Raw genomic sequence first — 144,179 nt, forward strand, 5'->3', positions numbered from 1 at the left:
ATCAACTATCATATCAACCAAAGGGATTTTTGGAAATAATTTCCTTCCCCCACGTAGAGTGTTTTTTCCTTGTTGTCTTTTCCATTTGTTTTGATCCCTACATGCCAGGCGTCTAGTAAGTCTTGGGTGTCGACTCTTGATTATGGGGGGCTGGGGGGGAAGGGCTGCCCATCATGTTGGTGGCCCTGGGTGTGGAAGTGGCTTTTTCCCTGAGCTTCACCGTGTGCTGACATGAGGGGGCTTTCTGTGAGGAACCCCAAGGACAGTAACTTCTGGAGCTGGATGGGTTCCCCCTGAGATGAGTCTTCCAATACCCTCCAGCTGGGAGACTGAGGCCCAGCTGCTCCGGACACTCGGGGAGTGGGGGAAGGGGCCGCAGGTGGACGGCCTCCAGCCCCTGCGTGTCTGTGGCCGCCTGGCCTTCTCCCCGCCGTGCCCGGACCTCCGGCCCAGGCGCTCTTTCATCCCCTCCAGCGGGGTCCGGAGGGGCAGCGGGCTGGCGGCATGGGTGAGGGGAAGACCTCAGAACCCAGGGCCTCTCCAACTGCCCCCCCCCCCCGGTCCTTCCTCAGCCAGGCTCAGCCAGTTGTGAATTCTGTGCTGCCCAATGGACGGCTTCCTGCTGTCGTCACCTTTGGTGTGGGATTTGGCAGTTCTGGTCCTATTAAGTGAATTCCTACCCATCCATTTGCTTTTGAGCTTCCAAAATCATGTTGCTCCTGTTCTCCCTTTCCCTATCTTTGTTAAAATACCCTTACAGTGGGAGGTGTAAAGTTAGATGCATGAATCCAATTCATCAGCCCAATGCAGACCTCTAATGATAATTTGCTTTTGATTAAAGTTCCCAAATTTACATCTGACAAAAAAAGCTTAGGGGTTTTAAACTGCCTTAATTTTTAAAGAAGCCAAAAACAAACTCAAATATCACATTTATCCCTTTGAAGGTTCAGATTCATTTCTGGCAATTTTGGAAAGCTGCTAAAAATCACAAAAACGTGATCACCAAAAAGTAGACATACGGATAGAGAAAGCTCAGCTTACAACAGAACTCCTGACTCCCTCATGTTTGGCCTTTTGTTTCCTACACTGGAGCCTGGCTTTGTCACTTCCTCTGTGTGAGTCTGGTTAGTTAACTTTTGCTTTGGGGTTCTTGTTGAGTAGGGGTGATAGCAGCCCTCCCCTCCCCATTACGTTGTTGGGTTAAATGGGGCAGGTACCAGGTATCGATGCACCATCTCTCAGCCTCAAAATTCACCCCTCATTGCCTTCTCTGCCAAAATGGACCTGGGCCCTCGAAATATTTTTTGCCAGCCAGCGTGACAGGACACTCTGTCAATAGGGGCACTGCAGAAGGAAGGAGTTTTGCTTCCTGGTTTGGGTGGGCTTGCTGAGCAATCCTCTCGCCTGCGTGCAGCTTCTCCAGCCCCCAGTTTCTGCAATGCATGCAGTTTTCTCAGCACCAGCTCCTGTGGCACAGGTGGCTCCCCCAGCACCCACCTCCTGCAGGGCATGCACAGCGGCCAGGAGCTTTTCCCAGTGCCCCCCTCAATGTCCTTGTAGCAGAGAGCCCCCACTGAGGGTGGATGTCCACAAGTGCCACCAGTGCAGAAGCTCAGTCACATCCCTGCCACTCCCTGAGTCACAGCGACACCCCCTCCAACAGATCCCAGGGGCGGGGGCCAGGGCTCTGCCCGAGGCTCGCTCTCAGCCCTGTGGGTAAGAGCTGCTCCTTACACTCGCTTTCCCTTTATTCCCCAGCGTTCTCCTTGCTTCTCGCTAGCCAATCCCTAATGTCTCCAATCCCTTGTTACTGTTAGTAATTCAAATTTCAATTCTATTTTCAATTCAGTATCCAATTTTCCCTGTTCAAATTACTGCGTGGTTTCTCCTGATTAGACCCTGTCTGATGTGAGCAAATATAAGTAAAAGACTTAAATATCATTTGCAACAGTCAGGCTGTTCTGCAGATATCTGTCATCATCTAGGCTTGGCTTGGCTTCTATGTAAACTTGGGGAGACATGGGGTCTTCTGCAGGCCAAGCATGTCCATGGTACAGGGTGGGTACAGCTGGGTTTCGATCTTGACTCGGCCATTCACTAATTGGTGCTGACAAAGGACAAACTATACCTATATAGACTCCAACTATATGTCTATAAAACACCTCGACTAAACAAACGTGAGCTCTCTTCATTGGGTTATCATCCCGTTACTAGACGAGCTGAAGTTATTTAGCTCAATGGTCCCTGAACCTGGCCACACAACAGAATCACATGGGAAGTTACAGACTCACTCAGCCACACAGCAGAGAATCTCTAAGTGGAACCAGAGAACTCCATTTTCAAGATGCTCCTGGAGGAGGGGAAGCCAAGGGAATTAAGAGCTTCCCCTTCCTCTGGGTTGGTGAGGTTTGTGCTGGCATTGGCCGGCAGGGGTCAAAGGGCAGGGTGAAGGAGGGTGGCTGAAGTTTGGGTCTTGGCATAGCCAGTGGGGCTCAGGAGGGGCAGGGTCTGAGGTTTCAGAAGAACCAGCAAGGTCAGGGGCCACGGTTTCAGTCCCAGCAAAGGGGCAAGATCAGTTGCATACATGGTCAAGTAAGTTAATAAATGAGGGCATAGGGGCCCATGTTGCTACTAGAGAAGGGAGTTCTAAAATGGAAAGTGGGGAGGCTACAAGCAAACCTGGTGCTGAGTTGGAACCAGAGATATTAGGACAAACAACTTACAACACAGATGTGTATGTGTCACACCCACTTATTTCATTATTCTGTCTACTGGGAGGGTCTACAAGAAATGACAACAGTAGCAACAAGCACACCCAGTTCCAGATTCTGGTTTCTAAACACCATCCTCCACTGAAAGGAGCCCGGGAGCCAGGGCTGCCTGGGGCTGGAGCACCCTGTCCCGCCAGGAAGAGTGGCAGGAACGTGTCAGGACACTGGAGTCAGCTCGAAGCAGTTCTTGCTGGACATGTCAGGGACAAGAAGAGAATCAAAATAAAGGATGACCGTATCAGATTAGAACTGATTGCATAAAACAGGAATCCTCAAGTCCATGCTGATATAAATAAATGAATAAACAAGTAAATGGGAAAGCTCTCGACGCAGAATGCAAACTAATCCATGTAGAAGGAATGATGAAAATAGAATATCATCATTTTGCAGCTAGCATGGTAAAATCTGGTTAAGGCAAAAATTATCAGCAGATGCTAAAAATGGTGGATTGAAATCTGATGAGCAAAACATCCTATTCAAGTAAAACTAAGCCTCACTAGATAGATATCATGTGCCTCCTGCTAGGCTGTACTAAAAGGACTTCTGTGGTGTTCTTGTCATCAATGCATAAACTGCAAGGAAACATCAGGCAAACAAATCTGAAGAATGTTCTACAAAGCTACTGACCTGTACTCTTCAAAAATGTTGGGATCAGATTAGACAGGCTGGGGATGTCAGGATAAATCTGACAGGCTGGGGACTGCTCCCGAGTGGCTTAACCAGAACTGTGCGGGTGAGATGGTCGTCTCGTAGCGATGTCCTTTTTGATACTTGTGCTGCGATTACATAGGGGGTGTCTCTTTTTAGGAAAGATACACCAAACTCTTAAGAGGTCCTGGAACACCAAGTCTGCAACTTACTCTTAAATGGTTCAGAAAAAAATCACACACACACACACACACACACACACACACACACACACACACACACACACCAAAGAAAAGTGCTAATGCCAACAAGGGAAATTGTTAAAAACTGGCGACATTAAGTGAAAGGTAAACAGGAGATTGTTATACTGAGTTTGAAATTATTTCAAAATAAAGAGACTTAAGAGATAAGTCAACCAGATGCCAATGTGTGGTCCATGTTTGTAAAATCCAATGTGAAAATTACGAGCTCAACACGGAAATCTGAACACTACGTTATTTAATAGTGAGGAGTGGCCACTGCTTTTGCTGTAAAATTATTTAAGTTATTTTTTAACAAAGAAAAAGGGGCTTTGTCTTGAAATGTTGACAGATGAAATGTCTGGGATTTGCTTCCCGAAGACCGGAGGGAAGTGGATGAGGCGGCAACTCGGCATCTCCGTGAAGCAAGACGGTGTTAGCAGCTGCCGACCAGGTGACGGCTGAGGGGTCACCAGGCTGCACCACTTCTGCATCTTCAAGTTCACCCCACAGAGCCAGTCTGGGGACCCGGCCTGAGGCAGGAATCTGTCAGCCATATGCTGACCATCTAGATCAGCATATGGCCGCACCCAGCCCTCTGCCCCGCACAGCCAGAACTCAAATCAACACGCGCAATGAGCCGGGTGGTCTCAGCACCCGCGGATCAGCCACCTGCAGGCCCCCGCAGGGCCCTCCTGCCCTCTACTTACCCCCCTGTCCCACGGGAGCTGCCGGTCTCACCACCACCCTCTGGAGGGCAACAGAATAAATCACAGGAAAATCCTTCCAGTCTTTTCACACCAGACTTTCCTCAAATCCAGCATTTGAATTAAAATAAAATTTAATATCTAAGGTAAGAATACTTTTATTCTAACATTCACATTTTATCAAAAATAAGTTTGTCCAATGTAACTTCTACAGTTTGTTCAACCACCACAATTACATGGAACTTGGAATAGGAAGTGACATATGGTAGGTCTGTATAGGTTAGAGTGAAATTGCAACACCTCCCAAAGTAATTTGGGCAGAGAATAAAAATATATAATCGGTGCCCGAGGAGCTGGGGGAGGATGAGGAGGTGTTGGACTTCCTCACCTGGATTGTTGCTGATGTTCTCACAAACATGGGACTGACAGCTTGTCATGCTGAGCCCTCTGTCTTGGGGCTGCCCCTATGAAGCTTGTTGCTGCAAGGAGAGGCTAAACCCGCTTATAATTGTGCCTAAGAGTCTCCCCGAGTGCCTCTTTGTTGCTCAGATGTGGCCTCTCTAACTAAGCCACCTGGGTGGGTGATCTCACTGCCCCCCCTCTATCTGGGACCTGACTCCCAGGGGTGTAAATCTCCCTGGCAATGCAGGATATGACTCCCGGGGATGAATCTGGACCCGGTATTGTAGGATTGAGAACATCTTCTTAACCAAAAGGGGGATGCAAAATGAAACGAAATGGAGCTTCAGTGGCTGAGAGATTTCAAACGGAATCAAGAGGTCACTCTGGTAGACATTCTTTTGCACTATATAGATAACACCTCTTAGCTTTTCATGTATTGGAATAGCTAGAAGTCAATACCTGAAGCTACCAAACTCCAACCTAGTAGCCTTGACTCGTGAAGATGATTGCACAGCAATGTAGCTTACATGGGGTGACAGTGTGATTGTGAAAACCTCGTGGACTGCACTCCCTTTATCCGGTGTATGGATGGATGAGTAGAAAAATGAGACAAAAACTAAAAGAAAAATAGGGTAGGATGGAGGGGATGATTTGGGTGTTCTTTTTCACTTGTATTTTTTATTCTGATTCTGATTCTTTCTGGTGTAAGGAAAATGTTCAAAAATAGACTGGGGTGATGAATGCACAATTATATGATGGTACTGTGAACAGCTGATTGTACACCATGGATGACTGTATGGTATGTGAATATATCTCAATAAAACTGAATTAAAACAAAACAAAACAAAACAAAAAAAACAAAAAAAGAAAATAGTAATGGGTCTCAATGCTGGAGGAAAATGTGGCTGTAAGAGGCTTTAAGAGAGATAGGGCTGTATTTTCTAAGTGAGAAAATTAAAATTTTTCCAAGGATTAAAAAAAAATTACATTTTGATATTTTAAGCCTGATTGTATTTCAGAAATGTACACATTTACACTCACACCAGAAGTATATGAGTTTCTCTTTCCCACACTCCATTGTTCATAGGCCTTATCAACCGTTAGTAATTTAGTCAATCTACCAATATAAATAATTTCATTTTTTGGCCACTCCTCTTTTTGGTAAGTTGTTTGTTCTCAAAATATAAATCATTTCTGAGTCAAAAAAAAAAAGTTTGTCCTTTCTGCCTCATGAAGAACAAGAGTCAAAGGCATATACCCATTAACTCTTTATTTAACTATCCAAGGATTCCAAACCCCATCTTAAAAATAAAAATTGCAAAGCACACATAAAAACCCCTCCTAGTCGGCATCACAGTTCACAACACAGCGTTCACCTGGAGGAAGTTTACTTTATCCTTTATTACAAAAGGCACAGAAGTCCCTGGGGACTCCGATGATAAACCTCCTGCAGATCCCTGTCGCCTGGCTACTGAGCAAAGCCATCCAACTGGTAAAGCTTCAACAATCTTCCATGGTCCGTATGCAGATGGAGATTCTTTCTATAAATAATAATTTAAAAAAATAACTAAGACCATTACCGGCATAACAGAGGGGACCTGACAATTTCTGTAGGCACAATTTCATTGTGTTTCTTGATAGAAGACTTTACTGTAAAAGCCGACGATTACCAGCAGCAGACACACCAAACCCAGTTTTGCCAAAAAACAAGGTAAAATGAACTCTGAAGAAGCTAAAAAAATAGTTGAATTTCATGAGCTCCATAAAAAAGCAGCCTGAGTCCATTCAAGACTGCTCACGCCGCTCCATCCGTTTTCCGTCTTTAAAAATGTCTACTTGACAGGCCAGAAGTCCTGGCTTGGTTCTGGAGCCACCAGCCTGGAAGGCGTTTCTCAAGAGTGAGGCTGCGCCAGGCTGTGCCCGTCCTCAGCGGGCAGGACAGGCCCCGCCGGTCCACCGGCCCCTTCTGTCCGCTCCCCGCTCGCCTCGTCCCCCGGCTGCTTGGAGCCGGCTGCACTCTTCTCGTCTGTCAGAATAATCCCTTCTTTCTTCTTCTCGTCCAACACCTCCAACCCCATCATCCTGAGATAATGAAACCGCTCATTCTTGGGCACAAAAGCACGAATTGAGGCCTTTCCCCGCCATCCGCATAACACAATGGGACACTGAAGGGTGTCTGGTTTCCTGCAAGTAGAATGAGCCCCGGTGAGAATGAACATTTTCATAATTGCACCTCAAGAATTATTAACATATGACTTAAAAACACCACCACGGAACTACTATTTCAGTACAATCCTAGGGCAGGTTTTCCAAAAGGAAAATCAGTTTTTCATGGTATTATTTTTGAATAACATCAACACTCTGAGATTATCCAATTTTTCCTTCTGAAAGTTCAAGTCATGATGGAATAACTCCCAGATCTGCAGATTTCACAGGCACTTTCAGTGTTACATCTACATCCTCCTCCTCCCTGTAACCCCGGGTGCTACTGACTCACGGAGATTTCCATTAAACATCACTTTGTTTGCCCCTCACAGCTCACATTTTTATAGGTGAAAAACCAAGGTGCCTTCAAGGTTGGGTGACTGTGCCCACATAGCAGAGATGCCGGCCGACCGCAGAACCAGGACTGGGGCCCAGGACAGCCCATTCTTTTGGTCTTGCACGTAATTTGGTCCTGAAAGACCCAGCGAACTGAGCTCCCGGCACACTGGGCTCCGTCTGCTCGGTGTGCCATCATCCAGGGCCCTGGCACCCACTGCTCGAATGGCCGCCCCACCTGTTGCCAGCCGACTGGCTTCGCAGGCGGCACTGACCCCTCCCTCTCCTTAACTGTATTTAGGGTCTATGTTATTCGTTCTGCCCTGTACCAAGTTCTCTGCATATCTCCATTTAATTTCTTCAAATGTGACTCTGGCTTAGCTTTCTGGCTTGTAAAGTCCCTGTTTAATTAAGTGGTGAACGTACTTTCTGCACCAGTGACAACAGGCTGAGGAAGGGAAGACAGAAGGGGTTTCAATTAGATCATTAAAGAACAAATCAACCAAAAAAGAGACAGGCCTGAACCAGGAAGATAGACACAGGATCACTAAAAATGAGGGAAACCCATCAGGACCCTTTCCCACTTATTCTAGGGCAAAGCATGGACAGTAAGTTGATAAAAAGGAATGAGAGAAAAAAAAAGAGAAACTCCCAGACTCCCATCTTCTCCAAAAAAAGGAAAAAAAAAAAAAAAAAAAAATCCTAATAACCCCTGAAGCTGACTTTTCACCTGTATATATCAACTAGTAGAAACCAGTTTTTATAAATGGAAAAGTGAATCCACATTTTAAAATATTCTGGTTTTCTATGTGAACCACATGGAACCATTATTTCTAAGCAGCAGTTCTGGGTCTTTGTCCAGCCACCTCCCCGGCCTGCACTGGCCTCTGGCGGCCTCTTGGCAGCCCCATCAGAATTCAGGCACATGCCCTAACACCTCCCCACTGGAAGCTTTCTCTCCACCCACCACCCTCACCCCAGACAGGCCCATTCACCGTCCTAGAGAAAAGGTCTTAGAAGAGCACATCAGATGCAAACACCCCAAGACAACCTGCCCTGAGGGCTCCATCTCTGCCTGTCCCCCAAGCCCCTCTGAGCCCTTCACCCTGCCTGTATCTTCCTATCTCAAGTTGCATTGTATCTCACAAAGCTAGAGCTGTGCTAGGGGACACCAGTCCTCTGGGCTCGAGGCCTGAGTCTGCCACTCCCCAGCCGAGGAACCCCAGGCAAGCTCCCTGCCCTTCTTCGTCTCTGTTTCCTTCTCCGGCAAGGGGAGACAATGCTGGGGGCCCCTCCCCAGAGGACTCCTAGGAGGACCCAGAGTGGACAAACAGAAATGCTGGACCAGCGCCTTGAGCTCGGTGATGCGCTCAGGGCAGGAGTGCTCCATGCTCACCGTAAACCTGAGCTGGAGGGGCGGGACCCCACCCCCAGCACCTACAGCGCCTGATATGAAACTGGGAACCAACCCACACGGCAGGATCAACGATACAGATGAAAAGAACACTGGCCTCCTCTAACTACTCAATCTCTACATTTGTTCGGTATCATTCAGAGCTTAGAATTAGATTTCTAAAGCAGACGAGTTAAGCCTATGCGTTCACACCCCCCGTCCCAAGACACGTGTGTACTTACCCAGAGTCCGGTTCGTACTTGAGCACGATGCTGCCCTTCCCTGGGAGAGAAACAGACTCGGTTGGCCAAGCTCCTGTGAGTGGATGTGCTACTCTGAGCAGAGTGATGCACCCAATAACGGGTTAAGTATTTTGAGGGAAGAGAACTACAAACTACACTCTGGGCCCCCCAGGATCTGGATGGAAAAAAGCGGTCCTCTGAGTGTATGAGCCATCAGCCAGCAAAGCGCCAAGTTACGCAGCAGAGACCATTTAGAAGCAGAATGAATCAAAGACTTTTGAAGGATTCCAGGGAAAGCTACTTCTTAGCAAGTCATTATCACAAACAGGGACTTTGGGGATTAAACTACCAATGAATTCTCAAAACTCAAGATTAAGTCATAGCTGCACCTCCCCAAAACAGCATGAAGCAAAACATAGAAATTGTCAGATATTATACTGTAGTCACCTAAATGTGAAATTACAAGTACAAACAGTTCCCTTATCCTTTAAAATACTCTTGCTTTTTGCCAGGAACAATAGGAGACAGACCCAACACAGTGTGTTTTATATTCTTGCAGGCCTTCAGTCTTAACATGAATGTGGTGGTTTAGAGCTGTATGTACCCCAGAAAAACATGTTCTAAAACTTAATCCACTCCTGTGGGTGTGAACCCATTGTAAGTAGGACCTTCTGACGAGGTGACTTCAGTTAAGGTGGGGCCCAGCTCCATTCAGAGAGAGAGAAAGAAGCCACAGACCCAGCATCCAGAAGCCCCGTAAGAGAAAGGAGAAGCCCCGAGAGGCCGCTATGTGCACCGACTGCCAGGACCCAGGATCGCCGGCAGCCAGCCCCAGAACGCCCGTCTTCGGGAGGAAAGCATCACCTTGATGATGCCTTCATTCTGGAATTCTCCTAGCCTCAAAACCATGAGCTAACAAATTCTTGTTGTTTAAAGCCAACCCATTACATGGTATTTGCTTGAGCAGACAAGGAAATTAAAACAATAAGAGAGTTGATTATATAACTGCAATGACTGAGTTGTGGAGTTTTCATCAAATTGAGCCAAACCCATTGAACAACAGGTTATGGAAAAAGAAACAAGAAAGAAAGAAACAAAAAAAATCAGAATAGCTTGGCTACTAGAGTGATTTAAAGTGGAAGTTTATGAAATACAAAAGCAGCAGTGCTACCTGTCGCCAATCTTTTAGGCTGGCTAGCACATCTATGGGAACTGCTGGCAAGATTTTACTATTCGCTTAAATGGGACTGATTAAAATGCCAAATGAAACGAACTCAGTTGGCCTCACGTACGTCACGACACAGAAGAACCAACACCAGAGACCCAGTTGCTGTGTTCCCCGCGGGGCCCTTCCCAGGCTCTGTGTCCACCACCAGCCCCTGAACCGCCCAGGGAACCCCCCATCCCTGACCCCCACCCAGTGGGGGCTCTCCAGCCAGGCCCCCAGGCGCCCACAAAGACTCACTGGGGAACTACAGCAACTCTCAAAATGGATTTTGGACCCTTAATATGTTCAGACACTAAATCAATCATGTTTCTAAAAGTCCTCTATAAATTGATATGATCAGTAGATACAAAGCAAAACGTATTAAAATATATGTTTGAGAAAGATGCCCCGAAGCAGAAACACTGACATTCTTATTGTCTTACCCAGGTCCTTGGCTTGATTGTACGTCTCACTACTAAGTTTTCTAAAAAATGGATTTTCCTGTGTTAGTAGTATTTTAACATCTTCCATCGATACAGTAATAATTCTTGAATTAATGAACGGATACAAGGTGTATATTCCCTGTGGGAATAAAAAGAGATCAGCGCGATGCCACTGGTTAGTAGGACAATGATGTCAATCACCAGTACCCAGCATGAACTGGGTGCTACAGCCACTGGGAGCTTTACATGCAGCGTCCGACCCTTGCCACAGCCTGGGGCAGGTGCAGCAACCCCCACCCCTCCCAGAGGAGACTGACCCCACCACTGAGAGTTCAAGAAGCAGTGACATGTCAGTAATGAGGACACTCGAAATTCCCATCTTCGTTCCTAAATACGACAGGAGCCAGAGCTCTTTTAGAGAAAGGGCTGGCTCCAGGGCTGGGACCACACCAAAGGGGCCCAGAGCACCCAACACAGTAATGACTGTAATGGCTCATAACCCACCCAATAAACAGGAACCCAGAAGTCCACACGGACACACAGGAAGAAAAAATACATTGCGGGGGCAGGGGGGCTAAGTTCCTCCTTGTAGTAGAAAGCCAACTAACGCAGGGGGGAAACAGAGAGAGAAAAATCATTTTGCATCCAGCACAGTAGGGATGGATCCAGGCAGGCCTCATCAATGGAGGCTACGGCCAGCAGGTGAGGAGGAAGGGACCCAGACACGGGGCAAAAGACCTCTTTATAAACCACTCATTAAGTACAAAGAGAAAAACACCTTTCCAGGCAGAAACCTGGCAGGCGCCAACTGAAGCAAACGACCAAAGTGGCCGTCACCCCCAGTAGGGCAGCAAGCCCGTCCCACCTCCTCAGAGGATGGGGAGAGGACAAGCCACCAGCTCCAGGGGGCGCCTGCCAAAATGCACAACCCCAAACTCATCCTCACCAAGTGGCAAAACCAAACTGAGGAACAGGCTACCAAATAACTGTACAGCACTTTCCAAAAATAACCAAAAAAAAAGGCTGAGACTGTTCTTGATAAAAGGAGATTAAATAGACATGGCATGCTAATAAGGACATTATCTGAGTAACTGATGTGATCCTGAATATAGACTGTGGATTAGGTAGTAATTTTGCATCAATATCAAATGTTGTCATCTTGATAATTGTAAAACAGATCAGTAAGAGGTAAAAGGCGTGATACCTGTGATTTACTCTCCAATGGTTCCAAGAGAGCGAACAATTGGCATATCTGGGTAAAAGGTATAGGAGTTCCTTGTACCACTGCAACTTTTAAGTTTGAATTACATAAAAATAAAAGATTACCAAAACACTCAATTGCAAAGCAAAGAAAAAACAGTATGTCCTTGAAATTCTAAAGCATTTGCTTTTTGTGCTACATTTGGTATTTATTCACAGCCAGTGCTATTAAAGTCCATCTGCAAAATTACCTCCTGGGCCAACCGGAAAGCACAGTCAAACTCTTCACCACTGTTATTTCGACACCAGACTTTTATCCCCGTGTTAATAACCTGAAAGTGAGAAAATCAGATGAAATGCACACATAGATAAGTTAGGATTTTCAACTAAAACAGGCCCCTCTACCTGGAGGAGGCAGAGCTGTCTATGGCTGCTGAAAAGGAGGGGGAAGGAGAACTGAAAAATGCCTGAAGGTAGTTTGACTCCAACAGGGGCTCTCCACATCATGGCTCAGGATCGACTACTCCTAAATGGCCCTCGGTGGCATGGCGCCTCGTGACAGAATCAAGCCGAGGCCCCTGTCCTACATCCCACAGACTGTCAAGATCAAGGACATTCCGCAGGTCATGGAGCCCCTGGAAAACCCCAGTGGGCACTCAAGACGGGAGCAGGAAAGGCAAATCATGTCTTGGTATTTTTATAAAGTAATATTGACCTTGTGGGTCCTTGAGGGGCTTCAAGGACCTTCGTGGGCCCCAGGCCACTGTCGGAAATCTGCGGCATTTAAGAGATGGGCAATAGGGCCTACACACTGGCAAAGTGATAAAGCAAATGAAAAATGGGCCTGAATATGAAAGAGTGTAAGAAAAAAGGGCAGGACAGATAACAAGGGGACAGAAGAGCAGCAGCCAGTCTCCAAACACCCTGCAGTTCCCCTCCTGGCAGACAAAGCCTAAGCGCCATCCTTGTAACTCTCTCCGGGCTGAGCGGGCATCGCCACGGAAAGGCACCGACCCTCAGGTTACAGAATTCTGGATGGACCACTCAGCCCTGGGCTCCAAGCGCTAAGAGTGCTGATGGCTCTGAAAGCAAAACACCCACTCAGGGACTCTCAGCCATGGTGCACGTGGGGAGAGCCCGGATCTGCTCCTCCCAAATTAAGCATAAGTGGAGATGGAAGGACACACATATCCTTAATTACACATTAGTTACAGGTCTGTGTGAGTTATACCTTCATCCGCTCACTATTATTCAGCAGCACATTCCTCAGCTCCTTAGAAACCATGTAGAGCTGCCTTTTCTTCCCTTCTGTGGTTCGAGTTAACAAATTCATCTTTGGGAATGAAGGATCCAAAGCATAAAATTTCCTGTAAACAAATCAGTGCTGTTTCTACAAGTTCAGTTAAAAACTTGGCAGCTGTCTCTAAACATCTTGCTCTCCCTGACAGAACTCAAGCTGCTCTGACTGCAACGTGGTTTGAGGGTATTCAAGCTTTGCCCCAGATCCCCATCTTCCAAACTTCATCTACCATCCCCTGAAACCTCCAAGCAATTTTGATTTGAGGTAAACCAGCATCAGTAACTTTTACCAAGTGCACACGTTTCTTTCTACTACTCCAATAAAACTTGGCCAGAGAATACCTACACGACTCTAAGACTTTAAGAGGGATTTCTACAAACTTATACAAAGGACTGGTTATCAAAGAACAACGGAAGTGACTATTTAATGAATTTAACGAAGAAGGGATAAAAGACTCAGCCTACTAACCTAAGCGCTTTCCCTCCCTGCTTGGCCCATGAAATTCCTAACTAGGACCCCCCACCTTTGCCCTGTCCCAATCGTCTTCATTTCCTCAACAGGAACAGAACTGGGCAGCCTTGACCATCAAGCTCTAAACTCAGTTGTGTCATTTCCATTTCGAGCTTTAAAAATTTCTTTTGTCTTTACCTTGCATGGTTTGTCTGAATTACCACTCACCTTACATTGAAGGGCTGAGTCAACAACCCCTCAAGTTTCATCCAGCTCTAACATGCAGTTCAACATGCTATAAGTGCTAAATATAAAATGGGAAAATGTGCCCAGCTGTGCAGATTTATTCCTTTGTGTTAAGTTTCTTTAAATGAAAAATTTAGAATACTGAATTAGTCCTTACTGGATAGGTGGGAACAATGGGTCATCTTCAGGAATGAACACAAATGGATCTTCTTTAAATCCAAACAACCTCATTTTCTTTGATGGAGGAGGACTAACAAGAGAATTATGAGATAAATTAATCTGTAATCTGGATAAGAACATTAAATACCAAAAGCCCCCTCATCCTTTCCTACCCAATCCTCACCCCCAGTTCCGGAAAACAGCTGGGATTTTAGACAAGCACCCTCTAGAAAGCAGGTGTTAAAATCTTTTAACTTATGTATACAACATAGAGCAGCACTCACACTGCACGTATGTTCAAACAGAACTGTGAGCCAGTCCTATGCCAGGATGGAAAAAGAAAAGATAGGACCCCAACAGAGGCGGCCCTGGGGCCCATTTAGTCTAAGAGGACCATGGAGACGAGAACATCAGGATCAAGACACAACCCATCTTACCCGCACACGCCGTCTTTCTTATTTCCATCACTCTCTAAACTCTCAGTTGTTTCAAGTACTTCTGTGTCACCAATTTCAGTAACCGGTTTACTTTCCACAGCTTTCCCTTCCATGGGATCTACAGGGCTGGATTTTATGGTTTCTCTTGTCTCTGAAGACTTGCACTGCAAATGCAAGTAAGGAAATGCATTTAGGGAAAATAATCTAAAGTACACAGATACAAGACCAGCTGCAAAGCTGTGCGCTTACTGCACACTTAAAATGCATCCAGTCTGAATTAAGATGTATCATAAAGGGCAAAAGACACACTAGAGTATTTTGAAAACTTAGTATGGAAAAGGAAAGCAATAAAGTATGTCCTTAATAATTTTCACATTGATTACATAGAAATAACGTTTTGGATATATGAGGACAAAATACATTATTAAAATTAATTTCACCCCCCCCCCCCACTTTTTTAATGTGGCTACTAGAAAATGTAAAGCTACATGTGTGCTTCACGTCCTGTTTCTCTCGGATAGCGCTGCTCTAACTGTTCAGAGCTCTACTCCTGAACATGGAGTGTGGGATTTATTAGAGTCCAGAAACCATGTCAAGAGATTTTCAGATTATAACTGAATCCACATGCATCCTACACCAGAAACATACGATTTTACTCCTTTACAACTTTGAGGCTGTATATTCAAATGTCAACCTGGATCAGCTGTACCCCAGAGAAGTGTTGCAGCTCTCTGAGGAGCTGTTTCCTTTCAGTTTCAGCAGGGGCTTAGCATCATCTCTCTTAACTTTCAAGCATGCATCTTAAAGGAATATGGACTTCAGACTTTGATTCCAGGCAATGCTCTGTATTCAAAGAAGCCTGATCAAGAGGAGGACTACACCTGTCCAGAGGCTACTCTGTGTCCAGCCTAGGAGCTGCGGTCCTTACCCAGCCCTCTGCTTCACAGCTTTGCTGACCAAAGGAACCAGGAGCAGTTTAGAGCATTACGAGCAGGCCAGGCCACAGCTACTTCCTTTTAAGCTTGGACAAAGCCTTCCATTCTTCCTGAGAGATAGGATGTAGAAAGGCTGGCTCGATGTTAGCAGAGTTCTGAAGCTCATAACTGGCTGAGACTAACCAACCCAAAGGGGTGACTGAAGCACGTAAGTCAGCTGGGCAGGGCTTCTGATGCTGAGCCACAGAGCCACTTTTAGGTCTCACCACTTTGATCCAATAATTAGACCTAACATGCAGACGGAGTTCAGTCCTCAAACAACTGTCCTTTCCAATGATCTATTCCAAATAAGAAATTCCTGCTTTTTTTGAAAACTCAAAACTCAACTGAATTCCCACACATTCAGGCTCAGCCCTTCTCCAATCCACCAAAATTGTGCTCTTTGCCCTTGTGCTTGTTACGTTGGACTCCAGTGAGTTTCTGCTTCAAATGTATAAAGAGCTCAAATGTAATACTGTTGTTTTGGAACATAAATTTACCTTTGGCTGACGTTTATTCCATGGCATGGAAGATTTTTTCACTAATACTGCCACAAAGAACCCTCCAGTATTTTGATGATGTGGTAATATTCGAAGACTAAAAGGAAAATAAAATTCACTTTTTTAATTGACCCAAAATGCGGTGCTTTATTATTAAGACAAATATTACAAAGATTATCTGAGATAGAAAAGTCATGTCTGATTGTAAATATTCATGCTAATATCTAAGCTTTAAAAAGTTAATATGATACCTGAAGTATAACTACTTAACGCTCTAACCAATTTCACCACTTATAAATGCTTCATGCCAACAGCTAACAACTACAAAGAACTTCCTCCTTGTTGAGGGGTTCAGACACCCTGGGGTCAGCTGCCGACACCACCCAGGCCACGGAGCAGTGCCACACACACTGCCACCCACACCTCAGCCAACCAGGCAAACCAGCCCCCTTGACGCCCGGAGCCCCACAGACCTACCACCGCGCCAGGTTCATCGCCTGTAACTTTGCCGGGTCTTTTGGCGGGAACATGGTGGGTCGAATCTGGGTGTGTCTGCTCTGAGGAACGTCGTCCCAACTGGCAAACCACTGCCCATCTTTTGTCATCACCTACAAAACAAGAGGCACAGCTGCAGATGATCAGCACTACCTAAAACAAGAAAAACCACAAGTGGGATACGATCAAGGGTGATTCTCCTTTCTCCCCAAAGCTCAAAGACAACTAGCAAAAATCAAAATAATGAGACAACCTTTCCAGAACATTCCCCAAATTACATATAATCCATTAAAAACAAGGATGAAATTCTTTAATTCGTTTATTTCCCAAACCAGGAGAACCATTATAAAAAAGTATTTTCCATGTTTTTTTCTTTTTTATAAACAAGGTTAAGATTCCTTCTGGCTTAAAACTGAAAAGTGAATTGCTTCACACTAGAATCAAAGCTTGAATTCCAGCCAATAAAAAAATAAAGCAAAGCTATACTTATGAGAATAAGAATAAACAAAGCTGCTTTCTATATGCAAAAAAAGGCAAGAAAACTTTTCCATTTGCGAAGAAAAATATTAGTATAGTCATACCATTAGTCATTAAAAATAATTTTGAAGTTACATCTAAACTACATAAATAAATGCAGTACTTATTCAGCATGCCCAAGTGTGGATGCTTTAAAACCTGAAGTTCATATTAGGTCTGTTCACAGCTGCATTTCCGATTCCTGAATTAAAGGCCTCACAGAAATATTACCTTCCACTCCATGATTCCAGGCATCCACTTTAATCCTGGCAATTCAGAGGAAACATCAGCAAGCTCCAAAGCACCTGTGCATCAAATAAAGGGGAAAAAAACCTCAAAAATGCGTTGCACGTTATGTTAAGTGAAAGAACCAACTGCAAAAGGCCACAGATTGTCTAATTCCATTTCTATGAAACGTCGAGGGACGGCAAATCCAGAAAAGAAAGCCACAGAGTGGTGGACCAGGGGCAGGGGATGCAAATGTGCCTGCAGGGTCTTTCTGGGGTTGACGGAAACGGGCCAAAGGTGGACTGGGGCAAAGGGTGCAGAACTGGGTAAATTTACTAAAATCACTGAATTATACCTTAAAAAGAATGAATGTTATGGTATGTAAATTTCAGTTCAATAAAGCCATTTAAAAAAAACTACACCAGTAAACAGAAGAACACTGAATCCAAGGCTCCACTGAGAAAGCATGTCTGCACACACCACCAGGCTAGGATTCAGCTGGCTTGGTTTGTCTCCTTATTTCTAGACACACACCAGTCAGGCTGATTTTGAACTTCACACCTTTCTATCTAACAAACATCACCAGAACCAAAAAGCAACATTTCAAATAAACTGGGGAATATTTTAAACACTCAGCTTTAAGCCTGAGGATCTTTTCTAAAATTGCCCATCAGAACCCCATCAGTTCAATTTTAAATATCCTGAGTCTTAAATGTCTCCAGTAGCAGTGTTACAAAAGCTAGGAGATGGGACCAGGAGAGGAAACCTTTTAAACTAGCCACCTTCACAGGTACACATTTAAAAGTCTCATGGAAAGAGAAAATCTAACAAAGCCCCATGGAAAAGGTATGAAAACATGGACAACTGTTAAAATAGGCAACAGAACACCCAAGGTCAACAAGGAAAGCAAGAAGCATTCACAGAAGCATCTTACTGACTTCCAATTTTCTATCCATTCTTAACTTTTAAAAGTTCATACTAAATACAAATGGACAGAAACTAGTTTCCTCAATCAAACACCACCCAGTGGCCTCACACATGAGGGTAACTGTTCTCTGCCACCATTTGGGCTAGAAACCACCAGGGCTGACCCTGTGTTTTGCTGACTGAATGTTATCAGCCACCCTTCCTCCAACTACGCTTGGGAGTCCTTCCAGGTGGAGAGCACTTTCCCTCAGGTCAGAATCCCTGCTTAAACCCACTCGCACAGCCAAGGGACTTCCAACAAGGGGCAAAGTCCACTCAGTGAGGAAATAGTTTAACAAATGGTGCCGGGGAAACTGGATGGCCACACACAGAAGAGTCAATTTGGACCCCTAACTCACACCATATACAAAATTTAACTCGAAATGAATCAATGACCTAAATGTAAGAGCTAAAACTACAAACTCTTAGAAGAAAACACAGTTGAAAATCTTTACGACCTTGCATCAGGCCATGACACCAAAAGCAGGAGTAACAAAAAAAAATGGATAAATTGGACGCAATCAAAATTAAAAGTTTGTTGTGCCAAATTTGTGTCAAAGGACTTTATAGTGAAAGTGAAGACACCCACAGAATGGGAAAAAATATTTGGAAATCATATATCTCAATAAGGATTTAATATCCTGACTGCATAAAGAACTGCTACAGCTCAACAAAGAGTTGAAAGCAGGAACTTAAACAGATATTTCAGTTAGCCAAAAGGTGAAAGCAACCATCAACAGACAAATGGATAAACAAAATGTGGTACATACGATGGAATATCATTCAGCTCTAAAAAGGAATGAAGTTCTGATATATGCTATAATATGCACGAACCTTGAAGACATCATGTTGAGTGAAATAAGGCAGACACGAAAGGACACATCTTATATGATTTCACTTATATGAAACACAAGTACATAGAGACAGACAGTAAACTACAGGTTACCAGGTGCCAGGGTGAAAGGGAGAATGGGGAGTTAATGCTTACTGGGTACATAATTTCTGTTCCAGGTGTTGAAAAGGTTTTGGTAATAAATGGTGTTGATGGTAACACAACGCTGTGTTTAATTCTCACCACTGAATTGCACACATATAAGCAGTTAAAATGGGAAATTCTGTGTTGTATATATGTTAGCAAAGTAAAAATTAAATTTTAAAATCCCTAGCAACTGCTTGGGGACACACAGGATCCCCCAAATTCCGCTAATTCTCAGATGAAGCCTTGCCCCGTCCAATGACTCCCCCAGGGCAAGGGCATGTCTGAGGACCTCGATTAACAGTCTGCAGTGCAGCTGGAAAGCCACCATCTGCAAAAAGACAGCTGCTGGAGCACTGCCTACCCAGGACCAACCGGAGACGGCCTGCCCAACAAGACGTAAAGGAAGAATAAGGGACCTACTCGTGAAATAACACGCTGCAAATTAATGCATTTCAATTCTTGTTGTTAACAGGGAAAAAATCCTACTAAGATATATTCAAATGTTAAGTGAAAAAGCAGGGTATAAATTGAGGTAGACACAACCAAAGCTCTCCAATAGTGCACAAAACTAGAAGGAAACATTACACAAAGATACAGGGCGATGTTTTCTCCCCACTTTCACTTCCAGTAACTTTCAGTAGATAAAGCAAAGAAGCCTTACTTTAGAAGCATAGGCTTTCACTTCATTGCTCGTTACAGTTAACAGGCAAAGATCCATGCAATCCTTTCATTTGAAGGAAAAGAATCCATTTAATTTCTTTCAAAATAAGAAAGCCCAGGAGAGTTGGCTCAACACGGTACCCATCTGAGCTCTGAATCCCCTCTGTGAGGCAGGTGCGCTCACCCTACCAAGTACTTGCCCCTTCTCCCCCGCCCCCCACCCAATGCTTCCTTCTTCCTTGTGTGTGTGGGTGGGTGGGGGAGTTCCATTTCCATTAGCATTAAGAGTCTGCCCCCGCCCGCCTCAGGCACTTGGACCCTGGGGAGGTAAAATGATCTGATTCTTGAACTGGGAACATCACGACATGAATCCCTTCTCTGCTTTGATCCTCTGAGTTTTACAGAGGACTGTGCCCTTTGAGCAAAGCTCCACTGTAACCTATCGTCAAGGATCTTCTTTGATGCGGGGGGAAGGCTGGGCTGAAGGGAGGTAGGGGATGAGCCTAATTCTAAATTTGAAAACAAATTACCATCTTTATTAGTAACAAAGATGACATTTCAGCCTCATTTACCCTGCTCTTTTATCTTATCTCTCAACTGGTTCAGAACTTGGACCAGGAAAGAGGATGCTATCCATTGGGCTCTGAAAAGAAGATACCCCCTCCCCTACTCCCACAAATGCACATTAAAGGAAATAAAGTCAATAATAACCTACAAACTTGGTGGTGCATGAAAAGATTCTCAAGCGATCTTTCAGAAAACCAACAACAAGAAAATCCTAACTACATGAAGAGGAATAAGCCTATCTGAGAATCAAGAAAGGCCAATTAAAACCCAGTTTAAAAGAAGATTTTGCTCATCCAACTCACCAGACAGGGTGAGGACACATGGCGCTGTGCCACAGAGCAATTCTTTACCTTTGTTTTTCCCTTATTGCGATCCCTACCCTCCAGTGTTTTCCTTTTCTTTCCCTAGTTGCTCCTCTTCCACTTTGCCCTGGATTGCCCCTGCTTATTCTTAATTTTTGAGGTGGGGGCACTGTCTGACTCTGTCCACTCACCAGCAGGTATCAGTGGGTTGTCTAGAAGATGCTGCATCCCCTGGCTGCGGTAAACAGAGCCAAGACAACAGAAGGTGAACCAAGACCCCACGGAATTTAGGTGACACCCTTGTATCTAGCTACTGCTTCAACAGTTGAGAGGTTCAGGGGGAAGATGAGGATGGCAGAAGGCATAAGGAATGCAAAGGATGAAGACTGGGAGAGCCTCACGGTGAGTTACCTGCCCCTGCAAAACACAGCCAGTGCCAGAAGCAGCAGGCAGGAGCTCTGCCTGAATGGCGGCAGTCGTGGCTACAAGATATGTGGGGGAAACATCTCAGAGACTTGATCTCGCGGCCACGTTAGGAGACTCCAGGCTAAAAACGTAATGGGAAGATAAGGGAAATGTTAATGGAAAGAGTCAGGCAGACGGGAGGTAGGACAGTAAGTACAGAAGCTGTGGACTACAAGCAGATGCAGACTCTGCAGTGCTAAGTAAGAGCTTTTCCCCCAAGGGATAAGCGGACCAGCCTCTGGCTCCAGCCCTGCCATTTGCAGGCCGGGTGATGCTGGGCTGCATTACTAACTTTTCTGGGAAGTCTCAATTTCTACATTCATTAAATACCAGAGACTGGCAAGCTGTAGGGGATCTGTGACCCTTGAAGTTGTCATTCAAAGGGTGACAAGACTCCCAGAAGACACATAACCAGTGGGCTATAATCCAATCGCAAAAGCCCACCTAGCTCTGAGTAGAAAGCTCTTATTAAAACAATAGGTGGAGCCAGAAAAAATTACACAGTGATAATACTTAATTATTAATACTTAATTCTCCAACAGAGGCTTAACAGGGACTAACAAAGGCTTAAAGAATCGAGAGCATGAAGCTAAGCAACCTGAGATGGGACCTTAACCACCCAATCCAGGAGAGGAAAACCTCTTGCCAAGAAACCACAAGGAAGGAGATATTTAAAAAGACAGTGGCCGAACTTGGGCAAGATGGCCGCATAGAGGGGAGTGGAAGCTAAGTAGTCCCCCTGGAACAACTAAAAAAAACCACAAACAACTAGTAAATAATCTGGAATAACTGCGGGGGGACAAACGAGACCGTCCACTCATCATACACCAACCTGAATTGGGATGAATGCCCAAGATCACAGCATAAAACCTGTGGTAAAACTTGCAGATACAAGTCGCGAGACCCCCTCCCCCATAGTCCGAGCTGCAAAGCCTCGTGGTGCCAGAGAGAAGCTCTCTCCCAGCAAGTGAATATAGCTCAGCTGAGCTCCAACTGGGGTTTTAAGTAGCAAGTGTGAACTGCTCACTACAGGTACGAATCCCAAAAAAACAGAGAGAGGCTTTGGGGGACAAGTGACCTTGGAGAGCTGGAGGGTCGCCTTGGATTAGGTCTGAAGGGCACTATCTGTTACTTTTTCGGCTCAGTGGAGAAAGCCCCAATCATTTTCAGTTTCCAGGGCTGTGACTCAGAGAAGGGTGGAGACAGCACAAGCAGAGAAAGAGAGACCATTGAAATGCTAATGACCTCCCCCTAGGGGGTCTATCTTCTCTAACAGGAAAGGGGTGGGGACCTTTCCATTCGGAACCAGACCCCAGAGCCTGGGGGAACACGGCCATACCTCCTCACACCAGTCAAGAATTATAGGCTAACAGGCATCACCTGCTGGGCAGAAAAGCACAGTGACCTGAGGCATCAAAGGCTGGAGCAATTTTCTAAGACACACCCACAGGGAAACCAGATACTGAATATTTCTTCCCTCTAGGACCTGAGCCTGTTCTGGTCTGGGAAAACCTGATTTGGATAACCAAGGAAACCATGCCTAGACAACAGAAAATTACAACCTATACTAAGAAAAACAAAGTTATGGCCCAGTCAAAGGAACAAACGTACACTTCAACTGAGATACAGGAATTTAAACAACTAATGCTAAATCAATTTAAAAAGTTTAGAGAAGATATTGCAAAAAAGAGATAGAGGCTGTAAAGAAAACACTGGGCATACATAAAGCAGAAATCGAAAGCTCAAAAAAAACAACTAGTAGAATCTATGGAAATGAAAGGCACAACACAAGAGATGAAAGACACAATGGAAACATACAACAGCAGATCTCAAGAGGCAGAAGAAAACACTCAGGAACTGGAGAACAAAACACCTGAAAGTCTACACGCAAAGGAGCAGATGGAGAAAAGAATGAAAAAACATGAGCAACGTCTCTGGGAACTTAAGGATGAAACAAAGTACAATAATGTACGTATCATTGGTGTACCAGAAGGAGAAGAGAAGGGAAAAGGGGCAGAAGCAATAACAGAGGAAATAATCAATGAAAATTTCCCATCTCTTATGAAAGACATAAAATTACAGAACGAAGAAGCGCAGTGTACTCCAAACAGAATAGATCTGAATAGGCCTATGCCTAGACACTTAATAATCAGATTATCAAATGTCAAAGACAAAGAGAATCCTTAAAGCAGCAAGGAAAAGCGATCCATCACATACAAAGGAAGCTTAATAAGACTATGTGCGGATCTCTCAGCAGAAACCATGGAGGCAAGAAGGAAGTGGTGTGATATATTTAAGATACTGAAAGAGAAAAACCACCAACCAAGAATCCTGTATCCAGCAAAGCTGTCCTTCAAATATGAGGGAGAGCTCAAAATATTTTCTGACAAACAGACAATGAGAGACTTTGTGAACAAGACACCCACCCTACAGGAAATACTAAAGGGAGCACTACAGAGTGATAGAATACAGGAGTGTGCGGTTTGGAACACAATTTTGGGAGATGGTCACACAACAATGTAAGTACACTGAACAAAGGTTAACTAGGAATACGGTTGAGAGAGGAAGGTTGGGAGCATGTGAGACACCAGAAGAAAGGAGGAAAGATAAAGACTGGGACTGTGTAACTTGGTGAAATCTAATGTGTTCAACAATTGTGATAAAATGTACAAATATGTTCTTTTATGAGGGAGAACAAGCAAATGTCAACCTTGCAAGGTGTTAAAAATGGGGAGGCATTGGGGGAGGGATGCAGTCAACATAAACTAGAGACTGTAACTAATAGAATCATTATATTATGCTTCCTTTAATGTAACAAAGGTGATATGCCAAGGTAAATGCAGATTAAAGGGGGGTATAGGGGAGGCATGTTAGACACTTGACATTGGTGGTATTTTCTGATTCTTTACTCTACTTTGATTTAAGGTTATTTTTCCTTTTGCTGCTTCCTAGCTGTCATTTTTTTTTTCCTCTTTCTTTTGCCTCTCTACCTTCTTTGACTCCCTCCTGTCTTGTGGAAGAAATGTAGATGCCCTTATATAGATAGTGGTGAAGGTGGTGAACACATAAATATATGATTTATACCGAGAACCATCGATTATTTACTTAGGATGGAATGTATGGTGAGTGAACAAAACCATATAAAAAAAAAAATGGGTTGATGACAAAACCTCGAGGGCAATATACTGATAAACTGAGTGAAATAAGCCAGACACATAATGACAATTATTGCAGGGTCTCACTGATAGGAATTAATTATAATATGTAAACTCATAGACATGAACTATAAGGTACCAAGATACAGGACGAGGCTTAAGAATGGGGAGTGGTTGCTTAGTATGAGCAGAATGTTCAATTAGGATGAACTTAAATGTTTGGAAATGAACAGGGGTGTTGGTAGTAAGATGTGAGAATAACTAACAGCGCCGAATGGTGTGTGAATGAGGTGGAAAGGGGAAGCTCAGAGTCATACATGTCACCAGAAGGAAAGTTGGAGGTCAAAAGATGGGAATGTATAAAACTGAATCCTATGGTGGGCAATGTCCATGATCAACTGTACAAATACTAGAAATCGCTTCCATGAACCAGAACAAATGTATGACAATACAATTAGAAGTTAATAATAGAAGGGCATATAGGGAAGAAATACATACCTATTGCAAACTATAGACTACAGTTAGCAGTATTTCAACATTTTTTCATAAACAGTAACAAATGTACTATACCAACATTACGAGTTGACAATTGAGGGGGGTTGGTTAGGGATAGGGGAGGATTCGAGTTTCCTTTTCTTTTTTCATCTTTCACTTTATTCTTGTCTGGAGTAATGAAAAGTTTCTAAAAATTGAACAAAAATTAAGTGTGGTGATGGATGCACAGCTGTATGAGGGTACCCAAGGGCAACTGATTATACACTTTGGATCTCTGGATAATTGCATCGTATCTGAACAATCCCAATAAAAATTAAAAAGGAAAAAAAAAAAAAAAAAAAAGACAGTGGCCACTAGTGAAGAAAGCAGTCTTAGAATCCACACATAATGGAACTGGCCCCTGAGGTCTGAGGAGTGAATAGCAATCAGGAATGCAAATTTACATAAATGCAAACTTGATTTTCTCTGTTTCTAACAGATAGGAGACCAGACTGTGGCAAGGGACAGATGAGGTGTTTGTGTTATTCAAGTTAACAGGGATTCAGATTCTTCTAAAATTCCTAGCTAACTGCAGACAGAAATCTGAAATAGTTACTACAGGTTTAAATAGTTCTACCATCTGATCCCAAAAACATCTTGGCATGTTTTTATTATGGTTAAATTTATGATTAAATTATATCCTCCATAATCCTTCTATTCACTCACCTTTTGAAATAAAATACTACCAAAAACATGGAGATGGTGGCCACCCAAAAAATCACTGAGAAATCACATCACATAAGCATAGAAATATAAAATAAACCAAACCCACTGAATCCCAGTGGACTCTGAAGGCATTTCTGTGTGGGACTCAGGACACAGCACTCCAGCCGCAGGCACTGAGGGCAGAACTGGGAAGACAGCAGATGTGGAGCTCGCCTCCCGAAGGCCGGTTTAAACTTTTGCCTCGACTCACTCACATGCATGCGTGTCACCCAACGTGCTACTATTCTAATTCTAGAAAGTAGTAAGTTCGAAACTTCTCATGAGTTGGCTTTAAGGAGAGTATAATACGAAAGGTTAACATTTCAGCATTACATAAATGAGGAAATAGTATTTTACTTCAAACATGGAAACTGCTGTTTCCGAACATATTGTACTATCTGTCCCATTGCTTGGTACAAACCAGCATGGTAAGGATCTGACACAGTCATTCAAACTTACAAAGACTGAGATTGGCAAAGCCCCTTGTTTTACAACCAAAAATTCCTAATAATTCATGAAACAAGATAAATTCATCATAAAAGCATATTTTTAATTAGGTATATTTCCTTTTAGGATTTATCATTATGGGTCAATCATACGAGCAAATGTCCAGGAAAAGGTCTGGCAGGATACACACCAGTGTTTATAGCAATAAAGAAAAATTCTGAAAATTATATAATTTTATTAGAAGACTCAACAAGCCTGGTTACCTTCGCTTTTCTCCAGCAAAGACGCTATGACGGCTTCGTCCTCGATGGGGTTCAGCGAGCACGTAGAATACACCATTCTACCACCTTCTGCCAGCTGCTCAGCGCCTCGTGTCGCAATCCGGAGCTGTAAGCTAAGGATCAGGCGCTCGGTCACCAAGAGAACAAACACAGCCAGGAGAGCACATTTATTAAAAGCACTTCTTTTCAAAATTGCACAGATCAGAAGTTTGTACGACAAAGTCTTCTGACAACATACAGAGTACTCCAGATACAATAAACAGCTCCTTAAAATCTAAGAAAAAAAGTTTTTTAGGTTCTAAGTGAAGGTACAGTAAACCCATATACAAATATACAAAGGATTACCAATTTTTGATAGGAAAATCGTATTTTTACAAGTATGGAGGCTTTTCTGTTTGGCTTAATACATTTAATAGGGAAGTTCATTCATTATATCGAATTCTTTCTGTAAATAGCTTTACACTTTGCTTGCCAACACGTTGGGAAAAGTTAACAGAATAAAATCATTAATTATATCGATTTTCTTTGTTAGCATAAACACTTGAGATCACCCATGCCTGTATAGCTAAGAATGTTTCATCTTTAACATTAAATGAGAAAACAATACAAAGCTTTGTGGACAGTATCACAGACAATCATGGCTGCTGGAAATAGGCTTTTATGGATTCCCCCTGCACAAGCAAGAGCAGAATTCCCCAGGTGTGAACAGCAGTTACCTTCAAGTGTGACACTGTTTTTTTCTTTCTACTTTTAAGAATTTTTCAAAGTCTGTTCAAAGGACACTTTTTTATCCTCATTATGAAGCCAAACAAAAACATTTCTAAAAGCTCAAAACATTAAGCTAAATGATAGCACAAAGGAATAAAAACTTGGGAGGAGAAATTAGTAAGACATTAAGACATAAATGGTTATTTTGTAGAAAAATACACTATTAATTGTTACAGAAAATTTTTATAGAAGATAACTGAATTACACTATTAAGACATGTGGACACTTATGCAATTTAACACTAAGTCTTTATTAATCTATTTTATCAAACCATACAGCCAATTATGAAGTTTTACTTTAGTTACCCATGTAGCTGCAAGCTATTCAAGGTAGTCCACTTTTTCCAAACATCGATGTTCTTTCTCATAGTGCCATCTCCACTGGAAAGAAAGAAATTTAACAATTTAAAACTTCACAGGTAGTTTAACAGGTATGCCATATTCTCAAGCTATCATTATAAATAATAATTAGAAAACAGTTCTCACATCCACCAATCAATATTTTATTTGTTTTAGAAACACTAATACATTATACTTTTTAAATTTCCTTCAGTTTTCAAGTCAACATAGAAATAACAGATTTCAACAGGAAACCTCACTCGAAACTTTGAGAGAGATTTATGTGCTTCCATTTGGGAAAAGTACTAGCAAAACTAATTAACGGAACCGGAACACAGAATCTAAGATGTTTTGATCCCGCTACTTTGAAAGTCAGTTAACTGACAATGACATTTTAATCAGAACTAGATGAACAGCAATAAATTTACATTCATAAGGAATTTTCTGCAGCAAATTCCTTTAAGCTAAGAACTTAATTTCCTTACCAAGTTTTTTCTATACATCAGTTTAAGCTTCTCTGATTTCCTACTTTAATTTGGTGAAAATTATTTTCACATTTTAATTAATGAAAATTATTTCCATGTAAATTTTATAATAAACTTGATTCACTAATGCTGTCATTTATCAAATTTTATCACTGAAGTTTTTCCAGGTGTAACTGCTACCTCTGCTGGTTTTTCAATAGTTTTGTTTTTCCTAGGTAGTCTAGTCATAATGTCCCTGAGCTGAAAGCTCTGCAGAATGGAAATGTCCTGTGTGGTCTAATTCCTGCTTTCACAGGAATTCCCTGGTTCGTATGGTGGTGGCTTAACAGTCCACCATAATTTTAGGAACTTTCTCAGGCTGGGAATTATTGCTCGTAAGTTCACTACACTCTCAAAATATGATACAAGAAATGAGTTATATATGTCTGATCAAAAGAAAAGCAGGGGTGGGAAAATATCTGACCCATAGGAAAAGTAGAAAATTATGGTCAAAAGAAAAAAGGAATCCAGTCAAGGACCTATTTTAAATTTGACTTTAAAGAGGAATTTCTTTAGGTATTTTAGTACCCAGTGCTAGCCGTCAGGTACAAATTTAAAACCGAATTCTGCCACCAATACTAAACCTGATACTTGTTAAACGAAACTGTAATTCTTTCATAATGACATGTTGTAATTAGGCATGATGTTTAGTGCTGATATTAAAGTTTTGTGGCAGTTTTCTTGTACTCTGGTCTTGACAAATATCTGTTGCTCAGAAAGTATTGAAAATCCATAATTAATGCCTGTGTCACTGCCTCTGGGAATTTAACAGACTCTTTTAGCTTTTTCTTTTTTGAAAAAGTCAGTTATTGTTATGCCGTGAAATTATTTTGCTCATAAAATCTAAAATTTATAGATAAAATGTGGTGAAAGGCTCTTGTAAAAATACAGCCAAATGAGTTTTTCCAGGGTTTGAACTTCTATTATAAAAATTTATTATTATAAAAACCTAACGTGATTACACATTACCCCAAGACAAAGGCTTTTACATATTCATCAGAAGTACAAATATAAACACTAGGGATGTGCAAATCATTCCAAATTAAGAACACCCTGGAACATGTCCCAGTGAGACTTTGCAACTCTCTCATGTGCTTTCTTCCAATCCCTCTGAGACTGTCACCAAAACGCAGCATTCTGTGCCTCTCTGCTGAGTCCCTGCAGCTGGGCTCCGTCCCTGTGTCATCACACTATGATTCCATGAGTCCCTCTCTTGGTTTACGCTCATGCGGTCTTGTTCTCCTTTCATACTCGCTGCCACCAGACCCATGTCATGCACAATTAAGCATGTTTTCACGTGCAGGTCCATTTTGGTCCGCATTTGATCTGACTTCCCTAGCAGATGTGGGGCTTTCTGGCCTCTTGGTAACATAAATACCTGCAGGGGACATCACACAAAATGCGATCGTAGAAGAGAACCTCTTTCCTCCCACCCACGTCGATCTGCAGCCTGGGGATGCTGGCGGCATCGTGGTTCACCACCATGATGCAGGGGCTGCTGAGCCTCTTGGCCTGGTGCACCAGCAGGTAGCAGCGCTTGTTGTCCACATCATTCGCGATGACAAACCCCTCTGAGGATGAAAGATGGCAGTGTCAGGGGAAAAGGAGGAGACGCCAAATAATGCCCTGAAATAAATCCCCTCTTGTTGGTGGGTAAGAAGCAGCGGTCGACCAAATGAGATCCAAGCTCACGATCTGCTAGAAACACATACATGATCCAAGAAAAGGAAGCACAGGTTATAGGTGAGTGGATTTTATGGACACTTGCAATTTCAAATCTTCAAGATTCATTTGTTCAGTTACTCACTATGTACTAATTACTGTGCCAAAAATGTCTTCTCGATTATTAACTATGAATTACCTTGGGGGGCTGAGGGGAGAGAGGAGGATGGAGAAAACAGCAGGATCACCTGAAAGGGGTTCTGCTGATCCCCAGGGGACTCTGGCCTGTATGCCTGGCTAAGAGCTACCACCGGCAAGTTTACTGGGTGCTACGCCTTCTCATGACTGGTTCCTCTCTCACCTCTAGAAAGAGGCAAACATGTCTAATAAAACTTTATGATTAATATCGCTCTTTGAAAACAATAAATAATACAAGAAATTGATAATATCAGAAGAATTCACTCCTGCTGGACATCAAGGCTCTTTACTACCAATTCAGAGAAAATAATTAAAAACAGGGAACAGTAAAGTCTTTTTAGCAAAGATACTATAACACAGAAAAAAAGGACTTTAAAAACCCATGGCTAGCCAGCACATCCATTAGAACAGGATTAGAGCAGTTGTCTTAGACAAAAGAAAGATGAGAGAAAGTTTGATACAAAGATTAGAAGACTCTAACAAGCAATATGTAACCGAATTTGATTTTCATTTCTTAAAAAAAATCCCTATAAAGGGGCATCTGTGTTACTGTGATTAATAGCTGGCACTTTCTGAGTCCTTCGCAATCACTGCCTTTTAACATTCCTGAGTTAATCACTGATATTCCACCTCCTACCTGATGTCTAAATGTCACATAACTGGCCTAGCAAATGGTGGCAGGACTTGAATCCCTGGGAATCTGATGGCAGTGAGGTGACCAAAAAAAGGTGAAACTGTTACAACTAAAAATTCCAACCGTGACATCTACCCACTGAAGCTTAATAAAGAAATGCCGGCTCTTTTATACAACACACACATGGTTCTAAAACACAGGCTTTCAAGAGCATGAAAGTATTGGCTTGAGAACTACCAGCGACATGTGCAAAAACGCCCCATTCTTCCTTCAGTCGACAAACACCCACCTGCATGTCACAGGCGACTCCAGGCTCTAATTAGCAGGCAATGTTGCATCTTTTTCCTCTTCTACAACCCAGCAAAGTAGCATTCCTACCCTTCCAAAACCAAGTTCAGTGCATACCTGGAAAAGGGACATTCATGTCCGCATGTAGCATTTCAATTAATTGTGTGGTCTTTGATCCAGGGGCTGCACACATATCTAAAATCTATTAATAAAGCAAGAAAATGCTTGATGTTTTTACATTAAGAAATCAAATGGTCTACATGTAATTTAGAACAATTTTATGAGTCATTCTAGTATTCTGATTTGTATTCTAAGATCTAAATACATTCCTTTACAGAATGAATCTACAGCATAATCTACTTCACTTAGAGGGATCCCATAATATATAATTCCCTCCAAAATCACAGAATGTAACAATACTGTGTCCACAGGGGAGGTGAACAGAACGACACTACAAACCAGTGAAAGCATAAACTTAGAGTTGAAAGAGTAAAGCACCAAATGCAGGAAACACTTTAACATGATGCTTAAGGGACAGGCTGCCTGGGTTTGAATCTCAGCTCAGCCACTTGTAACTGGAACCCTGGGCCAATTCCCTAACTTCTCTCTGGCTCATTGTCCTCACCTTGGAAAATGGGGATAGTTATATCATCGACCCTCACAGGGCGTGTGCAAGATAAACTGATTTAATTCATGTAAAGGGCACAGACCATCTCCCGGGCATGTAATGAACTCTCGGTATATGTTCACTATGATTTTCAACTTGATTTAGCAGGATCGCTAATGAGAAATCTCCATACTTAATAAGCACATTCAAACCTTAAGAGGGAAGGAATTATAATCTAAATTATCCAAATCAAATAGTACAAAAAAAAAGTCTAAAATAAAATATAGCTCTGAAAGAGTACAAAGAAAACTAATTACATCAAGATGAAAATGTTTCAATAAAATGAAACAAACAGGCACAACACTGGTAAGAGCCTGCCCACCCCGGTTTTTCTGTTCAATACACAATACCTTGTGATGAGGCTGAACACTGAGCAACAGTGGTGGGATCATGCTGACGGCCTCTTGACGGCTGATATTTCCCTTAGAAAACAGAAAAGAATCAGCAACTATATTAAAACGACAGAAAATTTAGATATTGAGCAATCTTTCAAATGCAATAGAAAAACAAACCATATAATCTTCCACAGAAGAAAAGAATCAGTTTTATCACGCAGCACGTTAAGCATGACGGATTTTTATACTAGCGGCTATGATTTAGAGTATTATTAGTATCCCAAACTTACTGTTAGAATGTTAGAAATTCAGGTATGATAATATTTATGTTTCATTGCAGGTATTACAGTTCTATTAAAAAAAAAAAAAAAGGACTTTAAAGCTTACACAGTCCCCACCCCCCATCTCGTGAAAGTATAGAAGCTAAGTGACCAACTCTCAAAACTGGTCAATGCTATTTATTTAAATACCCTAGCAATAATGAGAAATTGAATCTAGCATAAAACAAAGTTATTTTTAGGAAGTTTTTCCTTCTTAGCTAAAATTATAACTTCTGTTTCTTGGTCTTCTTCTGCCTTCAAGAGCAACCTTGTCCACTTCCTATTCCCCACAATGACCTTTCAAGGAGATTAAGCATCAAGCACTGCTCCTGTCATCCACCCCCTATGAGAAACAGTACCTCCAATTCCTCACTGAACCAACTGCTCTAGTGGGTTAGCATACCATTTTGAAATGCACGACTGTTCAGATTCAGACAAAAGCTCCTTGATATACTCCATCACTTTCCTCACCCATACTCCATTTTAATATTACGATTGAAAGCTTAAAAAATAAAATAGCTATAAAAAACACACGGCTTGCCTAGGGCTTCTGTTCTATTGCATCCCTGGGTCTTTTGTACTTGAACAGCCCCCTAGGAGGGGACCACTCATCTTACACCTACTCTAAACACAGACTTTTACATGTCTATCTGCTAATTTTCTTCTCCTGGGTGTCTGGCCAGCAATGAGTCTGTGGGGACCGTTTCAATTTTGAGTCACTCACTTGGCACCTTGATTCCAAGCCTTTGGGTTATATATGATTCTGTTAAGTCTGTCCTCTGTTTTCATCCAAGCTTCCAACTAAAATATTAAATAAGATGGGACGTAGGGCCTGTGCTTACAGACAACCAGCAGTGAACCTCCTGATTCAGAAACTCCTTGTAAGGTTTCACAGGCAGCTTCCAATAGTCCCAGGTCATTGCTATCAATCTCAAGCGAGTGCCACCGGAATTCTGGATCAAACCCAGGCTGGCTCCCTCCAGCATCCACTGTCAACGCTAAACTCTCACCTCCACCTCCAAAGACGCCAAGGCCTGGCGCCTCGTGACCCACCCAGCCATGCATCACGCTGCTCCCCACACACCTGCTGCTCTCCTTACAATTCAAGCCGAAACGCTTCTCTAAGTTTTTGTGCTTATCCTGACCTGCCACCTGGACGAAAAGCTAAGCACAAGAATCCCCTCCTGGACTGGCCACAAGAACAGAAAAGGGCACACAGCAGCACTGGTTCTGCTTTTTCCTCGTTATCTCGGGGCAAGCCAGGCCAGCGCAAGCCCTTGGTTTAAAGAGGCTATGGACAGAAAACCACAATGGCAGCAGACAGCTTGTGGGCTGAGTTGATGAGCAGAGAAGGTCAAGGATTTTTAAATCCTTAAGTCTTCAGGGAAGAAACCAGAGATGCATAATAATTCTGTTAAGTTCAGAGTGAAAAAGAAATAAGCATTATCTGGTGACACACAGACATTTACCTGGATAGAGAAGATGAAGACTGAAAAAAAGGGTGGAAACTCTGCTTTAAAATGTGAGACTATTAAGAATTCCAAGAATAAAAAGGATGTGGCAAAGCTTACAATACCCATGATCCGCATGAGCATTCACTGCATCATTTATGGCATGAGCAGAGAGCTATTTTGTTGGGGAAGGTTTGATGCTTCAGGTAAGAAGTTCAGGACTGGACTGCAATCAGGGAATTGGGAGAGGCAAAGAAACCAAGGTGAAGACAGACGTTAGTTTTATGAGAACCAAAGCTGTTATACTTAAGTGTTTATGTTTGTTTTTGGCAAAACTAGAGTCTAGGAGCAACATGTCCAAGAAAAAATAGAGATGATAAAAAGTGCATGTATACATTACTAAATTTTGCATTTGTAGCTAAATTAAATCAGAAGACTACTTATGGTTTTTAAATTGCTATGAATTAAAGACAATGGGGGAGCATGGGGGAGCAAAGTAGAGGGTCACACCCTGCTCACATATTGTGTTCAGGTGACAATGACATGCACCACCTAAATTATTTTATCATCTATTTGGCAGATCAATTTAAACAGGAAAGCAGCCACGAATACCCTTTTTTAAAAGAGAGTTTTGAAAATGATCACTGTGCCAGTTTGTATATTATTATGTCCCCCAGAAAAAGCCATATTCTTTAATGCATTCTTGTGGAGGCAGACGTGTTAGTGCGGATTGGGTCGGAGCCTATTGGTTCAAGTGTCCATGGAGATGTGACCCACCCAACTGTAGGTGATAACTCTGCTTGGATAATTTCCATGGAGGCATGGCCCCGCCCATTCAGCATGGGCCTTGTTTAGTTTACTGGAGCACTATATAAGCTCAGAAAGAAGGAGTGAGCTTGCTACAGCCAAAAGGTACACTTTGAAGAATGCACAGGAGCTGAGAGAGCTAGCTGGAGCTGAGATAGATATTTTGAAGATGGCCATTAGAAGCTAATGCAGACATTTTGGAGAACGCCATTTTGAAATGCAACCTGGGAGCAAGCAGACGCCAGCCACATGCCTTCCCAGCTAACAGAGGTTTTCCAGATGCCACTGGCCATCCTCCAGTGAAGGTACCGGATTGTTGAAGTGTTACCTTGGACACTTTATGGCCTTAAGACTGTAACTGTGTAACCAAATAAACCTCCTTTTATAAAAGCTAATCCATTTCTGGTGTTTTGCATTCTGGCAGCATTAGCAAACCAGAACAATCACTTAACTTCAGCTGTAAGAAATAGTTATCTTTAATTTCATGGCAATTTTGTTAGTGAACAACAAAAAAGGGATCTATTTCTTTAAAATATATTTGTACAGAAACTGCATGTAATTCTAAGTTTTATTCCTACCATATGTATGTTTGGGGAAGTATTCATTCTGTAATTGCCAACGTGAAGAAACAAAACAGTTTTTTGAGAATGAAGACTTATATATCTCCATTCTGTATTTTACATGCAGCAGAGTTATCTTCATAGGGTTTTGTGTGTGTGTGTGTATTCACAAAGTGATATCTGTATTGTAAAACAATAATGGTGAAGGAAATAAAAAGGCTGTTAAAATTTTGTTTTAAATCTTTGTAAAGTCATTATTCCAGAGAGTAAACTGATATCTTACAGCTTATCTAGATCATAACCAAAATGCACTTATTAATAAAAACTGATACTTTTTAAAAGTCTTACTTTTACTAAAACAATTTTTTTTTTTGCTTGATTTTATTTTAAAACCTCTCCCCCACTAACTTGGCCTTACAAGCATATTACTTCATATGTATAACAGGCATTTGGAATGTGCACCTTAACAAGAAAGGACAGTGGATTGAGTAGCTATCTCTTGAGCAACACCCTGTTGGGCAAAGTGCTCTGCTCACCTCATTTCTACAGCTACCCAAATCCATGCAACAGGACACCAAAGTTATTAAAAACAAAAGTTAAACTGATAACTCGAACTGATATTATTAAACCTCATCATCAAAGCTGATCAAAATAACAGGCATATAACTAATCAGAAATTACAGGGAGCACATGCCCACACAGGTGTGTGCCCTCACGGACAGGGATGGTTACAGCATCACTAGGAGACACCCAGTTAAGGCTTTCGGGGAACAAACACATCAAAAGAAATCTACTTACAGATTCAGTTTCGCTAACCAGAAAATGGTGAAACTTTTCCAATTGCGGAGACTTTCTCAAGATTTTCCGACTTAAATTTGTGTGCCAGGCAAGTTCTTCAGGATACCTGACCAAAAAGAAAGTAAGACATCTAAGTATTATATATAATTAAGTGCTCTCTTTACAACTTGTTGCTTGTACAGATCATATAACAAGCGAGAACCCAGTTTCGCTCTACCTAATTAGGCCAGAATAGGAACTGCCAAGTACAGCCAGCCTGCAACTGTGTCACTGGGACATAAAGGGCCCGATCATAACCACATGGAGCCCAGTCAAAAGCAGGAGAGCCTGGGGTGGGGGTCAGGAATGCTATGTATGAAACTACCATAGAGCCACAGTGATGAAAGGCTCCCCCTCAGACGGCAAGGTGAGGCCTCCTCTGCTCTTCACTAGGTCACAGTGGTATAGAGGGCAAGAGAAAAATTAACGTGGTGAACTATTTAAACTTAAAGTGCAGATCACACCAAATCAAACTGAGGCAGGAAGGCTTTTTTTTTTTTAAACTTCTGGGTCACAGACCCCATTGAGAATGACAAAAAGTCCCTTATGATCAGAAGTGAGGGTAGAAAAGGAGACAAGGAATGCCAGTGGGGCATATCCCAGTAACGAGGAGCCCTGACTTTCCACTCTGCTAGAGTCCTGCTGGAGTGCATCCAAAGGCTCTGCTAGAACCCTGGCTAAATGCAAACATGGCCTCACATGAAGAGTTTTCAGAGGGTTCTCAGTCTTAGATGTTTGAGAAACATTTGATTCAAATTTTAAAAATATATGTATTTCTCATGATTTCTAAAACAAACCAATCCAATCATGTATTGAAATGTTTCACATATTTAAAGAGATTCCACTAACGGAATATAAATAATTGTTATTTATATAGACAGAAGAACAAAGCATTTCCTGCTCTTTCTGTGACTACCCTTGAACTTTCTATGGATGCTGATGATGTCACTGACAGAGAAGGTTGTTCTTAAACCTGGCTGCACCTTTCTGCTGTTCTGCAACCACACAAACCGGCACGCTAATGTGCCACTAATTCAGTGCCAGCCTGAGCACAGCCCATCACACCTGGGAAAGCATAACGCAACATCAGCCTTCTTGTTAAGTCATGGGTGCAACAGCGAACTCAATTTGGCATTGCAGGGTCACAATATTTCCATGCAGCCAACTGCAACTACGGTGACAGCACTGAAAATGAAGCTGGAACTTCCGGAAAACGTAATACATTTGACTGCTTTGAAACCGAGAGATTATTTGACAGAAGCCAACTTGGGCACTTAAGATTTTAAGAAACTGCTCATCAATCACGATATGACGAGATATATTTCAAAGTTTTTTCTACCAAATAATAAAGATTTAAACTGGCTAAACGTGTTCACTGCCAGCCTCCAAATGAAAACTAAATTATATTCCACTGTGTACAAAACTGTTAGGAAGAATATATGAGCTATTTCTAGTTATACCTAGCACATCGGACAATTTAGACAATGCCACACAAACAGAAGTCTTGATAAGTTTCGGCTTTACTTACTTGTTGAGAGATCTCACACATGACAAGTGAATTTGACTGAAAAAACATTTACAGAATAACGCTGTCACGCAATTGTCACTGATAATAGAAAAAGCTATGAGTAAAAGGAACAATGTTTTGTTCACACCCTTCAGTTATGTGTTCACAAACATGAGAATTACTGGCTGTTAGCAGAGAATGATTCATCTTCATTCTTCAACCAAAGGCAACCCCAGAGGGCTTTACAAGGGTATTTCAGAGCTGCTTCATCATGTACAAAACAAACAAGATGGAAAAGTAACTGTTAAATGTTAATAGGGATATTAAAACAAAAGTTTTAACCAGAGTCTGGAGATAAGAAAAAACAGCAAGAATTATTAACAACCCACGGTTTCTCAGTTTGTTGGAACCTCCAAAAGAAAACTACCAAGATGATGCCCCTTGAGAATTCAACGCTTTCATACAGGATTCCTACTAAAAAGCCAATTACTCCCTTAACTCACTTCTAGACCCAAGATTTAAGGGAACAGACGTTTCGTTTTCCACTGATCACAGAAAGCAGCAAATACAAGAAAAGCCATGAGAAATAAAAATGGGTCCAACACCAGTAATCCTATTAAACTTGCTTCTAAAAAAGTACCAGATAACCTCAAGTTGGACCCAAGCTTCATTTGTGAGACTACTGATGAACGGCATCAGTACTGTCAGTCAAATCTTCCTCCCGAGGCACCAAGAGGATATAAGTCTACAACTGACTTACTACGAGAAAAGGAGAAACGCTTAGTCATGTGATGGCAACCTCACCACTGCAATGCCAACACCAGCCGAGACTTCTACACTGACCTCAGCACAAGGCACAGGCAATTAGTGAAAACCAACAGCTATCCAGCACTTGAGCTGTGTCCCTGTGCTACAATGCTCAAGCTTCTAAAATCAGACTAAATGCTTAATAATAAAAAAAGAAAAAAAAATTTTTGAATTTTTTGCAAAGAATTGTGGATTTATTCTTGTATCCCAGAAACAGTATGATGTCTGGTTTTGAAATTGGTAGAATATTGATTTTAGCATCTGGCTACTCAGCATGCATTTGAAATGTGTATTCTGTGCATCTCTGTGATACAGACTCCAAAAATCCAAATGGACAATGAAAGAAAGAAAAACAAGCAAATCAACAGCTCTGGAGTGATGACAACCTGGCCTTGGCTGTGCTCACTGCAGGGTCACCAATAGTTCAGACAACACTGTGACCTCAATAGTCAAAACCTCAGAAAATGCTGTTAAATTCATATTTTCATAGCAACCACTGAAAAGAAAAGCATTTTTTTTCTTTTGTGAGAACTCTCAAGTGTCTCCAAGTTGAAGTGTGAAATTATTACAATTTGCCTTAGCAACTCTCATATTCATAAATGAACCCAGGGCACTTCTGAGTAATTCTAGGATTGTACAAGACAGCTTGGCCAGGGTCAGAACAAGGGATCACCTCCACACAAATGAGACTCGACCAGGCCACGAACAACAGGTAGTCTCCAGGACAGGTTAAAAAAAAAAGGGTTAGCTTGGAAAATGTCTCAAGCAGGAATGTGCCCATGTGCTTGAGGCTGTAAGAAGACTCAATCAGCTGGAGCAGTCTGTGTTGGGAAATAAAGGAAGATAACCTGGCATTTGTCAGGCCAGGTCTATCCTTTCCCTAAAGAGAGAGCTACTCTGCATGTTTGGAATGTAAGAGCCTTAAATGGAAATGGTGGAAGTGGTACCGTAAATGAAAGAAAGGGGCTGCATCTACAGGGAAGAATTAATTCGGAAGGACTTAAATACATAAAGCTACAAATCATGTATAAAAACTTGCAATCATGACGCAAAGGAATGTTGATAAAACCATTAGGCAGAAGGACATTAGGATGTCTGGACAGTATATTCAGGCTAACTCTTGAAAGCTAATACTAAAAGCATTACAAGAAATGTATTTAAGCAGACAAAGATTTGAATCCCAAAGAGATATTAAACATGACCAAGGCTTGTTTTACCTACCAACTTAGTGGCTGAGGAACTTCAACTTTCTGACCATCCACCTCCAGGTCCTCCAATTCCTTGAAATACTTGTTCTTCAAGCAATGGAGAATCTCTTTTGCATGACTATTGGAAAACAAGCACATTACAAAATGACCTGAAAAGCTAATGTAATACATTATATGTTTTTTCAGATTACAAGAGCTTTAAAATTTAAACCAACTTAGCATGAAGAACATACTCTTTAGTCATTTGGTCATTTTACAGTACCCCTTCAAAACTAAAACAATCCTCATTTTTTTCTTGCTAAGGGATGATAAGCTAAATGCAATATTATCATTTCCTTCCTGCTTTAATATACCTGAATTTCATTTTTACTTGCAACATACCTTGGAAAAGTAATTATATAAAGATCTTAAAAAATGGAGAAAACCAGAAAACTTATGCCAATTTGGTAACGTCAAAAATTTTCATTAAGTTCCAAAGGGCTAGCTCACCAATTTCCAATAGCCCAACCTTTCTCAGACTGGATTCTTACTTCTTCCTCTAGGCTCCCACTTGCAACTTGAAGTAGGGAAGTACCTCCTTGGCCTATTCCATCGGACTTGTGTTCGTTCCCTCCTCAATGCTTCTGGAATTTAGCATCCTACCGCTGATACGCAGAAGTTCTGCAACACGTCCCGGGGAAAACAGCACTCCACCCCCACCCCCCATTTTTTTTAACGTGATCACCCTCGTCCCAATTCCCGAATAAACGAAGTCAGGCTCCCCACCTTTTGTAACCTGTAATCCTTAAAGTGGCCGGGAGGGGTTCCCTGAGCGCTTCCATGAACTGGTCCCACTCGCCCTCGGGCACGATCTTCAGCTCCTGGTAATAGTGCTCGAACAGCTTGTTCTCCTTGACGATCTCGGGGTACCCCCCTTCCCAGCCCTGAGGAGAGAAAGGAGCGTCAATCCCCCAGCTTCCGAAGGGGCCGCCCTAGCCGCCGCCCCAGTCTCTGGGGTCGGGAATGGTCCACGCGGGGCTCCAGGGCCCGCCCGCCGCACCCGGATTCCTACCGCATTGTTGCGCCTCCCGCCGCCCTGGGTGGCGTCCTCTGAGCCCTCGGGCTGCTGCTGCTGCTGCTGCTGCTGGAGCCGCCGGATCCGCGACCGCCGCCCCATGGCACACGCAGCTGCCCACACTGCCCGCAGACCCCGGCCCGCCACTGCCGACACCGCCCGCGCGCGACTTCCGGGCTAGAAGTCAAGGCCCCCACGCGTCCGGGCCTGGTCCTCTGATGAGCCTGCAGGGGTCCTAAAAAAAGCAAGCAAAGAGCACCACAGCCCGTCGTCCCGGAAAAGGACGAGGGAGGGAACCGCGCCGACAACCCGAAGCGGGGAACTGGCCCCTACAGAGGGGCCCCGAAGATTTCTTCACCCTGGCTCAGGCAGCGCCGCGGACAGCCTGAGTGACGACGCATGCGCAGAGCCGGGAGTAGGGGGCGGGCCTGGCGGGGGCGGGCTCCGGAAGCTCGGGCGGGGGCGGGATTGGCTGACATACCCCGCCCGAGGCCCCGCCCCTGCCCGAGGCCCCGCCCCGCGGCTGGCACCTGTGACTCGGCCCCGCGGCGGTGCCACCCGCATGTTGGGCCCGCGCCGGGCTCAGGTGAGCGCGCCTCCCGCCGCCGCTGCCCTAAATGCCCCCGCCGCGCCGAGCCGGGCCATGGAGCTGATGGAGCAGCGCCTGCTCGACGCGCTCGCCTACCTGGAGAGCGCGCTGGGCGTCCTGTGCATGCTGCTCGTCCGCCGCTTCGGCACGTCCTACGGCCGCTACTGGTCGCCGGGCTCCGCCTGGCCGGTGCCGGCGCGCTCCGGCTGGGTGCTGCAGGAGCTGCCCTCGCTCGCCGTGCCCCTCCTCCTGTGCGCCCACGCGCCCGCCGAGCGCCTCGCCCGCTGGCCCAACGGCGTCCTGCTGGCCATGTTCCTCGTCCACTACGCGCACAGGTAGAGGCCGCCCGGCCCCCGCGCCCTCTCCCTGCAGATTCCCACTCAGCCCCGGGTGCCCTCTCGCTGTGATCCGGGACCCCGAGCCCTCTCCAGTTTCCCACTAGGTCCCCCGGAGCCCTCTCGCTGTGATCCGGGACCCCGGGCCCTCTCCAGTTTCCCACTGGGTCCCCCGGAGCCCTCTTGCTGTGATCCGGGACCCCGAGTCCTCTCCAGTTTCCCACTGGGTCCCCCGGAGCCCTCTCGCTGTGATCCGGGACCCCGAGCCCTCTCCAGTTTCCCACTAGGTCCTCGGGTGCCCTCTCGCTGTGATCCGGGACCCCGAGCCATCCCCAGTTACCTGCTCGGTCCCCCGGAGCCCTCTCGCTGTGATCCGGGACCCCGAGCCCTCTCCAGTTACCTACTCAGCCCCGAGTGCCCTCTCGCTGTGATCCGGGACCCCGAGCCCTCTCCAGTTTCCCACTGGGTCCCCCGGAGCCCTCTCGCTGTGATCCGGGACCCCGAGCCCTCTCCAGTTACCTACTCAGCCCCGAGTGCCCTCTCGCTGTGATCCGGGACCCCGAGCCTTCTCCAGTTTCCCACTGGGTCCCCCGGTGCCCTCTTGCTGTGATCCGGGACCCCGAGCCATCCCCAGTTACCTGCTCGGTCCCCCGGAGCCCTCTCGCTGTGATCCGGGACCCCGAGCCCTCTCCAGTTACCTACTCAGCCCCGAGTGCCCTCTTGCTGTGATCCGGGACCCCGAGCCCTCTCCAGTTTTCCGCTGGGTCCCCCGGAGCCCTCTCGCTGTGATCCGGGACCCCGAGCCCTCTCCAGTTTTCCGCTGGGTCCCCCGGAGCCCTCTCGCTGTGATCCGGGACCCCGAGCCCTCTCCAGTTTCCCACTGGGTCCCCCGGAGCCCTCTTGCTGTGATCCGGGACCCCGAGCCCTCTCCAGTTACCTGCTTAGTCCCCCGGTGCCCTCTCGCTGCGATCAGGGAGCCCCGCGCCCTCTCCCTGCAGTTTCCCACTCAGCCCTATGTGCCCTCTCGCTGAGATCCCGGACCCCCGTGCCTTCTCACTGCGATGTCGGACCCCTGCGCCCTGTTCCTGCGATCCCCGGACCCCCGCACTTTCTCCCTGCAGTTTCCCATTCTGTCCCCCACTCCCTGTCACTGTTATTCTGGACCCCGGAGCCCTCTCTCTGCAGGTTCCCTGCTCTGCCTCCCGGTGCCCTCTGCCTGCGATCCCCGGACCCTCGAGCTCTGTCACTGCTGCGATCCCGGACATCCGAGCCCTCTCAGTGCGATTACCCACTCCACCCCATCCCACCCCACCCCACCCCCAGCGCCCTTTCACTTCACTTCGATCCAAGCCCTTTCTCTGCGGTTGCCCACTCCGCCCTCCAATCCCCTGGTGCTCTCTCCCTGTGAGCCCCGGACACCCGCACCTTCTGCCTGCGACCCCAGGACCCGGGCCCTCTTCCTGCGGACCCCTTCCACCCCCACTCCCACCCTGTGCCCCTGACGTGCGGACCCTGACTCCCACATCCTCTCCCTGCAACCTCCAGCCCCCCAGTCCTCTCCCTGCAGTCACCCACTCCGGTCCCTTGCAGTCCCCACCTCCCTCACCCCTGTCCCCAGGGAGCCCTCCTCCTGGCCACTCTCTCTGCAGTCCCCCTCCCCCACATGTTCTGGGCGGCTCCCTCTGCCTGCCTACCTCTGATGTCCTTTCCCACTGTCCTGCCTTCATTTCCTGTACCCTCTCCCTGCAAGATCTGCCCCCCGTCCCCTTTGTCCCTGGCAATGTCTCCTGTGTGCCTATCCCCAGTCCTCTTTTCTCTGCAGACCCCAGGCCCCCTTTACCTGTGTCCCCCTCAACACACACACTTGAGGAACAACAAAGGGGAGAAGGTTAGAAATGACTAAAAGGGAGTAAGAAGTTTGGGGAAAGCATAATCTGTGCAATAAACCTGACCTTTGGCCTTTAGATCTTTCTGATTATAACCAATGGAGTAACAGCAGTTGCAGAGGTCTGGCTGTTCTTGAAGGCGTTCCTTGCCATTTTTGGCCCATCCATATGTTTGGGTTGGAGCTGTTTTATCCTAGCCCAGGCAAGTGGCTGCAGTTTAGAAACCTGGTTTCCTGGCTATGTTGTAACTTCCCCTCGACAGCACTTGTTAGGATGGGCTTGCATAGAGCACTTTCAGAAGAGTCACCTCCACGTTACACAAGGAGCCCCAGAGCCCTGCCTGTGCACAGGCACCTTCTAGACCATGGCCTCAGATGTATGTAAGGTTTTAAAGATGACGTCCACTTCAAATGGCTGTCTGAAATCTTCAGGTCTTCTGAGAAGATGGCTCTCTCTCCAACTCTGCCTGGGACCCCTAGCCAGACAGTGTCTTTTGGCTCTTCCACGCCTAAAAGAACAAAAGTTTAAAATCAAAATGTACAAGACTTTCATTCAAACTCCAAAAAGCAGCACTGTGAAATAAGAGGCTCCCTGCGTCTGAGGGATTGGGCTCCCGTGCTGTGTGAGCATGGGCAGGTACTCAGCCTCTCTGAGCTCCCGTCCCCCCAAACACCTGCTTCACAGGGAGAAAGGAAGCCGTGTGCATGGGTATGTCTGTAAGCCTACTGTGTTACGTCCCGATGGGGAGAAAGCTCCACGAGGTCAGGCTCTGCATCCCCAGTCCTGGAACATTGCCAGAGACACAAGACAGGTCTGGATATGTACTAAGTACCTGGATGCCAGCTCCTTACCTGACAACAGATTCTGTCTCTGTTCGCCCTGCACACAAATCCCTCATCTGCTTTTAGGTCGGCACCTTAAAGGGTGACAAATTCAACATTCAGCAAAGGTGTAGAAGTGCTGCCTGCCCACGTGCCTGCTCAGGAGTATCGTGTTAACTGTGTGCCCGGCTAAAGTTACCCAGATGGGGACTGAGCCTGACTGGCATTGGAATATCAGTACTTCCCCATAAGAATGCCAGGACCCCTGTCTGTCCGTCTGCTCCTCTGATAGCTGCAAGCCAGCTCTGGAGTCGGTCAGACTGCTCATGCTACCCGGCCCCCTCATTTGTGACCTGGGTCAAGGTACGGTGCTGTCCGGCACCCGGGTGTCTGGTTAATGAAGTGGGCAGAGGGAAGGCACCGGCTTGCGGCGTTGGCATGTGGTGCAGGAAAGGTGGCTCCATAAAAGGCTCAGTACATTTCCCATTGCCTGACACGTGGCATCCGTGCACAGGTGCCACTCATGCACTCACGCTGCTGCCTGTCTTGAGTCCCAGTCAAGATTATTTCTGAAGATGTGACAGTGAACACAAAGGGACCACTTTACTTGCACCTAGACCTCCTCTGCTGGAGGAATGAGCGCAGCTTCCTCCTGGGGCCACTGCCACTTCTAGGGTGTCAGCTTGCCACGGTCGTTTCATACAGATGGGGTCCCTGAGGCACCCAGAGTTGTGGATGACAGAGTGCTGGGGCCCAAGTTCCTGATTTCTAGATCAGTGGCTCAAAAACTTCACTCCAAGAGGATCTGCTGGGTCAAGTGCAATTTTTTCAAACCACAGGGGTATTTTTTTTTTAAGTTGTACATGCATTGTACATATAGCCAGTGTAGTTTAGGGACATTTACTTTTTCCAAATAGGAAAGATAAACATTTTCCATTCTACCAAAGCAACTAATTTATTCAACAGACACTCGACCTGACTCCATGAGCACTTAAAAGAGAACAGTGTTTTTTATAAAGGACCCAGCTGATCCCATAAATATTTACTGGCACTGGGCAATGCAAAGGGTGCAAGCATGAGTAGAAGAAGACTGTGGATGCCAGCACATTTCACAACAGTGTCCTTGGGATAGCAGCCAGGGTGCACTGGAGAGGCACGAACCAGGGCGGGGTGGGGTGGGGTAGCCCTAAAGACCTTGGCAAGGTAGGTGAGTGAGTAAGGCAGGAAAGGGGCAAGGCTCAGCCATGGGTGAGTCAGGGAGAGGTGAGAACTGAAACCAGGTGGAGGTGTTTCCAGCTGCACATGGGGCATGAGGGAGGCAAGTGGGCATAAGTCTGCCCAGCAAAGTGTGGCAATGAAAGGAAGCACAGGAACAGGACACTTACCTCGGGCACCAGAGGGAAACTGAAGGGCAGAGTGTATTTGCCTCTCAGATAGGGGAAACCATGCATTTTTGTTCACTCAGGAGCATTTACTGAGGGTTGACTTAGGTGCCAGGCACTATACTAGTTATTGGGGAAACCGCCTTTATTAGGGTTCTCTAGGGAAATAGAATGAACAAGAGATATCTGTAAATATAAGATTTTATAAAAATGTCTCATGCAACTGTGGGGATGCACGAGTCCAAATTCCATAGAGCAGGCAATTAACTGGCAACTCGATGAAAGTGTTCAATGAGCTCCTCAGAAAACGCTTCCCTGGTTAGCTGAAGAAGTAAAGATCCTCTCTCTTTCTCCCTTAAAAGTCTTCAACTGATGGGATTAAATCCAGCTTATTGAATTCTCTCATTGTGGAAGACATGCTTCATTGATGTAATCAGCCACAGATGCAATCAATTGATTGATGATTTAATAAACCAGCCTTCTTCCTTATTAACAAGCCACAAATGTCCTTGCAGTAAAGGTTAGGCCAGTGCTTGCTTGACCAGACACCTGGACACCATCACCTGGCCAAGATGACACACGAACCCAATCATCACTAACCATCACACCGACAGAAGATTTTCCTTTAAGCAGTCAAGGACCAAACGACAAATTGTGGGGAATCTGTGGGAGCTTTTTAGTGTAGCAGCCAGGGAAGGAAGGGAACCCTGTCTGGAATACAGGGTGGGGGCAGCTGTGATGGAGGCAGCCTGGGTCCTGACGCATTCCCATTCGCAGCAGCCTGCTTGTCCCATGGCCCTGGCTGGTGGCCTGTTCTCTGGCATCCTGCATGCACTGGGGTCTCCTCCTCCCTGACCACGTGCTGTTGAGTTCCTGAGGGGCAGAAACAGGTGCTCCTCCAGCCTCCGTCTGCCCCATGCCTGGGACAGTGTGATAACAGGCCTGTGCCAGTTTGAATGTATTATGTCCCCCCCAAATGCCATTATCTTTGATGGAATCTTGTGTGGGCAGACCTATCAGTGTTAATTAGATTGTAATTCTTTGGTTGTTTGCATGGAAATGTGCCCCACCCAACTGTAGGTGATAACTGATGAGATATTTCCATGGAGGCGTGGCCCCACCCATTCAGCATGGGCCTTGATCAGTGGAGCCATATAAATGAGCTGACTCAGAGAGAGGGAACTCAGTGCAGCTGTGAGTGACATTTTGAAGAGGAGCTACAGCCAAGAGGGACACTTTGAAGAAAGCACAGGAGCTGCAGATGAGAGACAGTCTGAAGACACTTTGAAGACAGACTCTTACTCCGGAGAAGCTGAGAGAGGACAAATATCCCAAGTGCAACTAAGAGTGACATTTTTGAGGAACTGCAGCCTAGAGAGGAACGTCCTGGGAGAAAGCCATTTTGAAAACAGAACTTTGGAGCAGACACCTGCCATGTGCTTTCCCAGCTAACAGAGGTTTTCCAGATACCATTGGCCATCCTCCAGTGAAGGTACCCGATTGCAGAACAGGGCCCAAGACCACTGCCTTCTCACGACCCCCCACCAGGCCTCCCCTCTTCTCATCCAGGGCCCCAAACCTCCCTTTATTCTCTCTTTCTGTCCCCTGTCCACTCTCCTAGTTGCCCATTGTTCAAGTTTGCTAATGCTGCCTGAATACAAAACACCAGAAATGGATTGGCTTTTATAAAGGGGGTTTATTTGGTTACAAAGTTACAGTCCTAAGGCTATAAAGTGTCCAAGGTAAGGCATCAACAACAGTTACCTTCACTGGAGAAAGGCCATTGGCATCCCGAAAACCTCTGTTAGTTGGGAAGGCACATGGCTGACGTCTGCTTGCTCCCAGGTTGCATTTCAAAACGACATTCTCCAAAGTGTTGCTCTTGGAGAGTTTTGTCCTCTCTTAGCTGCAGCTGCTCTTCAAAATGTCACTCTCAGATGCTCTGCTTCTGGGCCTGTGTGGTTCTTTTTAAAGTACTCCAGTGATTCAATAAAGACCCACCCTGAATGGGTGGGGCAACACCTCCATAGAAATAATCCAATGAAAGGTCTCACCCACAGTTGATTGAGTCACATCTCCATGGAAACACTGAACCAATAGGTTCCAACCTAATCAACACTAATCCGTCTGCCTCCACAAGATTGCATCAAAGGTAATGGTGTTTTGGGGGACATAATACATCCAAACCTACATGCCCATGTTTGCACGTCATGGTCCCAGTACTGTCCCTTCAATTCCTGCCCCTGTGTTCCACCTAGTCACAGCTCTTCATCTTTGTCCCAACCATCTTTTTCTCTCCCCATTATTCCTCACTCCGGGGCCAGCACCCTAGCCAGGTCCTTGTCGCCCACATGGGCTCTTTGCTAGGCTTCGTCGCCCTGGTCTTTTCCTCCTCTTATCTTTAGATCCTGCTTTGCTAGAAATCCACGGTCGTGGCCCATCCTTGCCCACATCAGCTCAGAGCTGCCCTTGCTGTGGTTCCCTAAACCATTGTCTGCCCTGGTGTTCTGCTCCTTTCTCTCCAGTCGAGCATGTTTTGTCAGTATTGCCTGAAGCCAGGCTACTTTTGCTTGTGGGTTTTTCCCTTCCAGTTCTCATCAGTGAGTTATAATCATCAGATTATTTCTTCACCTGTTAGTCCATTTAGCAGACAGTTGCCAAGTGCAACTTGAGCCCAAGTGCCTCCTCTTCTAACACCCAGATCCGTCAGCGCCATGTGGGATTTAGAGACTGCCTTATCCTCGACTGCGATTCCTCAAGGAATTGTGCCTATTTCTGATCCACTGTGTTTTCTGTTCAGTTCTGTGAGGCTCCAGCCACACTTTGAAATGTGTGATCACCATCTTCCTTCCCCAGGAGGGGCTGTGGAAAGGGGAGGGCCCACTGAACCACCGCCTGTGCCTTGTGGATTTTAATAATTTGAGAAAAGAAAATAATTTATGCAAAGGTATAGAACAAAGGAAAGTGAAATACTTATTTTTGACTTTAACTTTGCATGGAAACAGAGAAGTGCGTATTGGGATCTTTGCAATTTGGTCCTGGATACAAGAGTCTTTTACAGAAGGAAAGACAAGAAAAGCGAAGGAACCCAAAGCTAGGAAGATTTCAAATGGCTAAGGAAAAAGTAATCAAGCCAATTATTAAAATTAACAATTATTCAGCTTTAAACATTGAAATATGATTAAATCTCCCATTGTCTAAATTAATTCCAAATCACCATATTAGATAATTCATTGCTTCCAAACTTGGAGGTACAACGTTATAGGTTTGCCTGAGTGATTCTGGCTGATATTTTTTGTTTTTGAGAGTCGTATCCATTTGCTGAATGCTAATTTATTGTTTCAAGGAAACTGAGGTATTATTGTTAATTCCAGTTTGTTGGGAAAATATTTTTAAGAGATGATTCTTGTAATTTGCTGTGTGAATTAATGAGGCATGGAACTTGTTTCCAGAATTACAATGCACTAAATCTTATTTTAAATGTGTTAAAGAATAGCCATTCCCAATGTGTACATGCATTTGGACCCTTTTAAAAGAGTGCTTTCACTCGAGTCTTTCCCCTTAGATTACCTCCAGTATATGGGCAGCTGAGGTCTGTGAGAACCACTGCCTTCTTGCTGCCCCATCTACGGGCACCACTTGCAGCCCTTGAGGATTGCTAGAGCAGATGTATGTGTAGGTTAGCTTTGGGGACTTTTGTTCTTTTGGTAACTGTTTTTCTTCCTGGGTACTCATTGCAGTACTTTTTTCCTACTTAAAATTCGACAATATTGTGCTACCATCAACACCATCCATTACCAAACTTTTCTGTCAACCCAAACAAAAACTATGTCCCCATTAAGCAATACCTCCTCATTCCCTGCCCTCACCCTGGCCCCTGGTAACCTGTATTCTAGGTTCTGACTCAATGAATTTGCATATTCTCATTATTTCATGAAGTGAGATCATAAAATCTTTGTCTCTTTGTGCCTGGTTTATTCATTCAACATGATGTCATCAGTGTTTATCTACACTGTACCATGTATCAGAACTTCATACCTTGTGGTGTGTATATACCACATTTTGTTTATCCATTCGTCTGATAGACACTTGGGTCTCTTCCATCTTCTAGCAATTGTGAATAATGCCACTGTGAGCACTGGTGCTCACATATCTGTTCAAGTCTCTGCTTTCAATTCTTTTGAGTATATACCTAGAAATGGGATTGCCCAGTCATATTTTAATTCTATACTTAGCTTTCTGAGGAACTGCCAAAATGTTTTCCACAGTGGCTATACCATTTTACATTCCCACCAACAATGAATGAGTGTTCCTACTTCTCCGTATTCACTCCAACATTGTTGCTTGTTTTTTTATTTTCATTTTTAACAGCAGCCATTCAACTAGATGTGAAATGGAATCTCATTGTGGTTTTCATTTGCGTTTCCCTCACGGCTAATGATGTTGAGCGTCATTTTATGAACTTATTGGCCATTTGTATATCTTTTTTTGAGAAGTGTATATTCTAGATGTTAAACCTTTATCAGATTTGTGGTTTCCATGTATTTTCTCCAAGTAGCTTTCTTGTGGATTTTACAGGACTTTTTTATATCTAGGATAATGTCATTTGCAAATAGGGAAAGTTTTATTTCTTCCTTTCCAATTTGGATGCCTTTTATTTCTTTTTCTTTCCTAATTGCTCTGGTTAGAATTTCTAATACAATGTTGAATAGCATTGTGACACTGGGCATCCTTGTCTTGTTTCTGATCTTAGAGGGAAAGCTTTCAGTCTTTCACCATTGAGTACGATGTTAGCTGTGGGCTTCTCATATGCCGTTTACAGTTTCCTTCTATACCTAGTGTTCTGGTTTGCTAATGCTGCCATTATGCAAAACACCAGAAATGGATCGGCTTTTATAAAGGGGGTTTATTTGGTTACCAAGTTACAGTCTTAAGGCTGTAACACATAAAGTCTCTAAGGCAAGGCATCAACAATAATGTACCTTCACTGAAGGATGGCCATTGGAGTCCAGAGAACCTCTGTTAGCTTGGAAGGCATGTGGCTGGTGTCTGCTTGCTCCCATGTTGTGTTTCAAAATGACATTCTCCAAAATGTTGCTCTTGGGACATTTTGTCCTCTCTTAGCTGCAGCTCCTCTTCAAAATATCACTCTCAGTTGCTCTGAAGTCCCTCTGTTTGTGAGCTCTTTTTGTAGGACTCTAGTGAACTAATCAAGACCTACCCTGAATGGGTGGGGCCACATTTCCATGGAAACATTCAATCAAGAGGTCACACCCTAATCAAAGATGTCACTCACAATTGGGTGGGTCACATCTCCATGGAAACACTCAATCAGAAGGTTCCAACCTAATCAATACTAATATGTCTGCCCCCAAGATTGCATTGAAGAATATCACTTTTTTTATACAAACCAGCACCCCTAGCTTTCTGACTTTTTGTCAAGAAGCAGTGCTGGATTTTGTCAAACATCTTTTCTGTATCAATTAAGATGATCATGTTTTTTGTTGTTGTTTTTACTTTTTTTTTTTTTTTTTTACTTCATTCTGCTAATGTAACTAGCATTAGTTGATTTTCTCATGTTGAACCACCCTTGTATAACTGAGATAAATCCCACAGGAGCAATAAAACTGCATTTAAAAAAATTCTTTTAATGTGCTGTTGCATTTGGTTTCCTAGTGTTTTGTTGAAGATTTCTGCATCTATACTTGTAAGGGCTATCTGTCTATAATTTTCTTGTGGTATCTTCATCTGGCTTTAGTAATAAGGTGATGTTGGTCTCATAAAATTAGGTAGTATTCCCTCCACTTCATTTTTTTTTTTTTAAGAGTTTGAGCAGGATTGGTGTTAATTCCTCTTGAAATGTGCAGTAAAATTCACCAATGAAGCCATATGGTCCTCGGTTTTTTGTTGTTGATGGGAGATTTTTCAGTTACTGATCCAATCTCTTTACTTACTATTGGTCTGTTGACAGCTTCTATTTCTTTCTGAAATAGGCAGTATAGGTAGTTTGGGTGTGTCTAGGAATTTGTCCGTTTCGTACTGGTTATCTAATTTTTAGGTGTTCAATTGTTCATAGTATCTTATAATTCTTTTTATTTTTGTTTTGTTGGTAATTGTGTCCCCTTTCATTTGTGATTTTAGTTATTTGAATCCTTTCTTTTGTTTATTTTGTCAATCTAGCTAAAAGTACTGTTGATTTCATTGATCATTTAAATGAAACCAAGTTTTGGTTTTGTTGATTCTCCCCACAAGAGCAGAGAATGGGGACCACAGAAAGGACCTCATCCCTCTTTAAAAAGCTGCGTTCCAGTCCTTGTCCCTTTCCTAACACTCACAGGAGACCCCAAGAAGGGTCCCAGGGTCTCTCAAGGCCCCACATGCATGGCCACTCATGTGACCCCAGGGCACACACTGGAGCAGAAGTCTCTGGATTCTCCTTCCCTCCCATAATTGTCAACATGACGATGCACCAGTCATCACCCTCAGGTCACGGCCAAGCCCCAGACCACAGTGGCCTCTTGCAACCAAAGAATATTTTCCAGGGAAGTAAACACAACAGTGGCAGAATAGAATACCTGTTTTAATCCAAACCCAAGGTTGGTCAGCCTTTCCCATCAGTGCCAGAGAGCAAATATGCTAGGCTTTGTGGGCCAAGAGACAAAATAGAGGATTTTAGACAGATATTCATAACGAGGGAGAAAACAAATTCCACAACACTTTCATTGACAAAATTTAAAATATAGTTATGTAGGGGAGGACTGTGGGAAACTGGTGGAGCTGGAAGCTCCGGGATTCAGTCCCTCTACCAAAACAGCTATTGTGCTGGCAGGAACAGCCTGAATCAACTATTTTGGGACTCTGGAGTCTGGTGGATCACTTCGCAGCATCCAGAGAGAGGCTGGAGGAAGAGGTAAACTGCAGTTAACACCAGCGAATTTCACCATCCAACAGCAGCTACCCTCCCCTCCCCGGCCCTGGGGCAGGCAGTAGTGGGGGCTGCAGCACAGGCCCCCGTCCTCCAGATCCCAGGGAGGTGCGGTCTGATAACCAGTCACAGGTTTTGATTAGCTACTTCGGCTCACTGGGGGCCCAGCTCTGAGGACAGTCTCCCAGCCTCCCTCAGGCACTGGAAAAGCCATGGTTTGACAGATCTGCCTCTCAATAACAACAACAACAACAAAAACTGGCAACCCCAAGGAGTGGGAGAACTAGATTTCCAGAGTTATAACAACATGATACTCAGAATGTCCAGTTCTCACAAAAAATTACAAAACATTCAAAGAAATAGGAAAGTATTGCACATTCACAGAAAAAGAAGGAATTTGTCTGACATCATCCTTGAAGCAGGTCATTCATTGGAACTATTAGCCAAAGACTGTAAATCAACTGTCTTTAAAATGTTCAATGAGCTAAAAGCATCCATATACAAGGAACTAAGGGAAATTAGGAAAACATTGAACAAAATAAAGATATGGAAATTCTAATAGGGAAGCAAACAAATTTTGGAGCTGCAAAGTGCAGTAATTGAAATTAAAACCTCATTAGATGGAGTCAATAGCAGATTTGAACATGAAGAAAGGATTAGTGTTCCGGTTTGCTAATGCTGCCATTATGCAAAACACCAGAAATGGACTGGCTTTTATAAAGGGGGTTTACTTGGTTACAAATTTACAGTCTGCAGGCCATGAAAATGTCCAAAGTAAGGCATCAACACAGGTATTCCTTCACTGAAAGAAGAGCAATGGCGTCCGGAAAACCTCTGTTAGCTGGGAAGGCATGTGGCTGGCAACCACTGACCCTGGGTTATATTCCAGCTCCTCTCTCAGCTCCTGTGCATTCTTCAAAATGTTGCTCTTGGGGCATTTTGTCTTCTCCTAGCTTCTCTGGAGCAAACACTGGGCTAGCATCCCCAAAGTGTCAGCAAGAGTCTGCTTTCAGTGGCCATCTCCAAGATGTCTCTCTCAGCTGCTCTGAGTTATTCTGTTTGTGAGCTCCTTTATAGGACTCCAGTGATTAAATCAAGACCCACCGTGAATGGGCAGGGCCCGTATCTCCATGGAAATAACCCAATCAAACATTTCATTCACAGTTGATTGAATTCACAGTTGATTGAATCACAGTTGACTGAATCACAGTTGATTGAAACACTCAAAGGATTCCAACCTAATCAATACTAATAACATCTGCCCCCACAAGATTGCATTAAAGAACATGGTGTTTTGGGGGACGTAATACATCCAAACTGGCAAAATCAGTGAACTTGAAAACAAGAATTTTGGAATTATACAGTGTGAGGAGCAGAAAAAAATAATACAGAAAAATGAACAGAGCCTGAGGGACCTCTAGGATGCCATAAGCATACTGATATATGTATCACTGGAGTCCCTGAAGGTTGAGAGAAAGAGACAGAAAAAAACATTTGAAAAAATAATGACTGAAAACTTCCCAAACCTTTTAAAAGACAGGAACATACACATCCAGGAAGTTCAACAAACTACAAGTAGGATAGACTCTAAGGGGTCTACATGAAGATCAATTACAATGAAATTGTCAAAATCCAAAGGCAAAGAGAGGACTTTACAAGGAGCAACAAAAAGAGGATTTTACAATGGCAAGAGAGGAGTGAGTTGTCACATACAAGGGATCCCCTGTAAGATTAACAGTGCATTTCTCATCAGAGACTGCGGAGGCCAGGTAACAGTGGATAACATAGTGACCAAGAATTCTATATGCAGAAAAAGTATCCTTCAAAAATGAAGGAGAAATTAAGATATTTACAGATGATCAAAAGCTGAAGTAGTTCATTATCAGAAGAACTGCTCTGCAAGAAACACTAACGGGAGCCCTTCATGCTGAAATAAAAGAACACTAAACAGTAACTTGAAGCCATAAGAAGAAATAAAGAACACTGGTAAAGGTAACTACATCAGTAAATATAAAATCCTGTATTATTTTACTTTCTGTTTTTTTTTTACACTCTATACTACTTAGCAGGCAAATATGTAATATTACATTTTTATCTGTGTTAATGTTCTAGTTTGCTAATGCTGCCAAAATGCGAAACACCAGAAATGGATTGGCTTTTATAAAGGGGGTTTATTTGGTTACACAGTTACAGTCTGAAGGTCATAAAGTGTCCAAGGTAATGCATCAACAATTGGGTACCTTCACTGGAGGATGGCCAATGGCGTCCAGAAAACCTCTGTTAGCTGGGAAGGCACGTGGCTGGCATCTGCTCCAAAGTTCTGGTTTCAAAATGACTTTCTCCCAGGACATTCCTCTCTAGGCTGCAGTTCCTCAAAAATGTCAGTCTTAGTTGCTCTTGGGGTGTGTTTGTCTTCTCTTAGCTTCTCCGGGGCAAGAGTCTCCTTTGAACAGCCGTCTTCAAACTGTCTCATCTGCAGCTACTCTCTCAGCTTCTGTGCATTCTTCAAAGTGTCCCTCTTGGCTGTAGCTCCTCTTCAAAATGTCACTGTCAGCTGCACTTCTTAAATGTCGCTCAGAGCTGCACTGAGTTCCTTCTGTTTGTCAGCTCATTTATATGGCTCCTGTGATTTAATTTAGACCCATCCTGAATGGGTGGGTAACAGCTCCATGGAAATTATCCAATTAGAGTCATCACCCACAATTGGGTGGGGCACATTTCCATGCAAACAACCTAATCCAAACATTCCAACTTAATCCCCACTAATATGTCTGCCCCACAAGATTGCTTCAAAAGATATGACTTTTTCTGGGGGACATAATACATTCAAACCAGCACAGTTAGTAAGTATAAAATGTACAAAGATGTAATCTGAGACAATAACAACATAAAGGGAGAGGGATGGAGATATACAGAGATTTCGTATACTACTGAAACTAGGTTGTAACTATTGGAACTAGTTTGTTATTAGTTTCAGATGTTAATTGTTTTTACAAATTTGATGGTAGGGTTCATGTTTCAACTTGGCCAGGTGATTGGGCCCAGTTGTCTGGCCAAGCAAGCACTGGCCTAATTACTGCAAGGACATTTCATAGACTTAAATCATCTATGATTGCATCTGTGGCTGATTATAGCTACAGTCAACTAAGGGGAGTGTCTTCTGCAATGAGACATTTGATACAATCAGTTGAAGCCTTTAAAAGAAGAGGTATGTGCTTTGTGAAATTAGGAACCCCCTACTTTGTAAGTCAAGCCCTTGATATTGAGTCTTGCTTGAGTGAAACTTACGTTCGTAAAGGGGATGCTAAGCCCACCTATAATTATGCCTAGGAGTCACCTCCACAGAACCTCTTTTGTTGCTCAAATGTGAATTTTCTCTCTCTAAGCGCAACTCTGCAAAAAATTTGCCACCCTCCCCCCAACATGGGGCAAGACCCCCCAGATGAATGAGTCTCCCTGGAGACATGGGACATGTATGCCAGAAATGAGGATGACCCTGACATCCAGGAGTTTAGAATGCCTGTGTGACCTAAAGGGGGAAAAGAAAGGCAACAAAATAAGGTTTCAGTGGTTAAGAGATTTCAAATAGAGTTGAGAGTCTCTCCTGGAGGTTTCTCCTATGCAAGCTTCAGCTAGATATGCCAAATGGCCACAATATGATAAATCCAAGTCAACAGTAGTTCCCCAAACACTAAAGAATAGCCGGGTCCCTATCTGACACTCTATGATAAAGTTTCACCCACTAAGTTTATTCTTCAGAAAATTAAATCCTCAAGAGAGCTCCTATGCCAGCTGAGTCCCAAAATCCAGAGGCAATGGCCTTTTCAAGAACATCGACCAGTTGTATCTCCTTTTCCCATAATGTCAGCACCCTTTTTCAACATGAACAAATTAGGGTGGTCACTGCCTAGACATCCCTGAAGACTGGGAAAGTGATCAGACTACAGGAAGGAGTAGCAACAGACAAGAGGAATTTAACGAAGGATTATGAATACTGAATCTCTGTATAATTTTCTTTTTCTTAGTTGCTAGGGTATTAGAACAGCTAGAAGGAGAGAATTGAAATGATGGAATTGTAACACATGGCATCCTTTGTAATTTGTTCTATAGCTACTTATTAAATTGTAATTTGAAAGCTATCACCTTTTTGAATATATGTTACATTTCACAATAAGGAAATGACTGAAACTATGGTGCTTTAACTCATAACATTCTTGGAAATTTCCTATATAACTAGTTGTTAAATTGTACTTTGAAAGTTATCACCTTTTGCATGTATGTTGTATTTCACAATAGGGAAATAACTGAAACTGGGGAACTATAACCCATAACATTCTTTGAAATTTGCTCTCAAACTACTTGTTAAATTGCACTTGGAAAGTTATCATGTCTATGTAAATATGTTATATTCTACAATAAAAAAATTGAATCAGAAAAAAAAGAAAGGTGATGAATTCAGCAGTCAAAAGAGAATTTCCGGGAAACAGGAGGGAGAGGGTTGGGGCAATGGTGCAGCCAGGACGAGCCTCTGGAGACCCTTAGCGATAGGTACTAGAAAGTTATTCTGAATACTAGTTTGATGTTTGATTAGTCTCTCATTGACCTGTGGACTTTTGGAGGGTTACCCCATGTTACCCCATCACCTGAAGAGTCTGAGCAGAGAATGGACTTCACCGTGGTGAGAATCTGCAAAGGTGTTGCTGGAGCAGACACAGTACTAGTTGTGTGAGATGGCCTGGACATTATTCTTGTGCTCCTTACCCGTACTTCAGTAGTAGGCATTTTTCACTAAATTGGAGACCACCTTCTTTGTTTGAGACTAGAACTCAGTTTCAGTACTGGAACTGGAGACCTGACAACCTGAGCCAGACATCTTTGATTCATCTTTCTAGTTACATCATGAACTCTGAGGGAGATCAGCCTTCATCAAACCGAAAATACCAAGGGTACATGATGTCTTTGCAGAATATAAGTTATCACACATTTGTGGTTGCTGCATGCTAGGCACAATAAACCAACTTTGGGAATATATATGTAGCCATAATAAAGAAAAAGCGAAGATCCCAGGAGACAAAAATGTTGCACCCAGATGTGAAGATAGTGAGAATAAGTTTGACTTTTCAGTGATATCCTATGATATACTTTCACAAGATTTGTTGGAAGACAATTCACACCTCTATAGACACTGCCAGCAGTCACTATTACACTGGAGTTTTAGGTTCCCCAGTATTCTGAGAGAAATTAAACACTTTGATGCAGATGTACTTTGTTTGCAAGAAGTTCAAGAAGATCATTATGGAACAGAGATCAGGCCAAGTTTGGAATCGTTGGGTACAATGTTATCACTGTGCATACAAAATGTGGACAGGAGGAAAACCTGATGGCTGTGCCATTTGCTTCAAACATTCCAAATTTTCACTCTTATCGGTGAACCCAGTGGCATTTTACCACCCTGATATACCTCATTGGACAGAGACAATGTTGGCTTAGTGTTGCTCTTGCAGCCCAAGATTCCATGTGCTGCCTTTCCAGATATCTGTGTAGCTAACAGATATCTATTGTATAATCCAAGGTGAGGTGATATTAAGCTGACCCAGTTGGCAATGCTACCGGCAGAGATTTCCACTGTTGCCCGTCAGAAGGATGACAGCTTCTGCCCTATTGTTATGTGTGGTGACTTTAATTCTGTTCCTGGTTCTCCACTCTATAGTTTTATAGAGGAAGGGAAATTAAATTATGAAGGACTTGCCATAATCTGGCCAGGAACAGTCTTCCCGGGGACAAAGAATTTTGTCTATTCCAGTTTGGCCCCCAAACCTAGGTATCTCACAGAACTGTGTATATGAGGTACAGCAGGTACCAAAAATAGAAAAGACAGACAGTGATCTGACACAAACACAGCTGGATAAAACAGAGGTTGTAGTGACAGCTGACAAATTATCTTCAAATTTAAAGCACCATTTCAGCTTGTCATCTGTTTACTCACATTACTTTCCTGACACTGGAATTCCAGAAGTGACCACATGTCATTCCCGAAGTGCCATAACTTGGATTATATTTTCTACTCTGCAGAAAAGAAAGATGTTTCTGGGCAACCAGGAGCTGAAGTCACTTTGGTTGGTGGCTTGAAACTTCTAGCTTCTTACAGAACAAGACTTATGGTCTGTTAATGGACTTCCAATGAAAATAACTCTTCAGATCATCTGCCTTTGTTAGCTAAGTTCAGACTCGAGTTCTGACTCTTCTTTCATTACATACATAATTTCCTTTCCATCTTGTATTCTTTTTGAAAGAATGTAAAGTCATTAAGAGTTTGCATGTTGTTTATTTTTGCATTGTGGAATTTCTGAAGAGGTTATGTTAAGTGCTTGAATCAGCTATTGGGGAAAAAAGTTTACAACAAGTTTTCTTTTTTAATAGTGAAAAATATTTTCCTGACAAGAGACATCTAAATGCTCTTTATTGTAAAAGAGATGTAAATGGTTTGTATTGTAAACCTCAGTAAAACTGGCTATGATTTTTAAATATAGTGTATCTTCTTTGGTCCTCTTAGTAAAGAATTTCATGTTTTGGGCAAGTTTTATAGTGGATCCAAAGTATCTTTCACTCTTGCAAACCACAAGTAGTTTCCTTTCTAGAAGGCCTGATTTCACTGGTAGAACTCTATGTTTTTTGAGTCCTAATTAGTTCATCTCATTAAATTATTGGATTATTCACAAGTGTCCAACCAACCATTTTAGGGTGTTTTTGAAGGGGCTAGATACTGCTTTTTAAAACTGTACAAAATGCTTAATCCATCTTGTTACAAAATTCTGGAGGTATATGCCCTTGTTTCCCTGACAATCTTTTTCTTTTTTCTTTTCAGTTTCAAGAAAAGATCCCCGGGTTGGGGGAAGAGATTTTATTTTACTGAACCAGTTCTATGGAAATTTATTTTGTCAGGAAAATTGTCTTTGGAGCAAAGTGGCAGCTCTAAGATTATTTTTGTTATGCTTTCAGAAATGTGAGGAAGCCTGCAAAACTCTGCAGGGAGGTACCGACTTTGAGACCTACTCTTCTTAAGTAGTAATTTTAATGGTTGGTTTTAGTAGTTTTGTTTCTAAAATGTTATGCTTTGTTTTCTTTTATTGTAACGATGCACCATCATGAGAAAATGGTGCCAACTTTTTTATGAAGTGGTTAAGAGAAGGTCTCATAAATCCTGAAGTTGGCTTTATTATCAGTGTTTGAAACAAAAGTTTTAAAATATAAAAAGTGAAAAATCATTCTGTTTTACATATTGGTATCAAAGAATTATGTGCATCTTTATGAAGTAATCTGACATTAAACTCTAAAAGTTCTTTCAATGGGTTTTATTAATATAGAAAAGCAGAAGTTAGTTCATAATCTTGGATTTTAAAAGTTTTTGCACTAAGCATTTTATTATAATTATTTTTTAAAACTAAAATTAACCAGATGAAAACCCCAGAGAAGGCATGTCAGTTATAAGGATTTGTCTAGTAAAAATGTAAGAAGCAAGTACTTTTAAATGTTTAATTGTTCATTTTTTTTCAGTTTTTATTTATAGTATTAACTATAGTTCCAGGATTTTCTACATTTTCTAATAATGGTTTGTAAATATTATATGTCCTAATTAGCAGATACAGTAATCATCAAAGTAATAACAGATAGTATAATTATCCCTTTTTAATGTTGGGAAAATTAAATGGAAATTCATTTGATTAATCAAAAAAAAAAGAGAGAGAGAGAGAGAGAGAGTTTCCATCTCTACTTCAGCCAGCCATCCTCTCCTGGAGAATTCATTGAAAACCTTCATTGGAGTTGCCAGCTTGCAGCCTGCTGTACAGAATTTGGACTTGTGCACCCCACAGTTGCATGAGACAGCTTTATAAAATCTCATATTTACAGATATCTCCTGTTGGTTCTGTTTCTCTAGAGAACCCTGATAAATACAAAAAGGTAACCACTAAGAAAAAAAAAGATAAGAAGAAAAATGGTACATTACAAGATAGCAACTAATAACAAAAAAAAAAAAAAAAAAAAAGCAATAATGGAGTAATTGAGGAACAAAAGAACATACAAGAAAGACAAACCAAATAGCTAAATGGCAGAGGTAAATCCTTCCTTCTCAGCTAAAACCTTAAGTGTCCATAGATTAAACTCCCTTATTAAAAGGTGGGTTGGTAGCTTCGATGATAAAGCATGACCCATCTATATGCAGTCCAAAGAGACGTACTTTAGGTACAAAGACACAAAGAGGTGGAAAGTGAATGGATGGGAAAAGATAGTCCATGCAAATGGTAATCAAAAGAGAACTGGAGCAGCTACATTATTTTCAGACAAAATAGACTTTAAGTAAAAAAACAGATTACAAGAGATAAAGGAGGTATTATATATGGAAAAAGTTTCATCCAACAAGAAGACATGATGATGTTAAACACATATACACCTCACAACAGACTCCCAAAATATATAAAGCAAAAATTGACAGAATTGAAGGGAGAAATATAGTTCTACAATAATAGTTGGAGACTTCAATATACCATTTTCAATAGTTGATGAGACATCTAATCAGAAGATCAATAAGGAAATAGATGACCTGGATAACATCAATTAATTAACCAGTTAGTCCTAATGGACATATATGGAGCACTGCATACAGCAACAGCAGAATCCTCGTTCTCCTCAAGGACACACAGAACATTTCCCAGAACAGACCAAATGCTAGGCCACAAATAACCAAATCTTAATAAATTTTAAAATATTGAAATCATACAAATTGCCTTCTCAGACCACAATGGAATAAAGCCAGAAATCAATAACAGAAGGAATATTGGAAAATTTACAAATATGTGTAAACTAAACACACTATTAATCAGCCAGTGAGTCAAAGAAGAAATCACAAAGGAAATTAGGAAATGTCTTGGCACCAGTGAAAATGAAAACATGACATACCAAAACTTATGCAGCAAGGGTAGGGCTCAAAGGGAAATTTATAGCTCTAAATGCCTACATTAAAAAGAAGAAAGATTACAAGCCAATAACCTTACTTTACACCTCAAGAAATTAGAAAAAGAAGAGCTCATTAAACACAAAGTTAGTAGAAGGAAGGAAATAACAAAGATTAGAGCAGAGATGAATGAAGTAGAAGACAGAAAAACAATAGAATCACTGAAACCAAAAGTTGGTGTATTGAAAAGAGCAATAAAACCGACAAACTTATAGATAAACTGTCAAGAAAAACAGAATGCTCAAATAACTAAAATCAGAAATGAAAGTGGGGACATTACTACTGACCTTACAGAAATGAAAAAGGTTAAAAGAGGGTACTGTGAACAATTATATGCCAACAAATTAGAAAACCTGGATATAATGGACAAATTCTTAGAACATACAAATTACCTAATCTGGCACAAGAAGAAACAGAAATTCTCAAAAAACCTATAAGGAGTAAAGAGATTGAGTCAGTAAGTCAGAACTTTCCAACAAAGAAAAGTCCAGGACTGGATGGTTTCACTGATGAATTCTACCAAATATTTAAAGAAGATTTAACACCAGTTCTTCTGAAACTTTTCAAAAAATAGAAGAGAAGGGATTACTTCCTATTTCATTCTATGAGGCCAGAATTATCCTGATACCAAAGCCAGATAAAGGCAACACAAGAAAATAAAATCACAGACCAACATTGCTTATGAATACAGATGCTAAAATCCTCAGCAAAATACTGGCAAACCTAATCCAACAGAATGTTAAAAGGATTATATACCATGACCAAGTATGAATATTTCAAGAAATACAAGAATGTTGAACATAAGAAACTCAATCAATGTAGTATACCACATTAATAGAATGAAGGGAAAAAACACATGATCACCTCAATTGATGCAGAAAAGGCATATGACAAAATACAACATCCTTTCATGATAAAAACATTCAGAAAACTAGGACTAGAAGGAAACTTTATCAACATAATAAAGGGCCTATATGAAAAACTCACAGTAAATATCACTCAGTGGTGAAAGACTGAAAGATTTCCCCCTAAGAACAGGAACAAAACAAGGATGCCCATTGTAACTGCTGTTATCCTACATTGTACTGGAAGTTCTAACCAGAGCAATTATGGAAGAGAAAGAAATAAAAGGCATCCAAATTGAAAATGAAGAAGTCATATTTCCCCTATTTTCAGGTGACATGATCCTATATATAGAATATACCAAAGAATCTATAAGAAAGCTGCTGGAACTAATCAATTTAGGAAAGTTGCAGGATATAAGATAAGCACAAAGAGTCAGTTGGGTTTCTAAATACCAGTAACACTGAAAAGAAAATCCAGACAATTCCACTTACAAAAGCATCTAAAAGAATAAAATAGCTAGGAATAAATTTAACTGAGAAGGTAAAAGACCTGTACACTGAAAGCTACAAAACATTGCTGAAGGAAATTAAAATTCTAAATAAATTGAAAGACATCCTATGTTCACAGATTGGAAGACTTAATATTGTTAAGATGTTAGTACTGCCTAAAGTGATCTACAAATTCAATGCAACCCCTATCAGATTCCTGCAGCTTCTTCTTGCAGAAATGGTAAGGCTAATCCTCAAATTCTTATGGCATTTCAGGAGGCCCTGAATAGCCAAGAATTCTTGAAAAAAGAAGAATAAAATTGGAGGACTCGACTACCTGATTTCAAAACTTACTACAAAACTACAGTAATTAAAACGGTGTGGTTCTGGCATAAGGGTAGATACATGACCAATAGAATAGAACTGAAAGCCCAGAGATAAATTCTCACATCTGTGGGTAGTTGATTTTTTACAAGGGGGCCAAGTGAATCAACGGGGAAAGAATATTCTCTTCAATAAATGGTGCTGGGACAACTGGAAATCCAAATGCAAAAGAATGAATGTGGAGTTGGAAGAAGATGGCAGCATAGAGAGGAGTGGAAGCTAGCTAGTCCCCTTGGAAAAACTAATGAACAACCAGGAACAACTAGTAAATAATCTGGAATAACTGTGGGGGGACAAATGTGACCATCCACACATCATACACCAACCTGGATTAGTAGGAATGCCTGAGATGGCAGCATAAAACCTGTAAGTAAAAACTGGATCCAGGCCGGGAGCCATTCCCCACAGCAGCCCAAACACAAAGCCTCACTGTAATAGAGAGCAGCACACTCTGAACAAGCGAATATACATCAGCCCAGCTCCAACTGGGGCTTTAATTAACAAATGCTGACCACTCAATACAAGCTATGAATTCCCAAACAAGCAGACAGAGGCTTTTAGTGATGACTGACTGTATTAGTTAGGGTTCTTTAGGGAAACAAAATCAGTGAGAGATATCTATGAATATAAGATTTATGAAAGTGACTCACACAACTGTGGGTATGCACGAGTCCAAATTCCATAGGGCAGGCAGCAAACTGGCAACTCCAGTGAAGATGTTTGATGAACTCCTCAGGAAACGAACCAGCAAATTCAACAAACTCCTCAGGAAATGAACTGGGATCTTTGACGAACGTGTTTGATGAACTCCTCAGGAAATGAACTGGCAACTTTGACAAACTCCTCAGGAAATGCTTTGCTGGTCAGCCGAAGAAGAAGTGAAGGTCCTCTATCTGTCTCACTTAAAAGTCTTCCACTGATTGGATTAAATCCAGCCAACTGTATTCTCTCATAGTGGAAGACACACCCCTCATGGAATCATCAGTCACAGCTGCAGCCAATTGACTGATGATTTAAAAAACCAGCCTGTTGGTTTATTAACCAGCCACAAACATCCTCACAGCAATGTTAGGCCAGTGCTTGCTTGACCAGACAGCTGGGTACCATCACCTGGCCAAGTGGACACATGAACCTAACCATCACAGTCCACCCCTTGTCAACTTGGCAGTTATACACATCACCTAAAACCATACTTTATCTCTAAGTAGAGAATGATAACAGACATATATTTCACCTAACAATACTCTGCTGTGTAGTGTACAACTGGAAACAAACTAAATCTCTCCAGAATAGGGTGCAAGTTCTTGGGCAACATTAACTCTTAAAATTGATTTCCTTTAGCTTAAATACAGCAAAATGAACAGTACAGCTTATGTCATATGACAAAGGGATAAGACAGAGGAGAAAGCAAAGATATTTGCTTTACAGACAAATACAAACATAATCATAACAAATCAAGGAGGAAATATTCATGCCATCATAGTCCTCATTTCTGTAACTGGTCATGTGGTCGTAGTTAATATTTATCACTACCTTCTTCCACTACCCATTCCATGTTCCCTTTACCCTCAGCAAGCACTTCAGCTGGCCATGGTTCTTTGCCTGGTGGGGTGATCCAAACCTTCATTCCTGAACTTTCTTGGCTATTGGTAGTCCTGCCTGGATAGGGTTGTTGCAGTTTTCCATTGACTTCAATCACAGGGCATGGTAGTACTAAGAGATGCCCTAGGGGATCTCCTGTATTCCAGGAAATCTCTTCTTTACTTCCATTGTGTAGTTGCAGTGCTATTTCCCCTTGATAGTCAGGATCAATCACCCCAACCAGTACAGTAATCCCCTTCCTTGCCTGTTGATTCAGAGGCATAAGAAGCCCAGAGTGGCCAGGTGGCAGTCTTAACTTCCAGTTCAATGGGATTATTGTTGTGTTTCCTGGTGGAAGCACTCCCCCTTTTGGAACAAAGACTTGTAGACCAGAAGAGCTTAAACTTGCAGGGAAAGGAAGCAAAAATTTGCGTAGTGGATCACTAGGAGTGATAGTAAGTGGTGCTGCTCCTGTTTCCACCCCTTGATTCCTGGACCCATGAATCCTGGCTATGGGAGAAACAGGACCATTGAGTAGATGCTGATTCAGAGCATACACAGCCTCCTGGAGAACACTGCCCCAACCCTGCAAGGTATTGCCACCTAGTTGGCACCGCAATTGAGTCTATCAACCCAGCTGCCTCTGGATGATGGGGAACATGGTAAGACCACAGAATTCCATTAGCATACATCCATTGCCTCACTTCATTTGCTGTGAAGTGGGTTCCTTTGCCAGAAGCAATGGTGTGTGGAATACCATGACGTGGATAAGGCATTCTATAAGTGGATGGATGGTGGTTTTGGCAGAAGCATGTCATGCAGAGAAGGCAAACCCATATCCAGAGTATGTGTCTATTCTAGTAAGAACAAATCACTGCCCCTTCCATGATCGAGGTGGTCCAAAGTAATCAACCTGCCACCGGGTAGCTGGCTGATCACCTCAGGGAATGGTGCCATATCAGGGACTGAGTGTGGGTCTCTGCTGCTGGCAGATTGGGCACTCAGCAGTGGCTGTGGCCAGGTCAGCCTTGGTGAGTGGAAATCCATGTGGCTGAGCCCATGCATGACCTCTATCCCTACCACCATGACCACTTTGTTCCTGAGCCCACTGGGCAATGACAGGAGTTGCTGCGGAAAGAGGCTGATTGGTATCCACCAAACAAGTCATTTTATCCACTTGGTTATTAAAATCTTCTGCTGAAGTCACCCTCTGGTGAGCATTCCAATGAGACACAAATATCTTCATGTTTTTTGCCCACTCAGAAAGGTCTATCCACATACACCTTCCCCAGACTTCTTTGTCACCAATATTCCAATCACGTTCCTTCCAAGTCCCTGACCATCCAGCCAAACCATTAGCAAGAGCCCATGAATCGGTATACAAACACACCTCTGGCCAGTTCTGCTTCCAAGCAAATTGGACAACCAAGTGCACTGCTCAAAGTTCTGCCCACTGGGAGGATTTCCCCTCACCACTGTCCTTCAGGGATATCCCAGAAAGGGGCTGCAGTGCTGCAGCTGTCCGCTTTTGGGTGGTGCCTGTATATCATTCAGAACCATCTGTGACCAGTCCTGAGTTTTCTCTTCCTCAGTCAAATGATTGTAAGGAACTCCCCAAGATGCCATAGCTATGGGCTGGGAAAGAGAAGGTAAGGTGGAAGGAGTGGGGGCCATGGGCATTTGGGCCACTTCCTCATGTAATTTACTTGTACCCTGAGGGCCCGCTCAAGCTCTATCTCGTATATACCATTTCCATTTTATGATAGAGTGCTGCTGTGCACACCCAACTTTATGGCTTGGTGGGTCAGACAACAACAAGCTCATGATAGGTAACTCAGGTCTCATGGTAACTTGGTGGCACATGGTTAAGCATCCTGTCTCTGCTAAGGCCCAGTAGCAGGCCAACAGCTGTTTCTCAAATGGAGAGTAGTTATCTGCAGAGGATGGTAAAGCTTTACTCCAAAATCCTAAGGGCCTGCATTGTGATTCTCCTGTAGGAACCTCCAAAGGCTCCAAGCAGCACCTCTCTTTGCCACTGACACTTCCAGCACCATTGGGTCAGCTGGATCATAGGGTCCAAGCGGCAGAGCAGCTTGCACAGCAGCCTGGACCTGTTGCAGAGCCTCTTCTTGTTCTGGTCCCCACTCAAAACTAGAAGCTTTTCTGGTCACTCATTAAATGGGCTGGAGTAGCACACCTAAATGAGGAATATGTTGTCTCCAAAATCCAAAGAGGCCAACTAAGCATTGTACCTCTTTTTTGGTCATAGGAGGGGCCAGATGCAACAGCTTATCCTTCACCTTAGAAGGGATATCTCAATGGCCCCACACCACTGGACACCTAGAAATTTTACTGAGGTGGAAGGCCCCTGTATTTTTGTTGGATTTATTTCCCATCCTCTGCCACAAAAATACCTTACCAACAAATCTTGTTGCTCACTAGGTCCAATCAACATGATATCATCAATATAATGGACCAGCATGATGTCTTCTGGGAGGGAGAAATGATCAAGATCCCTGCAGACAATATTATGACATAGGGCTGGAGAGCTGATATAACCCTGAGGTAGCACAGTGAATGTAAACTGCTGGCCTTGCCAGCTGAATACAAACTGTTTCTGGTGGTCCTTACTAACAGCAATTGAGAAAAAAGCATTTGCCAGATCAATACCTGCATACCAGGTACCAGGGGATGTGTTGATTTGCTCAAGCAATAATACCACATCTGGAACAGCAGTTGCAATTAGAGTCACCACCTGATTAAGCTTATGATAATCCACTTACTTTCATCCTCCAAGACCCAGCTGTTTTCTGCACAGGCCAAATAGGAGAGTTGAATGGGGGCATGGTGGAAATCACCACCCCTGCATCCTTCAAGTCCTTAAGAGCAACATTAATCTCTGCAATCCCTCCAGGAATCCAGTATTGCTTCTGGTTCACTATTTTGCTAGGCAGGAGCAGTTCTAGTGGCTTCCACTTGGCCTTTCCCAGCATAATAGCCCTCACTCCCTGAGTCAGGGAACCAATGTGAGGATTCTGCCAGTTGCTGAGTATGTCTACTTCAATTATGCATGCTGGCACTGGGGAAATAACCACTGTGAGATGGACTTGAGCTAAAACTCCATCGCTCACCTGACTTCCATAAGCCCCAACTCTGACTGGTGGACCAGAGTGACGTTTTGGGTCTCTGGGAATTAATGTCACATCTGAACCAGTGTCTAATAATCCATGAAATATCTGATCATTTCCTTTTTCACGATGCACAGTTACCCTGGTAAAAGGACATAGGTCCCCCTGGGGAAGGCTGGGAGGAAGATTAATAGTATAAATTTTTGGCAGTGAAACAGAGTCCTTCCCCAAGGGTACCTGGCCTTCCCTTCATTCAAGGGGCTCTGGATCTGTAAACTGTCTCAAGTCTGAGAATTGATTAATGGGCCATGACTCTGTTTTTGTAATTCAAGGGAGACTTTTGTTCACTTGACCTAGAATTCTTCTGCCTATGTGGTTCAAACAAGAATTTAGTCAATTGCCCATCTATTTTACTAGCTGGTACTCCATGATCTAGCGAATGGCATAAGTCTCTGTAAATTATATTATTTTGATTGCTGCTTTGAGCCTGTTTTCCATTATGGTAGCCATGCCCACCTTGTCCATGGCAATTAACTGCAGCCATTTGGCTTCTGCCAACTCGGGACCCGATTATCCCCATTGTGTTTAAGGGTTCCAGCTCAGTGACAGCAGTTCCTACAGTAATATCTGACCTACAGAGAAGGGTGACTACAAAGCTCTTCAGGGATGATGGAGCTAGTCTCACAAATTTATTCCTCACAGTCCTGGTAAAAGATGTGCCCTCTGGACATTCCAGGGGTGTGTGAGCAGGTCTTCCATGATAAATACACTCTAACATTCCAATCTCTAAGCCTTTGAATCCCCTCCACATTATATCACGGCAGTTCTGGCATTTCAACTTCCAGTAATGCCAGCCACCTTTTGGGCCATGTTTCAGCCAACCACCCAAACAAACTGTTAACGCCCTTTCTAACCCCTTGAGCTACAACACTGCAGAATCTCTGCTTAGTGGACCCATATCAGTAAATTCAGCCTGATCCAACTTTATATTCCTTCCATCATTATCCCACACCCTTAATATCCATTCCCACACATATTCCCCTGGTTTCTGTCTGTATAAGTTGGAAAACTCATATAATTCTTTTGGAGTATAGCATACTTTCTCATGAGTCACACTTTGTACCTCACCCTTCTGGACCTTTTTGGACTTTATAAGTCTTGAAGCAAAGACTGGTGGTGGGGGTGGGTCATGAGAAGTTAGAATTCTCTCTCAAGCCATTTACCTCAGGACATTCTGTTGCATTTTCATCTCTTAAAACAGGATTAATCTCTCCAGACAGAGGAGTGAGGGCTGCTTCCTCAGGGGAGATGATTACAGGATTAGCAGGCACTGAAGGGTTAATCTCTTTAGGTGGAGGTTGGATGGCAGGCTCCTTAGGGAAGACTGGAGGTGGGGAAGCTGTTTCCTCAGGACAGCCCTCTGCAGGTAAATCTAACAATGACTCAGCAGAATCCAGGGTTCCAATGTCCTCATTGCCTTTATTATTATCAATCCATATGTCCCATACCAACTTTTGGGATCCCATTCTTTTCCAATCAGTGCCTTTACTTTAACAGCATACACCCTGAGAGGTTGAGATTTTAGTTTATGTTGTAAATCTGCTACTCACACAATGAGATTCTGCATCTGGTTTTCAGAAATCTCAAGTCGGCAGCCACAGGAAATAAGATTTTCTTTCAGGACACACATAGAAACTTTTACACCTGTCATAACAGCGTTCAAGTTTTAAATTTGAAGCCTTTAGCTCATTCCTTTTTCTTACACCTTTATCCATGTATCTAAGAGCAGCCAGCCAACATCATTGTACCTCTTATTTCTGCAAAACTCTGTGAAGGTGTCAAAAACACTGTCACCCAGAGCCTTGCTTCATACAAGAATATGATTAGGAGAAACAAACGGTGCTATTTTGCATATCTCGTTTGCCAACTCATGCCATGGACTGTCAGTGCCCTCTTGGTTATTGGAAATGGAGTCATTAGTGCCTTTGAATCTAATCAGAGTAGAAAGCAAATTGTAAAAGCCCATTTTAAGATTCTGTTTCTCAAGAACCACTCCCAGTAACAAGTTGTATTAGTTAGAGTTCTCTAGGGAAACAGAATCAATGAGAGATATCTATGAATATAAGATTTATAAAAGTGTCTCATGCAACTGTGGGTATGCACAAGTCCAAATTCCATAGGGCAGTCAGCAAACTGGCAACTCCAATGAAGACGTTCGATGAACTCCTCAGGAAACGAACTGGCAACTTCAATGAACTCCTCAGGAAATGCTTCGCTGGTCAGCTGAAGAAGACATGAATGTCCTCTATCTGTCTTGCTTAAAAGTCTTCAACTGATTGATTGGATTAAATCCAGCCAACTGCATTCTCTCATAGTGGAAGACATGCCCCCTGTTGAGTCATCATCACAGCTGCAGCCAATAGATTGATGATTTAATGAACCAGCCTGTTGTTTTATTAACCAGACACAAACATTCTCACTGCAATGGTTAGGCCAGTGTTTGCTTGACTAGACAGCTGGGTACCATCACCTGGCCAAGTTGACACATGAAGCTAACCATCATACTGACCTTGGAGAGCCGGAGGACCTCTCTGGGAGGGAGGGGGAACCCAGAGGACTGGGTGCTATCTCTGGCCAACGGGTGAAATTGAGGGTGGCCGTGGACTGGCCCTGAAGGGGGCTTTATATCCCTTTTTCAGCTCAGTGGAGAAAGCCTGAGCCATTTTCGTTTGCAGCTCTCTGAACCAGACAAGGGTGGAGATAGAGTCAAAGAGACTATTAGAATGCAAACTATATCTCCCTAGGGGGTGTATCTTCCCAAAGAGGAAGGAGGTGGTGCCAAGTTCTACTACCCGCCTTCCATTCAGAACCAGACCCCAGATCCTGGGGGGAAACAGCCACGGGTCACACCTCCTTACATCATTCTGGAGTGACATGCTGATAGGCGCCATCTGCTGGGCAGAAAAGCACAGTGGCTTGAGGCCTCACAGGGTGTGTAAATCTTCTAAGACACACCCTCAGGGAGACCTGATACTGAATATTGCCCCCTTCTGAGAGCTGAGCCTGTTCTGGTCTAGGAAAACCTGATTGGGGTAACCAAGGAAACCAGATGCCTAGACAACAGGAAACAACAACCTACACTAAGAAAAACAAAGTTATGACCCAGTCAGAGGAACAAACTTACACTTGAACTGAGATACAAGAATTGAGACAACTAATGCTAATGCTAAAAAAGTTTAGGGAAGATATGCCAAAAGAGACGAAGTGTATAATGAAAACACTGGGCATACTTAAGGTAGAAATAGAAAGTTCGAAGAAATAACTGGCAGAATCTATGGAAATGAAAGGCACAACACAAGAGATGAAAGACACAATGGAGACATACGACACAGATCTCAAGAGGTAGAAGAAAGCACTAAGGAATTGGAGAGCAAGACACCTGAAAGCCTACACACAAAAGAACAAATAGAGAAAAGAATGGAAAATATGAGCAATGTCTCCAGGAACTTAAGAACAAAATGAAATGCAGGAATGTATGTGTCATGTATTTCCCAGAAGGAGAAGAGAAGAGAAAAGAGGCAGAAGCAATAATAGAGGAAATAATAAATGAAAATTTCCCATCTCTTATTGTTCTAGTTTGCTAATGCTGCGGAATGCAAAACACCAGAGATGGATTGGCTTTTATAAAAAGGGGGTTTATTTGGCTACACAGCTACAGTCTTAAGGCCATAAAGTGTCCAAGGTAACACATCAGTAATCGGGTACCTTCACTGGAGGATGGCCAATGGCGTCCGGAAAACCCCTGTCAGCTGGGAAGGCACGTGGCTGGTGTCTGCTCCAAAGTTCTGGTTTCAAAATGGCTTTCTCCCAGGACGTTCCTCTCTAGCAAGCTTGCTCCTCTTCAAAACATCACTCACAGCTGCACTGAGTTCCTTCCATTATGTCAGCTCATTTATATGGCTCCACTGATCAACTTAAACCCACCCTGGATGGGTGGAGCAGCACCTCCATGGAAACCATCCAACCAGAGTCATCACCCACAGCTGGGTGGGGCGCATTCCAAAGAAACACTCAAAGAGTTACAATCTGATCAACCCTGATAACGTCTGCCCATACAAGATTACATCAAAGATAATGGCGTTTGGGGGACATAATATATTCAAACTGGCACACTTATGAAAGACATAAAATTACAGATTCAAGAAGCGCAGCGTACCTCAAACAGACTAGACAGTTAATAATCAGATTATCAAACATCAAAGATAGAGAATCCTGAAAGCAGCAAGAGAAAAGCAATCCATCACATACAAAGGAAGCTTGATAAGACTATGTGCGGATTTCTCAGTAGAAACCATGGAAGCAAGAAGGAAGTGGGGTGATATATTTAAGATACTGAAAGAGAAAAACCACCAACCAAGAATCCTATGTCCAGCAAAACTGTCCTTCAAATATGAGGGAGAACTTAAAATATTCTCAAACAGACAATGACAGAGTTTGTGAACAAGATACCTGCTCTACAGGAAACACTAAAGGAAGCACTACAGACAGAAAGGAAAAGACAAGAGTGAGAGGTTTGGAACACAATTTTGGGAGATAGTAGCACAGCAATGTATGTACACTAAACAAAGATGACTGTGAGTATGGTTGAAAGAGGAAGGTTAGGACCATGTGGAACACCAGAAGGAGAGAGGAAAGATAAAGACTGGGACTGTATAACTCAGTGAAACCTAGGGTGCTCAATGATTGTGATAAAAGGTACAAATATGTTTTTACATGAGGGAGAACAAATGAATGTCAACATTGCAAGGTGTTAAAAATAGGGTGGGACTGGGGGGAAAATACAATCAATGTAAACTAGAGACTAAAATTAACAGAAACATTGTAGTATCGTTCCTTTAATGTAATAAAGGCAATATATCAAAGCTAAATGCATATGGTGGTGGGGAGCATAGGGAAGGGGTATGGGACTCTTGGCACTGGCAGTGTTGTCTGACTCTTTATTCTACTTTGATTTAATGCTATCTTTCCTTTTGTCACTTCCTAGCTGTCATTTTTTTTCTCTCTTTCTTTTTTTTCTTTTGTCTCTCTAGCTTCTTTGACTCTTCTTCCTTCTTTGTGGAAGAAATGGAGATGACCTTATATAGATAGTGGTAATGGTGGTGAATACATAAAAACGTGACTGTACAGGGAACCATCGATTGTTTACTTAGGATGGAATGTATGGTGTGTGAACAAAACCTTAAAAAAATGGGTTGATGAAGAAAACTTGAGGGCACTATATTGAGTGAAATAAGTCAGACACATGAGGACAAATATTGCAGGGCCTCACTGATATGAACTAGTTATAATATGTAAACTCATAAGCATGAAATATAAGTTACCAGGATATAGAACCGGGCTAAAGAATGGGGAGTGGTTGCTTATTATGAGCAAAATGTTCAACTAGGGTGAACTTAAACATTTGGAAGTGGACAGAGGTGATGGTAGCTCATTGTGAGAATAACTGACAGTGCTGAATGGTGTGTGAATGTGGTGGAAAGGGTAAGCTCAGAGTCACGTATGTCCCAGAAGGAAAGTTGGAGGTTAAAAGCTGGGAATATATAAAACAGTGAATTTTGTGGTGGACAATGTCTGTGATTAACTGTACAAATATTAGAAATCTCTTTCATGAACTAGAGCAAATGTATAACATAATAACTAGAAGTTAATAATAGAGGGGCATATAGGAAAAAAATATACCTGTTGCAAACTATATACTACAGTTAGTAGTATTTTAACATTCTTTCATCAACAGTAACAAATGTACTATACCAATACTATGAATCAGTAATGGAGGGGGAGTGGTTAGGGGTGTGGGAGGCTTTGAAGTTCCTTTTTTTGTCTTTATTTTCTGGAGTAATGAAAATGTTCTAAAAATTGCAAAAAAAAATTGTGGTGATGGATGCACAGCTGTATGATGGTGCCATGGGCAATTGATTGTTTGTACACTTTGGATCTTTGGATAATTATATGCTTTGTGAACAATTGCATTTTTTTAAAAAAAGCACACACAACCAAAAAAGAATGAATGTGGACCCCTACCTCTCACCATATACAAAAATTCATTCAAAATGGATCCATGATCTAAATATAACAACTAATATATAAAACTCTTACAAAACAAAATATAGGGAAATATCTTCAGGACCTTGTAGTAGGCAATGGGTTTTTAGATTTTACCCCAAAAGCACACACAACAAAAGAAAAAAAAAAGATAAAATGGGTTTCATCAAAATTAAAAACTTGTGTGCATCAAAGGACGTTATCAAGAAAGTGATTAAAACCTACAGAATAGGAGAAAATATTTAGAAACCATATATATGATAAGAGTTTTCTATCCAGAATATATAAATAACACTTACAACTCAACAACAAGATGACAACCCAAATTTAAGGATTTGAATAGACAGTTCTCCAAATGAGATATCCAAATGGCCCATAAGTCTGTGAAAAGATGCTCAACTTTATTACCATTAAAAAATGCAAATTAAAACTAAAATGAGAAGCCACTTCATGCCCACTAGGATGGATATTATTTAATAAAAACAGAAAATAAGTGCTGGTGAGGTTGCATAGCAATAGGAAACATTGTACATTGTTGGTGGGATTGTAAAATGCTGCAGCCACTGTCAAAAACAGTTTGGTGGTTCCTTTTTAAGTATATTACTCAGCAATCCCACTTTTAGGTGTTTGTCCTGTTCTGGTTTGCTAATGCTGCTGGAATGCAAAACACCAGAAACGGATCGGCTTTTCTAAAGGGGGTTTATTTGGTTACACGGTTACAGTCTTAAGGCCATAAAGTGTCCAAGGTAAGACATCAACAATAGGGTACCTTCACTGGAGGATGGCCAGTGCCATCCGGAAAACCTTTGTTAGCTGGGAAGGCACGTGGCTGGCTTCTGCTCTGGAGTTCTGGTTTCAATATAGCTTTCTCCCAGGACATTCCCCTCTAGGCCACAGCTCCTCTTCAAAATGTCACTCTCAGTTGCTCTTGGGGTATTTGTCCTCTCTTAGCTTCCTGGAGCAAGAGTCTGCTTTCAACGGCCGTCTTCAAGCTGTCTCTCATCTGCAGCTACTCTCTCATCTTCTGTGCATTCTTCAAAGTGTCCCTCTTGGCTGTAGCTCCTCTTCAAAATGTCACTGTCAGCTGCACTGAGATCCTTCTGTTTGTCAGCTCGTTTATATGGCTCTAGTGATTTAATTTAGACCCACCCTGAATGGGTGGGGTAACAACTCCATGGAAATTATTGAATCAGAGTCATCACCCACAGTTGGGTGGGGCGCATCTCCACAGAAACACTCAAAAATTACAATCTAATCAACACTGATACATCTGCCCACACAAGATTACATTAAAGATAACGGCTGTGGGGGACATTTCATTCAAACCGGCACATGCCCCAAAGAATTAAAAGCCCACACAAGATTACATCAAAGATAATGGTTTTGGGGGACATAATACATTCAAACTGGCACACGCCCCAGAGAATTAAAAGCAGGGTACACCACTGTTCATTGCAGCATCACAATAACCAAAAAGTGGAATCAACCCAAGTGTCCATCAACACGTAAATGGATAAACAAATTTTGGTGTGTCGCACAATGGAATATTATTCAGCCATAAAAAAGAGTGGTGTACTGATACATGCTACAACATGGATGAACCTCGAAGACATCATGTTGAGTGAAATAAGCCAGACACAAAAGGACATATATTGTATGATTTCTCATGTGAAATAATTAGAATAAGCCAATTTATAAAGACAGAAAACAGAATAGTGGTTACCTGCAGTGGGGGAGGGGAGGATGGGTAGTTATTGCTTAATGAGTATGAGTTTTAGTTTGGGATGAAAGTTGTCTGGAAATTGATAGTTGTGAAACTTACAGTATTGTCAATGTGCTTAATGTAAAAATATCCACTTAGAATGGGTATAATTATGTTATATATAAAAATATGTAGTGATTTAGTACAAGTTTTGTAATATAAGTCTGATGAGAAAAATGGAATTCTTTTTTGGAATGCAGTTCACTTAATTGGGGTTCAGTATTAGTGTTCCCTGTTATCAAAACCTATTGCAAATGTTCATCCCTTAGTGCTCCTTTGTAATAAGATTTTATGCATTTTATCTTTGAAAATATCTTTTCACAAAGACAGATGCTGCCAGATACTGATAGAAGTATATGGTTTTAAGCATACTCATCACTTGAAAGTCATCTATGGAATTCTCTTAGATTCTTCTCTTGATATTTGCCTTTTATCATGCCAAAACATTGTTGATTAATGTCTTCCCATTGAAGGTTAGGTGGCAACTGTACAGTGACACAATTAAGTGGATTTTAAAATTCAGAAATCAGGGTCCATAAAACACTGCTAGAACGGTATGTTGAGGTTGGAAATTAAATCCTCTGCAAATTTATGTCAGAATGGAGATCTCACTTTTGCTTTCTCTTAAACAGCAAGAAAAATATATAGAGCAGTTTGATATTATTTGATTAAACAACCATAGTTGTTGAAATAACTTTCCCACAGTAAAGGCTTGCTTGTAAGAGTTTTGCCTTGAAATTTTAGCCTGAATCCGTTAAAAACCATCACCAAGTCTGTGGCAGTAGCTAATTTCCAAAGCCAGTTAGAATTCATCAATAATGGTTAAGGACAGCCCTCATTCAGAGAGGTTTCTGCCTCTAAGCTGCAGTAAAACTTGACTAAGCCATCAGATTGCTGTGTGGTAGGGCAAGTCAGGGATATCCAGCTTATTTCTGGCAGGAAATCACAGACCTGATGTCGGTCAGGTCCACAAGAGGGAATGGACTTCACCATCGACACGACTTGTTCAATCACATGATAGATTTTCTCTAGAGTTACCTGCTGGCACAGGGATAGTCCTTAAACACTACATTTTTATGAACTTCGTGTGATTCGTAATTTGTCCTGTTTTTCTGCTCCACTTTATTTTTACCATCACCCATTGTAATGCAAGTTAGCAAATTCCACCCTGGGTTGTACTGAGATAGTGTTTTCTCAACTTTTTTGAAAGTACTTTCCCTGTATTTGTTCCGTGCAGACTATTAAGAGGCCTATTCTGCCTCCCTTCAGAGTGGGACGTGATTCCCTGAATGAACCAACACCGAGCAGCACCTGGAACCTGGCAGACCCCCCACCCCCCACTTCTGCCTTGTGTTGTAACTGACCAGCGTCCTCCAGTCCTCAAACAACTGTTCTAGCCCGAAGGCTAATCGCCTTAAACAAGTTTAGGTTCCCAGGACCCCTTTCTTTGGCTCAATTAACTCGCCACTGGGCAGCAGTGCTCCTTACAAGGCTAGAAATGAAACACCTGGTTACTCCTGTTGGTTACAGTCTCCTTTCCGTTTTTTTTTGCGTGAAGAAATTCTGTGATGAGCTTCTGTCTTAAATTTTCTGCTTTTTCTGTCTGTTGCTTCCCTGTGAGCTGGGAATAGCATGATGAGTGCCATCACTGGCAGTGTCGCCACCCATTGTCTGTCTTAGCTGTAGTGTCATCGCACACTGATTCGATAACTGCATCATCCACACTCCACTGTGCCTCGACAGCATGACAGCTCAAGTCCATTTTTCTCTCATCGTTCAGACATGATGGGTAGGTCCTGATATTAAAGCAGAATGTCACGGTACGGTGACACGCATGGCACTGGGAAAGCACTGTCGAATTACAGCTGCCTAGCTGCAATTTGTCTGGCACTGAGCAGCAATGCATTGTGAGATTAAAAACCCGAGACCTTTAAAATAGAACTGCAGAAGTGATAGTCTTTGTTTTTTTTTTTTTTAATTTGTTTCTCTTTCTCACTTTCTCAAGGTCCTTGATTTTCCCATTTCTGATTCGAGGGGGAAAACCAATGCCACTCTACTCGTGGACTTTGGCATTCGTATTCTGTGCCTTTAATGGCTACCTGCAAGGCAGGTACCTGAGCCAGTATGCGGTGTACGATGAGGACTGGGTCACCGATCCCCGGTTCCTGACAGGTGAGTGTCTTTGGCACTGGCTTCACTTGCTCTAACAGCTCTGTAGCTTTTATTCTCCTGTTCAGTATGCTGCACTGGGAAACCCAAACTCACTGCGAGAACAAGGAGTCTGCAATGCTCAGTGAGCTGGCTACGGGATGGTGCCCGCTGGGGTCCCCGGGCGAGCTGGAGGGAGTCCTCATCCCGGTGCATCACAGGACTGGGCAGTTGGCACAGGTGCCAAGCGCTCAGCCAGGCCGGGCACCCACACAGCCAATGCATGCTCATGGCGTGCACCTAAAAATAGCAGCAGGCTAGAGCAGAATGAGCAGTGGACAAAGATTGAGGAGATTTGGGGATTAATTGGCCATGTAATCTGAGACAATCATTAAACCTTCAGTAGTTTCTTCTGTAATGTGAGAAAAAGTTGCACTGGATTATCTTCCAACAGTGCAATTAGACTTTTATGATCATGGAATAACTTTCAACTTTTAGGTTTGTGAAGTCCTTGAATTATTTTTATTTTTATTAATCAAAATAAATTAAGGTACATTTTCAAGTTCTAATTATGGCCTTATAAATTCTGAGCAAAATGAAAATGAAACATTTAATCTGCAAGGGCATTAAAAATACATGATCTTGGAGCCCTTATGTATGAAATTTTTTCTGTATTTGTTTCTTTTCTCCTTTAGCACTTAGAAATTAGAGTACATTCAGATGTGGCTTTTGCCCACGGATGTGTATGAAAATTCTGAAATTGGTCCATCAAATTATCAAACTACCCTGTAGCTCTTTACCCTAAGCCACATAAAGTAACTTTCCATTTCGTTTCCCTTTTCCCTATGTGTATCAATTTATAGCAGTAGGAAAAAAACTAACATTCAAATAGGACTTCATTGTTAACAAAGCACTTTCACTTTTCTTGGTCATATTTTTTTCCTGTGAATTAAATTTCATTCCAAGGGTGGTGCCCTTATCACACTAGAAAATGGTTATAAAGAGAAAAAGATTTCATTTGTAAAATGAGGCTTAGATGAGAAAGTTTAAGATCCTTTTCTAGTTCCATAAATTGGTGCAGCCACAAAATGCTAGACTAAATTAGGTTGTTTGTACAGGACCCAAATATCTTCTCAATTTATCTGCTTCTGGACTACTTATCTTTCAACCCAACTATCAGAAGGAGAAAGCAAACGCTCTGGCCCTCTGCCGAGACTTGGACACGCAAAATTTATGCGTCAGCCCTCTGAGGCAGAAATTATGCCCTTTTCAAATGAGAAATGAAAGGTCAGAAAAGTTAAACAGCTTGCCCCAGGTCTAATCCTAACAAGTAGCAGATACGCGGTTTAAGCTACTTCACCATGCCGATTCCCCAAAAGTAGGCAACCAAGAATAAGGGGAGGGAGGATTTTTCTTTTAAACCAAAAGATGTAAGTTTTCAGTGTTTATTTGAGATTCTCATAGGAATCACTTCTAAAATGAATTGTTTGGATACTTTTGATGAACACCAACAACGAAAAGTCCTTTTGGTCTGTGGATTTAAATGCCATTTAAAATTGCTCTATGGATAAATCTCATCACCTAAAAATGAGATGCCTTTGAAAGCTGGCCTAAAATTTAAGACATCAATAAATTGTATAAAAGCAATTAAACAGAATGATTTGAAAATGAAAATATTTCATTAAAGATATACAAAATTGGGAAACAAACTAGGTCACATTTTTTGTATTGTAGTTCATTCACAGAATTTATAGTTCCTGTGAAGAGACATCATTAAGTTATGCAATCAATTAATTACATTTATGGTAGATACTATAAAAAGTTAAGCAAACAACAATAATAAAATTCTTACAAAACATTTTCAAAAATGGTAAAACTGTTTCATCTAAAACATTTTTTACAAAGATTTTAAGGTCCCTGAAAATGGAATTGAATGTTTAGGTTAGATGAGCACAAATACTAGTTTTTCTTAACAATTTAAACAATAAGAGAACTGTCTCCTAAAAGTGAAATAAAGTAAGCATGAAATGCTTACTTTATATTCTTTTTGGAAACTTAAATTAGAAATCAAATCACCTAGGGATGGCATCTTGAAATCCAGGAGAGGTAGCTAATCAACTAGAAATGTACAGGCCAAAGAAGTAGTTTGTAAGACACTGCAAGATTTGGCCTGACCTGCTTAGAAAAGAAAGCCACTTACCGTGGTGAAATGAAGGCAGAACTTAATAAGAACCAGAAGGCTTCAAATGTCTTCATTCTAAATGTGAACATTGTTTTAATGTCCCTGGGATAAGTGATCAATTGTTACCCCAAATCTTCATTTCTTGCATATTGAGTTGAATTCCGCCATAAAACCCCATCTAACTTACACACTTGTTCTGAGTTCTCCGAACAAAGAAATTAGCCTCTCGTCAACTGGAGTTACTCATTTCGTAGTACGTGTGTACACTATCTGCGCACTGTTGCCTTTCCTCATGGGAATTAACTACGTCTCACCTGTGGAGATGTGCGAGCCTGGGAGAGACGGTAAGTCCGGGGTGCCGTGGACATCTGGGAGTAGCTGAGTGGTGACAGTTGGCGCTGCTCGTCCCCAGGAGCACTGGCACAGGCGTTAGCGGGAAGGAGGAAGTAGCACCGAAGGGGCTCCCAGGAGCCACAAGCCCTGGGGGTCTCGGCACAGCAGGAGGACGGAGCACGTGCTAGTATCCAGCCATCCTCACCTGAAAAGGGCAGGCTGTGGTCGTACTCGCCTCATCAACCAAGTTTTGTGAGGAGTAAGCGAGCTAAGCCAATCCTGTGGCTGACTCGCAGGCGGCAACACATTTTCCTAGAAAGAAGCCTGTGCCAAAGTCCTAAATCATATGCATATATTATGGCCATCAAGTCACAATGGATTCGATACTTTGTTAGTATTGTTAGAAAAGCAAATCCCTCCCAACCGTGCTTATAATCTGTCTTTCTAAATGAAGGACCGGATTTATTATTGTGGTTTTTACTACCAGTTATGACTGATATGTTGTACTAGTGATTATCATATGAAGGTTTACACTGCTACTGTTCAATTTGACGTGGGTGCTTAAATTTTGTAGTTGTAGCTCATGAACCAGAATAGTCTTGCATTTTTTTTCCCTCAAGGTTTCATCTTGTGGTTAACGGGCATGCTGATAAACATCCATTCGGACCACATCCTAAGGAATCTCAGAAAACCGGGTGAAACTGGATACAAAATACCAAGGGGTACGTCCTGGAAATGGAGAATTCATTCTAAAATTGCGTTGCATGTTGGCTTGCTGTTTTAGTTTTACCAGATTTACTAAATAAAAATATAGTTATTTATTAGCTGCGACTTTTCAATGCGAGGCACAGTTTATAGATGTCATTGCTTATTAGTATTTTACCTGAATAGCAAAAGAGCCCACTCTGGCTAACTGAATGGTTATTAAGCAAAACGCCACTCCAATTATATCTGCATTTGGGAGGAAAATGTGAGGAAGAATTTAAGGTTTGCAAGGAGTGTCTGAGACTTCTGTTTGGACAGTATAATGTATTAGATACCTTGATTGATGCTACTTCCAAAAAAAATTTTTAATGTTGGATGACATATTTTTAAAGTCTCCTTAAACTGTACCACTGTACCTCCAAGAGAAGAAGTAATCGTGAGAGGCCAGAATCTAACAAATGCTAGAATCCAGCGGCTTACTGTGAGTATCCATGACCGCCAGCTGACCCTCATGCTGCTCTGAGCCCAAATTCACCTGGATGGTCAGAAAAACCTCAAGCCACAGATAGGTTCCGTGTGGCCCTGCGGTAGCCATGTGCTCACACACCTGGCCAACGCAAGCCCAGATCCCCTGCCTGCAGTGAAGGCCTCCAAAAACCCCACAGATCAAGTTCCAAGGAATAAGAGCACACACTCAAACATTACAGAACCCACAGGGAATTACGACGTCATGTGAACAAGAATAACACTGTAATTAAACCTGAAAGATTTCAGATGTTAGGATGAGTAAAAACAGATGATTAAAGCAAGGGCTTAAGCTGTTTAATAAAAGAGGACTGAAATTATGAGTAAAGGAGTGAAATACTGTGGAAAGGTCTAAGCAGCTACAAAGTAAAACAGAGCTTCTAAAAATGAAAAATATGGTGGGTAAATCTAAAAATTGAATGGAGCTGGTAAACCCATGGCATCATTTATCTTGAAATCCTCCCACTTAGGTTCCTGAAAACTGTACAGGAATAACAACAAAAGCAAACAAATGAACAAAAAGCCTGCAAATCCTAGATTACTTAAACTATGGCTCAGAAAACACAAAATGAGCAGAACCAACCGCTGGGAGTTACAACAGTACAATCGATGTGGTGGGGGGAGAAGACAAAATTTGACGGAGTCCCAGGCTGGCTGCTGATGACCCACCGGGCCCCCGTGAGCTGAGGGAGCTTGGCGTGTTGTCAGAGGGACCCCCTGTGGAGGGGGGCATTGCCAGTGTGAGCGCACGCTTGGCAGCGGAGAGGGAGCTGGCCAGTGGCCCCCTCGCTCCGTGACCCAGCAGCCTGGGTGGTGGACAGTGTGATGGGAAACACCAGCAGGTGCCCAGCCCAGAGGGAAGGGCCTGCACCCAGGAGAGACTGTTCGAGCCAGACGGGGGAGGGACGGCACGAGACTGGGGAAGGCAGAATGAAAAGATGCAGGACATGCCAGGTCCCCAAAGTGGCCAATTAGATAAAACACCCCTTCTAAAAGAGAGGGTGTCCCCACAGAAGGCAGGCTCCCTGGGGGAGAGGGCCCCCAGCGCCGGGTTGGGAGCCGAGGGGCAGAGGGGACTGTGTAGAGACGAGCCCATCCTCGGTGGGCAGCGGAGGACGGCGCTGTCATGGGGCTGACATGCCGCAAACATTCTCTGGCAATTTCACCCTTTCCCTCGGTTTCCTGTTGTAAATGGCAGGTCCGCACTGTAAGCCAACGTGCTCACACATGAACATCAAAATTGGCGTAATGACATTGATACAAACATGCAATAGGATAAAAAAAAAAACGAAAGCAGCAAGGCTTGTCTGTAGGCAAACAGCAAGTTTCACAGAGCAGAGGAGCAATGTCATCTAAATTCCAACACAGATTTAAAAAATTGAATGAAGCAATTGCGGTATCAGTGCCCACCCACTAGGTAAATAACAAGGGGGGAAGAGCCTGTCGTCCACAAACTTAGCTTCTTACTTGCTGCAGGTAAGGAAACAGCCCCGCCACCCAGACCCTCCGCCCCCCACCCGGCCTCCTAGTGGTTGCCCAAGCTGGGAAGCTTCAGTCACTTGGTTGACCAAATTGGACTTAGTTGGCTGCGGGCCTGACCCTGGTGGTCCCTGGCTGATGGGCCCCAACCACAGCTTGGAAGACAGACCCAGCAGAAACATGGAACCTTAGATGGGCATCCCAGACAGACGCCGGCCAGTGGTGAAGTGAGCTGGTAACTCGGGACTTAGACAAGCACTAATTTCTGAAATTATTTATTTTTAATCATTAAACTAAAATGTGCACAAGGGTGGGGAGATACCACAGAAAGCCCCACCAAAGGATAGAAACATGAAAGCAAAGAAAAAACATGACAAGAGACTTTTTTTTACAAAGCGGTTACTGCAAAGACAGGGAAGAGGATCTGTTATATACATTGAAGACATTGCACACATATTGTGTCACTGTACACATATCGTGTCATTGTCTATATACGGAAGCCAATGAAGAAGAGGTCCAAAGCAATGCAAGAGAACAAATATTTTGAACATTAATTCAAGAAAAATTTGGGGAAATAAAATAAGACTCAAATCTCCCTTTTGAGAATGCAAATATCAGGGAAAATAGATGCACAAATATAATGATCATCACAAAGTATCCTTTATGTGGCAAGTGGGTCCTAAGGGAAAGTTCCTCAGACTTCTTGATGACAGCACTCTGTGCCAAAGACAACAAAGGACACCTGTAAGGTGCGATGCACAAGGATTTGCAAGCCAGCCCCGTAGCCCCTCGCCTATGAAAGTGACAGCTCAGCGTCCTGTACTTGGGGGTCTGTTTTGCGACCAGCCAACTCACCCAGCTCTCTTGGTCTCAGAGAGCTTTTTCAGCTGACATTGTCACATTTCCTAGTACACAGTTGTGTCATCTACACTCAGTGACTTTTCTGTCTGTCAGATAGACTTCCCAGAACTCTTAGTAAAGTTGACATTCACTGCTCGGGTCACAGGAATGAAATTACAAAACACATGCCCGTGAAGACAAGGATAGATGTGCAGGTAAGGCGTCCTGATGGTTAGGACACAAAGGGTAAATCAGGGGACAGAATCTGTGCTGCAATCTCTAATAAACACACTGTGTTGTTTTGCAATGTAGTGTTCTTAAGTGATAGAAACAGGGACATCTTCTAGCAAATGTGCATCTTCAGGCTTTTCTCTCTAATTACATGCTCACTAGCCCACCTGTGTGAAGTGAGTCACCCAAACTATGTGCTCTCCAATCTTGGAAGCTTAAGGGCAAGTTCATTGATTGGGGTGCATACAAAAAAAAGGCATCATTTGCCCAACTCTCCGTTCCCAACCCTGGCCTGAGACTGTCTGCACTTGGGGTGAATGTGACATTGGCAAGAGGCAGTTCCTGGCTCCTTCCACATCTGAAGAACTTCGGACTTCAGATCTAACTTCAGATCTAACCAGCATTGGAAGGCGAGGGCCTGTTCCCAGGTGGCAAATGGATACACGTGAGATGGTGTGATACAAGTGTGTATACAATTGAGGCAGTTAGAGAGGCAGGTAAGTAAGAAAGTAAAACTGATCTGAAATCCTACCGCTGAGAAGTAACACCACTTTAAATGCTTTGGTGAACATTCTGGCAGACACGTCTCCACACAAACGCCACACCGCACACATTTTATATGAATGACATCCCATTACACATAATATTTGATATGTTTACTTTGTATATTATCATTAAAAAGTTTACTAGTCAGTACATATTGGTATTATGAATTACAATTATGAATTATTTCAAGCTTAGGGGAAAGTAGATATTACCAACACCCAAGCACCCTCCCTCTATCCCCACTGCCAGCTTCCTCAGTGCTTTGCTGTCTTGAGCTCAGACCATTTTCTTTCTTTTTTAAGAAATAAAGCATCTCAAGTCTAACCAAAGCCCTCAGATAATTGAATTGCTGTGCATCAGAGATGTTGTCTGTATGCAGTTCTGTGGTATTTGTAGAACTTGGTTTTGTTACTTAGGCTGTGATCACCTTATACCCCTTCAGAACATTCTTAGCTTAGCAGGCAGAGTGGTCTGTTGGAACCTAGAGCAGATCACACTGGCCTCAGCATAACCTACTTGAGAGGCTGGTGGCTTGGAGCTATATATCCCAGAAGAGCATGTTCTTAAACCTAATCCATTCTGTGGGTATGAACGCATTGTAAGTAGGACCTTTAGATGAGGTTACTTCAGTTAAGGCGTCAATTAAGACCTCAGTTAAGATGGGTCTTAATCCTATTTCTGGAGTCCTTTTTAAGAGAATGAAATTCAGACACAAAGAGAGAGAGAAAGCTACATGAAGCTGAAGGTCAGCAGAACCCAGAAGAGATGGAGAGACCAGGAGAGGCCTCCATGTGCATAGCCATGTGACAGAGCAGCCCGGGGCCAAGGATCACCAGCAGCCAGCCCCAGAACACCCATCTTCAAGAAGAAAGCACCGCCTTGATGACACCTTGATTTGCACTTCCCCTAGCCTCAAAACTGTGAGCTAGTAAATTCCCATTGTTGAAGCCAACTCATTGCTTGACGTTTGCTTTCAGCTGCCAGGAAAACTAAAACACTCCCCTTTCACCCAGTGGCAAAGTCATTGTCCCCACGGCACCCCCAGGGATGGGCCTCCTGTCTGGTCTTTGGGGTTTACCAGTCACTGCTCTGCAGCCCCTACCCCACTGCAGGCCCAACCCTCCCCTGCAAGCCTTGGCTCAGCTCCCACCTTCTCAGTGAGCTCAGTCCTTGCCCAACCTCTTGTGACCACTACCTGCCCCCACCCGCTAGCATACAAAATACTTCCCTTATTTATTACACTTCAGTTTACTGTTCTAGGTGCAGGGGGTGTGGCCTTCTTGGACACAGATGTCTCCCAGGTGCCTCAGTCAGGGCCTGACATGACGTAATGCAGACTCAATGCATTTTTGTATATTTAATCAGTTGGATTGATGGATAGATGGATGGATGGATGAACTTGCACTTGAAAATGAATATTTTTTTCAATTGTCACTCTAGGGTTTTACTGTATTTGGGTGCATATTACTAAGTTAAAATGAATAACAAATAATAGTTAACTGTTACTCATTACGCCATGTCCTTGCCTAGGTTTTGTCGACTCTATTAAACTAGGGAAGTAGTGTATGAAAGGCTTCCACTCGAACTGCAGGCTGCTCTATGCAGATAGATACATGGGTATCGCTGTAGATATGCAGTTGACTCTCAGCAGTGGTGATATGATATGATAAAACTTGTAATGTTCGATGTGTCTCATCAATTAAAGTTCTGGAAAGGTTATACAGTATTTTTTCCGTAGGTGGACTTACGTTCTCCACATAAGCATTCAGGAGGCTCTGTTAACTCAGTATTTCATTAGGTTTCATTTTGTAGTAAATGCACTTCTGTGGTCTGTGCTCTCTTCTAGGAGGCTTATTTGAATATATAACTGCAGCCAACTACTTTGGAGAAATAATTGAGTGGTGTGGCTTTGCGCTTGCCAGCTGGTCCATTCAAGGCCTGGCTTTTGCCCTGTTCACATTTTGTTTTTTGTTCAGCAGAGCAAAACAGCATCACCAGTAAGTTTTTTCTTAATGCTTTCCATATCTTTAGTGAGTTTGTTTTCTGACTTTATGTGCTTATTTGAATGTATTATGTCCCCCAGAAAAAGCCATATTCTTTGAGGCAATCTTGTGGGGTGGACATATTAGTGCGGATTAAGTTGGAACATTTGGATTAGGTTGTTTGCATGGAAATGTGCCCCACCCAACTGTAGGTGATAACTCTGATGAGATATTTCCATGGAGGTGGACCTTGATCAGTGGAGCCATATAAATGGGCTGACAAACAGAAGGAACTCTGTGCAGCTGTGAGTGACGTCTTGAAGAGGAGTTACAGCCAAGAGGGACACTTTGAAGAAAGCACAGGAGCTGCAGATGAGAGAGATTTTGAAGACAGCCATTGAAAGCAGACTCTTGCTCCGGAGAAGCTGAGAGAGGACAAATATCCCAAGTGCAACTAAGAGTGACATTTTTGAGGAACTGCAGCCTAGAGAGGAATGTCCTGGGAGAAAGCCATTTTGAGACCAAAACTTTGGAGCAGATGCCAGCCACGTGTCTTCCCAGCTAACAGAGGTTTTCGGGATACCACTGGCCATCCTCCAGTGAAGGTACCCAGTTGCTGATGTGTTACCTTGGATACTTTATGGCCTTAAGACTGTAACCTTGTAACCAAATAAACCCCCTGTTATAAAAGCCAATCCGTCTCTGGTGTTTTGCATTCCAGCAGCATTAGAAAACTAGAACAGTTTATTTTAAGAATTTTCAGGTTAGGATTTTGAAATGTTAATAACAATTTGAATGATTGAATCCCAGTTCATGCCATGCTTTACCTAAACAAGTCCAAAACCAAGCAAACACCTGCAGAATAATCCAGCCATCCGGAATCACCAGGTGCATGTTGGCCTGTCTTCTCCGTCACATTCTTAGCCACTTTGAGTTTGTGCTGAACACAGTGGTCAAGCCACGCATCAAGCAGGGAATTCAGGAATCTGAACTGAAACCCATGGATTACAATTGAAAATAAGGACTGAGCAAGAACACAGCCAGAGAACCCTAACATTAGAAGCTGGAGATGAGTCATAGCTGCAGACCATGATCATTGTCTGTTGGTGGCTCAGCTGCAGCCCTGAACCTGGGGTTCCTGTGTAGACGCCGAGGCTCTCTGAACCCCCTGAAATTGCATCATTTTCCAAAAGGGCCTGTGATCCCTCCAGGCTTTCAACTCGTAAAAATCACCAAAGGATTTTTAAGCTGAGATGACCTTAAGAGATCAGGCTTCAAGGGGCAAGTCACAGACAGTTAGGAGCCTTGTCTCCTGCAGACAGCTGAGAACTCTTGGCAACAGCTTGGGATCTTCCAGCCTTTGTCAAAACCAGGATGTTCCTGTGATGCCGACAGCAGCTGGTAATGGAAGTTGGGCTTGGCAGGAGGGTTAGCGTGGTGTTCATGGTTATCACTCAAGCCCTCCAAACTAGAGAGGGTTCCCACTGTACTGGTATCATCCACTCACAGAATTTTCATCTGAATCTCCAGTGCTGCTGAAACCACAAACAGTACAGAAATGTATAAAATCGTTCTACACAGTGACCCAATGTTTCTGATCTGCAGCTTAATTATCGATATAATCATTTATGAACCAAAATAGTTCATGTCTAGTTGTCATGGAAACAGCCTTGGTTAAAATAACATGTTATCACTTAGACTAAATATATGTAAACAAAGTCCTAGAAAATGAATAAAACAAAGCTAGGTTTCATGCAACCACTATGTTAATGAAAACCCGAAGTATTCTTTGTAGGACTGGTGAGTTAAAAGTGCGCCTTTTCATTGATTTGCTGCTTAAATTTATGTCAATGTGAAACTAACTTTAATTGCTGGAGAATCAATCAATTCTGCTTAGTGGAAGTATGTCTGGAAATGTTGAATTTACAAGTTGAGGAAAAATAAAAACATCACATTTTTTTCTGATAATACAGTGAACACAAATAATTAAATCATCAGATAAATTGATTCCAAAAGAAAACAATCCATAGAGTTACTCCTTGTGCGATATTTGATTTATATAATGCTCTGAAAACAGTATTTGATTATACTGAAAATTCTTTCTGTAACAACTAACAACAAAGTCTTTCAGTTCATAAATGATTATTATATTGATAATTAAGCTCCAGACCAGAAACGTTGGGTCACTGTGTTGGGTTGCTAACAGATACTCTGTTTTAAGGGCAAAATGTGAAGGAACGCTACTGCAGGCTATATTGACATTATTTTATTGTCCACCAGCCATCGGCAGCTACGCCTCCTTAGTGGGGCAAGGCCCTGGCTGCACAGCTTTCCACAGTTCTCTGCCAAACCACAGTCTGATACAGGTATGTGCTTGTTGACGCTGAAACGCCGGGCTTCTGGGCAGCATTTGAGGAGTGACTCAGTAGACATATAAGAGTTCTCATGGTGCTTACCTGTTTGTTAAGATTAACATCACTTAGAAAATGCTCAGTGTGTCTTTAAGGCACCGTGATTGGTGGCATCACAATGTAAATAGAACAATTTGAGAATATGTTTATGAAATGCTTCCTGGCCCGCCCAGTCCTCCGTTACCTGGCTGAACACGCAAAGCAGGATCTGTGAATGCTCGAGAAGTCTTTTCCCCACAAGAGAAAGACTGCCATGGAGAAATTTAGGAACACAGAGCTGCTTGTGAGTCCTGAAAACAATAACCTCCTGGAAGAGTAATTTGAGTTATCTCAGACTTAGCATCGTAATCTAAATATACTGAGATGAACATCATTCGGTTAGTGGTTATTTAGCTTCCACAGAGACACGAAGAAGGGAGTACTTTAGTACTGGCTTGACAGTCATAAAATCAAGGCCAAAAATAATGGTGTCCAGTCCTGCCCAGGGTCATATAAGTGACATTTTAAATTCAATGAGTGAGAAAAATAATATAAATCGGGCCAGTGGCCTTTCAAAATTATCAGTGCACTTATGTGTCAATCCTAAAATAGATTTTCTTGACAATTGTTGTGATTCCAGTGAGTAAATGGATGAAAAAAAAATGTATTCATTTACAAATCAACAAAAGTATATTTTATTCCTGTATAATGGTTTCTGTGAAACAAATTGAATCAATTTGACCACGTACCTCTGTTCGGTGAGAAAATCCTGATCTGCTGAGTGTGCCTTCTCCCAGCCCTGCTCTCAGCTCTTCCTGGACGTGTCCCCTCTCACGATGCCCTCCTTCGTGTCCTCTGCAGGCCCGGGCAGAGCTGTCGGGGTGTTGCTGATTTTGAGCTCTCCTGTCCTCCACCCTCACTCTCTGCGTTAGTTTCTAGAGGGAGACGCTCGCCCCCTCTGCAGTGTCTGGCTCTGTGGCGTGGGTGGGAGCTCTCGAGAGCTTGGTTCTGGGTCCCTGGTGGGCCTGTGACAACGTCCGTAAAATAAATGCATTTAGTGTGCACCTAGTGGGGGGTGGGGTGGGGGTAGGGGGGCAGGCCCTGCCCGCAGCCCTTTCACGTCCTTCCCACCGTGGAGCCGTGTTCCCGGGCAGGTGATGGGATCTGTCCTGGAGCCTCCCGCTCCCAGCCCCGAGGGGCGTGTTGCCTGATCCAGAAGCCCCCCGGGGCCACTCCTCTGGGATCGTCCTGACCAGAGGCCTTTCCCAATGCACAGGGCAGCGTGCGGAAGCCAGTGTGCCAGGCCAAGATGTCGTCATTCCGTGTTTGGGGAGAAAATTGTGTCAAATCTACCTAAAATAAATGGGGAGGGGGGGCTTTTGCTGGCTCACTTTCAGTTTGCTGTGTTTGTGCCTTTCTAACACAGTGACAAATAGCTAATTGCTTTCCATCGGGATCTTCCGTCTGTTTCACTGTGTGTGTGTGTGTGTGTGTGTGTGTGTGTGTGTGTGTGCTATGGAAACTCCTTTTTTTCCTATTTCTCCATCTTGTCAAATTATTTTTAATTTTTACCACCCACTTAGTTGCCGCCCTTTCCAGCTGGTTGTTACCCCCAAACGGAGGAGCTGCTTTCATTGACAGACTTTGCATCGACGCTGAAACTGCCCGTTTGGGCCACGGGTGGGGCTGTGGCATGAGCGGCCGCGGTCACTCCGGGTGCGGATTCGGATTAGGAGCTGTTTGCCATCTGCCGGGCGCGTGACTGGGTGCCCCATTCCCGGAGCCCTGGGCTGCGTCCCGGGGTTCAGGCTGGGGCCTGAGAACCTGTCAGTCACGGAAGATGCTCAGTCCCTGCTGGGTCCCCCCACCCCTGCCCACCTCCCTGGGTCTGGGACAGCGTCTTCCCTCCCCCACGGGGAGCAGTGTTTTTCTCAGGCGTCTGTAATTTTCCTGGCCAACATAAAGAAGAATTATATGGCTTACTTCTGGATCACCCTTCATAACGAGATGCATTTAATCAGTCGTGATATGGACAAAATTAAACTGTGTCTGATATACCAAGGTTTTGATTTCTATTTTTGAAAAACCCAGTAGTCTTTTATAACAAAACATATTGTCAGGATTCAAGTTACACAGAATGTGAAACAGATAAATTGAGTTAAAGAAAACTGGAGGTTCCAAGAGGCTCTCACAAATTGGGATTTTTTGTTAGCATGTGTTAGATGTTTGAGAAAACTGTTTCCTTTTTTAATGCTTTGTGGTTTTTTTTTTTTTTTGTTTTTTTTTTTTTTTGCCTTCTTTTAGGTGGTACCTCGATAAGTTTGAAGATTATCCAAAGTTCAGAAAAATTTTAATTCCATTTTTGGTTTGAGTACATTGTCAATGAAATTATCAACGTGAAGATTTTCAATGATTTTTCTCTAAGAAATATTATAAATGAATTGTATCTCTATAGTTTTCCTGGCACTTGATCTTTTTCAAGAAGTGCTCTATGACTTTTTTCCAAGGAAATTTGTAAGCTGCCTAGTAACAAATGAATCAGACTGAAATACACGTTGCAGTGTTATGGTCTGTATTAGTTAGGGTTCTCTAGGGAAACAGAATCAATAAGAGGTATCTGTAAATATAAGATTTTGTAGAAGTGTCTCATGCAACTGTGGGGATGCACAAGTCCAAATTCTGTAAGGCAGGAAGCGAACTGGCAACTCCTATGAAGGTATTTGAGGAACTCCTCAGCAAACGCTTCACTGGTCAGCTGAAGAAGAAGTGACGGTCCTCCATCTGTCTAGCTTAAAAGTCTTCAACTGACTGGATTAAATCCAGCTGATTGCATTCTCTCATTGTGGAAGACACGCCCATCGACGTCACCAGTCACAGCTGCAGCCAATTGACTGATGAGTTAATAAACCAGCCTTCTGGTTTATCAATGCTTAGTCCAGTGCTTGCTTGACCAGACACCTGGACACCATCACCTGGCCAAGATGACACATGAACCTAACCATCATAGGGTGCATTCGAAGTCAGGAATCTGGAGCTTTGGGTGATCCCTGCCGCTGTTTTCTCCAAGTTGGAATTTACCTCTTCATTCCACTGTGAATGGCTAGGTGTTCACTAGACAGAACTGACAGTCATCTCTGCTGGCCTCAAGGGGCCAACACCTTTATCACCTGGCCAGCCTGTTCGTCCGCCCCCCAGCCCTCCACTTCTTGCTCAGGACAGAGTCTGGGCTGATGCGTGGGTGAGTCATTTCCTAGAGGTGACAGGAGTGATAGATGGGCCCCCAGAGGGCCCCTGGTACCCCCTGCACTGGGTCCACTAGCTCGCCAGACGATTCCACTGGGGAAGATACTTCGTAAGGGGCAAGGCTGCTGTGTCCCTGTGAAAGCAAGGGCCCATCTTTGACACTGTGGGGAGGGGGCTCCAAGGGGCAGCAGGAGAACACCCGGGACCTGGGGCCACTCGCCCGACGCCAGCCTTCCCAATCAGCCATCAGCCTTCCCTGGTGGTTTCCCTTCTCCTTTTATTCTGTGTGGAACTGGAGCTTACTAAGGCACACCTCGATATCTAAATGTCTCATGTCTAAAGAGCAATTTCTGAAGTACTCCTCAATGTTGCAAAAAGATAGCTTGACCAGAATTTCTTACTTAGGATGTACTCAGAAGATCCATAGAGATAAACGGCAGTAATAAAGTTTAATGCTTGTTACCAGATGGGGAAGGGGACTAGCCACTGATAGGCCTCTGATGCACAATATACCTCCTGGGCTTCTACCGATCCAAAGCCGGGGCTGAAGCGGAAAGAAGTGGAAGTGAAGAGACTTCGTATTTACCTGATGACCTGCACCTGGTGGGCTGGAGGGACCCAGCCGCACCTGGGTGGGAGGGGCCCCACGGGGTCCTGGGCCTCCCCTTGACTCTGCAAGCTGGAATCCTGCCTTTGTGGGTTTAAAATCCCTTCTGGTTTTAGAATTAGTGCAGAAAACTCTGCATAAAACTGGAAAGGACAGTGGTGCAAAGATAGGCATTTCATCAATAAATGAACTCTGCTCCCCATTTTTCTGACCAAATAAAAATTGGTTGAAACTATAAGGCAATAATGTTTTGGCTCTTGATTTCCTCAGGGGGGCTCGACTTTGAGCTGGTCTCCACCGGTCGGGCCCCTGTGGTCCCCCTGCAGGCAGGGAGCTTGTCCCGGAAACCCAGAGAAATTCAGGATTTTGCTTCCTCGATGCCTCTTTTTTATTCCAGTGACCCATTTGTACAAAGGGTTGAGTTAACTCAAAGGCCTGTGGTGGGTTGGGACTTCCCATTGCACACTGAGTGAGGAATTAACATGGGAAGTCCTTTATTTCTGTGGTTGCTTAAGTCACTGCCCTCCATTTCCTAAAAACTGTAACTTACTGTCTTAGTGACATTGTGTTAATTATGATAATTAAGGAGATTAATAAAATTACATTAAAAGGCCAGTCATTTTCATTAGTCTTCTCTGGTTGCTCCTCCAGTGTATCGGCGCCTCTTCACTCCACGGGGTCAGACAGTAAGATTCCTGTCGGCCGTGGAACCTGCCTCCCAGCTGCTGTGGCCTCGTGGAGTCCGGGCTTTGTTCTCTCTCAGTGGGCCTGTGTCACAGTCTTCATACAAATCTTGTACATTCTCGTTAAGGTTCATTTTAGATAGTTGATACTGTCGTTTAATGTGAATGAGAATCTGTCCCCTAAGAAACGTCTTCACTAGGACAGATCACAGCTGTTGACTGTAAGTTTGTCATAGCCAGCCGCGCCACCGAGGTCATTTTATGGATGCAACTCTTTTTCTATTTTTCTTGGGTTTTCTACCTTCGCAGTCGTATCATCTGCAATTTTTTTTTTTTACGTGAGCCTCTCAGTTTGCCTAGTGCTGTCGTGACACACGCCGCACAATGGGTTGGCCCAGGAGGAAGAATTTGTTGGCTCACAGTCTCAGAGGCCAAACCAAGGCGTCGGTAAGACTGTGGCTTCTCCCAGCGTCGGTGACAATGGTTCTCTGCTGCATGCAGCCTGCTTCACCCTCCCCTCCGGTGGCTTCTCTGACTGCACCCGAAGTCCTGTCTTTATAAAGCCCCAGTCACATGGATTAGCGCCCACCCTGATTCCACTGGGCCTCACCCTAACTAACAACATCTTCAAAAGTTCCCATCTACAAATGGGTTCACACCCATGATTAAGGTTAAGAACATGTCCTTTGTGGGGTCGTTCTAGTTTGCTAAAGCTGCCGAAATGCAATATGCCAGAAACAGGTTGGCTTTTACAGTGCAGATTTACTAACTTACAGGTTTACAGTTCTGAAGCCGTAAAAGTGTCCAAATCAAGGCATCACCAGGCGCCGTCTGGACTCTCCTCCACGTAGTAAGGGGCATGGTGGTATATGCTGGTCCTTCTCTCCCAGGTTTCATTTTGCTTTCAGCTCCTGGCTGCTCCGTCCATGGCTTTCTGTCTGAGCTTATGTCTTATGAGCTTATGGAATCTCATAAGGGGTTCCAGTACGAGGATTAAGACCCACCCTAATTAAGATCTGACTTACAGTGAGCTCACACCCACAGGGATGGATTAAATTTAAGGACATGATTTTCCAGGTAACAGCTTCAAACCACCATGGGGATACATGATTCAATCCCTAACGCGGGTGGCAGAAGGCCGTGTTCACCCACTCAGGCTGCATTGTGGCAGTGCACTTTGTTCTGTCATTTTAAAGGATCAAAATGCCCATCACACAAGCAGAAGAGGGACTAGAATATGTTGAGTTACAGGTGTGCATTCTTGGGCCTCAACGAAGTTTTTAGGAGCAAACATCCTTGTGCCACACCTGCTGACTCATCCTTAACCCTCAAACATCTCTTTAACATCAGATTTAATATTCAATAGTAATGGAGCATATCATATCATTATGCCCACTGCCTACACTTCACATTCATAACTTACCTTTTTTAATTTTTTTATTGTGAACTTTAACATATATACATAACAGTGATAACATTCAGTGTATGATTTCACAAGTAGTTAGAGAGCAAAACTCAAAGAATGTCATGAGCCACAGTTCCACAACTTCAGCCATCTCCATTATTGTAAAATATAATATATATGTAGAAAGGTATCATCTCTCAATGTACAGCTCAACAAGCAGTCAAATAGGTAATTTCAAAAATTGTTACAGGCTACAGTTCCACAATTTCAGTTCTTTCCTTATTACACAATGCAAGGTATATACAGACTGGTGAAGATCTTCAAGGCACAGTTCAATGAGCAGCTGTTGAGCAAATCCCAAAAGATAAATCCCATTAACATATGATAGTCACTCCTGACCATCCCCATACCATTGAGATCACCCTTCTTATCACATCTGTACGTAGGAGATTATTGTTCACCCTTCACTACTCTCTATCTATAGGTCTCCTATATTCTACTTTTTAAGACACTTATTTTACATTTTTCACAGAGCTCACATTAGTGGTAACATACAATATCTCTCTTTTTGTGTCTGGCTTATTTCACTCAGCATTATGTCTTCAAGGTTCATCCATGTTGTCATATGTTTCACGACCTCATTCCTTCTCACTGCTGCGTAGTATTCCATCATGTGTATACACCACGTTTTGTTTATCCACTCATCTGTTGAAGGACAGTTGGATTGTTTCCATCTCTTGGCAATTGTGAACAATGCCACTGTGAACATTGGTGTGCAAATGTCTGTTCGTGTCACTGCTTTCAGATCTTTTGGGTATATACCGAGAAGTGAAATTGCTGGATCATACGCTAACTCGATATCTAGTTTTCTGAGGTATTCATGACTTTTAATCCCAGCCCAGCCTTTGACATTGAGAGGCAATCTCTATATCTGTCCTTTAATTACTTTCCTTTCCCCTTTCCCACATTAGATACGCCAAACTTTGACACCTGAGCACAACTCACCTACGCAAATGCTATTTTAAGCTCTTGTGAAATTTTTGAAGCTGGTTTATTTCATTTTGTTTTGTTATTGGCTTATATTAGCAAGAATTTCAAGAACAATATTGAATGACAACATATGTGAGTGCCAGCATTCTTGTTTGTGATTGTTTTTGTTTCCATTAGAAAATTGTATTGAAATTTAACGTAAGTCAATAACTTTTGCACTGCAAGTTTACATGCATTAAAATAAGATCATGAAAATGTGTTGGTCACTGATGAACAAATTTCTAAATGGTGTTAAGGGCTAGGAATAAAGTTGGTATGGACTATCTCGACATCAGTTAAAGATGCTTTTAAAATAGATAATTCAAGTGGCCCAAACACATGTCATCTGTGACTAACCACATAGCCTTAAGATTGACAGAGGCAGCATGTGGAGGGAGAAATAAGGTGAAAGATCTGGAAAATGGGAACAAAGCTTATGGTGCCACCAGGATTGCAGACAGGACTTCCCCTGGCTGCGGGAGGGCCGGAAGGAACGGGGAGGGCCAATGTGTGTGGGTGTGTCCATAATTGAAGTCCACACCTCACCCAGTGGCCTGGTGGGTTCCAGCTGGCAGAGCGATACAAACGGAAAATCAGTCAGGTGACTTCAGTAACTGATGTGAGGGCATTCTGGAGAATACCTAGTTAATATTTTACTTTAACGGTCTTTTTTTCATGTGCACACACACAGTCTTTGAAATAATTCTTACAGGAAGGAAAAGAGACAATCATGGCCCATAGATTTGAGCATTCTTTTTTATTTCCCTAAATGGTTATTGGTCCATTTTCTACTTTAGCCTTTGGTATAATATCTTTGGTTTTTTGTTGTTATTAATCACCCATTTTTTTTTTTTTTTTTTTTTTTTTAGATTTTCAAATGCACTACCATACAGATTAGAAATGAGAAAAGGGATTTAGCCACAGACATAGTGGAGATTGCAAATTATAAGAATACATCACTTTGACATTTCTCATCTCATAGGTTATTTTCTACATTAGATTTTCTCAAAGCTTCTCTTTTATATTTTCCTTGAAGCTAACTTTTATTATGGTAATTTCTTTGGTATTTCCTAATCTATTAATTTCTGCTTTTAGTTTTATTATTTTCATTCTTCTAATTTTGGAAGTATATTTTTGTTATGCTCCTAACTGCTTGAATGGAATATTTCATTTATTTTCTCAGCAAACACATTTGTAAGCTTTTAAGGCTCTGTATTACTTCTAACACTTGGAAAAAATTTCCTGAAGTGTAATAATATTCCTATGTTTATTATTCCAAACACTCCTCAGTTGTACTTCTTTGGTTTTCGTTGATTCAAAGATAATTTGGGAAAGTAATTTTTATTCAGAATGATGTTTTTTACTTTCCATCCCTTTTGAAAATTTTATTTAAACATTTTTTGTTGTTTTTTTTTTTTTGCATTTGTGAATATCATAGCTTATTTTCTGTGAAGTTTCTCCTTTGTAGCTTATTTTTATAATAACAAAACAGTGTAAAAGGTTTATCCTCTTTGTTCTGTAGTTTAATTCAAGTATGTTAATTATACTGTTAAAATCTCTGCAACCTCATTTTCCTTCTATGTCAAATTTTCCCTGTATTTTTAATAGTTCTTGCTTTATGTTTTGATGTAGTTCTTGCCTTTTGTTCTGCAAAGCTCTCCACCTTAATTATAATTTATACCTTTCATCAATATTGTGAAAGGATGTTCCCATTGAATGATTCTTGCCTTGCATTCTATTTTAATAAGAATATTGCCACACTGCTTTTTGTTAATAAAGCCATCTAGTATTTCTTTGCCTGTCCTGTTATTTAAAGTCTTTAATTGTCATTTGCTTTAGTTTTCTTTAAATAATGTCATTGGACTTTTAAGCCAGCTCAAAGTCTTATACTAATTGGTACAATGAAATGTTTGTTTCTATGCAGCTTCCTTTGTTTACTCTCTACAGTGATTTGGAAAGGAGTCTTTCTTTAAAAAAAACTTATTAGTAATTGCTTTTATGTTTTTTAGAAGAACACTTGAGAGCTTCCAGTTAAGTGATGAACTGAACATAGGCTTTTACTTCTCCCTGCCCCTGTTCTGATCCCTATTAAAACTCCTATAAAGGAATTAAGTGGTGGGGGGAGAGATGGCCCCATGAAGATGAGGGTCCTCACTGCAGACTGCCCACAGCGGTGGAGGTATGGGGGCTGAGAACAGGGTGGCAGGAGCCCACCGGGGAGAGCTGGCAGCTCGCCGTCCTCAGTCACCGGCTGGCATGGGTGGAAGTGGACGTGTGCCTCACAGCAAGGGCTCATGGGAGGCTCACACAGAGCGGACAGCAGTGTCCCCTCTGCTCTCCTCCCTGCAATCACACATAAAGCCCAGGAATTAGGTTTATACCTGTTTAAGTTTCCCAGCTGCAAAACCAAATGCCATGCAACAGGTTGGCTTGACAACCCACTGGCTCACAGTTTCAGAGGCTAGAAGTCTGGCTTCCTCTGGGGTCAGGGTCTTCTGGCTGCCAGCAGTCCTAGGGGTTCCTTGGCTTTTCTGTCACAGGCAATGCAAATGGTGGTGTCTTCTTTCTCTTCCCAGTTCCATTGACTTCTGGGTTCTGGCTGCTCCCCATGGCTTCTCCTTCTGTGTCCAATTTGCTTTGCTCATAAGGATTTCAGCCATATTGGATTAATTCCCCCCCCCCCTACACACACACACACGCACACCTTATTCAGTTTGGGCACATCTTAACTAACAACATCTTCAAGGGTCCTGTTTACAAATCACCACAGGACCAGGGGCTGGGAGGGGGACGTGGAGGACGCGATTCAGTCCCTAACAAAACCCATTCCCAGGCAAAGACAAGGTGAGAGTGAGAGAACCAGAGGAACTAGATGTTGGCATCCCCCAGAAAAAAAGTCTCCATGTTTTGGTCTCAGGGTTCAGTTTGCTAAAGCTGGTGAAACACAATACACCAGAAATGGACTGGCTTTTAACAATGGGCATTTATTAGCTTACAAGTTTACAGTTCTAATGCCATGACGATGTCTAAATCAAGGCATCAGCAGGATGATACCTGGACTCTGAGGACAGGCTGCCGGCACCCTCAGCTCCTCTGTTGCACGGGAAGGCACATGGCGTGTCTGCTGGTCTCTCCCTTCTCTCCCGGGTTTCGTTGCGTCCAGTTTCTGGCTCCAGTGGTTTCCTCTCTGAGCTTCTGCATGTTTCTCTCTTTTAGCTTCTCTCTCTTAGCTTCTGTATGTCCTTCTCTCTAAGCTTCTCTGGGGCTTTTTTTCTGTGTGTTTTTAATCCTCTTATAAAGGGACTCCAGTAAGAGGATTAAGACCCACCTTGAGCATACCCCAATGGAAACAGCCTAGCAAAAGGTCCCACTCATAATAGGTCCCCACCCACAGGAATGGATTAGCTTTAAGTGCAGGGTTTTTCTGGGGTACATACAGCTTCAAACAATCACAGGAGTCCTCCAGCACAACGACTGGTTACCCTGTCTCTCACACGCAGGCAAACGGGACAGGCAAACATCTCCACACAACTACAGACCCCACTCACCTTTCTGGTGCCTCTTTTAAGATATGAATTAGTGACCAAGGGTCATTGGATGCCTAGAAAATCTGCATCATGAAACAAAAATGAGTGACCCTGGAGGAAACATCATTCCAAATACAAAATTAAAAAAAAAAATTGTAAATTTAGGGAGATTCAACATTAACAGGTTAATGGCTAAACCAATCTGAGACATCCATGCATGCACTGGAATACCACTCAGCAATGTGAAGGAATAAACTATTGATTTATAGTTACAAATCACTTATCTTAAAAAGGTTTTGTATCCAGAGTATATAAAGAACTCTCAAAATCAAATAATAAAATATTCTAAGACATTTTTTTTAAATGGGCAAAAGATTTGAAGACACTTCATCAAAGAATTCATAAGAATGGCAAGTAAGCACAGGGAAAGATGCTCAACATTTTTAGTCCTCTTTAGCCAATAAAACCACAATAAGATATCACTACACATTTATTAGAATAGCTAAAATTAAAAATAATGACTCTGCCAACTGTTGGCAATGATGCAGAGGAATAGGGACTCTCTTATTCTGCCAATGGGAATGTTAAATGGTACACCCACTTTGGAAAACAGTTTTGCAGTTGCTTAAAAACTTAGCATCTGATCCAAACATTAAATCTGATCCAAAACTTAGCAGCTGATCCAAACTGACCATGAACATTACCCAACAGATATGAAAGCTTATGTCTGTACAAAGACTTTTAATGGATGTTCATAGCAGCTTTATTTGTAATAGCCACAAACTTGAAGCAACCCAAATATCCATCAATGGGTGAATAAATAAACATTTTTTTGGTATAGTCATACAATGTAATAGTACTCTGCAATAAGTAGAAATAAACTATTGGTACCAGTTACAAGATGAATGAATTGCAACCATGCTGAGTGAAAGAAGCCAGACCAAAAAAAAAAAAAAAACAAAAAAAAAACACACATACTGTCATACTGTATTAGGTTCATGTAAGTGTGTGCCTGGGTGAGAGATTGGAAGGGCTTACAAAGTGCATGAGAAAACTTCTGGCATTGATAGATAATTCATTATCTTGGTGGTGTGAGGTTTCAATGGTAGCAAAACCCCTCACATTGCAAACAAAATATATTCAGTTCATTGTACATCTATTATACATCAATAAAGGTGTTTTAAAGACACGAGTTATTACTCCCATAAAACAACAAGATGCTATGGAAATGAAACGTCTGGGAACACATGCTCTAAAAAGTTAGAAACAAAAATTTGGTAGGAGAAGTGGAAGGTAAAATCAAGGCTATCCTAGAAAGGAAAACAAAAGACCAAGAACTGAGAGACATAGGATCATCCACAAGATACAGAAAAGTACTGTCCCCAAACAGTCTCCAACCTGGACAGCGGCCGCCACTCTCCTTCACAAAAGCGGGTTGAGACTGGCGTCACGGTGGCCCTGGAAGCAAGCTGGGCTCAGGCTAGACCACGAGGACCTGGTTGTCTTCCCAGTGAAAGAAGGAAGCAAGTGGCAGGACAACCCACTGGAGAATGGTACCATGTTTGTAATTTAAGGGGGAAGCAAACAACACTATCTGTGGATGCATGTGTGCGTGGTAAACACGTAAAAGCAAGGATTGGCTCCGCATTAAGTCTGATTGTGGCTGTCTTTGAAGAGAAGTGGATGAAACTGAAGAAGGGGCCTCAGGGACTCCAGCTCTCTGTGATGGATTATTTCTTTCTGTCTTGCTCATTTTAAAGATCTGAAGCAAATATATCAATTCTTTCTTCTTTTATCAAATATTAATATTTATGCTGGGTGTTTATGCTATACTCTGTAGATTTATGTATTTTTAATTTTTTTAAGTAAGGAAAGAACACAGAAATGGACCATGGAGTCTAGATTCTGAGGAAAGTGCAGCCAGGATGTGCCAGGCGGGAAAGGGGAACTGGCAGTGAGGAAGCCCGCACACTGAGGGAAAGCCCAGCACCCTGGAGAGCTCCCAAGGCCGCCTTCGGAGAGTGTGTTTTCTCATGGCCGGGGTTCTTTCACCTTTCTTCGTTGCTGTTGTAGAGGGCAGCACAAGGACTTCCTGAGCCCCTTGAGAGTTTGCCGATGTTTATCCTTCACGCTGAATGGAGGAGTCTAACAGGAGATGCTGCGTCCCCAGGTCCCCAGAGTCCAAGCGACACATGCAGAGTCAGGTTATTCAGTCAATAATTTTCTGGAGCCCTACTGGAGGTCAGCACTCTGTCAGACACTGGGGGAAGGGGGAGAGGTAAAATACAGTTTTGTCTTCAGCAGGTCTGTGGTCTAGTGTGGAGACAGATGTAGAAACAATGATAATTGTTTTAATGGATAATTGTTTTAATGGAAAATACAAAGGACAGAGGGCTCTTAGCCTTAGGGAGAGCACACAGGTCTCCTGGAGAAAACACAGCATTTTAGCATCACTAAGTGAGAAAGATTTGGACGGAGGCATAACATGTACAAACCGGAGTAGCAAAGGGCAAAGTGTCCTCCTGCAACTGCACCAAGTATGATGTCATTGGAACAAAAAGTGAGAAAGGGGGATGGGAGAGGCAGCAAAAAGACAAACAGTCAGGGACATGAAGATCGTGTTGCTCAAGAGCTGTTGGAGGATTTCCAGCAAGAGAATGACTGTGCCACATCAAGGCATTAGAAAGAGTTCTCTTGGTGTTCTTTTTTTTCTTTTTCTTTTTTAACTTATTTTTATTTTTATTGTTTTTTGGGATGGAAGGGGGAAGTAAAGAAAATGTTCTAAAATTGATTGTGGTGATGAATATACAACTATATGATGACACTATGAGCCATCGATGGTATATTTTGGATGGATTATATGGTGTGTGAACATATCACAATAAAATTGCATTTAAAAAAAGACTTCTGTGGTTGCATTGTGGAAGATGAAATGGAGGTGGCAGGATAAGACGCTGGGAGGCTGCTAAGGAGACATTTCTTATTGTCCAGATCAGAGGAAAAGAGGGTCTGAATGAGAGACGTGGTGCTGGTGAGGAGGAGATAAACATGGTCTGTATTTAGGAGTGGAACTTGAAGGCAACAGTTTACGTGGACAGATTTGAACCGATACATCCCTGAAGAAGACATACTGGTGGCAAATAAAGCACACAGAAAGATGTTTAGCGCTTTTAGTCATTAGGAAAATGCAAATTAAAACCACCATAAAGATACTACTACACATGTGCTAGCGTAGCTAAAATTAAAAAGCCTGGCTGTACTAAGTGTTGGTGAGGAGGCAGAACAAATGAATGGGAATTCCTGCTGGTGGGAAATTAGCAATTTCTGTCTTTTCTTGCTTCCTTTCATTCGTTCTCTTTCTTCTCTCCCTCTTCCTTTCTTTTCTGAATTGTCAAGTATTTAATGCTAATTAAGGGCTAAATAACTCATGACTTTACATTTTCACCACCATTTTATCATGAACAGCCAACATTGTTGGTCTACAACGTATCATCTATCTATATGCAAGAATGTCATAGCATTTTCTTAGTCTGAACTCTGACCTTAAAATTGTAGCTGAATTTCTATTGAAACATAAAATTGTCCCCTAAATTATATTCCTTAGTTTTTGTTAGTGAGTCAATAGTCTGTGTAAATAATTGAGATATAACTATTTAATATCGGAACAATTGATGGCAGTCAGCCCCCTACATAGCAAAAGCCACGCTTTTCTTTTGTTGATTGTTTGCTCTTTGAAGACTATTCATTGTGTACATTTAATAAAAGCACCATTGCAAATTTTGAAAATTACATTCCTAGTAGTTATCTTGCCTAGCCTTAAAATCACTGAAAACTTTGTCAAAGCTCAGAGGTATTTATTCCACAGCACACTGAACAGGAACTAAGATGTTAGAGGATTTGAGAACAGTTTATAACATACAAAGTACAGGCCACAACACCGTGGGAGAATCCAGTTCAAGTGGATGGGCAAAACATAATTTAGAACTAAAGTGCTTTCTTTAAAAGGAAAAGTGATTTGCAATTTGGATAAATAAGAATAATTTCTTTTTAAAATGCTTGGCACTAGAAAAAAGGGAAGGTACATACAGGAATCATTATTGCACAATCGTCCTATTTTTCTTTCTCCAGAAACTGGCAGCGGGTCAAACAGTAATTACTACATTAATGACTCATGACCTGAGATTTCAGAGGCTCTACATCAATCAGCCTGTTCACACTGTTCTCATATGTTGAATGTTGAAATCTGTAAGAATTATTTCTGAATGTAATAGCCCCCCCAAAATATGAATATTTTCCTGGATAACAATCATAAGTCAGATTTTAATTGCTTCTTTCCATTAAATATTGTTGCACTTACTTCAAGTCACTTTTTTAAGAATCCCCAAAACTACAGGTTGGCTAAAAGTGGAGTAATATTTTACTCTAGGTAATGTTCAAGCTGGCTTGCCTGAAGGGAAAGCAAACATTATTAATTAGTTATTCATTATTAATTGACAAAAAGTCTACCTCATTTTCAATTTTTACAAAATGCACTAACACCCCCCCCAAAAAAAATGTCTCCTTCTATAAAGATATATTTTTTCCAAATCACATTGAAAGGGATTTGAGTAATTTTCGATTTTGTTTTCTACTATTTGCCTTCAAATATCAAAGCCAGAGTCACTCTTTGAGATGCCAGAGGGGCCTTTGCAATGTGGGGGCTGATTGTCAGATACATGTTGGTCAAGACTAGGAGGCAGGCCGTCAACAGATTAAATTGTTCCAGTATTAAATAGATACATCTTTATTATTTACACAGAATATTGATTCACTAACAAAAAGTAAAGAATTGAATGTTTGGGGGCAATGAGATTAATGATTCATTCCACTATTTTCTTCAAGCAAGTCCTTTTATATTGAGAAATCTCATGGCAATTAAACTCTGGCGTTTCTCCAAGTCACCATCTGAGCAGCACGCCAGCAGCTGCCACTAAGCAATCAGCTGTGGCCTCAGACTCTCCACTCACCCAGGCTTATTTACGTCCTGGAGGCTGAGGGCCAAAGACTGGATGTGAACACAGGTTCTTGTAAGCAGCCAGATACGGTCAGCTGACTCTGAGAGTCACACATGGCAAGTAGAGTGGGCCCCGGGACCTCCAGCCATGCTGGCAGGTTCTAGTCTTACCCAAGAGGAATGAAAACATGTCCACACAAACACTTAGAGGATAATGTTCATCGCAGCTTCATCATGAATAGTCCCAGCCTGGACCAACCAAATGCCCCTTGCTACAGACAACTATTCCTACAGTGGAATATTATTCAGCAATGAAAAAGGAACAGACTCCTTGCTCTGGTTTGCTAATGCTGCTGTTAGGCAAAACACCAGAAATGGATTGGCTTTTATAAAGGGGTTTTATTTGGTTACAAATTTATAGTCTGAAAGCCATGAAAATGTCCAAATGAAGGCATCAACACAAGCATACCTTCACCGAAGGAAGGCCAATGGTGTCCAGAAAACCTCTGTTAGCTGGGAAGGCATGTGGCTGGCATCTGCTGATCCCAGGTTGTTTTCCAGCTCCTCTCTCAGCTCCTATGCATTCTGCAAAATGTTGCCCTTGGGGTGTTTTGTCCTCTCTTAGCTTCTCCAAAGCAAAGTGGCAGCAAAAGTCTGCTTTCAGCGGCCGTCTCCAAAACGTCTCTTAAGCTGCAGCTGCTCTGAAGTCCTTCTGTTTGTGAGCTTTTATAGAACTCCAGTAAACTAATCAAGACCCACACTGAGTGGGCGGGGCCACACCTCCATGAAAATAATCTAATCAAAGGTATTCCCCATAGTTGGGTGGGTCACATCTCCATGGAAACAGCCCAATCCAAAGATTCCAACCTAATCAACACTAGTACATCATCCCCTGCAAGACTGCATTAAAGAACATAGTACATGCAAATCGTCAACTCCTGATACATAGGTGAGTCTCACAAGTACTGTGTCAAGTGAAAGAAGCCAAACCCACAGGTCCGTACTGCATGATCCCTCTTCTGTCAAGGGCAAACCTAAGCATCAGAGAGCATGTTTATTAGGAGCATGAGGGGACTTTCCGGGGCAGAGGAGACATTCCACATCTTGGCTGAGGGGTGGTTACATTTGTCACAATGTACTGAATTATGCATTAAGGATCTGTGCATTTTCTCTATACCTCAATAAAAAGAACATGGAGAAAGTCACAGCATTAAGCAACAAGGACTTGCGGAGACATAGGGCAAATACCCGCCTTGCCGAACGGTCGTTTCTGACAGTGAGTACATTTCCCTCAGCGTGGTTTTTGGGGTTAACGATGAGCATTTATCCCAGAGTCCTTACCTGTGTTCTCCCAACCTCCAAAGGTTCTGGGGAGAGAGCTCAGGATTCCTATGGTGTTGAATGAGGAAACATTTTTACACATTTCTGTTCACTCACCTCTAATGAAAACAAGCATCTCTCTCAATCGTAAGTGAAAGCAACACGCTGCCGCTGAATTCAGAGTTCTTGTACACTTTGTTACTGGTAGAAATCAGAGTTGTGTCTACTGAATTACAGTTGTTGAAGAAACCTGAAAATACCCATTTCTACTTCAGGTGACGGCCCTCGCCAGGCTCACCACTGGACCCTCCTGTTAATGCGTGATTAAGAAGCGCGTTTCACGACGTCAGCCGCTCGTCATGTTAACATTCTGAAAGCTCTGTTTTGATAGAATCGGTGTCCTGGGCAAACTCATGTCATTTCTTTTATGTATCTAGTGGTCAGAACCAAGAATCCTGGATTCCCTGCCATCATGGGTGGCCTGCACTTTTTTTCCTTTTCTATTGAAATAGCTTCAACTTTACCGAAAACGTTCAAGCACCAAAGAGATATGTTTCCCCGGAATCATCTGAAGCCAAGCTACTGACTTGATGCTCACTATGACCGAATATTTTACGATGTTATGTGACATAAACAAGGACATTCTCCTTCATATTCAACCATTAACATCAAGGAACGAGCCCGGAATCATCACTTCCATCTCATGCGCTGACTTGACTCAAGGTTCAGCAATGCACACAATTACATCCTTAGCATGAAAGGGTTCACTTGAGGATAATACAATGCATTTAACTGCTTGTCTCTTTACTCCCCTTCAATCTGGTACAGTCTTCTCTCTTACTTGCACGAACTTGACAGTGCTGACGAGTCCAGGCCCTTTATGCTCAACGTGAATCTGTCTGATGTTTCCTCTTAATTAGATTCAGGCTATGCATTTTTGCAGGAAGATCACCCCTGGGACGTTGTGTCCTTCTCTTTACAGCCTACCGGGTAGCATGCAATTTGATTTGCCCTCTTACCTGGTGATGTTAACCTTGGTCACTTGATTAAGGAGGATTCTGCCAGGTTTTTTCACTATAAAATTATGCTTTGCCCCTTTGTAATTAATACATATTTTTGTGGGGCTGTATTCCGGGGCTATGTAAATATCCTGTTCTGCCTCCACCTGTCGCTATTCTTTAGCACCCATTGATGCTTTCTGACTGACCCTAGTTTATTTTATGTCTAAACCCAAATTAATCTTGCAACGTTTCACTCTATACGGTTTTTCGGGTATGCTTCATTGTGGAAAGTGAGGGGAGGGTGTACTTTGCTTTGCTTGGAACTTTAATGAGAGTTGTTTGTCACAACAGAAAACCCTTTCCCTGTTGGCAACGCTGCCCACAGGACATAGGCCACCCGTCGCACACGTGTGTGGGTCCAGCGCGTGCACCTGCCACATCCTCAGGGGAGTCTATGGAGAGATGTGGGCCGCTGGCTGCTCCACCACGTCTCCCGGGGAGGTTGTTACTGAGCATCCCTTACTGAACTATGCTGTGTTTTATCACTAGTTATGCTCCCTTTATTTTTCTTTATATTACACGTGGGACATTATATTGATTTTTGAAGAACACAGGAAAACTGTTACCAACATGCAGAAATTGGAGGAATATCCTTCCCTGGAGCCCTTCAACTGAATCTGCTAGAGAACAACCAAAGTGACTGGAAACATATCAGCTCTCTGGTGGTGAGTAGTGAATATGTAATCTCTAGTTACAACTAGGATTAATGCATTAAAGTGAGAGATTGTGGTACATAATGGCTTGATGATCTGATGGTGTAGAAATAGAATAACCATAAAAAACAGGGTGGTGGAGGGGAGAACAGAGCTGGCACAGGTAGGAAAATTTTACCTGTTTTCTACAGTCATAATTGGTCATAGTGTTGTTAGGGTTGTTATTATGAAACTGCTGTGGGTAACGTGGAAAACAAATGAGTAACCATGAGCTATTCTGTGGCCGTCACTCCCTGGGTCCTTGAGAACCAGGATTCTCAGAGTAGAAGAAACACAGATGTAATAGAGAAAAGGTTAAGCCAAAAACATGTAGTCCTGAATTGGAAAGATCAATCAACTCTCAAGGGAGTGTGTGTGTGTGTGTGTGTGTGTAAAAGTCTTACTTAATACCTATAAGATATATATGAATAGTATATAAGACATAAAATACTTTGCATGTAAATATATATGTATATATATTCTCCACTGAAAGACCTAGAAAAAAGTAATGAGCCTAATAGCAACAAGCAACCTAGTACTAGATTAATTTGTGGTCTTGAAATCCAGTTCTCAATTAGCAGAACCAGAGCTTCTTGGAGAAATGGCCGACTCCAGGTCTGGGGTGGGAAGGGCCCTGCTGACCCTCCCTCCCCCATTTGTATTCCCCTGTGGCAGCTCTTTCTCCGCAAGGGCCCTGTCCTGGAAGGAGCCCTGGCAGGTCAGTGTTGGAGGTTCATGAGGACCAAATCCAGCAAACCCTTCCAGATGCAGCAGCTGCTCTGGGCTCCTTGGGGCTCCCCTGTTCTTCAGTTCAGCAAATGCCCACATACTTCCCACTTCTTCCTCTTGCCCAGATGCTGAGAGCACACAGTTGGTTCTCGGTGGTTTGTCCCCACCCCCTTGTATTTGGGGGTTTGTGACAGTTAGTCTTATGGGCCCATTGGCAAGGCCATACTCTTCAGTTATCCGATCAAACATGAATCTGGATGTTTCTGTGAAGGTATTTTGTAGAAATGGTTAACACTCACAATCAGCTGACTTTAAGTAAAGGGTAACCTTGAGTTTCTAGCCTGCCGCCTGCCCTGCAGAGTTCAAACTTGCCAGCCCCCACAATCAAAATGAGCCAATTCCTTAAAATAAATCTCTTCACATGTAATACATACGCATGTGTGTATATATAATCTCCCATCAGTTCTGTTTCTCTGGAAAACGTGGACAGACACAGGGGTCTTGGGGTACCTTGTCACTTAGTTTAATCATAAATGTTGTCTATATCTGTGCATACGTGGGGATTTGGGAAAATCTAGAACTGTACACCCACCAATGTTACCATCTTCCAGAATTCCTGAAATACACATTCCTTTGGAGCATTTCAGGTGGCAAAAGTTAACTAACATCTGGAAGCTTATCAAGCAATGGATTTGATGAAGGACCAAGGAAAGCCTGTCTGTAGGCCATTTTTAACCTTTCCGATGCCTCCTTAGCAATGACATCTCAGGACCTACCTTGTGTCTATTGGCAGCCCAGGAGACCCGTCCACTGAGGGGCTGTTGTCGAGTCCTGCTCGCGTTACAGGCGGGAGCCCACGGCAGTTATGTTTTGTGGGGTCTCTGACTCCCTTTGCCCTTGACCCTGGGGAGTTGCCCCCATAGCAGTTTGTAACGACAATGGCCCAGATGGTGGAAGCGAGTATAGGAAATGAGAGGAGGAGAATATGGGGGTCACCATCACCCCTGGCCCTGCTTGGAACGACCATCTCCATTCCAGATCACACCCTAAACCAACAATTGGCAGAGGTCTTTGGGCTGCCCCTGCCCCCTCCAGCCTGCCACCCATCCTCCTTCTCGCCCCTCTCACCCAACCCAAACCTGCTGCTGCTCGCAGCCGCCTGCCCTTCTTTCTTCATCCCCACCCCACCTCCACCTATCTAATCTCCCCGATCCCTCGGGTCAAGTTCAGCCTTCACTTCTCCACTGGGCTCCAGCCTCCCAGGTTGTTGACATGTGTCCCCACCCCCCAACACACACCCCAGCCTCCTGGTTTCCTCTCTTGAGCACACATGTTCCGGGGTTCTAGGAGATGGGGAGGGGTCAGCAGGATAATGGCTCCAAAGATGCCCACGTCCTAACCCCAGAACCCATACAATGCTACCTGATATGGCAAATGGGGCTTTGCAGATGCAATTAAGTCAAGGATCTTGAGATGGGAGATTATCCTGGAGTATCTGGGTGGGCCCAAGGTAATCGCAAAGTCCCTGTGAGAGGAAGGCTGGAGGGTCTGAGTCAGAGAAGGAGAGGAGACAACAGGAGTGGAGGTTAAGGTTAGGCAGCTGCTAGCCAAGGCTGCCTCTAGTAGCTGGAAGAGGAAGGAAACGGGCCCTCTGCTAGGGCTTCCAGAAGGAACCAACCCTGCCAACCCAAGAGTTTCAGTTTGCTAAGGCTGCTGTTATACAAAATACCAGAAATGGGTTGGCTTTTATAAATGGGATTTATTAAGTTACAATTTTACAGTTCTGAGGCCATAAAAGTGTCCAAACTAAGGCATCAACAAGAGGATACCTTCACTGAAGTTTGGCTGATGGCATCTGGAAAACCTCTGTCAGCTGAGAAGGAATGTAGCTGGCGTCTGTTGATCCAGGGTTGTGTTCTAGCTCCTTCCTCAGCTCCTGTGCATTCTTGGTTCTTTCTCCCAAGACATTTCAAAATGTTTTTCTCCAAAATGTCCCTGGGTCTCTCTTAGCTTCTTCAACTCCTGTGCGTCTAAGCATCGGTGTCCTCTCTCAGCTTCTCAGGAGCAAACTCTGGGCTAGCATCTCCAAACCTCTCCAAGCATCTCCAAGTGTCAGCATCAGTGTCGGCTCTTAGCTTCTCTCCAAAATGTCCCTCTCAGCTGCTCTGAGGTCCTTCTGTTCTTTTATAGGACTCCATCGATTAAATCAAGACCCACCCTGAATGGGGGGGGTCCATATCACCATATAAATAATTTAATCAAACGTTTTGCCCACAGTTGATTGAGTCACATTTCCATGGAAACACTCAATCAAGCGATTCCAACCTAATCAACACTAATACATCTGCCCCCCACAAGATTGCATTAAAGAATATGGCTTTTGGGGTGACATAACATATCCAAACCAGCACACCATGTTAGATTTCTAGCCTCCAGAGCCAGAAGAGAATAGATTTGCAGTGTCTTGAGTCTGTGGTCACTTGCTAGAGTAGCCATTGGAAACATACAGTCCCTGATGGCCTTCGCCTCTGGACTCAAGCTGTGCAGTGTGGTGACTGCTCGCTACCTGTGGCTATCGAGCATTTGAAATATGGCTATCTGGAAATCAAATATTCTGTAAGTGGAAAATAAAAATACATGCCTAATTTTAAAGATGTAGTGCAATTAAGTAAATATAAAATATCTCAGTAATATTTTATATTTATTTTGTGCTGAAATGAAAATATTTGGGAAATAATGTTAAATAAAATCGGTTATTTTTTAAATTAGACTGTTTCTTCTTGCTTGTTTTTCATGTGGCCACTAGAGACGTGACGATGACCGCCGTGCCTCACGCTGTGCCACTGTTGGACATTGCAGCCCGAGATGGGGGTCCTTGGAGTGCAGCAACCACACCAGACTGACCACTGCGGGCCACGCTGAGACCGAGAAGGGACCCTGGGACAGAAGAGGTGCTCAAAACGCACTTGCTAGATGAAACTGGGACTCAGACTTTGTTCCTCACTGACAATGGAAAACCAAGGCAGGATGCGAGCTCCGTGCTCGGGGAAAGCCTTGTCAGGAAAACAGCCTGCGGGTGGGATCTGAAGCCTGAAATGAACGTCCTGGGGGGAGCTGTTTGCTTTCAGAAGAAAGTCTAGGAAAGTGTTTGCCTGTTACTGTCTCTGGCTTAAAGCTCATTCAAGTCTGTGTCCCCAAAATGCAACTGACCTGTGTGTTTTCAGGTCCTGTCTCCTTGGGAGTGAATTAGGGGGTGCACAGGGTGGCCTGTGGGGGTGTGTCCTTGTGGGGCCACTCTTGGGCAAAGGCAACTCCCAGAAGCTGAAGCCCACCTGGTCCTGTGTGCCCCCCATGCCCCTCTGTCTCCCTGCTCTTATACTTAATCTCATTCCCAAAGTGCTGACGCCGCCCCGGTTAGCTTCACCAACACTGAGACGTGGGCTGCCTCTGGGCTGTGAGGGATGCCACATAAATCATGACCCTGAACCTGTAGCTTTAAGTGACCCAGGTATTCCTGGCCCCTCGCCCAGGGCTTCACCCTCCAGGGAGAGCCCACTGAGGCTGTCTGTCCCGTCCGGACAAGGCCTGTGACATGGCTTGGGAATTCAGCGCTGCCTCCCCGGGGCTGTCCAGCACCGCCTTCCTGAACCAGTGCAGGGCAGGAGGCATCTCCGCGCAGGACTACTGGCCCGGGGTGAGATCTCTGCCAGGAGGGGGTGGGGACACAGGACCTGGTCTCTCTCCAGCTGGTCAGGGCTGTTGGCTCCTGCTCACTCTGCCCTCCGCTGCCTTCCCCCCGGTGGCCCCAGATCCTTAGGGATCTTGTACAGCGCAGCCCGCAGCCCCTCACCCTGACACCTTCGCTTCCTTCTAAGTTGCCCCCACGTGTCCGCAGGGACTGTGAGCCTCCTGCTCCTTGACAGCGGATTCCTCTCTCTGCCTGTCCATGCTGGGCATGGATCACTCAGGGTTCTCCAGAGAAACAGAACCAAGCCTCATAAAGAGATTTAAGGAATCAGCTCACGGGATTGTGGGGCTGGCAGATCTGAGTTCCGTAGGGCAGGCAGCAGGCCAGAAACTCAGAGAGGATTTGAGGCTGTATCCTCAGGCACGATGTCTTCTCTGGGAAACCCATTTTTGCTCCTCGGGCTGCCGACTGTTGGCTGAAGCCCGCCCATATTATGGAAGGTCACCTCCTTTTCTTACAGCCCGCTGACTGCGGGTGATAATCCTAACCAGGATACAGCCTCCCAGGAACCCCCAGGTTCATGTTTGATTAGATAAGGGGGGACTATGGCCTTGCCATGTTGACCCATAAAATTAGCCATCACACTGGGCAATGATGTTCTTCTGATGAGGCCACCTGGGGCTGGGGTGCAGGTTAGCCACAGGGTTCCCCCTGCAGATGGAAACGTAAGTCGGAACAAAAGCCCTTTCCCACAGTGCTCTCCTCGACTTGTCTGACCCTCCTTCCCTCTTGGGGCAGAGCATGGGAAGGGTGACTGGGACCCAAACACTTCGCCCCTCCCCCTCCCTTCTTCTCACCAGACTCCAGGAAGGAGCAGGCGTATCTTGTACGGCCCCTCTTGCCTACCTGGGGCTTCCTTCTGACTTCCCTCTGACCTGGGCCTCGGGGTTCATCCGTGAATGGTGGACAGAGTGTGGAGGTGGGGCTGGCTTAGCACTAAGGGGTCTGAATCAGACTGTGGTCCCGAAACTGTGATCTTATTACAATTGCAGTTGGATCTTATTACAATTGCAGTTGATTTATTTCCTTTAAATGCAAGTTATTTCTCATAAGGCCCCCATGGTCCCTTCCTTTACTGGCCCAGAACCCCCTTCAACCACCTGCTCTGGCTCAGTTCTACAGCGTCTCCCTGCTTGGCCTGGGTCACAAGCAACACTCCCTCTGCAGAAACTTCAGTGCTCAGCATTGCTTCCTTCCCCACCTTTACCTGCTTCTCACTCACATCAGCTCCTTTCCAGACGTGCACACCCTCAGAGACCTGGAACCCACATAACTCAGAGGCCAACAGGGCACGTTGCCCTCCTCTGTCCGCATGCACGATAGCTGTGAGTCACGGGAAGACAACCTGCGTGCCTTGGTTGAAGTTAAAATCCAGCAACAGAGAGCTTGTGATTGGCCTTGTCTCCTTCAAGTGAGGCTCTCTGTGGCCAGTAGTTTCTCTAATGCTTCATGCACGGTCTTCACTGAGGACTTAGTATTAGCCAAAGCCTGATGGATGGACAAAACCATCTCTGCCCAGGTAGAAGACAGACAAGAAAACAAATAAGTAGCTCAAATAATGCCATGTAGAAAAAAGTGATCAAAATTAAAACAAGGCAAGATCTGGTTGTCACTGCTCTGATACAACCTTAACCTCCACTTCTGGCCACAGCTGAGACCAACCCTCCCCTATTACCTTCAGGTAGCGATTAGAGGGACCCCGTGGCCCTCCCTCCACTGCCAAGAGCCCACCTCGCTCTCCCTTGCACAGCTCTTCATCCGAGGTTTCCCTTCACAGCCTCCTCCAGCAACCTCCTGTCCCCAGTGGATCTGGGGGGATTTTCACTCTGGGTTCCAAGGCACTGCACGTTGGATCATTCGGCCTCTGCCAGTTTCATGTCAAGAACCCCCTGCCCTGCTGGATGGGACCATCCCGACCTTCCATGTCTAAGAAGAGGAATGCAGAGGGGCTGGGTGCTGAATGGGTTGGTTCCAAGGTGAAGCCATCCCCAGAGTGCAGGTGTCCCTCCCCTGGGCAGCCCGGGGAGGGGACACAGTTTCCATTTGACCAAGCCATCCCGATGCACTCTTCCAGCAGTGGCACTTAGCAGTCACCACTGGGAATCAGAGGAAGGAATTACCTCTATAAAAATCAAGTCTTTACAAAATGTAGATTCCACAGGCAACTGAATTGATAGAAATCCACACTTAAGGACAACTGGGGAGAAAAAAGACATCAGATAGAATGCAAATAAAAAGGTGAAATTGTAAGAATTTGCTGCATTTCTGGAGGAGTTGGAGGTCTTTCAGAAGGGCCCCAGTCTGCTCGCCCTGCAAGGACACACCTCTCTGCACCTTTAGCCGGATTTATCACCAGCAGAGGCACTGACTGAACTTTCTGCCATCCCACCCTGGTCATTCTGCAGAGCCTTGACCCCAGACACCTCTGCTGCCTGTGGCCAGTGCCCCTATACTGGCCTTTTGTTTCATGATCCACGTGGTCACCTGAACCCTGGGGACCTCTGGTGCCCACACCGGCCCCAGTGTTAGCTCTGCTCACACCTTTTATTGCCCTTCCTCTCCAAGGCTCAGCAGCTTCTCTCCCAGCCCTGGAGGCTGCGCTTCTCCTTCCCCAATCCCTGTCTGGTGCTTCCGTAGAGTCCCAGTGATTCCGAGAGGCAGGGGCATAAGTTAGCCATTACTCAGAGAAGACCTCTATCTGTGCAACCTTGTGCAAGTTACCTGATGGCTCTGTGACTCAATTTCCCTCTTGCAAAATAAGGATAATAAGAGCACTGACCTCCTAGAGCAGTTGAGTGCTAAGTGAAATAACATTTGGAAAGTGCACAGACATTGCCTGACAGGGGAGGGATGTAACAAATGTTAAAAATATATATTATTTGCATTATTTGGGGGCATGGATATGTTGCATTCAGCTCTCCACCCAAATACTGCAGAAATCACTCATTTATCAGAAAGATACTCAATGGCGCCATGGCCTTAGCTTGCTGATTCCTTTTTAAGTCCGTAAATGCCTTCACCTCCTATTAAGGCTTGAATCATGTCCCCACAAAGACGTGTTCAAGTCCCAACCCCCAGTCCTGTGGGTGTGACTCCTTTGGAAAAAGGACCCTTGAAGACACGATTAGTTAAGATGAGGCCAAACTGGGTTAGGGTAGGCGTAAATCCTACATGACCGATGTCCCTATACGGAGAGGATATTTGGGCACAGTAGAAAGAGCAGATGGGGAAAGAGATGGCATGTGATGGAGGCAGAGACTGATGCATTACATGCATTGCCACCCACCGCCAGAACGCTGCAAACTCCCGAGGCTCCGCCAATACCTTGATTTTGGACTCCTAGCCTCCAAAACCGTGAGCCGGTAAATTCCTGTTGTTTAAGCCCACCAGCCTGCAGCACCTTGTTAGAGCCGCCCGGGCCAGCTAAGACACCTCCTTTCCTCAAGGTCCAAAAGTGACATTTTTCTGTGAATGACTGGTAGGTCTAATGACTTTATCTGGTGTATCATCATGGTGGACTGAGAATAGGGTGGCCCCTTGGCCACAATCTCATGTGACCCCTTCCTCAATGCAAAGGAGACGGGATGTAAGTAATTATGGTACATAAGACTGAAGCACCATCTTGTAAGGAGATGCTCCTTTGCCAGCTTTGACAAAACCAGCTGCTCTGTGGTGCGCTGCCCAGCGGAGGGTCCACGTGGCAAGGAGCTGAAGGCAGCCCCGGGAGGCAGCCAGCCAGGAACTGGGGCACCCACAAGGAAGCGAATGCCACCAACACCCATGAGCAAGGAAGCAGATCCTTCCCTAGTCAAGTCTCTGATGAGACTGCAGCCTAGCCAACACCTTGACTCAATCAGCAAGACCCCAAATCCAAGGACTCAGCTCAGCCCAGCTCAGACTCCTGACCTACAGAATTGTGAGATAATAAATGCTTGTTGTTTTGTGCCTCTAAGACTGTGGAACCATTGTTATGCAGCTGTAGGTTACAAATACAATTATAAAGAGCACAATTTTCTTAAAAACCACAATTCCCAAAGCAGCCAATAAAGATCCCTGTGTCAGGGCATCGGTTTTATTTCACTTTTCATCACGAGACCATCTTTTATTTGTGTGTCTGTCCATTCTAGCCTGGTGGGACTGCTCTGGTTACACTGTCCTAGCTCCTTTAGGTCATTTCAAACCCGACTTGCAGAAGAAAAGAAATTGAACTGCTAAGTCAGCAAAACAGTTTTCCTGGACTTCTAGGACCTTTCCAACAGCAGGATGGAATCTAATTAACACCATCAATCAGCTGTGAACCAGTTCAGAAACTGCTGAAAGTAGACCACTTTCCCAGGTTTTATTATTTTTTTTAATGACATTCTCCACTTTTCCCTGCAGAAAACAGGGTTAGAAAGTCACATTTACAACACTGCTGACTAACAGAATTCAAGGGTAATAGTTCAGATTGCTCACCTTTCATTTATAAAATCCTCAGTTCTGTCAAATACAATGCAAATGAATATATTGTTACTTCTTTAAATCCTGATTCTCCTAAAGCCATCAGGTTTTACCTGAAATGAATGTGTATCTAATAGAGCACTATAAAAATTCCTCAGCATTTGTCTAGAGAGCTCCCCATCTATTGGAAAATGGCTGAACATGAAGGGGTCACCACCATTCACCTGAATTCTAGAAGGACGGCAGATCTCTCTATCCAACCAGAAATGACAGGGAAGGGCTGGGGCAGGGGTAGTTGAGGGAAGGACTGGAGCATAAAGCTGAGCACTTGTGGCTGCCTCATGTATACACGGCCCCTGTGAGGCACCATGTCTGCTGCAGACAGGCATGGAAGCAGAAGAGCACATCTGTACACACACACCCCTTTTCAGCTTGCCCCTTAGCTTTATATTTCCTTTAAGAAGATTCTGGAAACAGAATTTATTTGTAGATTACTCTAGAAAAACAGGTGCTTCCATATCTATAAATAAGCCTGGTTAGGAAAGATGACAGATTACTAAAACTTCATGTTAGAGGGGTGCGCTGGTTTGAATCTATTATGTACCCTATAAAAACCCATGTTCTTTAATGCAATCTTGTGGGGGCAGGCCTATTGGGGGTGGGATCTTTTGATCAGATTATTCCCATGGAGATGTGACTCACCCAATTGTGCATGGGTCTTGATTAGTTTACTGGAGTCCTTAAGAGAGCTAAGAGCTGACAGATGCGGTCGCAGTTGATTTGTCTGGGGGGGGGGGCGGCCGGTTGCTGAACCCTCGGCTCTCGGCGTTGCTCGGAGGGTACCGGCGGCGGGGGCTCTTTCCCGGAGGCGAGGGCGAGGCGGGGGACTGGGCCCGGTCCCCGGCGGAGGCGTGCAAGGTGTGGAGGGCGGCGAGAAGGAACAGGCGGGACACGGTTCTTTGAGGGTGAAGAAGCCAAGAGAGTTTATTAGGGGTGAGCACAGGTTATATAGGCTGGCATAGAGGGCGGGGGTTGTTACAAGTCAATGCTGAGGGGATAAAGGCTAGGATTGGTTCTGAGAGGGTGCGGAGGTTAGGATTGGTTCTAAGAGAGCACGGAGGTTGTTTGAAAAGGGGCGGGAGTTGCTCTGGCAACGGTGTCTGGCAACAATGTATGCGCACTGGTGGTGATGGGAGTTGCACTGGCAACGGGGAGTGTCCGGGCAAGATAAGGGGGTGGGGAAAAGGCGGTTCCCTCCGGCAAGCCTCCCCTAACGGTGGTATTTTGGGTGAGGAAATGGGGCCTGCTTCCGGCCTCACTTTCCCAGGCCTGGGGGGCTGTGGAGGGCGCTGTCGCCCGTGCCCACCACCCTCCCCAGGGGCTGATCAGGTCCCCCAGCCCAGGCCCGCCAAGTCGAAGCACGTAATCAGTATCCCGCAGACAGACACCAGATGCTTGGACAGAAAGACATTTGGAGATGCTAAGCTAAGAGATGAAGCCCAGAGTTTGCCCCAGAGAAGCTAAGAGAGGACCCCCTGATGCTTAGAGAGAAACCCCCTGCGAGAACAAGCAAGGATGCACAGGAGCTGAGAGAGAGAAGCCAAGAGAGACAGGAGCCCAGAGACATTTTGGAGAAAGCCATTTTGAACCAGACCTGGGAGCAAAGGACCAGCAGACACCAGCCACATGCTTCCCAGCTGACAGAGGTGTTCTCGTCACCATTGGCTTTTCTTCAGTGAAGGTATCCTCTTGTTGATGCCTTAGTTTGGACACTTTTATGGCCTTGGAACTGTAAAATTGTAACCTAATTAATCCCCTTTATAAAGGCCAATCCATTTCTGATATTTTGCATAATGGCAGCTTTTGCAAACACTGAAACAAGGGGAAATATTTGGAAAAGCTTTATGTAATACTCAGAGCTGAGTGGAGGCTGCAGGAGATGAAGGGTCACTGGATCAAAGACAAATCCCAGACAATGTCACAAGATACATTCCCATCTTGCTTCCTGGAGTGACATTCTCCTGCCTTGGCCAGGCCTGGGATGATCAGCCACAAAGATCGTTGTTGAGCTTCACAAGTTTGGGTGAATTTAGGAAGGAAGAGTCTGGACTGGATTACTGAAAATACTGAAGGAAAGAGAAACTTGAGACAAGTACGGGTCCATTATTTCCTAATGCTTAAGGCTGTGAGTCAGGAGGGACTCCAGGGACCTTCCACCCAACCAGCTAACCCGTGAGGGTTGACCCTCATGATACAGGAGGGACCTTGTACCAGCAGCCACAGGATCTGCTCACACAGTGCCACCGAGGAGGTTCCTTCTCGGAGGTGGCACACCTCAGAACAGACAGTTCCCACATCAGTGTCAAACTAGAGATCAGAGCAGTTCCAGTTGTCATTGTCAGCTGCATGTTGAAAATCCTGGCTGTGACATAATTTTGTACATGTTGGTTATTGATGGCTGTCCCAACTTTTGTCTGTGGATCAACCCTGCCTTCCCAACTTATCATGAACTCCCCGAAGTGAGGAGCCAGTCACTCCCCATTGTGTCACTCTCTGAGGTTAACATGGGGGTCCCCAGTAAACATGTGTTAACATCTTAATAAATATTGGCTTATGGATAATTTTTTGGAGCAAATGAAGACACTAAATTTGATGTCTTTGATTTGATAGAAGAAAACACAAGCTGATTTTCTCAATGAAATAATGGTGTCTCTCTCTCTCTCAGAAACTAGTTGGTCTGTCTAGAATTCACACGTGGGAGGCAGGATTGAAGAAACATCTAAAATTGAATTAGTGTCTAGCTTTTTGTAGCATACTCAGTAGCCTGGGTTGGTTGCTTCCCCTGTTGCAAAACCACAAAACTGTGGTCCCAAAGGCTCCACATGGCTGAGAAAACTCCGCTCCCAACTCTGGGGAAGGCATCAATTATTCCCTATTGTTTTTAGTGCTGATGGTGCTGTCTAATTTGAAAGCATCTAAAAAAGGAAATGATACTTAGCATTAGCATCATGCCTCATCACTTTTGAAAGATGTGTTAAGGGAATGTCTGGCCCAGTCAGTCTGAAAACATTTCGCAGATAACAATAAGTCAATTCTTTAGGTTTCAATAGAGGTGTCTTCATTAGGATGATGAAAAACGACTACGTGGAAAAAGAGGTCATTTTGCACATTTGACACACTTTGTGTTCATCTGCCTCCTCAGAGTCAGCCCTGTGGGGTCAAAACTGCAGAGGGTGAGAGTGTGTTCTGCAAAACTCAGCCCTGAGGTTGTGGCATCCACACGTGGTTCCGATGCTCCAGGTGTCACGGCACTATACTCCACTCCACTTGTGCAGAAGGTGACTTGATAAGCTTTGTTGGGGATTGAGTCCTGTCCCCCAAAAAGACATGTCTGTCTTAATTCTTGGTCCTCTGGTTGTGAACCCATTTATAAAGAAGACCTTGGAAAATGTTCTTATTAGTTAAGGTGTGGACTCATTTGTGAGTAGGCTCTTTGAAGGTCCTACTTAGATGAGGCCAAATTGAATCAGTGTGGCATTCACCCATGTGACTGAAGTCCTTGTAAACAGAGGATGTTGGGACACAGTCAGCAGATGCCAGAAGTGAAAAGAAGTCAGAAATGAGAGGAGCAGACCCAAGGAGAGAGAGATCGCCAGGTGATGGAGGGGTGCTGTCACAAGAACACTGCAAACTTTGGGAAAAAGCAAGCTCTGTCAGTACTTTGATTCTGGACATCTTGCCTTCAAAACCATGCCAATGCCTTGCATGGTACTTATTATAGCAGCCCTGTCAAACACCTAAAAGCCCTCCCAAGCACCTAAAAGGCAGGTGCTTACACTCCAACCAGAGTCTAATTTCACTGGACAGGTCCACCCATTTGCACAATTTAATCCCCTCCCCAAACTGGACACTGTGAGACTGGCTGGGTTAAAGCTGGTCTCCAAAAAGGCAGCAACTGCTCAGGTGGCATTTGGGGACAAATTATAGCAACTTCATCCCTATGTGTCAGAACATTGCCACAGTGTTCCAGTGCTTTAGAAGAAGACTCTTCCCTGTGCTAGAAAACTGCTGAGAAAGTACACGGCCTCCTGGGCATGGGGGCAGTTGTAGATGCCCATCCTCCCACCTGTAAGTCCTGGTGGCCATCTCCCTGTCCTTGGGCCACCCTGGCAGTCTTCCCTAGAGGACCCAGCAGGACCCTGAGTGGCCTCCTTCTCCACACTCATACTCTCCAGGCTCAGGAACCAGAAGACATCCCAGATGATGCTCAGAATCCCTTACTGCAGCCGCAACAGAAGCCCTTTGCTCTTAGATTTGTAACAAATAAACAGGCTGTTGTTCCACGTTTCTGATATTTCCATCAGTTAATTGGAAACGGTTCTGCCTAAATAGGAAGGTTTTATCTCTTGGGCTCCTTGAATACAGAAGCCTTATGGAACAATTCAAAATCTTCAGGGGAAAGACTCGTCCCACATCACCCTCCCAGAACTGAACGGCAAAGTGGGTCCTGATGAGAATTTCCAATGCCCCTAATTTATGGGCTTTTTTTTCCTATTATAAGTAACCATTTCATTCAGGAAAAGGGGTAGTATTCAAAGAAATATTTGAAAAATAGCCTTGGCTAAAAAAATTTCCATTGTGTTGAGACGAATCAATTGGAAAATGCTAAACTAGCAAGGGAATGTTGCACATTAGTGGGGAAAAGTTTTTCTACTTGAATTAGTGAAAAAAGAGCATATTGATGCTTTTATTTTTTTAAGAAAACATGTCTTAAAAATTTATTTAGTATGATAACCCCCCCCCCCACACACACACAAACACACATACTTTATTTTCACTAATAGAGAAATTCCATCCCCCTCTCTGTGGATAGAATAGATGCTGTTCAGGCCACTCTTGGCTTTGTCTCTCTCCCATCTCAACACTTGGCAAGCAGCTAGTTAATCAGCTCCTGCTGTGTGCCTGCCAGAGTGCTAGACTCTGCTGCTATGGAGATGAAACAGGACCACTCTTCACTTTGAGGCCCCCCCCCCCAGCCTGATGAGTATATAGATAGTAGAATAAATTTTAATATGTCATAGGTGCTATGATGCTGGCTATGCACAGGGCCCAGGAACATGGAGGAGGAATTGCCTGTTTCTGCACTGGGCTGTCAGACACATCAAGGAACACTTCGATTAGCCTTTGTGGCAGGAGTAAATCTAATTAACGCTAGTCATTTCATTTTCTTCCTGGGCACCCAGGAGGATGACATTTATGAGCCCCCTGGTGTCTGAGTGGAACCTTGAAACTCAATTTAACCAACAGAATGAGGGCAGATGTGGATAAGATACTCCCAGATAGCCTTCAAGAAATCTTTCACATCTGATCCTTTCTTCTCTTCTCCAGTGGCAAATTGGGAGCCACATCTTGGGAATGGCAGGATCCCAAGCTAGAAGGAGCCAGGATCACTTATTCTGTGCTTGAAGGAGAGAGACCTAACAAGAACCAAAGCATTGGACAGCAGGTGGGTGAGAAGTGAACTTTTATCTTGTTGAACCACTGACATTTGGGAGTTGTTTATTATAACAACTTGCATGATTTATTTAAAACTATGGAATTATCTTGAAGTCAGTTGCCACTGTAATAAAAATAGATGTGGAAATATGCTGGGAGAAACTAAGATGGCGGCTAGGTGAGACAGGGCAAAGAAACACCTCCATGAAAAACACTAGATAAAAACCAGAAAGTGACCCAGAATACCAGTTACAGCGATGTGCCAGCTGGACGAGGTCTGCTAGTACCACAGGGGCTGTATACTTAGTGAAACCGGGAGTCTGCATTCTGAAACGAGTGAGTAAACTGGCTGGAAGACCTGCAGCCACACGGTGGTCTGGGGAAGCCAGAGGTTGGCGTTTGGAGACCGACTGGTTAAACCCTGCGGCTTGCAGCTGGCTTCCTGGAGGGCTGGATAAACTCCTGCCCGGGGCCGTGCCCACAGCCCAGAGCCCTGCCAGATGTCCCGGAGCTGGGAAAGAGGAACTGTGCCGGGGTGGGGTGTTGAGACACCCTGTTTGGCCATCTTTGCATCAGGCTGAGAGTGCCCCCGCACGGCCCGGCAGCCCGGGGCTTCCCTTGAGGGATGGCATGCACTGGTGATATAGCACAGCATTCCCTCAGCAGAGGTCCTGGAAGATCACAGCTGAGAAAGGGGGCCCGCTTGGAAAACCCAGGGACGCTACACCAAGTCCAGTGGTTTGTGGGAAAGCGAGAGAGAGGGTCTGGGGCTGAACTGGAATGAAGGCTTAGACTCTTGCAGCAGCCTTGAATCTCTGGGAACCTGTGGGATTTGAATATTAAAGCTGCCCTTCCTCCCTGGCCACCCGGACACATGCCCCACATTCAGGGCAGACGGCTCCAGCAACACACCTAAACTGAGTTCTCCAACTGAACCCCACAAGAATCATTTCCCCACACACCGCAGAGACAAGGTTGAGAACTGACTTGAGAGGTATAGGTGACTCACAGATGCCATCTGCTGGTTAGTTAGAGAAAGTGTATGCCACCAAACTGTGTTTCTGAAAAATTAGATTGGTATCTTTTTTTTACAACTTGAAAGAACCCTATCAAGCAAAGCAAATGCCAAGAGGCCAAAGACAACAGAAAATCTTAATGCATATGATAAAACTAGACGATATGGAGAATCCAATTCCAAACAGCCAAATCAAAATATCAGAAGAGACACAGTACTTGGCACAATCAATCAAAGAACTACATTCGAGGAACAAAAACATGGCAAAGGATTTAAAGGACATCAAGAAGACCATGGCCCAGGATATAAGCAACATAAAGAATACTCTAGAAGAGCATAAAGAAGACATTGCAAGAGTAAATAAAAAAAATAGAAGATCTTATGGAAATAAAAGAAACTGTTGGCTAAATTAAAAAGACTCTGGATATTCACAATACAAGATTAGAGGAAGTTGAACAATGTCTCAGTGTTTTAGAAGTCTACAGAACAGAAAATGAAAGAACAAAAGAAAGAATGGAGAAAAAAATCTAAAAAATCGAAATGGATCTCAGGGATACAATAGATAAAATAAAACGTCCAAACTTAAGACTCATTGGTGTCTCAGAAGAGGAAGAGAAGGGTAAAGGTCTAGAAAGAGTATTCAAAGAAATTGTTGGGGAAAACTTCCCAAACCTTCTACACAATATAAATACACAAAGCATAAATGCCCAGCAAACTCCAAATAGAATAAATTCAAATAAACCCACTCTGAGACATATTCTGATCAGACTCTCAAATACTGAAGAGAAGGAGCAAGTTCTGAAAGCAGCAAGAGAAAAGCAATTCACCACATACAAAGGAAACAACATAAGACTAAGTTGTGACTACTCAGCGGCCACCATGGAGGCGAGAAGGCAGTGGTGTGACATATTTAAAATTCTGAGAGAGAAAAATTTCCAACCAAGAATACTTTATCTAGCAAAACTCTCCTTAAAATTTGAGGGAGAGCTTAAATTTTTCACAGAAAAACAGATGCTGAGAGAGTTTCCCAATAAAAGACCTGCCCTACTTCAGATACTAAAGGGAGCCCTACCAACAGAGAAACAAAGAAAGGAGAAAGAGATATAGAGAATTTTAACAGACTATATATAGAACCTTACATCCCAAATCACCAGGACACTCATTTTTCTCTAGTGATCATGGATCTTTCTCCAGAAGGGACCATAAGCTGGGACATAAAACAATCCTCAATAAATTTAAAAAAAAAATTGAATATACTCAAAGCACATTCTACAACCACAATGGAATACAAATAGAAGTCAATAAATTTTTGAATTGTAACTCCACTATTCACTTTCTACATGACATAAAATACACAAACTCGAATGACAAATCAGTGGTTTTGAACTGAACGTAAAACATGTAATTTTAGACAACTATATAAAGGTGGGGGAACGGAGGAGTATAGGAACATAGTTTATATGTCCTATTGAAGTGAAGGTGGTATCAAAGAAAAACAAGACTGATATGGATTTAGGAGGTTAATTTTAAGCCCCACAGTAAACACAAAGAAATTATCAGAGAATATGACCATAGAGATGAAAAGTAGAGTATGGGTTAAGAGAAATGGGGGAAGGGGCAATGGAGAGTTACGAAATGAGTGTAGGGTTGCTGTTTGAGGTGAAGGGAAATTTCTAGTAATGGATGATGGGAAAGAGCATTACAACATTCTAAATGTGATTAATCCCACTAATGGAAGGCTAGGGAGGTGGTGGAATGGGAAGATTTAGGCTGTATATGTGTTTCCACAACTGAAAAAAAAAAAAAGACAGTCTAAACAGATGACAATTGAATGCCAAGGATGAACCTGGATGGGATTTGAGGATGGAGGACAGGAGGCTCAAAGGGACACAGTTGAGAAATAAGGAAAAGGAAATATAGAATGTAAGCTTTGTATCATTGTTGAATCTCTTGTACTTCTTAGCTGTGCTTAATGGGATTGGATAAAAGAATGTTCTTGTTCATGGGAAGTGTATACGTGAATTATAGTGTATGCTCAAGGATGTGTGCAGCTAGCTCTCATATATTCAGAAGACAGAGCAATAGATGATGGATGATAGATAGGGAGGGAGGGAGGGAAAGAAATAGCGATGTGACAGCATGTTAAAGCTGGTGAATTGGGCTATCGGGGGAGGGGGGTCAGGGTATGATGGAATTCTGTGTATGGGGTTAGTATTGTTTTTACAACTGTTCCTATAACTTTAAATTTATTTCAAAATAAATTAAAAAAAATAGATGTGGCAACTTTTTTAATAGTTGAGCAAACGTGATAAGGAAACATAGCAGCTGGGTGACTGGGTCCTATGTTACATAGCAGCAAATCATTTGGAAAACTATTCCCTAAAGAGACTCGGAAGGCAGACCCGAGGACTACTGGACTTGCCAAGGGAGTTGCGGAGAATGAAATGTTAGAAGTGTATGTTAATTGGAATTGGCTGTGTTTGGAAAGATATCACAGGAAAAAGATGAGCTCAGGAAAAAAATTGGCTGTTTGGGAAGCAGAAAATGAAAGGAAATAGAGGATCCAAACATTGAAGCTTGTTTAGGTTTGGAAAAGGTAACTTTTTAGGTCCCAAACAGTAAAACAAGGGAATAAAAACCATATGAGCTGACAGTAGCCTGGTGAACGTTCTGAGGTAAGATGTGACTCAGGGCAGACAGGAGAATTGGGTGTAGGTTTCCCACTCTAGCCCAATGGCCTCAAGAGGCTGCCACTACATTGGGAGATAGGGGTGGCGAGGAGACAGGAAAACCAAGGAGATCAGAGAACAATACCCAGGAAAGATGTTTGGGCATGGATTCCAGTACAAGGAACTGACTGGAAGTAAACAGATCAGAAGCCACTAAATTTTTGAGGCAATTGCATTGCAAAAATACCATAAGCCTGGACCAATCTTTCCAAACCAGGAAGTTAAACTCCCTGTAGGAGAATATGCTACCCAACAACTATTCATATGGATGTGTCCACGGATAATAATAAATAGGGAAGAGTCTCCATGGAGACAGGTCTAGGGCTACAAGAATGGAGACCCAGAGAGGAGATGTAGAATCTCATCAGAGTTTCCCCACTGGCCAAGCAGGAAACATCACCCCACCTGCCCAGTCGGACTCAAGTGCCACTGTGGACAAGTGACCAATGTGAACTTCCATTCTTCTTTATTGCCAAATATCAACACAATCCCTGGCAACACATCGACCTGGCAAATGCTTTTATTTCTCAATTTACAAATGTCAGAAGGAGTTTGTTGACTTGTCACGGTCAACAGTACACAACCACAGTATTGCCTTAGAGTTATATTAACTCTCTGACTCTCTGCCATAATCTAGTCTGTGAAGAATTTGATTATTTTGACATTCTACAGAATATCACACTGGCCCCCTATATTGATGGAATTACACTGACTGGACTCAATGAACAGGAAGTAGCAAATACCTTAGATGCCTTAGTAAGATCGAGGAAAATACTCAGACCAAAGGGACAGAGTTCCTGAACATCTGGAGCACATCAGACATTTTCTTCATGGGTAAAGAAGAGTTGCTGCACGTTTTCCACCAGTGACTAAAAAAGGGTTCAGTATTTAGAACTCTGGATTTTAGAGGTGACATACACGATATTTGAGTGCTCCTCCAACCCATTTACTGAGCAATCTGAAAGACAACAAGTTTTGAGTGGAATTCAGAGCAAGAGAAGGTTGTGTAGCAGGTGCAGGTTGCAAGCCAAAGTGCACTATCCCTTGGCCCTTATGACATAGCGATGATACATGAGTGGATGGCGTCTCTGGCCCCAACAGAAAAATCACAGGAAAGACTCATTGAATTTTGGTGCAAAGACCCATTCTCCAGAGAGCTATTCTCTTTTTAAAAAAGCTCCTGGCTACTGCTAGACCATGGAAGACACTGACTTCCTAATCATCGGTTTTCAGTGACCATGAGACCTGAACTTTCCACAGGGACGAGGTGGTATCTGGCCTTGGGGCCGTAAGTTTGGACATATGCAGCAGCAATTCCCTATCAAGTGGGATTGTGTCAATGCAACTGGACTCCATCTGGCCCAGAAGGCACATGTAAGTTGCACAAGCAGGCAGCTCAGACCCTGACACCTGTCCCTGCCCACTGCCTCCTTGACTTATGTATGGCCTTACGCGGAGGACTTCATGCCCAGTTAACTGGGGAGGTAAAATCGTCTCACCTGCCTTACAGATGGTTCTACATGGGAACTGACTGGAAGTGAGCTGCTGCAGCTTTACAACCCAGTCAGGAAAGTTACAGAAACACTGTGCCAGAGAGAAATCTTCCCAGAGGCTGAATGTCATGTAGAACATTTTCTTGTCCACTTTGTCTAAATAGAGAAATGACCAGAGATGCAGATATACAGTGATTTATGGACAGTGGCTGAGGATCTGGCTGGATGATCAGGACATACAAATCCCAGGATTGGAGGGTGGGAGGGTGGCAAGCAGCTATGATTGAGAGGTACGTGAATGGCCTTCTCAGAATTTTATGTCATGTGAGCAACTAACTCAAAAACTTCAAAAACATCACACAGGCCAAACAATGTGTGTTCTTGGGCTTAACTTTTGTCCTTAGCTTTTGGGACACTTGCAAGTTATGTAAGTTATAAAAACAAAATGAAACAAACCAAAATCAAGTGAAAATGGTTAAAATGGGAAACTTCAGGTTGCATATATGTTGCCCCCCCCACACACACACGTTTAAAATACAATCCTAAGTCAAGTGTTAGGGGAGGTCTGACATGTGCCCAAATTTTGCAGCATGGAAGTCAGACAAATAAAGGAGATAAGAGGATAAATTTGTGCATCTCTTTGCCCTGGGGCTCCACATGTCTGAGGCTGAGCATTCAGATGTGCAGGTGCTACTGAAAAAAACCCTAAATTATCACCAGGGAAGGGCTTCCGCTTGCTGTATCCATGATGAGATATATATCACATAACTATGGCATTTTATATACATATATGTATACAACATACATGTCAAAGTTACACGTGTGTGTGTATATGAGTGTGTGCGTAGTCAAACAAAGGCTGGCTACTGTCCACTGCAGGAAAATTAGCCTCTCTGACTACAGGAAAAATCCAAAATTAAGTACCAAGTGGGGTCAAACGACGGCCCAGTGCTTGTTGAAATCCGTCCCAGGAGCAAGGCAGCCCCAGATGCCTGCTGGTGGCTGAGCGCTGGAGCTAAGGAATTAGACACGTGCGCAGATGGGGGTGCAGGGTGGGGGGTGCGGGGCAGGGAGGGCAGGGGGACGGGACCCGCTGTGCGCAGACGCAGCCGCTCGCGCCCTCCTGGAGGGAACCAGATGTTAACTCAGGGATGACAAATCGCTGCAGATGTTCTCCTGTGCGACGTCCCAGTGCCTTCGTCTCGTGCGCTGAACCTGGCTGGAGGATCCAGGACCAGGGGGAGCAAAGGCTGAAGGCGGCTGGCGAGGTCTGTGCGGGGCGCGGAGGGTGGGTGGGCGCGCACGGGCCGCCTTCGCCCAAGCCTATTTGTGCCTTTCTCAGCCTGCTGAGCTGCTTTCCCACGCTTTCCTGCAAGCTTTCTGAGAGCAATGGCTTCTTTGTATGTTTATTTTTAATTCAGATGCAGTTTCCTTTGACAGTGGTCACTAACGACAAACAGTCTTAGGTGAAAGAACCAAATAACGAATGTAGTTTTGGGTTTTGTTTTAATTTTTGGAAGAGAATGAGTCTGTGACTTGCATTTGTTTAAAGCAGTGGGAAACAACTTCTCCCATCTCGCCTCAAGAGGACCAATTCAGAAAAAAAAAAAAAATGCAATACACAGTTTTATACATAATGAAAAAGAGTTTATTAAATTCCATCAGAATAAAATGTAGATTCTTATGACTAAGGTCACCGACCAAATGAATACAAGAACATCAGTGACAAACAAGGCAGGGGGGGGAAAGTCTCCGGAAAGCTGGAGAAGTCTAGCCTTTGGCCCTTCCTGCTGCACAACGTTGCATACCTTCTGGTGTACGTCCACACCCAGCTCCTTCTCGAATGCCGTGCCTCTATATTGCAACACGTAGAAAACCAACAGAGAGTTAAGACTTAAAAAACAAAAGTTCATCTCTGGTCAAAACTCAGTAATATAATTTAAATAAATGAGAACACTGTGTTTTAGATGCAATAACTAAATATTAAAATGTTACATAAAATAGAAGACTCTTTTAGTCTCAGTAATTCATAAAATAGTGAATTTTCTAAGCAAATTAAATAAAAGATAAAGAGACATTCAAGAGTCATCATGGTGAAAGAAGATGAGAATGAGTGAAAAGTGAAAAAAACAAACTGACCGTCTGAGGCAGGGGCTGGCGAACGCTTTCTGTAAGGGGCCAGGTAGGAAATATTTCCGACGTTGCAGCACAGGATACCTGGTCTCTGTCACAATCTCAACGCCGCCACTGTGGTACAAAAGCAGCCCTCGGCAAGTCCTAACGAATGGTTGTGGCTGGGTTCCATGAAACTGTATTTATAGAGAGGCAGTGGTCTGGATTTGGTCCATGGAATGCAGTTTTTGACCCTTTGTCTTGGTTCATCAGGCTGCCATGACACATACCAGGCGATGGGAAGGCTTAAACAGCGGTATTGGAAGCGGAAGCTTTGCTTCCCCCAGGGCCAGAACATCTGGGGCTGGTTGGCTTGGCTCTCTGTCTGGATTATGTGGCAATGCCCTCTCCTTTCCCTTCCAGGGACCCACTGACTTCTGGTTCTCACTGTGGCCTTCTCTGGCCCTCCCCTCCCAGCTGGGGCCGGGGTGTCGTGGTGGACAAGACCCCAGAGCCCTGGAGTTGGGACACCAAGGACCCACTCCCTGCCTCTCCTCCCTGCTTCTCCTCTTCTCTAGTGTCTGCTCTGAGTTTTGGTTCCCTCATCTGCAAAGGGGAATGATAGTGCTTCCTTGGCAGAGTAATTGCTGAGATTAAACGAGACTGTATTTGAGTACTGATGACCTAGGAGGCAAAATAATCCACAGGCAAGCATGGCTCCAGTGCAGAGTCACCTCCTACATTTATTGAGACTTTGTGGTAGACTGAATCGTGCACCCCAAAAAAGACATGTTTTTAATCTTGATTTGCATTCTTGTGGGTGTGAACCCATTTGTACATAGGACGCTTGAAGATCTATTATCAGACAAGGTATGGACTCTTCCGTGCAAGGCTCTCCTAAGATCCTGTTTAGTTGTGGCCCAACTGAATCAGGGTGGCCCTTAAGCCGTCTGGAAGGAGTCCTTTATAAGCAGAAGGAATTTGGATGCAGTCAGTCCGAGGAGGGCACAGGGAGAAGCCAGAAGTCAGCAGAAACCGGAAGAGCAGATAGAAGGAAAAAGAGATGGCCCTGTGCCGTGACGCAGAGATGAAAGCCAAGGAACCCCAAGGATGGCAGGCAGCAAGCCCCATAAGGCTTCAGACGCCAAGAGAAAGCATGACCCTGTTGACCTCTTGGTTTCAGACTTCCAGCGTCTAAAACTGTGAGACAATAAATCCTGTTGTTAAGCCAACCAGTGTGTGGTAGCTGTCATAGCAGTTCTGACAAACTAAGGCAGGCTTCTTGAATGAGCTTGGGTGCTCTTCATCCTCCCTTTTAAAATAACACTTGTATTTGCACTAAGTTAATCCAAGCAGTTTATTTGATGGTTGTTCCATTTGTGTTCTCTCCCTAACATATTAGTGATCTGGTGTGTGTGTGTGTGTGTGTGTGTGTGTGTTTGTGGTGTATACACTTCTGCGTTTTTTAATGTAACAGGCACAGAATAGCTGCATGTTTCATACTGGATATTGTCAATAAATTATTATGTTTATTCCAGAGACATTAGCACACTGTATTCCTTCCTTCCCCTCCACCTTTTTGGCCACAAAGCTAATGTCACAGGGTTCTGGTTTGGGTGGTGGACAGCTCCCAGCTGCCAACCTTGGGGTTGGTGTTGACCTTGAACAGAGACAAGCTTGTGCTGGAGGCCTAAACCCTAACACTCAACCAACAGCCCTCTGCACCCTTACACTCGTCTCATTTAGCCAAAGAGGGAATGGCACTCTAAAATCTTGGAGAATTTGGAAATTGCTGCACTCCAGTCTGACTCAGAGTCCAGCTGGTACTGGGCTTTGTAATCGCTTCAGTAGAGTGACTGGGGATGTGTTTTCCTGACCCACGTGGCCCAGTTGGCCCCATAACAAAGTAGTAGGCTTAACTGCTCTCACCAGTCAATGTTTCCTCTTTACCTTGACCCTCTGGGGTTTGCTGGGGGGTGCCCAGCAGGCATCCCAGGTTTATCATTATTGAGGGGTGATGGTGTACAGTGTTTCACAGCCACAGATCTGCTTAGAGGGCATGCAGGAGCCAAACTCATGGGGACCATCATGCCAACCGATGGCCACCAGGTGACTTACAATGCGGGATCTGTCTGTCTAGTAGCCAGAATAATTAGAACTTTTGTCCAAGGCATCTCCTTTCTGGTATATTTGAGGCTTCATTAGTAATCAGAATATTACTTAATTGAGCATGAAATAAGAACTAAGGAAAACTCCACTGTGATAAAGGACATATATGAAATACCCACAGCTAACATGGTACTCAATGGGGAAAGACTGAAAGCTTTCCCCCTGATGTCAAGGGCAAGACAAGGAGGCCTCTTTCACCACTGCTGGTCAACATTGTACTGTAAGTTCCAGCCACAGAAATTAAGCAAGAAAAAATAATAAAAGAGAACTAAATTATAAAGGAAGAAGTAAAAGTATCTTTATTCACAGAGGATATGTTCCTGTATATACAATACCCTGAAAAATCCATAACCAAGCTACTAAAGCTAACAAAAGAGTTCAGCAAAATCACAGGGTGCAAGAACAACACACAAAATCAGTTGTTTCTCTGTACACCAGTAATGAGCAATACAAAAATAAAAACTAAGAAAACAGTTCCATTTATAATAGCATCTAAAAGGAGTGAATATCTAGGATTAAGTTTATTCAAGGATGTAAAAAACCTGTACACTGAAAACCATAAAGGACTGCTGAAAGAAGCTAAAGAAAATATAAATAAATGGAAAGACATCCTGTGTTCATGATTGCAAGACATAGTAGTGTTAAGATGTCAACACAGGCTGATGCTTAGACATGCTTGGAGATGTGGACAGAAGAATGTTTGGAGATGCAAAACTAAGAGATGCTAGCTGTGCCAGATTGAATGTATTATGTCCCTCAGAAAAAGCCATATTCCTCGATGCAGTCTTATGGGGTAGACATTTTAGTGCTGATTAGATTGGTATTCTTTGAGTGTTTCCAGGGAGTTGTGCCCCACCCAACCGTAGGTGATAAGTCTGATGAGATAACTTCCATGGAGGTGTGGCCCCACGCATTCAGCATGGGCCTGGATTACTGGAGCACTATATAAGCTGAGACAGAAGGAGCCAGCTTGCTACAGCCAAGTGGGACACTTTGAAGAACGTACAGAAGCTACAGATGAGAGACAGTTTGAAGACGACCATTGAAAGCAGACTCTTGCTCCGGAGAAGCTAAGAGAGGGCAAATGCCCCAAGAGCAACTGAGAGTGACATTTTGAAGAGGAGCTGTGGCCTAAAGAGGAACATCCTGGGAGAAAGCCATTTTGAAATCAGAACTTTGGAGCAGACACCAGCCATGTTCCTTCCCAGCTAACAGAGGTTTTCCGGACACCATTGGCCATCCTCCAGTGAAGGTACCCAATTGCTGATGTGTTACCTTGGACACTTTATGGCCTTAAGACTGTAACTGTGTAACCAAATAAACCCCCTTTTATAAAAGCCAATCCGTCTCTGGTGTTTTGCATTCCAGCAGCATTAGAAAACTAGAACACTAGCCCAGAGTTTGCTCCAGAGAAGATGAGAGAGACCCTTTGGAGAACACTATTTTGAAACACAGCCTGGGAGCAAAGGACCAGCCGACACCAGCCACATGCCTTCCCAGCTGACAGAGGTGTTCCATACACCATTGGCCATTCTTCAGTGAAGGTATCTTCTTGTTGATGCCTTAGTCTGGACACTTTTATGGCCTTAGAACTGTAAATTTATAACTTAATATATCTCGTTTATAAAGGTCAATCCATTTCTGATGTTTTGCATAACAGGAGCTCTAGCAACCTATAACAGATTTTGCTTTGAGATGCTATCCCATAGTTTGCTCTGGAGAAGCTAAGAGAGGATAAAACTCCCCAAGAGTAGCTGAGAGAGACTTTTGGAGAAATGCTGGGAGACGTTTGGAGATGCAGACAGAAGGACATTTGGAAATGATAAGCTAAGAGAAAGAAACCCAGAGACATTTTGGAGAAAGCCATTTTTGAAACCAGAACCCAGGAGCAAAGGATTAGCAGATGCCAGACACGTGCCTTCCCAGCTGACAGAAGTGAACAAGGTATCCTCTTGTTGATGCCTTAATTTGGACACTTATGACCATAGGACTGTATATTTATAATTAAATAAACTCACTTTATAAAAGGGGGAAAAAAAAGATGTCAATGCTAACCAAAGGATTTTACAGATTCAGTGCAATACTGAACAAAATTCCAGCAGCATTTTTTTTGGCAGGAAATGGAAAAGCTGATCATTAAATTCATACAGAATGGCCAGGGGCCCTAAATAGCTAAAACCGTCTTGAAACACTTCCTGGTTTTAAAACTTAATACAAAGCTACAGTGATTGTGGTGGATTGAATTGTGTACCTATTTGGACTGTTTTGGTCTTTGTCTGCATTTTGGTGGGTATGAACCCATTGTAAATAAGATCTTTTCAAGATGTTACATATGGTGAGGTGTGGCTCAACTGAATCAGGTTGGGTTTTAATCTGGATTACTGGAGTTCTTTATAAGCAGAATGAAATTCAGATAGAGAGAGAGAGGGAAGCTGCAGGGAACAGCCAGAAACCAGAGGTCAATGGAACCCAGCGGAGAAAGAAGAAGAGTCATTGCCATGTGATGGAAAAACCAAGAAACTCCAAGGATAACTAGCAGCCAGCCCCAGGATGCCACAATCTTCAGGGAGAAAGTATGGCCTTGCTGACATGTCAGTGTTGGACTTCTCCTAGCCTCAAAACCATGAGCCAATATACTTTTGTTGTTAAATCAACCCATTGTATGGCATTTTTTCTTAGCAACTAGGAAACAAATAAGGTGATCAAAACAGTGTGGTTCTGGCATAAGGACAGACATATAGACCAATGTTATAGAATTGCAAGTCCAAAAATAAACCCATACAGATGTGATCAATTGATTTTCGATAAGGCTACCAAGTCTGTTCAATGGAGAAAGAATAGCCTCTCCAAGAAATGGTGCTGAGACAAGTGAAAATCCACATTCAAGTATGAATTTGAGCCCCTATTTCTCACTATATACAAAAATTAGCTCAAAATGGATCAGCCTTCTAAATACAAGAACTAAAAACCATAGAACTCTTAAAAGGAGACATAGCAGGGAATCTTCAGGACCTTGTGTTAGGCCATGGATTCTTAGATGACACCAAAAGAGCAAGTAACAAAAGAAAAACTAGATAAATTGAACTTCATCAAAATTAAAAATCTTTTGTGTATCAGTGGACATTATAAAAAAAAGTTGAAAAGATAATCTTGGGAGAATGGGAGAAAATATTTGGAAATCTGATAAGAGTTTAATATGCAGAACATAAAAAGAGCTTCTACAATTCAGCAACAAAAAGATGAACAGCCCATTTTAAAAGTAGGCAAGGGATTTGAATAGACACGTCTATGAAGAATAACACATGAAAAGATGCTCAATGTCATTAGCCATTAGGGAAATGCAAATCAAAACTGCAATGTGATACCACTTCATATCCACTAGGATGGCGAGTACTTAAGAAAAAAACACAGAAAATAATGTGCTGGCAAGGATGCAGAGAAATAGGAGCCCTTGTATATTGTTTGTGGAGGTGTAAAATGGTGCAGCTGCTGTGGTTTGAGGTTCCTCAAAAAGTTAAACATAAATTACCATAAGATCCAACAATAACATTTCTAGGTACCTACTCAAAAGACTAGAAAGCAGGAACTCGAACAGATGTTTGTACATCGATGGTCATAGTAGCGTTTTTCACAATAGCCAAAAGGAGGAAACAGCTTAAGTGTCCATCAACAGAAGAATGGATAAACCAAATGTGGCCTGTCCAAACAATGGAATATTATTCCACTGTTAAATGGATGAAGTTGTGATATATGCTACAACATGGATGAATCTTAAAATGTTGTATGATTCCACTTATATGAAATATCTAGGATAAGCAAATATAGAGAGACAGAAAGTAGATTACAGGTTACTGAGTGTTGGAGGAAGGAATTGGGAGTTACTGCTTAATGGGTACAGTTTCTGTTTGGGCTGGTGAGAAAGTTTTGGTAATGAATGGTGGTTATGGTAGCACAATATTATGAAGGTAATTATTTTGTACTTATGAAAGTGGTTAAAATGGGAAAATTTCTGTTGTATGTGTTTTACCAAAATAAAAATTTAAGAAAGAGGAAAAGAACGAAGGAGAGCGGGTGTTGTTGAAGGGATCCTCTTACTCAAAAAAGGCCTGATGCCCAAGTTGCTTTCTCTCCCCCAGAAAAGGCTAATTTTGTCTTCTTGGACTTCCTCTCTGACCCATTCTTTCCATGTGTATGTTCTTGTACTTGCCCAGCCAACGCTTTCTTCACCATTGATCATATCACATATTCCGGTTTGCTAATGCTGCCAGAATACAAAACACTGCAAATGGACTGGCTTATATAAAAGGGGGTTTATTTGGTTACACAGTTACAGTCTTAAGGCTATAAAGTGTCCAAGGTAAGTCATCAGCGATTGGGTGCCTTCACTGGAGGATGGCCGGTGGTGTCCGGAAAACCTCTATCAGCTGGGAAGGCATGTGGCTGGCATCTGCTTGCTCCCAGGTAGCGTTTCAAAAATGGTGTTCTCCCAGATGCCCGCATCAGCTTCCAATGGCCGTCTTCAAAATGTCTGTCTCCGCTACAGCAGTGAGCTCCTTATGTCTGAACTTATATAAGGCTCTAGGAAACTAATCAAGGCCCATGATGGAAATTTCCATCCATGGAAATTATCTAATCAGAGCTATCACCTACAGTGAAACACTGAACCAATCTCCGTGGAAACACTGAACCAATAGGTTCCAACCTAATCCACACTAATACCTCTGCCCCCACAAGATTGCATTCAAGAATATGGCTTTTTCTGGGGGACATAATATATACAAACCAGCACACTGCAGTTTAGAAATACTCCCTGGTTAGCCTGATTGGTTGTGGGTGATCTCAAGTTCCCTCTGTCCCATCCGGAGCGCAACTTACTTTTGCTTAGCCTTCATTTATTCACTCGACCCTGACAAGTAAATGTCCTTGTCTTTTCAAAAAATTTGGAACTTGAAAATATTGCCATGTCACAAAGAGATTTACTAAATTTTAATCAAGGGTGATTCATAATAAGTTTCTCACACTGCTGGGCAAGAGAAGTCTGGGGAAGTGTTTGGAGGCACCTGTCGTCCAGCAGGGGCAGGCCCTGGTTGAACAGCCCCCTCCCATTCTGCATTTACAGCCAAGGCCCTGGGAGCGGGGTCAGTTACACAGGTTGCCTAGGGTTTCTACCTGGGTGCCAGATTTTAGGAAGGGTCTTCTTGTCTTTGTGAGGCTAACCTTCGCTAAATAAACTTTTCTTCTCAAAACCCTGGTGTCACTTAATTGACTCTAGTGCTCATTGGGTAAGGACTCACTTTTGAGTGGGAACAATGCAACCCACCCTATCTGAGCCCCCTCCCCATTATTCTGTGCTGTGAACCCAGTGAGCTCATCCAGGCATGGGGTGGACTTGAACCATAACTTAGTGGCTTTTGGCTCTTCCCCTCTGAGAGCTACACGTGGGCAAGGACTCACATTGTCTACTCAGCAAAGAAGTCACTCAGTAGATAACCATCACCTGACCACGAGGAATTAATTTTCTTTCAAATATAAAGGACCAAACAGAAAATGCATACTCAAAGATTTCCCTGTTGGTTTAATAAATTCTTTGCTTTCTAAACAGATCTCGATTGATTTTTCAAAGGTACTTGGGTCATTTACATGACATCTAGCCTGCTTTATATCCATAATGGTGATTTTCAGCATTTTTGGAAATGTTGAGTGCCATAGCCACGTTTGACTTTTTAATCACCTCCCCCAACTTGCTCAACTTTAAACTGCTTTATAATAGCACATTTTAAATGAGTGTAAGTGTAAACTCATTTTAAATTCAAAGATATTTGCATGGCACCCCTGGAAATAATTCATGATGAGGCCAAATCTGAAACATGGGAATGGGGAGAAGGGTAGCACTTGGGATTGGTAATTGGTGATATGGGGCTAGATCTATTTATACAGCCTAACCTACAGAAAAAGTCTTAAGGATCGTATCTGCCTCTCTTGAGACACTGAACTTTCTGGCAGTCATTTTGAAACTTAACAAATAGCCTCATGATATTTGTGGTTTGATCTTTATGAAATTGCTAAGGGATGCCCCAGATAGCTATGATGTCACTCCTGGGACAAGGCTAAGCTCTCCCTGCAATCACTCACAATCTTACTTAGCCAGTAGCCAGTAACCAAAGTGGACCTCTAATCCACAGCCAAAAGCAAACTTGACAGACTTTGGCAAAAGAGTAGGAGCATACACAAAGTTACTCACTCAAGTCTGTTCCCAGAACTGTTTTTCTGCTAAAAATGAAGCGCTGAAGGGTCAAAGACCCTGGCAAAGACAGAAATGAGTCTCAGTCACCGAGCTTCTAGACCAAAAGGGACTCACCATCTTGTGGGGCCGTGGAACCCTAGGGCAGGGGTTCTCTAGGACCCTGGTCCCATCTTCTGGGTCACCAAATTGTTGCCACTCAAAAGTGAATCCTTGCCCAATGCACACTAGAGTCAGTTAGGTGACTCCAGGATTTTGAGAAGAGAAAAAGTTTATTTAGCAAAGGCTAGCCTCTTGAAGAGAGGAGAACAGTTCCTCAAATCCCTCTCCTCAAATTAGAGAAACTTTCAGTGTTTTATAACATTCTAACAAAGGCAAGCGGCTCTAAATGATGAGGTTAGAGATAGTCTGTTCTCGAGTATGCGCAGATTGGGTGCAAGCTTAGCTCAGCTGAAGTTTAAGGTTTAGGGATTGCGCATGTCAGGAGAGGGCTGACTCTGATTAGAACTGGCTTGGTCCCTAGTTCTGGGCTGACTCATGTTACTTCAATAAACATTGAGGGGCTACGAGTAGGGGTATCAGACTTCAGGGTTGATATTTCAGGGTTGCAAAACAAGACCAGGGACCGTGCTGGTCCAGACATGCTGGTCCAGACACAAGTTATCTGGTTACTGTCCAGTTACTGGGTAAGGACCATGTAGTTATAAAATATAGCATCATCATCAAAGAAACAAGTCATCTGGGTTGCAGTTCAGTGACTTACAACAATTACATAGATAATTGCTTCTGCCACACCACAATATATCGGGAAGTTAGAAAGCATTTAGATAATGATTCAGTAACTATAATTATGTTTGTTAGCGCTTGGTGACAATTCTCCCTTTTGCTTGTTCATTCCTCAGTCCTGAGGTATTCTGGGTGATGACCGCTCTAACTTCCTCATGCTGAAAAGGGGCGTCAATATTATGGGGAAGAGGAAACAAACTGCTTTGCATGGAGTTGGATGTGCTCTTGAGTTCCAGGTTGTTGTTCTTGGAGGGATTGTACCTTTGGGTTTCAGGGCTTAATTGGAGAAACAAACTTAATAAGTAAATAGAGTGGAAGGATTATGATTAGGGGCTTAAAAGTGAATATAACTATGCATATATTTCCAGGTAGGTGCGCTGAGGGCTAGTTGACTCGATGCAGCTGTGTGGCTTGCCTATGGCATATGGATATCCTCAGGGCCCTTAGGGGCACTTTTGCTTGAGGCTTTACCTACTGTGGCAGTCTGCAATATCTGACTGAGACCTGCATAAGAGAAACCTCTAAAATGAACTCCTGCCTCTACTTGAAATCTCTGAACCATAGAAACTCTATTTGATTTCTTTTAACATTACCCCTTTTGATTAAGATACCTTTCTGAAAGCATTGCAGATCCTGTGGTGCCAGGGTCCCACGTAGGAGGGAAAGTACTGAGTTTATTTGAAGAATTTGGCTTAGAGAGAGACCACATTGGGTAATAAAGAGGTTTCCCAGAAGTGACTCTTAGGCATTAATTATAATTAGGATTAGTTTTGTCATTGTAGAAATAAGATTTATAAGTGCAAGCTTCAAGAGTGAAGGCTTGGCCCTTTACCATAATTTCTTTGATGGCACAAGTTTCACATACTTTAGAGTTTGTTTTCATACATTTCCCTGCTATAAGATCAAATGAGGATAATTTGCTTTCTAACAGGAGTGAGTCTTAAATTTAGACCTTGTAAAGTTTTTTTTTTTTAATTACAATTTCAGCAAGCTTGAGAGAATAGCAGGAATTCCCTAGGTGGGGAAGTTTGCAGTTCTGTGCTTTTCCTCCCTAGTCCCTCCAGGGACTTTACAAATATATTTTCGTTTTATGCCCAAAACATTTTGAAATGCATCAAGGTATTACATCAATCTGTACAGAACGCTAAGATCTAATTTATTTTATGTTCTAGGTTAAACAAAGGTGAGTTAAGTTGGTCAAATGACTGACTAAACAGGTTAAGTCAGATAGTGTGCCATAGAAAATTCAGATTTTAGATAAAATAAATCTCTCTTCCTTGGTCTAACATAGAAATTAAAGTATTAAAATATAGATAATATTGCTCTTAACTTAGTATTCTGATTCATGTCAGTTTTAATCAGATCAGTCTTATTCATATTCTTAATTGAAGCCTGATCTCTTCTTCAGTTTCTTCAACAGCTGCTGTATGGAGTTGTGTTTTTAGAATTAATGCTGCTTTTTTTCAGCATCTTCAGACCTGGAGAATTTTAACTCTGAGTCTCAGGTGTCACACAGATACCTAAAGTTTTACGTATACCAGGTTACACACAAAGAGAAAAGCTTCTCAGAATTTAGAAAGAACAACTAAAGCCCAGAAACAAATGTGATGCTACAACAGCTTCGAATCTGGGCTCTAATTCCCATATGAGCTTTTTCTAAATGAAGCTATTTTTAGAAATAAAAACCCTTGACAATTAACTTACATTGAGGTCATCAACTGCAGACCACAGGATAAGTTTTGTTCTGTTTCACCTTTACACTTTTACCAGGGTTGTTTTAATTAATACGTAAAACAAAATTTATAGACTTGCCTTCCTCCTTTTCTAAAGTCCCTTTTTGTTGAAGATGAGGCTCTGACCTGTAGCTGACTGCTTACACTTTTACAGAAGCATCAGAGTAAAACAGAGTAGCTGAAAAGGAAATTTGGTTGTTTCTGTGACATATAATATCTTTAAAATAACTAAAACCAAGATGAATAATACTGTACTGTTGTCTAATATCATGCAGATCAGTATTAGGGAATAACATGGACAGTGAGAACATTATTAAGTCTCTAGGAATTTTATACAATCTTTAAACATTTGCATGAACATTTTACTCAGACAAATTTAACCAGTAAAAGGGTACAAAATCTCTTTTAAGTTTCATAACACTTCCTAAACACCTAAGCATTGCAAATTCCATGGTGCTAATATTCACAGCATATTAAATGATCTTAATTTTTTTAGCACTTCACTTTTTACAAGGTGAAAGAAAAAATTCTTTCCAACAGTTTGAAATAAAAATGTATTCTTTAGGGCTTAACCTTAAGAAAGAAAAATGTCAAAAGTTGTCAAGTTTACCCCATGCATCCAAAAGTAATTTGGGCAGAGCATAAGAATATATTTGCAAAGCCCCTCTGAGGGCCTGGTGGAAAATGTGGAAATATTAAACTTTCCCATGTGGGGAATTACTGATATTCTCACAAGCATTGGGGACTACCAATTTAGAAGGTCGGGCCCTCGATCTTGGGGCTTGCCTTATGAAGCTTGCTGCTGCAAAGGAGAGGCTAAGCCTACTTATAATCGTGCCTAAGAGTCACCCCCAGAGAACCTCTTTTGTTGCTGCAATGTGCCTTCTCTCTCTAAGCCAACTCTGCAGGTAAACTCACTGCCCCCCACACCCGACGTGAAACATGACTCCCAGGGGTATAAATCTCCCTGGCAATGTGGGACATGACTCCCGGGGATGAGCCTGGACCCAGCATCGTGGGATTGAGAAAGCCCTCCTGACCAAAATGGAGAAGAGAAATTAAATTAAATAAATTTCAGTGGCTGAGAAAATTCAAATAGAGTTGAGAGGTCATCTGGAGGGCATTCTTATGCATTATATAGATATCCCTTTTTAGTGTTTAGTGTATTGGAAAAGCCAGAAGGAAATACCTTGAACTGTTGAACTGCAATGCAGCAGCCTTGATTTTTGAAGACAATTGAATAACTATGTAGCTTACACAGTGTAACTGTGTGATTGTGAAAACCTTGTAGCTCACACTTCCTTTATCCAGTATGGACAAATGAGTAGAAAAATGGGAACCAAAAGTAAATGAATAATGGGGGGATGGGAGATGGGATGTTTTGGGTGTTCTTCTTTACTTGTATTTTTATTTTATTTTATTTTATTATTATTAATATTTTTTTGGATTAATGAAAATGTTCAAAGGTTGATTTTGGTGATGAATGCACAACTATATGATGGTACTGTGAACAATCGATTATATGCTGTGGGTGATTGTAGCATACGTGAATATATCTCAATAAAAGCTAACTTAAAAAAAAATTGCCAGGTTTCAGCATTGTGTTGAATAGGAAAATGGGTTATTGTGAAACAATATTTGGTTCTTTATTTAACCAAATTTAAGAAAGGACTCAGTTCTTTTAAAAGCAAGAAGACTTGATTTTCTTAAATAACTGAGGACATGTTAAAGTTAATGTAAAGTACAAGAAGTTATTTTGATAAAATACAGACTTTCTGCCTTTTACACTGATTATTCAGGGAAAAAAATTCTTTATAGCCCCTTACTAAAACAGGCTAATAACCTAAGAAAACTTGATTACATTAGTGGAGAGTAAACCAAATTTTAGTTTTGCATCAGTATATTATTTGACACTAAGCTTTTAAAAATTTTATAGGAAGACCCATTAAATCATTCCCAACTTTGACCATAATTCCCTTTTCCATAAACCTTCTGTGACTTTCTATATCTGTTCAGGTTTTATCCCACATTCTCTTCTTTCTCATTCTGTAACAACCAGCCATTTTGTTTTAGGACAAAACTATTCTCTTTTTCCTTAGTAAAACCACATCCTGGAGGAGGGCAAGATGGTAGCATAGAGATATGTGGAATTTAGTTAGTCCCCTGGAGCAACTAATAAACAACCAGGAACAACTAGCAAATAATCAGAAACAGCTGCTCAGGGACATCCTCAACTGTCCACACATTACACACCAACCTGGATTGAGGGGAATGCCCGAGACCGCAGCATAGAATCTGTAAGTAAAAGCTGTGGAACCATGCCTGGAAACCCCTCCCACATGGCAGGCTGAGCTGCAAGACCTCGCAGTGGGAGAAAGCAGTATTCCCAGAGTGAGCGAATATAGCTCAGCTGAGCTCCAACTGGGGTTTTAATCAACAAGTGTGGATGGCTGAATACAAGCTACAAACCTAGACAAACCCCTAACAAGCAGCAGAGTACCCTGAGGTTGCTCCCAGTGGAGAGGAGGTGGGGCTGACAGGAAAAATATATATATACACATACACACATACACACACACACACACACACATACCACACAGGCTTTTACAGACAACTGACCTTAAGAGAGAGGAAATGACTGTGCCCCAGGAAAGGGAGCCTAGAAGACCAGGTGCTTTCTCTGGCCAACAGGCAAAACTGCAGGGCCATGGACTGGCTCTGAAAAGGGGATTTTTCCCTTTTTTCTCTCTCTCAAACTGAGTGGCTCAGTGGAGAGAGCCTCAGGCATTTTCAGTTCGCAGTGCTCTGACCCAGACGGGTAGAGTTAACAGAGTCAGAAAGACAAAGGAGTAATTAAAATGCAGAAGATAACTCCCTAGGGGGTGTACCTTCTCTAAGAGGAAGGAGGTGGGGCCCAGCTCTATTGCCTGCCCTCCCTTCAGAACTCCCAGGGCCTGGGGGAAAATGGTCAAAACAGAAACCACCTAAGCTGAGAACTAAAGGGAACGACCTCTTTACACTAGTGGGGAGCAACAGGTTGACAGGTGCCACCTACTGGACAAGTTAGGAAAAGCACAGCAGCTAGAGGCCTCACAGGAAAGTCTGTCAATCTTCTAAGACACACCCTCAGGGAAACTTGACACTGAATATAGCTCCATTCTGAGACCTGAACCCATTCTGGTCTGGGAAAATCTGATTGGGGTAATCAAGGAAACCAGATGCCTTGACATCAGAAAACTACAAATCACACTAGGAAAAATGAAGATATGGCCCAAGGGAAGAAACTTACACTTCAGCTGAGATACAGGAATTGAAACAACTAATGCCAAATCAATTCAACAACTTTAGGGAAGGTATGGCAAAAGAGATGAAGGGTATACAGAAAATACTGGGAGAGCATAAGGTAGAAACTGAAAGTTTGAAAAAACAATTGACAGAATCTAAGGAAATGAAAGGCACAACACAAGATATGAAAAACACAATGGAGACATACAACAGCAGATTTCAAGAGGCAGAAGAAAACATTTAGGAACTGGAGAACAAGACACCTGAAATCCTGCACACAAAAGAACGGACAGGGAAAAGAATGGGAAAATATGAGCAACATCTTAGGGAATTGAATGACAACATGAAGCGAGCGCATGAATGTACATGCCATGGGTGTCCCAGAAGAAGAGAGGAGAAAGGGGGCAGAAGCAATAATAGAAGAAATAATCAATGAAAATTTCCCGTCTCTTATGAAAGACATAAAATTACAGATCCAAGAAGAGCAGTGCATCCCAAACAGAATAGATCTGAATAGGCCTACACCAAGACATTAAATAATCAGATTATCAAACATCAAAGACAAAGCGAGGATCCTGAAAGCAGCAAGAGAAAAGCGATTCATCACATACAAAGGAAGTTTGATAAGACTATATGCGGATTTCTCACTAGAAACCATGGAGGCAAGAAGGAAGTGGTGTGATACATTTAAGATACTGAGAGAGAAAAACCACCAACCAAGAATCCTATATCCAGCAAAACTGTCCTTCAAATATGAGGGAGAGTTTAAAATATTGTCTGACAAACAGAAAATGAGAGAGTTTGTGAACAAGAGACCTGCTCTACAGGAAATACTAAAGGGAGCACTACAGACAGATAGGAAAAGACAGGAGTGAGAGGTTGGAACACAATTTTGGGTGATAGTAGCACAACAGTGTAA

General features: G+C 43.2%; 2 protein-coding genes and 1 pseudogene across 4 annotated transcripts; 2 read left to right on the plus strand and 1 right to left on the minus strand.

Annotated features, from left to right (window-relative positions):
- Positions 1-6,019: 6,019 nt before the first annotated feature.
- Positions 6,020-40,293, minus strand: NSUN2 (NOP2/Sun RNA methyltransferase 2). 3 transcript variants are annotated; one of them, XM_037799153.1, is made up of 19 exons: positions 40,122-40,293; positions 39,836-39,993; positions 39,084-39,188; positions 35,510-35,615; positions 31,589-31,660; positions 30,689-30,773; positions 29,168-29,360; positions 27,233-27,307; positions 26,142-26,272; positions 17,102-17,175; positions 16,337-16,467; positions 15,860-15,956; positions 14,386-14,549; positions 13,947-14,039; positions 13,025-13,160; positions 12,045-12,125; positions 10,594-10,732; positions 8,944-8,983; positions 6,020-6,951 (listed from the first exon to the last, which is right to left on the minus strand). In XM_037799153.1, the coding sequence occupies exons 1-19, from the start codon at positions 40,224-40,226 to the stop codon at positions 6,660-6,662; spliced, it is 2,277 nt and encodes a 758-aa protein (XP_037655081.1). In that variant the 5' UTR covers positions 40,227-40,293; the 3' UTR covers positions 6,020-6,659. The 3 variants fall into 3 exon arrangements, with proteins under 3 accessions (XP_037655081.1, XP_037655082.1, XP_037655083.1); XM_037799154.1 differs by having other exon boundaries at positions 6,020-6,954; positions 8,947-8,983; positions 40,122-40,226; XM_037799155.1 differs by lacking the exon at positions 8,944-8,983 and having other exon boundaries at positions 6,708-6,951; positions 40,122-40,226.
- A 406-nt stretch (positions 40,294-40,699) lies between these two features.
- Positions 40,700-91,583, plus strand: SRD5A1 (steroid 5 alpha-reductase 1). Its single transcript, XM_037799480.1, has 5 exons — positions 40,700-41,048; positions 77,369-77,535; positions 80,647-80,748; positions 86,199-86,349; positions 91,029-91,583. Exons 1-5 carry the CDS (start codon positions 40,768-40,770, stop codon positions 91,093-91,095), a joined length of 768 nt encoding a protein of 255 aa, XP_037655408.1. The 5' UTR covers positions 40,700-40,767; the 3' UTR covers positions 91,096-91,583.
- LOC119506434 lies at positions 57,060-58,395 on the plus strand (annotated as a pseudogene).
- Positions 91,584-144,179: the final 52,596 nt, after the last annotated feature.

This window comes from Choloepus didactylus, chromosome 11, assembly GCF_015220235.1.
Source record: "Choloepus didactylus isolate mChoDid1 chromosome 11, mChoDid1.pri, whole genome shotgun sequence".
Taxonomy (NCBI): domain Eukaryota; kingdom Metazoa; phylum Chordata; class Mammalia; order Pilosa; family Megalonychidae; genus Choloepus; species Choloepus didactylus.

Coding starts and splice junctions, on each gene's coding strand:
- NSUN2 (XM_037799153.1), bottom strand. CDS start 40,226: ATGGGGCGGCGGTCGCGGATCCGGCGGCTCCAGCAGCAGCAGCAGCAG. Junction 30,774..31,588: donor GTGTTCAGCCTCATCACAAG/GTATTGTGTATT, acceptor CTTTATTAATAG/ATTTTAGATATGTGTGCAGC. Junction 14,550..15,859: donor GGAATAAACGTCAGCCAAAG/GTAAATTTATGT, acceptor TTGCATTTGCAG/TGCAAGTCTTCAGAGACAAG.
- SRD5A1 (XM_037799480.1), top strand. CDS start 40,768: ATGGAGCTGATGGAGCAGCGCCTGCTCGACGCGCTCGCCTACCTGGAG. Junction 41,049..77,368: donor CTCGTCCACTACGCGCACAG/GTAGAGGCCGCC, acceptor CACTTTCTCAAG/GTCCTTGATTTTCCCATTTC. Junction 77,536..80,646: donor CGATCCCCGGTTCCTGACAG/GTGAGTGTCTTT, acceptor TTTTCCCTCAAG/GTTTCATCTTGTGGTTAACG.